Source organism: Lepidochelys olivacea (genome assembly GCF_965140295.1).
Source record: "Lepidochelys olivacea isolate rLepOli2 genome assembly, chromosome: 13".
Lineage (NCBI taxonomy): Eukaryota > Metazoa > Chordata > Testudines > Cheloniidae > Lepidochelys > Lepidochelys olivacea.
The window spans coordinates 3,820,645-3,933,499 of record NC_140423.1 but is presented as its reverse complement, the minus strand read 5'-3'; the positions used below and the strand labels follow the sequence as shown (position 1 = coordinate 3,933,499).

Sequence of the window (112,855 nt, the reverse complement as noted above, 5' to 3'; positions counted from 1 at the left end):
TTTATGACAAAATCATGCAAACCTGACCAACTATTTTGGATGGGAAGCAACAACCCTCTAAAGATCTTTCACTTTTGTTCTCTTTTCCCCAGCTTGGCTATGAAATGCTGCTGAGCTTGGTCTCCATAATGGTGGAATTAGGATGCTCCTATGAGAAAGCAGTTGTGACCTTATAGACAAGAGAGGTGCTTGGTGGAAATGGGGAAGAAATTAGAGAGGGTTGTTGGTGAGTGGGCTAGGAAGTGGGAGAGTGCAGCTTGTTATAAAGTTGCAAGATGAAAGACTTGAGCCCTATGCTGCCTTCCCCCTAGTTACTGAAAGGGCCCTACTCTGTCTGAGGAGTAGAGGGGGCACAGTAGGGACAAGCAACAGAAGTACCTAGCAGGTGACTGTGGTTCAGGAATCAGCCACAGGGACACGGTTCAGGAATCAATAGCTCTTGTTTTACTGAGGTCAGGCTCCATTGAAGCAACAGCTTGGAGTCCGCAGATCTGGTTGGCAGAAAATGTAAACAAATACTAGCAACCCCATTCTCTCAGGCCATGAAGGAGACAGCGCAGCTATTAACTGTGTTGGGGACCTTTCATGTATCTTGTGCTCTTTAGCAAACGGTGTCTTGTCAGCTTAAAGAATCATGGGAAGCACATATGTCCCTTGTGTGCCTCTCACGTGTGGTATTTAGCCTGCTGCTTATGAGCCTCGAGTTCTGATCAATACTGCCTGTATCTCCAACAGCAAGCAGCATGGTGACATCAGGAACGCTCTCCACTGCCCATTATGTGCAGGGAAGGGATGGCCTTCCAATGTGTGGGGAGCCAGTCCCCTATCCCCATTGAAGACTGGGGAACAAAGGCAGTTGCATGGTTGGATTCCCCCTGCTCCTAAGCATTTGGGTACAAGTAGAGGGGGGAAAACACACATACTTTCACCAGCAAGAGGAGGGAGAGATTACGCTGCAACATGAAGCCAGGATATCGCACCGGAATTATTTTGTGTGTCTGTAACCTCTGATTCAACAGCATACATCTAGAGCATAAAGAAATAAACAGAGTCTGTTTGAGCATTAAAACCAATTAAACCTAATTCGCTTCAGTATCTGATCCCCTCTCTTGCTTTGTTGGAAGCTCTGAACTGTTTAGTGGCCAATCAGGATCCTTCATTTGTTTTGCTGTGTGAGATACTGTCTCTGTTGCTGTAATGTTTTCCCAAGGATATGAGATACCCAAGGCTGTGAAGTGTTGTGTGAGAGGAATTTTTGTTAATGATTGTCAGGAGACTGCTGTTTGCCTCGTATCTATTTTAGCAATACAGTTGTAAACGCTGTAAAGCATATATGCATCTATAAAGCAATATGGAGACTAAAATTTAATGAAGCACTTCCATTTGAGGCCAGTAGGTGCGGCTAGAGAGAAGCATATTGTGACGCTTGCCAGAGCACAGCCGCCAAAAGATAAACAGGAATAAAAGAGAGGTTGGGAGAGGTCTGTTCTCCCCCAGTATGCATATGTATGACTGCCATTAATATTCATTTATTCTGTATGTGTGTATCTGGGTGACAACAGGCTGCATAGGCAGGATCTTGTCTGGATTTACACACCAAAGTGTAATTTTTTTTTTTTTTAGGAGCTACTGGCTAAAATCCAGTGGTCTTTAAACAGTATGTGCCGGTACGTAACAGAGTTCTCTTGGCTTGATGGATGCTAGGGCCTTAAGTCACCAGCTTTCTAATATTTCAGGGCACATCCTTTTTCAGTGTTTAGGGACAAATACACCTAAGTCCTGGTGTCTTGAGGGAATCGCTGCTCATCCATTTTCTCCACTGCAGTAGATTCTACTTATTAACAAACCTCAGTTTCCAGCAAAAAAGTTGTTATTATCTGGTAGTTGCTAATGAGCAGAAAGCAGGTTTGTGAGGCTGCACTGTGGGAAGGAAGCACTGGGACCTGCTGAGTGCTGGCTCCAGGCAGGTTAGCAAGGCAGCAGCCAGGGAAAGCAGGTCCTAGTGCTTCCTTCTCTAGTTGCATCCTTGCAAACTTGCCTGTCATGGAGCCTTTCTTCCAAAAACCTGTTGCTAATAAGCAGCATGCCATTACCAGTATCCAAATCCCATTAACGTTAAAAGTCAATGAGATGGGATTGGTTCCTAGCAAAATGGTGCTATTAACCAGAAGTTGTTAATGTCCAGATTACTATTCAGTGGAATCTACTATACTTCCTTGAACAGAAGAATGGCCACACTGGGTCAGACCAATGGTCCATCTAGCCCAGTAACCTGTCTTCCAACAGAGGCCAGTGCCAGATGCTTCAGAGGGAATGAACAGAACAGGGCAATTCATCCCCTGTCATCCAGTCCCAGCTTCTGGCAGTCAGAGGCTTAGGGACGCCCAGGGCATGGGATTACATCCCTGATCATCCTGGCTAATAGCCTTTGATGGACCTGTCCTCCATAAACTTATCTAATAAGTTTTTTGTTTCTAAGTTTCTAATAAGTTTTTTGAACCCAGTTATACTTTTGGCCTTCATATCATCCTCTGGCAATGAGTTCCACGGTTGTGTGAAGTACTTTTATTTGTTTTAAACCCGCTGCCTATTGATTTTGTTGGGTGGCCCCTGGTTCTTGTGTTCTATGATTTAGTTGGGGATTGGCCCTGCTTTGAGCAGGGGGTTGGACTAGATGACCTCCTGAGGTCCCTTCCAACCCTGATATTCTATGATTCTAAAGGGTAAATAGCACTTCCTTACTTTCTCCACACCAGTCATGATTTTATTGACTTCTCTCATATCCCACCTTAGTCATCTCTTTTCCAAGCTGAATAGTCTTTTTAATCTTGCCTCGTATGGAAGCTGTTCCACACCCCTAATAATTTTTGTTGCCCTTTTCTGTACCTTACGAGCACAAAGGCCAGAAGAGGTGTGTGCATCCCCTTGTTGGGGTGGTTGTTTTCCACCTGCTGGACTGGGGTGTGTATCTGTTACGAGCTCAGCGCAAATTCAGGCTGCTTTAAGTGTTCATACTCCACCTTCACCCACAGGCCTGTTGCTATTCTGTAACTCATGCCGAGGAGGAGGAGGGGCTGGCTCAAACCACCCAGCCCTGTGCGGTGAGTCAGAGCAGGCGTGCTGAGAATTAGGTGGGGCCAGCACAGGCTGTTTTCATTGTTCCTCCCACCCACGCTCCTGAAACACCCTCCATTCTCACAGGGCCCAGTCTCCCTCGCACTGATAGGAATGGAATGACTCTAAAGGTGTGTTTACGCTGCAGGTAGACATCTGCAGCTGTCCCATGCCAGCTGACTCAGGCTCAAAGGGCTCAGGCTAAGGAGCTGTTTAACTGCAGTGTAGATGTTCACGCTCTGGCTGCAGCCCCAGCCCTGGGACCCTCCCGCCTTGCAGGGTCCCCTAGAGCCCAGGCTTCAGCATGAGCCCAAATGTCTACACCACAATTAAACAGACCCTCAGCCCAAGCAGCTAGCATGAGCCAGCCGTGGGGGTTTAATTGCAGTGTAGGCATACCCTTATTGACTTCAGTGAGCATTGGATAGGTCCTAGGCCGTGTCCTGTGATTCCACTGCAAGTCAGACAGGCTCAGCAGACCTGGAGGTGTCAAGGGTGAGTACAGAGAGGTATATGGGGGTGTTCTAATGTGACTTATATCAAATGGACATGACCGGAAGAATTTCTGGCTGATGACAGTCACATCTCTGCTGGTACCCAGTGTAGCTATATAGGTCCGAACTGATTAGACAGCCATTCCAAGAGTATAACAGAACATGCCTTGTAAAAGCAATGATGCATCCTAAGTACAGTGGTAGTAAATGGGTTTGATTCACCCGCACTAGCAGCTGGGGTGCAAATTGCTTCTCTGCCCCAGCAGTGAACACAGTGACCCAAGGAGATTTGCTGCCAGGGGAGGGCAAGCAGCCTGAAGGGTGAGATGCTGCCAGTGAAAGCCTCACGGGGTTTCCAGTGAATTGCTGTATTTCCCACCTGTGACCACTTCTAGGTGGTACTAGCCTTCTTCAGGCTTCTTCTGGAAAGTGAAGGTTGCTGGTATATTATCTTTCTGTACTCCCCTTCAAGCCAAATTTTCTGCTGCTTGCAACCCTGTTAGATGGATTATGCTGCCAGAATCCAGCATAATCCAGGGGTGAATCTAGCCCAGTGACTGTTCTTGAGTGGGAGAAGGCACCTGACTTCAGGCTCATGCATTGCAGGGTACTCCAGGCAGGCAGGATTTGGTATAAGTGTACCCTGGGTTGAATGATACTGCTTAGTATGTCTGTCTTGCACAGGCAAGTCTTTATACACAGATGCTCTGCAGTCTTCCCTACATAACTTTGCCAGAGCTCCTCAGCTCTGACCAATAGTCCCTCTCCCATTCTGTTATGTTCGTAGCATACAAACAAAGAAAGGTAAAAATATAGAATACTCTTTCCGGAAGGTTGCAATGTATCACTACTTTATTTTTTAAAATCCAAAATCTTAACACACAAGAACCAAAAACAGAGATACAAAGCAGGCTGCTCCCTACGGCAAGGCATGGCTCACCCACTTTGCTCTAGGTAGGCTGGCTTTTTGCAGACTGACTCTGATAGATCCAGATTGCAAGCTTCCCTACAGAGCCCCCTACCCTGCAAGGAGGACCAGGAAAACCCTTGAAATTTCAAGTGATAGCTTACAATTTTAACAGTTTTCAATACACTACATACTCAAATCCTGGATCTCCTAAACAGTGACTGTTAACTGTGCCATGTTGCATGGAATCTGGTATTCCAGATATGCTTTCTCACCAAAAGTAGTGCCCTTTCTGTGTCTGAGTTTCATTAATTTGGTAGGATATTTTTGTCAAAGGATGTTTACAGTATCTCTTTATTCATTTGGATTGGGATTGAGTCCATTGTTTGTTCGTAAGGAATATTTGCACTGGAGGTACAGTTCTAATGTATCTGGTTTGCAGTATTCTAGCGGAGAGCAAATCTGCAACACAGAGCAGTTTGGAAAAGATGTCGTCTATCAGCTGTCTGAACTGTGATTTATTTATATTTTTTGGTAAAACTAGAACTGTCAGATTAATATCCATTGCTGTGTGGCCTTGGTAAATGCCACCAAACATCTGCTACAACTGTAAAATCAGCCTTAGTAACCTAAGTACCCACTAGGGCTGCCTTTGCCTAATACATGGGAGACCAGCTAGAAGGTGCTGAATTTGGCCCAGGTTGTGCTACAAAACCAGCCATGTTTAAACATAGCTGTGAAAACAGGACTGTGGCCAAGCGATGTTCTCATATGATTTATTCTTGACAGCAGCCTTTTCGTCTGCACTGACAAAGATGAGACACTCCCCTCTCCCCGCCAGTTCATGGATGCAGGTCCATTGGTGGCACTAACAGTGGAGGCTGCTCGTGTAGATGGGGCTTTTACCAGCGTGGTCTCGAAATGCCTGAACCCTGTCTACACTACAGCATTTGCTATTGCCATGGTGATGCTATATCTGTGGTGTGAATTTATGGGTGATAATCTACCTGTGTAAATGAGGCCTATCGGGGAGAAACGCAGTTCTTTAATGTGGTTCTAGGGCTTTTTTGTTTGCTTGTTTTTCTGCACACAGAGGCAAGAATAAGCCATGGTATAACAAGGTTTGACCTCTGTCACCGCGGAGTTATTCGTGTGGTGAAGTCAGCAGAACAGAAATGTTTTCTTTAAAAATACATAAATAAATAAAGGGACCCAAGAGCATCCTAAACCTTAGAAACCAAAAGGGGGAGGGGGGGCAAAATCTCTCTCCAGATAGATAGATAGATATGAGAGTTCAAAATATCCATATGTATATAATATTAATATATTATATAATTTATACAATATTTTTAAATCACATTATTGATTGGTTGGCTCAAATGCTGCAAATAGTTACTAGCAGTTAATACAGCTGAAGGTACCATTGATACAGTGAGAGCACAAAGCCCTGTTCTGTTTAAAGTCCATGATATTAAGTGTGCAGAAGAAAAACTAAGAGCACAAAACTCAGGTCCTGCCAGGTAAGTGAAAAAGCCAATGACTTTAACCTAAATATTTAAAATCGGCTTTTATTTGTAAAAACACATTGTTACTATTTTGGGAGTCTTTAAATGCTTTACTTTCTAAATTTAAAAAGAAAGAGTGCTTTTCTCCTTACCTGGCACTTGAATAAGAACAGAACAGGGCATTGTCTTTGCATAATTCTGCTCTGACATGTATACTGAGACATCTAGGGTTAAAATTCTCCAGTAGAGAGAGCCAGAGATGCATGCATGCAAGCAAATGTACAGCCACTGTGCTACGGTGACTGCATATGCAGATTGGCAAAAAGAAAAGGAGGACTTGTGGCACCTTAGAGACTAACCAATTTATTTGAGCATGAGCTTTTGTGAGCTACAGCTCACTTCATCGGATGCTTCATGCACTTCATCCGATGAAGTGAGCTGTAGCTCACGAAAGCTCATGCTCAAATAAATTGGTTAGTCTCTAAGGTGCCACAAGTACTCCTTTTCTTTTTGCGAATACAGACTAACACGGCTGTTACTCTGAAATATGCAGATTGGGTAAATGACTACTCACACAGATATGAGTGCTTACATGACAAGTTAGATGCCTACCTGGCAGTTTGCACATGCATTTACCCAAGCGTGTGTTGTAAATTTGCATGCTGCCCTGTGGGGCACCTCTAGGCTGGATTTCCAAAGGAGACTGCAGGAATTAAGCAGCTGCTGTGGAAATTGAATGGGATTTGAGTTCCTGTCTGCTATAGGATCTTTTGAAAATCCCAGCCCTGCACTTTGAAAATGTCGCCCTTATTTCCATGGAAACTGACAATGACCCTGTGACAGTGTTTTATTCTGTTATACCAAATGACAGAGGTAGATTTACTAGGTTTTTGGGTGGATGTCAGTGTAATCAATCTATCTGAGATATTTATCTGACACCCCCGTCCCCACCCATAGCATCTGAGAACTTCACAATCTTCAGTGGCTTTATCCTCACAGTACTCTGTGAGATAGGGCAGTGCTATTATCCCTGCTGGATAGATGGGGAACAGAGGCAGAGAGAGACTAAGGGCCAGTTTTTTAGAGGTATTTAAGTGTGTAAAGATGTGGATAGGTGCTTAGCAGTAGTTTCAAAAGCACCTAGTGGCCTAACTCCCATCTGCATTGTTAGGTGCCTAAGTACCTTTGAAAATGTGACCCTAAGTGACTCACCCAATGTCACACAAGCTAGTTTGTGATGGAGCTGGGAACTGAAGCTGGATCTCCCAAGTCTCAGGCCCTAACTAGTGGGCCATCCTTCCTCTCTCAATAATAATGATAGCAGTAAATATGGTGACAGTCACTACCTGTACCATTAGTTTGTTGCTACATTGAGTATCCTGCAAGCAAAGACCTGCCTACCTATGAAAATACAGATTTTTTTCATTTTAAAATAAAGAGAAGCCTGTTGCTTTTAGTTCCAAATTGACCTGAGTGCCTGACTCTGTCCAACTGTAGTGACTGAAAGGTGATACCTGCTTTAATCTGTTTGGCAAAGAGTGTGTTCTGCATAGCTGGCAGTAAGACACAAGAGGGTGTGGCATAAGGACCAGAATAACCCTGCCAGAGATACTCTAAAGCCTAACTCCGGCAGCTGATTGTCTGTCTGTGGCATTCCTAGGTGGAGTGATACCTGATGGTATCGATTCACCCTGCAGCCAACTAGGTTTTGTTGGGTTTATTTTTCCCCAGCATAATGGAATTTGTTTTGCTTCTTCAGACTTGGAGTTTTGGTCCGGTATCGCCCAGGCTCAGGGGACCAGATTCTCTGACAAAGCATCTGTGCCAATTTCCACCAACTGCAAGACAGACTCTGAATGCTCAGTGAACCTGCAGACCCGACCTCTTGTGAATGCCATGGTGGTAATTCACAGGGTGATGTCAAGGTACAAAAAACATAGTGTAATTTTTCTTAAAAATCTATACCTGTGATTATCAATAGCTGAGGTTAGTGCAATGTGAGGGACTGTAAAAAATAGATTTATATTTTATTGGTGAACCTCTCCTTCTGGCATTTCATTCAGCACCAACGATGGAACAGAACTGGTCCGTTCCACTCTCTGGTTCTAGTCCAGCCTTGCAAAATTCTGCTTGGGGTGAGCAGAATAAGGGTCTGCCGGGAGTAAAACTGGGTCCTTGTCACAATCCCCATGGTACAGTCAGGGGAGCAGACTGGGCAGGTCTCATACACTTCCATAACAATCTTGGGTGTTTGAGTCCCTTTCCCCTGCACTATCACAGCATTTGCAGAACACGGTGTTTTTGGTCTTATACTCTCTGCTCCATTCGCAGGACATAGCCACGCTGCTTGCTGTACGGTAAGTTACAGGGAGGATGGCGGCACCTGCTTAAGTATCCACTCCAAGGGCTTGTCTACAAGCCAAAGTTGCACCGCTTTAATTACACCTCTCTAGTTAAATCAGCACAATCCCCTGGTGAGGATGCAGTTATATTGGTATAAAAGAGCGTACAGTGGTATAGCTTACTCTCGTGACTCTGCCGGTAGAGCAGTCTCTTCCGAGAGTGAGGATGGCTCGGAGGTTAAGGTGCTGGCCTAGAGCTTGGGAGACCTTGGTTTAAGTACCAGCTATGCCATAGACTCTGTGACCTTGGTCAAGTACCTTCGTGTCTTTGGCCTTCAGTTTCCATCTGTACAAAGGGGACCATAGCCCTCTCCTACTGTACAGGGGCGTTGCGAGGCTAAATCTCCTGCAGAGCATGAAGTGCTCAGATACCCCAGTGAGGGGGGCTACATAAGTACCTAAGATAAAACAGGCTGTATTGGAATAAAAGGCATGGATAAAACTATTGCCATGTTAGGGGATGTACTGCTTTAACTATTGGAGTGTAAAAAAAGAAAAGTCACATCCCTAACCAAAAAAGGCCAGGCCAAAGACCTGACTCAGCAAAGCACCGGTAACTATGTACTAAAGTCCCAACGATTTCAATGAAATTTAATCAGGTGCTTAAGTGCTTTGCTAAATCAGGGGCCTAAAATATTCTGCTCTGAAATAAAATATGCTTGATTCTCAAACAGAGAAAGAGGCTAGATCTTTCAACAGTTCTCTCATTCCTCTCAACAGATCAGCTTCAACTCCCTAGAGGTGCTTAGGTGCATTTAATGCTGCCCCCAAACTTCTGGTGAATGGCAGATGTGGTCATGGCTGCATTGTTGAAGTTGTCATAGGAGCACTGGAGTTTGCTGGCTCGGAGACAGTTTAGACTTCTGGTGCTGGGAAGGAGGAATGCATCTCATCTGCTTCCCCCTCTTTTAGGCAGGAGTGGAGACTCTTTAAAGCTGGAGGAAAGATTTGACTTCCTCATTTCCCATCTCAGTAACTAGCTGCTCCAATGCACCCTATCCTGAGGTCTCTCGCTACTCATTGTTTCTGGTGAAATTATCAACAGTTAAATTGTTAACCAAGCTTACATTCAGCCTGGCAACATTAGGCTTCAGAGTTAATATTCAAGTTAGATAAATGGAAGCAGTTCACGCATTTCTCAGAACTATTGCTCTGAGATGGCTGTAGGCTTAGGCAAAGACTGCTGTGTTGGTTGCGTTCAGGTCACTCTCAGAAGTTTTCTTTGCAACCAGAAGCACTACAGATTGTATATATTCTATGTTAAAAAAACAAATGAGAACCTTACATTTTTAGACCACAACTAAGTGGTAGGGAAATAAAAACTGAAGTTCTGTGTCTGTTTACATGGCAGCATAATCATGTTATAGTCAGGAGGCTGGAGAATGGTGAACCCACTAGGAAAAGATGGCAGAAAGTCAGTGAGGAAGGGACAGTCATCTTGGATCCATACAAGGGGAATGGGATGTAACATACCTGATAGATTACATACATGTCATGGGTTTGATCACGTCTTGGCAGAGGTGTTTCTGCCTATAGTCAAATGCCCTGCCATGCTGGGCACCTGCCAGCAGCAATGTCTGCCCTGTTTTATTTTCGAACTGAGTCTGACGAAACAGCTACAGGTGCTTAGTTAGGGATTGTATATTTGAGATAGGTCCTGTTTCTGTGCAACACCTCTCAGGGAATTATGTTTCCTTTAATGGAAGTTAAAAGCAAAACCCACCTTGCACTGACCTCAGAAATCAAAAGGCGGGATGGTTTTGGCATTCAAGGAATATGAATCATGTTTGTTGTCTAACTTGAAAACCTAACTACCATGTCTATAAAACATGGCAAGCAGGCATCCCTTTAATTAGAGACCAAGCAAGGTTGCTGTCAACTCGGGACTAGAGCAACTTTCCCCCTGTGGAGGGACCAAATGTAGATGGATTTGCAAAAATCTTTGTTTACAGGTGCTGTGAAAAAGTCCACACCTGTACTACTGCCCCTCCTACCTTGCTCTTAGCGCTTTGCATCCATTGATATCGAAGCACTTCACAAAGCAGATAGGCGTCCCCCTTTTAAAAATGAGATCCAGGGCTTGTCTTCAGTGCAAAGTTAACTTAAGTTATAACTCGCCATGTCTTGTCCACGCACACAAACCTTATCTCACAGGTGGGGGTGGCTAGAACTCAGGTGGGCTGGGTTGGCCTGGCTGAGTGGACCGGCTAAAGCCTAAGTGAACACAGCTTGACAGCAGCTAACCTGGCTCTGCAGTGTGGACACAGACTAATGCCACTAGTCCTCCTTGTGCCTTCCTGTGCATGTCCAGAAAGGACAGATACAGTCTCACACAATTTAGTGGGAAAGAACTCACGGAGAGGGTCAGCTAACTGCAGCACAAAGAACCATGGGAAGTGCGCCCCAAAATCCCAGCCCTACATACAGTGCCAGCGTGGACACAGCAACTTGAACATAAGTTCCCCGTGTGGCTGCTCTCTCCCAAGCTAGGCTAACTGTGCAGTGGTAGGTTTCAGAGTAACAGCCGTGTTAGTCTGTATTCGCAAAAAGACAAGGAGGACTTGTGGCACCTTAGAGACTAACCCATTTATTTGAGCATGAGCTTTCGTGAGCTACAGCTCACTTCATCGGATGCATACCGTGGAAACTGCAGCAGACTTTATATATACACAGAGAATATGAAACAATACCTCCTCCCACCCCACTGTCCTGCTGGTAATAGCTTATCTAAAGTGATCATCAAGTTGGGCCATTTCCAGCACAAATCCAGGTTTTCTCACCCTCCCCCCCCCTCCCCCCACAAACTCACTCTCCTGCTGGTAATAGCCCATCCAAAGTGACAACTCTCTACACAATGTGCATGATAATCAAGTTGGGCCATTTCCTGCACAAATCCAGGTTCTCTCACCCCCCCACCCCCATACACACACAAACTCACTCTCCTGCTGGTAATAGCTCATCCAAAGTGACCACTCTCCCTACAATGTGCATGGTAATCAAGGTGGGCCATGTCCAGCACAAATTCAGGCTCTCTCACCCCCCCCCTTTTTTTTTTCTTCCCCCGGGGACACACACACAAACTCACTCTCCTGCTGCTCTGTGTGTGTGTGTGTGTGTGTGTCCCCAGGAAAAAAAAAAAGCGGGGGGGGGGGTGAGAGAGCCTGGATTTGTGCTGGACATGGCCCACCTTGATTATCATGCACATTGTAGGGAGAGTGGTCACTTTGGATGAGCTATTACCAGCAGGAGAGTGAGTTTGTGTGTGTGTTTTTTTGGAGGGGGGTGTGGGGGTGAGAGAACCTGGATTTGTGCAGGAAATGGCCCAACTTGATTATCATGCACATTGTGTAGAGAGTTGTCACTTTGGATGGGCTATTACCAGCAGGAGAGTGAGTTTGTGGGGGGGGGGGGGGTGAGAAAACCTGGATTTGTGCTGGAAATGGCCCACCTTGATGATCACTTTAGATAAGCTATTACCAGCAGGACAGTGGGGTGGGAGGAGGTATTGTTTCATGTTCTCTGTGTGTATATAAAGTCTGCTGCAGTTTCCACGGTATGCATCCGATGAAGTGAGCTGTAGTTCACGAAAGCTCATGCTCAAATAAATTGGTTAGTCTCTAAGGTGCCACAAGTCCTCCTTTTCTTTGTGCAGTGGTAATATACCCCCCCAAGGTGGAATGATTCGTCCAAGGCCACAAAGCAGGGCTGGGCTCAGAGCCCAGGTTTTCTGGGTGTCAATCCTTTACCCTGACTGCCAGAGAATGGCTCATTCCGCTGCCATGTTCCCTTATGCACCCCCAAATGCCCAGTTAGCTGTCGGACACTGCTGTTCTTCCCCCCTTCCAATGCATGCAGTAGGGTGGGATTCCTTTGGCCCATACAGAGATGGCTGGCTCCCACAAGTGACCTAGAAATGTTTCCACGGTATGCATCCGATGAAGTGAGCTGTAGCTCACGAAAGCTCATGCTCAAATAAATGGGTTAGTCTCTAAGGTGCCACAAGTCCTCCTTTTCTTTTTGCGAATACAGACTAACACGGCTGTTACTCTGAAACTAGAAATGAACAACAGCCTGTAAGTAACTAGTACCACTCTATTTGCATAAGAGACCTATGAGGCTGACAGCATGATGCTGACTCACTCAAACACTTGATTACGTTTCTTTGATAGCCAGGAAGCACACCAAGTTTCGTTTCTCCTGCTGAAGTCTTGCTGGTCCTTGATTACAAACCAGGAGCAACCCTCAGCTACTACACTAGTCTACAAATAATAGACCCCAGGGCCCATGGACTGCCAGCTAAGATGTATGTTCAGTCTCCTAGCAGCTTGCAGCATATGCTACCATCAGCAGGATGGTGTTGATGGCGAAGGGGGACTGCAAAGTCCCCCTTGCCCTCCCATCATCATCCTCCAGTTTCGGCAGGTGCAATCTTGACCGGCAAGGCTGTTCTCCTTTGCTAAGTATTCAGCACTAAGGAACTGTTGGGTTCTCTTTACTGTCTTGCAACGCTGTGTTCTCGTATCAAACACACAAACAGCCTGCGTAAGAGCTGAGGAGATGCTGAGTTCCTCGTCCCTAGGTCTCAGTAAACAAGTCCCTCCCTCTGGGAGGGGTGGCAGGGAAAGCTACATCACACAGCTTTGGAGGCTGCCTGTTTTCTTACTGCTCAGTGTGAGAAATGGAAACAGAAACTTGTAACTTCCTGGAGTGTTTCTTTTGCTTCATGTTTCAGAACAACCAAATTCTGACTCTGAGTGACTCAGGGTCTTTTCTCTCCCCACCCACTTCTTTATGAAATCTCCCATCAGGATCGTAGCTACTTCCTTGCTTTTTCTCTGTTTTCAAGAACTGAACCATTGAGCATCAAGTGCCTCTCTCCTATAGCTCAGATAATCCCCCTGCACGGGAACAGGCTGCAGATCATGGGACCTGTGCAGCCTTTCCGTATACCTTTGCAGCCCTGGCAGAGTGGTCCTTTAGTGTTTTCTCTCTTGGCTCCCATGGCCACGGTCCTGTTGAGCACACAGCTGGCCAAACAGCAGGACACCTCAGCCATTCTCTTGCTTTCCCTTTGTGCCTCTCTCTGAGTGGGTTTAGGGAGGTGTTTATAGCCAGCTTTTGAAGCAGAAACGAAGACCTCATCAGTGCGAAAGATTTGAAATAATGAGTCCAGCCTCCCCACCCCTGCCTTATGAGACTAGCTTTAAAAAATCTTGTGATTTCTTAATAAATGCTGGGGGTGGGGTGACCGGATGTCCCAATTTTATAGGGACAGTCCTGAATTCGGGGGCATTTTCTTATATAGGTGCCTATTACCCCCACTCCCATCCCGATTTTTTACACTTGCTGTCTGGTCACCCTAGCTGGGGGGGGGAGGGGAGAGGTAATTTTTCTTCTGTTTTCTTGGGTCTGTACAGGTCACTTTTCCAAGCTTTTCTCCCTCACAAGGAGGCCTAGAAATTTTTATTTTTTTTTTAAAGAAAGCTGAGATTCTTCCCTCATCCCATGACTCCAGGAGCTGGGGTTTTAAGAAAAAACACCCAAGAGTGTGAGATTCATGATGAAATCATGGGAGCTGGCAACACTGCCGAGACCTTGCATGGTTTGCAGCCCTAATCCCCCCGGGGAGAGTACCACTGGAAGCAACAGGAGTGGAAGCTATCGCATGTGCAGGACTTAGAGGATGCTGCTGCTGGTGGAACTGCCCCAGCTACAACTTACACAGTGCTGTCGGGGAGTCTCATTTTGACATGGCTGGCTCCTGGACGGGTTCCATGGGGTAGGGGGTGCTGCCGGCTGGCCTGTCCCCCCAGCCCAGGAAGGATGCATGCTGCACCCAGAGTCTGTTCTGGCCCTTTCTTCAGGGCACAGTTTGTTCTTCAAACACAAAGCAACACCACAAGCTATTCCACTGACACAAGCAAGCTGCAGGAGCCTGGAGGCCTTTCCCCTCGCATCTCTCCCCCCTCTAGGACCTGCCATAGGAAACCACCTCCTTCCTCTAGCCTTTAAGGGAGCATTTCCAGCCCTTTATAGGACTCACCTGACCCCTTCCCATCTGGGCTTAATAATCTTTTCTCCCAGCCCCAAACAGCTGTTCTTACATGGCCTCTGGCTGTGAACAACCAAGGGGCCGTCCACCCTGCTACTGGGGGCCTTAACACTGTTCCTGAATTAAGCACCATTCTGGATCATTGATAAGATCCTGTCTACAGAGCGCACAATGGAACAGTGTTGTAACAAGATCAGGGGCCACCCTTGGTGAAAATGGTTCCCATGACATAGCTCTGCTGGTTGGCTGGGCCTTATACATGAGAACGATGTCCCTCATTCTGGACTATTGTCTCTGAGTGGTAACATGGTTGGGCCTGAACATCCCTGCATGATGCATATCACGTCTGTGGCTGGCTGTTTACACAAACTCCTCAGCCATAGTTCAGCTGATAGTGGGATGTATATTTTGCACTTTGTTCATTCTGATTATTCCCCTCCTCCAGGAAGTTAGACAGAAAAGTTACTGCAAGGATGATACAGTGGGATTGTGGATTTATTCCGCTACTAGACCGGCTTTGCCTCACTTTATAAGTCCAGACAGGAATTTCCTGTGTGTCATTGCTTCTCATTCTCCAGGGACCAGAGAGCCCAGCCACCCTCGTTCTGCCTCTTGCATCATCTCTCTTAATGAAGTTGCACAATAGGAACTTCTCAGCTGTTTTTTGTTAATAATGTGCAGGGAAGAACAGAATCCAGCTCTCTCTGCCACAGCTGTCCTGGTGCTGCAGGGCTAACAGGAGAAAATAACCATTTCATGTAGTCAGTGACGCGAGCAGCCAGGACCTGAAGGTGCAAAGGGAGCAGCTATCATTGGGGTCACAGACGTTGGCATTTTCTTCAGTAACTTTTCTAATCATTATGATTTGTATTGAATTGGCACCTAAAGGCTGCTCTGACCAGGTCTCCTTTGCACTAAATGTTGTAAACAACACCCAGGTCCCAGCCCCAAAGAGCTTACAATCTAATTTAAAACAAGATGAAACAAAAGAGTGTCACAAACTGGGAGGGAGAAAAACATCAAACTCTAAAGAGACTCTGTGCCGAAACCTGCCAGGGGCTGGGCACCTCCTGAAGTGGGAATTGAGGGTATTTAGCATCTCTCAGGATCAGGCCCCCTGATGGTTAGGCCCAAAATTTGTGTTGTGTTGTGATTAAAAGTTTTACAGATCTTGCTATGGACAGGCATGTTGACACTGAGACTTTTGCTCAATTAAAAGAAATGACTTTGGCTTGGATTTGAACTTTCCTCTGCAATCTTATGCAATAGTGCTGGTGGCACTAAGAAATGGAAAACAAAACTGATTTATTCACAGAAGGGAAACTGATTGGACCTTGTTTACCTGCAAAAACTGTACCACTTTACCTGCACTGGCATAATTGAACTGCTACAACCCACCTAGTGTGGATGCAATTACACCAGTCAAAGTTGCTTTGAATTGGGTCCCTGAAATTATTTATTACTATTTATTATCTTAGAAGAAGAACAAATCTTCTCGAAGACAGTTTGTAGGACTAGACAGGAGGGTGTTAAACTAGTAACAAAAGGAGAGGGTGAAAAGAGGGAACAAAAAAGCATTCATTTAGAACAAAATCAAGATGTTACAAACAAAATTAATCAAGACACCAAAATAGGTGAAGAGAAGAAATTCTTAAGTTGCCTCTACACCAGTGCTAGGCAGGCCCACCGACAGAAATTCCAGGGGCCAGGGCCATCCCTAGGTGGGGGGGCGTGGACCGGGGCGGAAGTGACGAATCCATCACTTCTGGCACCGCCCACAGGGGCCCCCCAAAGCACAGTGCCCGGAGCAGTCTTGCAGTGCCCAGAGTGGTGCCTGGAGTAGTGCCCAGAGTGGCCCTTTTAAATCACCTGAGCCCCTGGGCAGTTGCCCCATTTGACCCCTACGTCAGCCGGCCTGATGCTAGGAGCTTGGGAAATAAACAAGAGGAATTGGAATTGCATATTTATGAGCATAAATTTGATCTAGTTGGTATTACTGAAACCTGCTAGGAAGATTCATATTCAAAGGGGAGGGGGAGTGCATTCTATGTCAAAATGACATTTCCTGTTTCTGAGACACTTATAACTTGGAAGCAAATGATCTTGAATGCTTATGGATCAATGTCCCAATAGATAAAGCATAAGCTGTGGTATTAGTTGGCATCCACTACAGACCACCAAATCACATTAAAGAACAGGATGACTGGCTCCTTATGAGCCTAGCTATAATGTGTAGTGGGGAAAAAGCTGCATTATTTTGGGGGGCTTCAATCTGAGTGACACATGCTACTTATCTCATGCTGTCAGTACAAAACATCCTCGGATTTTCTCAATATTATAGATTTTATATATTAGATGTCTCTTGACAGATAAAAAGGAACTGATCATACAACTACAAATTAATGTTAGCTTAGGTACACGTGAACATGACTTGATCACATGTGTTCTGTGCAAACAGGATAAAGTCCAAACCAGTCATATATATACTTGGTGCTTCAAAAGGGTCAATTTAACAAAGCTGAAAACAATTATGAGCCAAAACAGTTGAGAAAAAGAATGTAAATGAAAAATGTGATTGATAATTGGGAACTGTTTCAGAACATTTTACTAGATGCTCAAAAAGCCACAAATGAGAAAGAAGAAAGCCATACTAGTTTAAAAAAACCTAACCTGACTTAGAAGGGCAATGAAAGCAGATATATATAACCACTGGAAGAAAGGGGAAGGTGAAAGCAATTTAATTTAAATCAGAAGCTCTGAATTGTAGAAAATTGATAAGAGAAGCAAAAGAACAGAAGGCGAACTCAATCATCAACAGAGTTACATACAATAAAAAGTTTTTAAAGTATATTGGGAACAAAAGGAATCATAACAATGGTATTGGTCCACTATTAGATGGAAATGGTAGAACATTCAGTGCTAATGCAGAAAAAGCAGAAGTGATCAAAAAATATTTCTGTTCTGTGGTTGGGAAAAAGCTAGAAGATTTAGTCATAATTGACGAAAATGAACTACTTTCCATTCCAACAGGAACTCTGGTGAATGTTAAACAGCAACTACTAAACATTTTAAAATCAGCAGGTCTGGATCCAAGAAAGCTAAAAGAGCTGGCTGAGGAGCAGTCTGGACCATGAATGTTGATTTTCAAGACGTCTTGGAACGCTGGGGAAGTTTCACCAGACTGGAAGAAAGGTATGTTGTGCCAGTATTTAAAAAGGGTAAAAGGGACAGGCAATTATAGGCCTGTAAGTCTGACATTGATCCTGGACAAAGTAATGGAATGGTTGATATGGGACTCGATTGATAAAAATTAATGATAAGTAATATAACTAATGCCATTCAACATGGCTTATGGAAAATAGATCTAGTCAGCTCACATGATTTGTTACGAGAATACAAGGTAAGGTAATAATGTTGATGTAATATACTTAGACTGCTGTAAGGCATTTGACTTGGTGCCACACAACATTTTGATTAAAAAATTAAAATGATACAAACTCAAATGACACCCAATGGCATACTAGGCTACAATCCAGACCAATGAGTAGTTGTCACCCGTGCCCTGTACCTGAGGTGCCCTTTGTAATGCCTTTGATGCTGTAGCCTCCAGCCTGAACTGCCCATAAACCACCTCCAGCATGTAAATCATTCCCAGCTATATCTGTAAAAAGAAAAGGAGGACTTGTGGCACCTTAGAGACTAACCAATCTATTTGAGCATGAGCTTTCGTGAGCTACAGCTCACTTCATCGGATGCATTCAGTGGAAAATACAGTGAAGAGATTTATATACACACAGAACATGAAAAAATGGGTGTTTATCATGCACACTGTAAGGAGAGTGATCACTTAAGATGAGCTATTACCAGCAAGGGGGGGGGGGAGAAAATCTTTTGTAGTGATAATCAAGGTGGGCCATTTCCAGCAGTTAACAAGAACGTCTGAGGAAGGCGGGGGAGAGGGAATAAACAAGGGGAAATAGTTTTACTTTGTGTAATGACTCAACCACTCCCAGTCTCTATTCAAGCCTAAATTAATTGTATCCAATTTGCAAATTAATTCCAATATATCTGTGTGTACTGCAACCAGGCAGCCACACCCTGACTCCTACCAGCTTTAAAGCTTACCACAGGGTGACCCCTCCTCTCTCTCCCTGTCTGTCTCTCACCCAAGCAAAGGAAAATAGCCATTGGAATTGGGGAGGGGGAGAGCGTGGTCCTGACTTGAGAGTTTGGTCACTAAGCTGCTGGAGCATGTGGTGTGAAACTTGGCTTGAGTCTAATACAGTTTGTTAAGTTAGGCACTAGTAAATGTTTTGTGATGGGTAGGATCACAGAGCCCCCCTTGGGAACTGCCGACTGATGGGCCAAGACTACTTCGGCCCCTGCTTTCCCTGCCCTCCCAGCCTGGGACTTCAGTGCCCTGCCTGAAGCCAGACCCACTAGCCTGCTGCAAACCCAGACCCAGGTCTGAACCATGTCCCCTGACAGCTGTAGGCTTAAACTGAAAGCAGCTTAAGAAGCGTTCCTGTCTTTGACACTCAGATGCCCAACTCCCAATGCGGTCCAAACCTCAAATAAATAAGTTTTACCCTGTGTAAAGCTTATACAGGGTAAACTCATAAATTGTTCACCCTCTATAACATGATAGAGAGATATGCACAGCTGTCCCCCCCCAGGTAGTAGTACATACTGTGGGTTAATTAATAAGTAAAAAGTGATTTTATTAAATACAGAAAGTAGGATTTAAGTGGTTCCAAATAGTAACAGACAGAACAAAGTGAATTACCAAGAAAAATAGAATAGAACCCGCAAGTCTATGTCTAGTACCGTAATAAAACTGAATACAGATAAAATCTCACCCTCAGAGATGTTTCAATAAGTTTCTTTCACAGACTGGACGCCTTCCTAGTCTGGGCACAATCCTTTCCCCTGGTACAGCCCTTGTTCCAGCTCAGGTGGTAGCTAGGAGATTTCTCATGATGGCCGCCCCATTTGTTCTCTTCCACCCACTTATATATCTTTTGCATAGGCGAGAATCCTTTGTCCCTCTGAGTTCCTACCCCTCCTTCTCAATGGAAAAGCACCAGGTTAAAGATGGATTCCAGTTCAGGTGACATGATCACATGTTACTGTAAGACTTCATTATCCACTTGCCAGCAAACACACATACAGGAAGACTTACAAGTAAAACAGAGCCATCTACAGACAATTGTCCTGGTTAATGGGAGCCATCAAGATTCCCAACCACCATTAATGGCCCACACTTTGCATAATTACAATAGGCCCTCAGAGTTATATTTCATATTTCTAGTTTCAGATACAAGAATGATACATACATACAAATAGGATGACCATACTCAGTAGATAAGCTTTGTAAAGATACCTTACAAGAGACCTTTTGCATGAAGCATATTCCAGTTACATTATATTCACACTCATTAGCATATTTTTATAAAATCATATAGAGTGCAACGTCACATGTTTTGTGTTTATTTTTCTTGTAACTATTGCTGACTTTCAATGCCTCATTACTTTTACTTACTTAAAATCTCTCTTTGTTGTTAATAAACTTGTTTTATTGTTTTATCTAATTCCGCGTGTTCAGGTTGAAATGTCTGGGTGACTCCATGTGGGGTAACAAGTTGTGTGCATATTATTCCCTTAAAGGAACAACAGACATAATATATTCATACTGTCCAAGAGAGGGCTGGGCATACATTTTGGGGGGAAAAATCTGGGACTAGCAGTGTGCTGGGGTCACACACATTAAATTGATTATATCCCATCTAACTGATAGGTCTCAAATGTAACCATAAGTGAGAAATCAGCATCAAGCCAGGTGTGTTTTCAATGGGGCCCTGAAAGGATCAGTTCTTGGTCCTACGCTATTTAACATTTTTATTAATGACCAGGAAGAAAACACAAACCATCACTGATAAAGTTTGTGGATGAGAAATAGTTTGGGGGAGTTGTAAATAATGAAGAGGACAGGTCTCTAATACAGAGTGACCCGGATTAATTGGTAAACTGGGTGCAAGCAAACAAAATGTGTTTTAATGCAGCCAAATGTAAAGTCACACATCGAGGAACAAAGAATGTAAGCTGTAGAATCATAGAAGATTAGGGTTGAAAGGGACTGCAGGAGGTCATCTAGTCCAACCCTCTGCTCAAAGCAGGGCCAACCCCCAACTAAATCATCCCAGCCAGGACTTGTCAAGCTAGGCCTTAAAAACCTCTAAGGAAGGAGATTCCACCACCTCCCTAGAGAACCCATTCCAGTGCTTCACCTCCCTCTTAGTGAAATAGTTTTTCCTATTATCCAACCTAGTCCTCCCCCACTGCAACTTGAGACCATTGCTCCTTGTTCTGTCATCTGCCGCCATTGAGAACAGCCGAGCTCAGGGGTGGGCAAACTACAGCCCGCGGGCCGGATCCGACCCACCAGGGCTTTGGATTCGGCCCGCAGGATTGCCCCCCCATGGTGCCTCAGGCCCTGCGTCGCTCTCAGAAGCGGCCGGTGCCACGTCCCTGTGGCCCGGGGCAGAGGGTTCCATGCGTTGCCCTTGCCTCCAGGCACCGCCCCCCTGCCGCTCCCATTGGCCAGGAACGGGGAACCACGGCCAATGGGAGCTTTGGGGGAGGTACCTGGAGGCGTGGCAAGGGCAGTGAGTGGAGCCCTGTGTCTCGTCGCCGCCCCAGAGGCCGCGCAGGGAAGTGGTTCCGGCCGCTGCCCGGAGCAGTGCCACGTGGGGCCACAAGAGGCAGGCAGGGAGCCTGCCCCTGGCCCCGTTGTGCGCCACTGCCACCCCGGAGCTGCTTTAGGTAAGCCCGAACCCCGCCTGCACCCCGCCGCCCAACTCCCTGCCCTAAGCCCCCTGCCTGCACCCCACACCCCTCCTGTACCCCAACTTCCTGCCCTGAGCCCCCTGCCGCACCTCGCACCCCTCCTGCACCCCAACTCCCTGCCCTGAACTCCCTCTCGCAGTCCGCACCCCTCCTGCACCCCAACCCCCTTCCCTGAGCCCCCTCATATACCCCGCACTCCTCCTCTGCCCCAATCCCTTGCCCTGAGGCTGTTCCTGTACACCGCACCCCCTCTCACACCCCACACTCCCTCCTGCACCCCAACCCCCTGCCCCAGCCCTGCATACAATTTCCCCACCCAGATGTGGCCCTCAGCCCAAAAAGTTTGCCCACCCCTGGCCTAGCTACATCCTCTTGGAACCCCCCTTCAGGTAGTTGAAGGCTGCTATCAAATCCCCCTCACTCTTTTCTTCTGCAGATTAAGTAACTGCAGTTCCCTCAGCCTCTCCTCGTAAGTCATGTGCTCCAGCCCCCTAATCATTTTCGCAGGTTTCAGAGTAGCAGCTGTGTTAGTCTGTATTTGCAAAAAGAAAAGGAGGACTTGTGGCACCTTAGAGACTAACAAATTTATTTGAGCATAAGCTGTCCTGAGCTACAGCTCACTTCATCATTTTCGTTGCCCTCTGCTGGACTCACTCCAATTTGTTCACATCCTTTCTATAGTGGGGGCCCCAAAACTGGACACAATACTCCAAATGTGGCCTCAACCGTGCCAAATAGAGGGGAATAATCAATTCCCTCGATCTGCTGGCAATGCTCTTACTAATGCAGCCTAATATGCCATTAGTCTTCTTGGCAACAAGGGCACACTGTTGATTTATATCCAGCTTCTCGTTCACTATAATCCCCAGGTCCTTTTCTGCAGAACTGCTGCTTAGCCAGTCAGGCCCCAGCCTGTAGCAGTGCATGGGATTCTTCCATCCTAAGTGCAGGACTCTGCACTTTTCCTTGTTGAACCTCAACAGATTTCTTCTTTTGACCCAATTCTCCAATTTGTCTAGGTCACTCTAGACCCTATCCCTACCCTCCAGCGTATCTACCTCTCCCCCTCACTTAGAGTCATCTGTGAACTTGCTCAGAGTGCAGTCCATCCCATCATCCAGATCATTAATGAAGATGTTGAACAAAACCAGCCCTAGGACCGACCCCTGGGGCACTCCGCTTGATACCGGCTGCCAACTAGACATCCAGCCGTTGATCACTACCCGTTGAGCCCGACAATCTAGCTTTCTATCCTCTTTATAGTCCATTCATCCAATCCATACTTCTTTAACTTGCTGGCAAGAATACTGTGGGAGACCCTATCAAAAGCTTTGCTAAGTCAAGGTATGTCACATATGCCACATTTTAAGGAAAACTTGCCTTAAAGTGATTGGGCTCCTTCAGTCTATCTATTTAGTTTAACAAAGACCGTAGATTAAGGGCTGGCTTGATCACAGTCTGTAAGCACCTACATGGGGAACCAATATTTAACAGTGGGCTCCTTCACTCTAGTAGACAAAGGTCGAAGAAGACCCAGTGGCTGGAAGTGGAAGCAAGACACATTCACATCGGAAATAAGGTGCAACATTTGAACAGCGAGGGTAATTAACCACTGGACCAACTCACCACGGGTTGTGATGGATTCTCTATCACTGGCCCTTGTTAGATCAAGACTGGATGTTTTTCTAAAAGATCTGCTCTAGGGCAACAGGAATTAATTCATGGAGGGTCTATGGCCTGTGTTGTGCAGGTGGTCAGACTGATCCCCATGAGCCCTTCTGGCCCTTGGAATCTATGGATCTAACTTACCCCCCAGGCGTCCAAGTTCTGGATGCCAGAGACCATTTGGAACAAGCTGGCCGGGGCAGGGGTCCTGGATTCCGTTCCCCGTAAGCCAGCCCAGGCAATATACCTGCTCCGTGCTTCAGGGTGTGGGGAAGCTCTGGCTCGGTAGGACACTCAGCCGGAGTTGAGGGGGGGCGGGGGGGGCAGTGCCTATGCAGGAACTGTATGGGTGCAGCAACTTGGGTGTTTTCTGCCCCCTCAGGGCCAGGTTATTTTTGATGGAAAGGTAAGGAGGGCAGCGGTAAAGAGGAAGGGGAAGGGAAAAAGAGCGATGGGTTGGATGCAGGAGGGTAGGAGGAACAGGAGGGCTGTGCATGCACCAGACTGGATGGTGCTGGCTCTGAGTTGGTCTCAACCGAGGCTGGAAAGCAGATGGGGGTAGTCAGCGTGGAGCGGAGTGGGCTGGTTAGTGCTGGCTCTGTCCCCACCCCCCCAGACTGGAGGAAAGGGGTGGCTGTGTATGCAGGGGCAGCGCTGGCTTTGTCCCTTCCCCAAGGGTGGCTGTGGAAGCAGGGGGCGGTGCTGGAGGCTGGAGCGGTGTATGCAGGGGGCGGTGCTGGGGGGGCGGAGCTGTGAATGCAGGGGGCGGTGCTGGGGGGGCGGAGCTGTGCATGCAGGGGGCGGTGCATGCAGGGGGCGGAGCTGGCTTTGCCCTCAGGGCGGGGGGGGAGTGTGTGTCTGTGAATGCGGGGGGGCGGAGCTGTGCATGCAGGGGGCGGAGCTGGCTTTGCCCTCAGGGCGGGGGGGGGAGTGTGTGTCTGTGAATGCGGGGGGGCGGAGCTGTGCATGCAGGGGGCGGAGCTGGCTTTGCCCTCAGGGCGGGGGGGGGAGTGTGTGTCTGTGAATGCGGGGGGGCGGAGCTGTGCATGCAGGGGGCGGAGCTGGCTTTGCCCTCAGGGCGGGGGGGGGAGTGTGCGGCTGTGAATGCGGGGGGGCTGGGCTGGAGGGGGCCGGCCGGGCTCCCACGGGGCTGCGGTGATGTAATTTCCGCGAGGCGCTGCCATAGGTTTGAATGCAGCGAGGGCCCAGAAACGAAACCGATCGCGGCACAGCCCGGCTTAGAGGGAGCTGGACCGAGTCAGCCCCAGCTCAGCGGCCGCAGCCCGCGGGCCAGGACCCCCCAGCGCCGGGCGGCAGGAGCCGCCGCGCCGCCGCGCAGGGGACACAAAGTTTCCTTCCCTCCATGCGGCCGCCGGGGTAAGAAGCTGGCCGGCCCCCAGGAGGGGCGCTCCGGGCAGGGCTCGGGGACCCCGGGCAGGGCAGTTTGCAAAGTCTCAGCTTGGGGGGGGGGGAGACGAGCCGCTCTCGCTTTCCCCCAGGCTCCCCCTGCCAGCCTGGCTGGGTCCCCGCCGCCCCCTGCGGGATTCCCACCCGGGACCGGCTGACCCGCGTGGGCGGCCCCCGAGCGGGGCGGTGCTGGGGACTGGGGCGCCCTTGTTTCCGGGGACACCTCCTTCCCCAGGCGCTGCCCGAGAGCCAGCCCGTCGGGTCCCCGCTCCGCGGCGACGTGGGATGGGGAAGTGAGAAGTGACTTCGGGCGTTATCGGCCGTATGAAAGCCCGGGCGGGGCTGCCCCAGAGCAGGGCCAGTTGGGGGAAGTTCGGGGTCTGGTTTCCCGGCGGGCTGGTGTGTGAGGGGTCAGGAGTCGGATGCAGCCCTTCCACCTCCCCGCGTAGCGTTAGGGGAGAGCCCGGAGCGAGTGAAGTTGTTTGCTTCGGTCAGCAGAGCAGCCTGTCTGCGGTCCCGTCCCAGCCAAGTGCCGGGCACGCGAGCAGCCTGTTTCGGGGAAGCCACGGGCGGCTTTGTCCCGGCTGGGCTGGGTTTGGAGCCTGCTGTCGGCAGGCGGGTGCAAACCCCTCGGGCAGGCTGTCTGCACTGCTATGAGGAGGATCTCGCGCTGTGCTAGGAATTTGCACCAACAGGGCATGGGGCCATGAGACCCCGGTGTAGGCAGGCAGTTAGAGAGGTGTGGCACTTTGTGTCTCAGAATTGGTTACTCGTAGTTCTGGGGTCCTGTCAGATCCAACTGACTTATTACACTGAATATCTGGGTTTATTTTTTCAGCCACCTCTTAGAAACAAAAGAGGAGTAATATTTATTGTTTTGGTGGCTTCCCAAACCACAGGGGCGCTCTGCCAGGAAGTGAGAACCCTGGCTGCTTGTATGGGGACTTCATGGGGAGCAGGAGTCTAGGGGGGGCTGTGGAGGCCCATCCATGCACCTGTCACTGGGGTGTGTGGTAGAGGGGGGCTTTGCACCCAAAGATGGGGTGAGCTGCCATGGCTGGCACAAAGGGAAGGAGCAGTGTTCTGTGGGTATACCAGGTGTGCCAAGATGGGGAGGGCACATCTGGTATGATGACCCATGTCACTCACCCCTAATTAAGGGGGTTAATGGCTCTCTTTAGAGTAACTCATTAGGGGATCACTGGTAAATAATTAATCAAGGCAAAGCCTAACTATAAAGACACTAGGCCAAATTCTTTTTCTCAGCCTCTTTGGAATTATGGTTAAAGCTCTGTGCGGATTTGTATCCGCATCTGATCTGGCCCGCGGATACTCACATCCACGGATGCGGATATCTGCGGATTTGCAGGGCTGTTGTTATAGTTGCCAGGATGTGCTGAAGAGCAGAATCGAGCCCCTTAAGTACAACGAATACGTTTCTCTACACGTGTGTAGGAGGCGGCGCCTTAAATTCAGGGATCTCTGTTTCCAAGGAAGTTATTTATTATTCATACTAACTTAGCACCTAGAGGCTTGAACCAGAATGGAGACTCGTGCTAGGTGCGGTACAGGCAGAAAGTATACAGCCCTGATCCCAAGAGTATGCTGGTTTTGGAGTTTAAAGGAATTGTTGTTCTTTGGTGGTTGTTTTTTAAAGCAGCAGATGAGGTAGAGGTGGACAAGCTGAATATTGCACATTGGACTCCATGAGGTGCACGGGAAAAGGGCTGGAGCAGCGGCAAAGGGAGCAGTTTAGTGTAGCAGGGCTTCATGCGAGGAGAAAATATAACCTATGAGAAATAAGCCCAGCTATTAATCCTAATGAGGTAGGAAGGCACTACACATATGTGCTGGACTTTGGTAAGGGCTGTAATATACCAGCCTCCTCTATCAGGATCTGTGACTTGCATCTAAACTTGAGATCAACGGTGAACCTGCTTAGAATATAGGGTCACGCTTTCTAGTGTTCTCCCACAAAAGGGCGAGTGCACTTTTACAGGCATTTGAAAACTATCCACAATGTTGCTTGCAATGCTTGGGCCCCGATGGGTTAGTGAATGTTCTTGGTGGCTGGGTTCTGATAGCACCCCTCGCTGCTTGGAACAGTCCGGATTTATAACAACCTAAACAATGGTGTGGCAAAGGTATGTCCCAGTGATGATAGCCCTGGATCTCTTTGCAGCGGGGAGAGTTCCCTTTATAGCCCAAAGGGCCAGAAATGTCCTTTCAAAACAAAAGCTGATCTCATAGGCCCAGTAGTGCCTGTGGTTTTATATGTTTCAGAGTAACAGCCGTGTTAGTCTGTATTCGCAAAAAGAAAAGGAGGACTTGTGGCACCTTAGAGACTAACCAATTTATTTGAGCATGAGCTTTCGTGAGCTACAGCTCACTTCATCGGCAGTAGCAGATCTCCAAGTGCTTTGCAAGGGAGGCCAGTACCGTTATCTCCATAGGAAAACTGAGGCTCAGGAAAGTGAAGGTCATCCAGCAGGCCACTGGCATAGCTGGGACTAGAACCCAAGTCTCTCAAGTCCCAGCCCAGTGTTTTACCCATGAGACCAGACAGACTTTGAGGTAGTAGGTGCTGAAAACTTCACTCTCAGTGAGCTCCATGCGGTGGGAAGTTCAGCACCCCTAGAAGAAATCTGGTCATTGTTATTTAAGGGCCTGTCTTTAGGTATTCCATTTTAAAGGCCCCAAAGGAAATAGAGATGAAATCTTGGTAGCAGAGTGAACCTGAACCATGCATCCAGCCAGACATGCTGGAGAACATAGGGTCTGATTCAGCAAAGCACTCGAACATATCCTTAATTCACACTGACTTCAGTGGAACTTACACATGCTTCGGGTTTGCACGTGGACCTAAGTGCTTCACTGAACTGTGGTCACTGTGAGCACACAGTACCTGAGGTCCAGGGACCTGTATGTTCTCCCTGTAACTTTCTACTGGTTTTTGTTGTCAAAGAGACCAAGCTTTAGTTTTAAAATCAAAGAACGTGTCCAGCCCTTCTGACTAGGGCAGAGCTGTCAGGATGGAAGCTGACCTGGTGTGTCCCTGATGCTTCAGTCAAACAATAGCAAATTCAGAGGTGTAAACTATTATCCAAGCAGCCAGTTCAGCTCAACTCCAACCACCCTGATAGCCCCTTTTGGAAATGCTAAGTGTTGTGAAGTGGGGCAGTTAAACTCAATTGATACTGAAGCATTCTCAGAGGCACTATCTTTATGCCCAAATGCTCCCCTCCCATGCACTGTGTAGGAGTCCTTTGTTCTCCCAAGAAGGACTTCCACAGGTTCTCTCTGGAATGTTTTCTATTAGAAGCCTTCCCCCTGCAGCCAGGATCCTGTAAGTCTGCAGCAAGGGCAACAGAGATTGGAGCCAGCTTTAGAGATTCTGTGGCTTTTGGCAGTGTGTCGTCTGCATTAACAAGGAGCCCACTACTCGCTGCAGAATTCCAGAGGCATGGATTGCATGCTGCCCTTTCTGGCCTTGCGGAGGGTACAGAATTGCCATGGCTTGAAATGCTCTGAAGACTCGGGCTATGTCTACACTGGAAATGGTACAGTAGTGCAGCTGTATCACTATAGCACTGTAGTGTAGACACATGCTACGGTGACAGAAGGGGTTCTTCTAACCACCGCTCTGAGCGGTGGTAGCTAGGTTGACGGAAGAATTCGTCTGTCGACCCAGAAGTGTCTGTGCAGTGGTTTAATTACAGCACACAAGGCTTGCAGTTTTTCGCAGCCCTGAGCGATGTAGTTAGGCTGACCTAACTCTCTAGTGTGGCCCAGCCCTGGTGCCTTGAGCTGCCCTCTGGCAGCAGGGGTGTGTGGATGGGGCATTACAATCTTCAAAAAAAAACCCAGTGACTGAACCCATTTTTCACTGTAGGTTATAAAACAACAGCACTTAGCTTTTACCTGGTGTGTCTCATCCCTGGGTATGGAAACGCTGTACAAAGGTGTTATCTCTGACAGAGGGGACAAAGGCACCGAGACGGGACATGACTTACCCAAGGTCACTGAGTCAGTGGCAGAGCTGGGGATAGAACCCAGGTCTCCTGACTCCCAGGCCAGCTTCCTCTCCAGTTTTCCTTTCTCAGGATAAATTGTCAAAGGTGGGCAAGCACAGGGATTTTGACTGGTATGCCCAGAAACCCCCAGCCCTTTGTGGCTGGGTAGCGAGGCTGCTGGGGCTAGATCTGGTGAGGCGCTGATCATCTCCTGCATGGTAGTGAGCGCTCTCCTCTTCTGTCAGAGGCTATGTCTATGTAAGCAGAGTCAGGTTGAGCTCTACCCTGACATCTGGTGGTGAGTTGTGGAAAAGGTCTTCAAGGGCTGATCTCGTTTTCATGAGCACACCCACCCCGCTTAGCATGATGGGACTGCTTGCCAAAATGGTCACTTTGCCTGCTGTGGGATCCCCGGTCTCTTTGTTATTGGGGCAGGAGTAATAAAGTGTTGTTATCCCGGTTATGTAAATCAAGGACAGTAGAACTGTACCTGGCATTTTATAATTGAAGGACTTGCCCTCAACTAAGTAGCACTCGCTAGGCAAGGGATGTGGGTTTTAGAATCCAGTGAGATGAGAGAGGCTGGGAATAAGTATGTGTACCTGGGGGTGTGGGTGCCTTTCGAGGGCTTGAAACACCAATTTCACTCCATTCTCTCTACACTGTGTAATATCAGAGCTGAGTTTGGTTCTGTTAGGAGTCTGATTGCAGGCTGCTGAGCTGATTTCACTTGGGGCCAATGTTGCACCAGTACTGAGGCTCCCCTACTATGAGCTGAAATCGCTAAAAAGCTAAAATTACGAAGAGCTGAAATCACTGAGTGCTGTTAGCGAGTTTTGGGAAGCCCTGACATCGGAGCCAGCCAGCACAACACCACTACAAACGGCCAGTGTACTGATGGTGAGCACCAGAGAGGAACTTGCCCAACAAATGCAGGTCCTGACAGAACGGATAGCTGAGCTGCAAAGCACCATTGACCAAGCTAAGACTTCCAAGAATAAGGAGCCTCAAACTGGGACAATGGAGAGGTCAACATTTAGAGCCACCGGCCCACCCAGACGAAGGGGGAAAGGACAATTCTTCTGCTACTGATGTGGTCAGGATGGGCACGGAGCTGCCAAGTGCCGTAATGAAGAAAATCCCTCCTTAGTGTATGGAAAGCTGAGGATCAGTTGGGAGAGATCCTGTAACCGCCAGAGGGTCTGGGGACGGGGACCACCCAGGCCTGCAGGATTTGAAGAGTCCCTCAGAAAAGACTGTCCAGCTGGGATCCCCGCAGGACTGATAGGGCCTCGAGCAGAGGTCACGGTGAGGATTGAAGGGGTGGAGTGTAAAGCAGTGCTTGACACTGGATCTCAAGTGACTATTATATTTCAGTCATTCTACCAACAGATGCTTAGGCACCTGCCTATACAGTCACTGACCGGCCTTGGTCTGTGTGGCCTCAGCATGGATGAATACCCCTACCAAGGGTATGTCATAGTGCACCTGGAATTCCCAGAGGAGGTTGCTGGGGTAAGAGAAGAGGTAGACAGTAAGAGAAGAGGTAGACACAGCTGCCTTAAGATGCCCTGACCCTAAAGGGACCTCTGATGTGTCTGTGTTGATAGGGACCAACTCCAGTCTCTTCAAGGTACTCACGGATTACTGCAGATGAAGGGCTGGGGACCAGTACCTGAATACCCTGACGATCCATCCGCTTTGTGCTGAAGCCTATAAGAAAATCGAGAGCGCTAAAAAGGAGACATCTGAGCTACCGATTGGGGCACTGAAGTATGCGGGCACGACCCCCTTAGTAGTGCCTGCAAGGACGGAGCAAGAGGTGCTTCTCATGAGTACCTGGCTGAAAGGCAGTAAAGGGGCATTAGCAATGATAGAGCAGCCGGTGGAAGGAGAGCTCCTGGAAGGAGTGCTGGTCCCTAGTGGAGTCATAACCCTACCTGCTGAAGCCCAGGAAAGAGTGACTATACTAATTTGCTAAAGAAACGTGTCGCAATGTTGTTGTGAAGCAAGGACAAAAGATAGCAGACCTCTTTGAGCCTGAATCAATCGTAAAACCCCAGTGTGAAACTCAAGTTCCGACAATAGACCCAGCAAAGTTTGACTTTGGAGATTCACCAGTGCCCAAGGAGTGGAAAGATCGCCTGAGGAAGAAACTTTGGGAAAGATCCAAGGTGTTCTCACTGCATGAGTGGGATGTGCAAAAGCAGTAGAGCACAACATCAGACTGCATGATTCTCGACCTTTTAGGGAGAGATCTAGGAGGATTGCTCTCTCTGAGATGGAAGATGTGCGACATCATCTTCAGGAGCTGGCTGTGACTGGCATCATTACAGAGTCCCGCAGCCCCTACGCCTCACCCACTGTGGTGGTCCGTAAAAAGAATGGGAAAATCCGGATGTGTATTGTCTATCGCACTCTAAACAGGAGTGCTGTGGTTGACCAGTACACTATGCCTCGAGTCCAAGATGCCTTAGACTGTTTACTGGGAAGCCAGTGGTTCTCTGTGTTGGATCTTCGGAGCGGCTACTACCAGATCCCTCTGGGAGAAGAAGATAAGGAGAAGACAGCCTTCATCTGCCCATTAGGGTTTTATCAGTTTGAACGCATGCCCCAAGGGATTTCTGGAGCACCTGCCACATTTCAACAGCTTATGGAGAAAGTTGTGGGAGACATGAATTTACTGCAAGTGTTAGTTTATTTGGGTGACCTGATTGTGTTTGGTAGAATGTTGGAGGAGCATGAAGAAAGACTTTTTAAAGTGCTTGATAGGTTGGAGGATTATGGTTTGAAGCTTTCAATTGACAAATGCCAGTTCTGCAGAACTGGCATTTAAGTATGTGGGTCACATCATGTCCCATGAGGGTGTGAGTACTGATCCCGATAAAATAGAAGCACTTACTCCATGGCCATGTTCAAGTAACTACAGAGAACTCAAGACCTTTCTTGGATTTAGTGGCTACTACCGCATATTTGTGAAAAATTATGCTACGATTGTAAAACCTCAGAATGATCTTACCAGGGGACACCAATCCCGCAAAAACAAATTAAGACCAAGAATAAGGGGAAGTCCCCACAGCCTCCTGTACAGAGACACTATGGTCCCTTTGAACCATTTGGGCCACAGGGGGATGAGAGATGTGAAAAGGCATTTCAAGAAATCATTACTTGCCTAACTCGTGCTCCAGTCCTAGTCTTTGCTGACCCAGGCAAACCGTTTATCCTGCATACTGATGCCAGTTTGGAGGGTCAGGGAGCAGTCCTGTACCAGGAAGTGGAAGGCAAATGTAAACCTGTAGCCTTTGCCAGCCGAGGATTGTCTGATAGTGAAACTCGCTATCCCACCCACAAGCTGGAGTTCTTGGCCTTGAAATGGGCCACCACCGAGAAATTTTGAGACTACTTGTATGGTGCCCAGTTCCATGTGTGGACAGACACCAATCCACTGACTTATGTGTTAACGAGTGCTAAGCTGGATGCTACAGGGCAGAGATGGGTGGCTGCTTTGGCTAGCTAAGAGTTCAGCATTCAATAGTGATCAGGGAGAAGCAATGTAGATGCAGATACGTTGTCCACACCTCTGAAAGTTGCTGTGATACCCACTGATGGAGTGAGAGCTATTTGCAATGTGAATTGTCGAGAGCTAGAGGCCCATGAGAGCCCTCAGGGATGTTGCAGAAGCTCTGGGCCTGCCCCCTGAATGCATGCCTTCTGCTTCGGTGAACTATATTGCATTAGACCAATCTCCTTTGCCCATGCTCAATGCTGCTGACTGGCAAGAAGCCCAGCTGCAAGATATTGACATTTGTGATGCACTACTTGCCAAAAGGGAGGGGCGAAGCCCAGCTGCGGTTGTCCCACCTAACCAGGAGGGTAAACTACTATTGAGAGAATGGACCAAACTAAAACTGATTCAGGGAGTGCTACACCGAATGGCCATGGACCCTTTACAAAAGCAACGAGCACAACTAGTGCTGCCAAAAGAGTACAGAGCCCTGGCCATGAGGGCCCTGCATGATGACTTTGGGCATTTGGGGATGGAGAGGACCCTGGAACTGATTCATAGTAGGTTCCATTGGCCCTGGATGGCTGAAGATGTTTGCAGGAAATGTGAGACATGTGCTCGATATGTTCAAAGGAAAACTCTGCTCACAAGGGCTGCATATCTGAAGAACAGCACCAGCAACAAACCTTTGGAGCTGGTGTGCATTGATTTCTTGTCTCTAGGAGTAGACGAGGAATGTTGGGAACATTCTAGTAGTGACTGATCATTTTACACGGTATGCACAGGCATATCCCACACGTGATGAGAGGGCCACCACCGTCGCTCGAGTATTGTGGGACAAATATTTCTCAGTGAATGGATTCCCAGCCCGGATGCACTCGGATCAGGGGTGGGACTTTGAGAGTCACTTTCTGAAGGAGGCGCTGAGGATAGCGGGAATTAAAAAGTCTAGGACAACGCCTTATCACCTGCAAGGTGATCCTTAGCCAGAGAGGTTCAACCCTGTTAGATATGTTGGGGACTTTGCGACCAGAGCAGAAGGCAACCTGGAGCCAGCATGTCATATTCCTGGTGCATGCCTACAACACCACAAAGAACGATGCTACGGGAGTCACCCCATATCTCTTGATGTTTGGGCGAGAACCAAGATTGCCCATAGACTTGTGCTTTGGTATATTAGAGGATGGAGATAGCTATGAAACTCATCAGCAATATGTATCCTGACTAAGAGAAAAGCTGCGGGATGCTTATCACTTAGCTACATCTGCGGCTCGGAAGAGCTCAGACCGCAACAAACATCGATATGATGCTAGAGCGCATTCGCAGGAGCTCCAGCCGGGGGACAGAGTCCTGCTGCGAAATTTGAGTATTGCTGGCAAACACAAGATAGGTGGAAGGCACTTCCTTACCTGGTGATGGAAAAGCTGGGAGATTGGTCTTCAAGATCAAACCTGAAGTGGGTCCAGGGCAAATAAAGACAGTACATAGAAACCTTTTGCTCCCTGTGGGGGAGTTGGTAGGCACCCCTTATGAGATGGGCCACGACAGGGCAACCAGACAGAACAAAAGTGCTAAACCAAAGCCGCCATCCAACACGGACAGCGGGCCCCCTGCAGCTAACCTACCCCTATTCAGCACATCTGAGAGTGAGTCTGAGGAGGAAGACATGACTATAGTGTACTCTGGAATGGAGATCAGATTTCAGTCTTGATTAGCTGAGCCAAGAGAGCGCTCCCCCTCATCAGCCCTAAATCCCATGGCGGAAGTATTTAGGCCCGTTACTGGCACCCCTGTGCCGCCGATGGGACGCCCCCTGTGATGACACACACACAGGATATTGGACAGTGGAGACATACAGGTGGAAGGTGCCCTGGGCACCTTGGACTTTCCACTGGTAGAACCAGAGATGCAGGGGCCTACGCCAGTAGCCGAGGGACCCTCAAAGGAAACCTCTCCATCTGTCGCTCCCACCCCCCCCCTCCACAACAGAGATTCTCAATAGATGGGACAGGGTAATAAGATCAGTAAAACAGTTAACTTATGATGCACCAGGGGTGACTAGTGAGGAGCCAATACGTTTAGCACACAGGCTTGTGGAAGCCACAGTGGGCTTCCTGAGGCCCTTTGGAAGGAACCAATGAGTTAGTCTACTAGAGGCGCCCAGGGGGGTGGTATGTGATTGTCCCAGGTCACTGGGTGGGGGCTCGAGCTGGTTTTGCATTGTGTTATTGAAACAGAACCCCTAGATACTGAACTCGGCCCTTGTTGCTGCCAACTCTGATGGGCAGAAGGGTTACATCTACACTGCAAAGGCTATGCCAGCATAGCCGCTTGGTGCAGACTCAGCCTACCTAGCCATGGTCCTAGTCTGTCTATGCTGCAAATGGAAGCTCTGTTGAAGAGGAGTTTCCTGACTGTTGTAACTGTGGTGTACATGGGCCCTTGGTGACTTGACAGGGCATGCAAAGGGCTTTCTGTTCAGTGCGGTAAATCAGCTGTATGCCTTGAACCTAAATATGATTGGTTAAAAGAATATAGTCTCCATGCACCATACAGTAAAAGGGTCTCTGTTAAAACAATGGAGCTACATAACTGAGACCTTTTTCTCCACCAGTCATAGCTCTTTAAACGCTGGATGCCTTGAGATGAGCAGACCTGCCAGTGGGAATGTGTTGCCTTGTTTGACGTCTAGCAAACCCATGACTCCTGTCAGGAGGAACGTTACTGGCTCTGGGGTTACTAACCCAAACAAGAGAGTCCTGTCCCCTGATCCAAGGAGAGCTTTTCTTTCGTGCCAGATTACTGATACTTCCTCCCAGGGCGTGTGCCACATTGTCTGGAGTGGCTCACGAGCGTGAGTGTCGACTGCAGGGCAGACTGTCAGAAAACAGGGCAGACACCCCACTCTGGTGGTGCGTTCTATAATTAGATTTCACCAGTAACAAATGTGAACTCCTGGGTCACTGTAACTGTCTTTCCATGGAGTCCCAGACATCCCAGTAGGCTCTCCAGTCTATCTTGCTGTCCAGGCAAGCTGGACTTAGTGATAACTGGTCACTTACACCAAAAATTACAAAATATTGAGGTTGCTCCTAGCCCCAAGAGACCAGTCACTTTCCCCTGATCAATGAATACCCTAGATCAGTGCATATGGCTACCAGGGGCTTTTCTTGCAGTCACAGCCTCCTGGGTGGTAACTGGAGTGTGGGGGGAAGAGCAGCGGCCCCTCCCGCATGGCCGCCGGCAGGGCTTGGGCCCTGCCCCCCTCTGGAGCCAGCCAGTGTGCTTTCCCCACCTTCCTGGGAACGATGGGGCTCAGGCTTCTTGCTTTAGTCCTGGGGTGGCGGGCGGCAGGCTCTGGCCGCGTGCTGATAAGCTCCAAACGCAGGGCTTTGGGCTCTGGGCTTTGGCTGCGCAGTGGTGGGCTCCGTCCCTTAACTGCAGGGCTCCATCTCCTGGCTGCAAAGTTCACTATCCCACTCATAGCCTGGCCCCTGCTGCCTCCCCTGACCCCCACTGCCTCCCTACCCACCTCCCCATCCAAGGCTGAATTTGTCCCCCGACTTGCCAGGGTTGAGTAAATCTGTTGTGAAAAGTGATATTTGTATGTTTGTTAATATCACTTTTCACTGTCTCCCAGATAGCAAACACGTCTGCATCTGTGAAGAGTGATATTAATAAACATACAAATATCACTTTTCACAGGCGCAGACTGACTAGCTAGCAAATCTAAAAAGAAAACGCAACCAAAAAAGCAAAAGAAACAACAACAAAATACAAGGACATGCAAAGCACCTTATTTGTGTTTCTATTTTGTTTTAGGTCCAGTAAAGAAATAGAGACAACTGTACATTATTTTTATTATTCAGTCTGTGGAAAACCCCTTCATACATAAATTACTGTGATTTGGAAATGTCTGTGTGCCTATTTATTTTTTTCCTAAAGTTAATTAAGTATTTTAGGAAAAATTGTCAGAGCGGCCACCAGCAAGAGTTGGTGGCCGCACTCTGACTCCACCAAAAAATGTGTTGTGAGAACCCCAGCCCTAGATCTTACACCAAAGACAACACCTGTAGCCAATCCTGTAATAAACTGTCAAAAGGTTTATTAGCTAGGATAAATAAATTAGTTATTTAAAGGTGAAAGCAAGCAAACATCTACACCCAAATGAGTTGCAATCCAGCTCCTAAGAGTGACAGAATTGCAGTGATCTCTCAATTTGACATGTCTTTTAGGGCAGACCCAGGGATAACCCGAAGAGATCTCGTTTCAGTTTACAGCAGTGTTTTTTAACCTGTGGCCCAGAGACCGCTGGGGGTCCACAGACTATTTCTTAAGATTTCCAAAGGGGTCCCCACCTCCCTTTGAAATTTTGCAGGGGTCCGCACAGGAAAAAAGGTTGAAACCACTGAGCTAGAGTCTCTGGCCCTGTGAGAGTTCAAACAGCAAAGAGATGAAAAATCATGTCAGCTATTTTTATTTTCCTCTTCCAGCGTTCAAATGGCTGGGATGAGGCCTTCTGCACAGGTGGAGGGGGGAAATAAACAAAGCTTTTGTCTTATGAGGGCCCACTTAATTTTTCAGAGTCTTCCTGGACGGGTGGGGGAACGAGTCCCGTGCCTGGCTTCACAAGTTCAGAGCAAACATTTTCAAAGTTATAAATTGAAACTTACATATTTCCTTATTTGCAGAGTTGTTGTTGCCCTGTCAGTCCCAGGATATAGAGGAGAGGTGATCTCTTTTAATGTCCTCACCCGCCTTGTCTCTCTTATATTTCCTTATAGCGTGGAATACAGACATAACAAGTGAGATTAATGCATGCAGCAAATTAAAGCATTTCACAGAGTCTAATTACTCAATAAATTCTAACAATACAATCACACCTGTCACAGGTGAGCTGGTTTGTTTTCCAGCTGTGGGTTCGTCAGTTCTTAGCTCACACCTACGGTCTTGGCCAGAGCTGGCACTTGGCTCACCAGCATCACAGCGTGACTCTGCAATTTGTGCAGTTAAATCATAATAGCAATAATATTACTTGGCACTTAACGTCTTGATTGCCACCACAAACAATAAATAACTCTCCTAGCAATGTGCTAGGAAGGGAGGTGGTGCTAGTCTCACTTTGCCTGCAGGGAAATTGAAACATGAGGTCCGATGCATCCTTGGCATAAGTCAAGTAAAACGGTAGCATTCCACCTGGAAAGAATTTGTCCCATGGGAAGATTTGTGGCTTTACCTTTTCCAGCCCACTGTGGTAATTGAGTTGGGCCGGATTTCCATAGCACCCAGGAAGCCAGGCTGGGAGCAAGTTGCCGTTTGCCCCATTGCTGCATGCACACCGGATTTGCAGGAGACAATTAAGTGCGCCAACATGAAAATCAGGCCCAAAGGCCATATGTTGCGTGATCTAAGTACAAGGAACTTGCTGGGTCAATGGGCGCATTGCGTGTGGCCACAGGGCAGCGGATGATCTTTGGTTATGTCCTAAGGCTCACAGGGAACCCCGGTGGATGCTGTGTCAGAGATGGCAAGCTGAGGACTCCATGAGGCTGGGAAGGTGCCTCGCTTGTGTTTAGGATTATTCTGGACTGGGATCAAGCACTTTTCCCCCTTAGGAATGACCTTATTGCTGATGCAGATGAGATATATTGTTAAAGTGCAGTCGCACGATGACCCAGCAAACTGCTGGCTCAGTGAGTATGGCTGTTGGTGAAAAGCTGTGAATACCCAGGCCTTAGGACTTGTTTCTCTAACACTGGCTAATCAATAGGCAGGAGACCTTGAGCATCCTCCTATCACACTGAGCTGCCTTGGGTTCAGGGACTCCAGATCTGTGTCACTATTAGATTGTCTTTGCTTTGCTATTAGCATATCAGCAGGTTATCTGGGTATCCCCTGGCCCCAGAAGAGGCCAGACACAGCCTCGCAGCTGCTCCTCTCAGGCAGGATAGTCTCTGGAACTGCAGATACGTTTGTCCGACAGAGATTCGGATTTTCTTGTTTGTTTTTTTATTTTCCAGCATTTTTTAGATGGAAATGCTGGTCCCACATCAGTCAGGGATTGACCTAGGACTAAATGAACTTTTGCTGGGTCCCAAAGGCGCTTGACTAGCCGATACATTGCAGCGTTTAATTCTGAACTTCTAGCATGGAGTTTTATCTGATATTTAGACTTGAGTAAATTTTAGCTTTTTAACTACATGTCCCCCCTAGGTAAAAATCCCTTGAGCTTGGAGCCAAGTGAAACAACATGGAACTGCCTTGACCTTCTCTCCAAATGCACTTTGTCCTGATGGACTCCATTGTGGGGAGCTTTCTTGGTGAAATTTTAACAAAATTGGTAACAAAAATAAAAAGAGGCGATGCAGGGGGGGGGGGGGGGAACGTCCTCAATGGGATACTGACAGGGCTGGGGGGAAGGGACTGCAGGCTGTTGGAGAGTTACTGCAAGGACCCGTATGTGGTGTCTGGTTTTCAAGATGACTCTCCTTTCTGGTCAGGGGGGTTTCTCTCTCTGGTAACTGGAAAGATCGATATCGTGCTGCTGTCCTCGCTGTACCATCCTGGTCTCCCATCAGCTTGCTTCCTGGTCATGTGGCTCCATTTCCCCGTCAGACCATTCCTCCCATACCCCGACCACAGAGCTCTGCACTCTCTGTATTAATCCTCTCCTCCCACGTGCTCCAGCCCCACAGCCTCTGCACGTTCTCTCTCCACATGCTGCTGTGTTGTGATGGATGGTCCGTCACTGGCATGTTTAAATTCGGATTGCATGGGCTGCGGCGCCCAGGGGGCCACCTGGGCTATGGCCCAGCTACTTTTTGGTCCCAACTTGGAGGAGGTGATCCAGTGGTTCTGGGGCAGGATGGGGGTGGGGCGTCACAGAGGGACGGTGGCTGGAGCAGGGACAGGAGCTGCTGCGGGCCGAGTGCAGGGTGTACTCCAATTCCTGCCAGAAGCAGGATCTCTGTCACACACACACACACACTTCAAATGGTGCTCTGCGGCTCCTGCAAGATGGCAGGGTTTTCTCAGAGATCTGCTCTGCTTCAAACGGGAATTATTGCAGGGAAGTCCAGAGTCTGGTGGTGTACAAGAGGCTCACAATTGTCCCTTCTGGCTTTCTAATCGGACTCTCTGGAACCTCCAGTCCACATGCCACATCCCCCATCAGTCGGCCCCCGTAGTGTTGTTTAACACTTGTGTAGTGATCGCACCTGGCTAACCAGGTCAGCGCCCCCTAGGGGCCGGGTCCCGGACACACACAGTAAATGACAGCCCTGCCCCAAAGCATGCACATGCTCCTAATCCCTCCTTGGCCTTTCCCATGCTGAGCCGCCACTCTTCTGTGCCCCTGAGGAATTTCTGCTTCCTGCGTGTGGACGGGGAGCTTGGTTACACTCCCAGTGCCGTTACTTGTTCTGTCCTTGGGCAGCTCGGGAAATGGACTAGGCTAGTAGCCCGCTGTCACTGCTGGCAGACTAAGCAATCGGTCTAGCATGCTACAGTGAGTTTCTGAGAAACCCGTGGAGGTCAGCCCGTCTGCTGCTTTAATCCCATTATGATTATGTCTGCAGGGTAGGAAAGCAGCATCTGAAGGGGATTTCACCCAAGTGGGGAGCCAGGAATGTCTGGGTACTAATCTCAGCTCTAATCCCAAAACCTGTCAGCATTGGTGTGTCCCTGTAGCACAGGTGAGGAGGATCATATCTACTCACCTTACAGGGGTGGCAAAAGAGTTGATCAGTGACCGGACCACAGTGCTAAGGGTGCTGAGGATTAGAGCTATTCCAAATTATTATTTCTATCTCCATTGCATCCCCACCAAGCATGCTCTGTGCTAGGTGTTGCATATACACCTGGGAAGAGACAGTCCCTGCCGCAAAGAGCTTGCATTGTACAGTATACTCCTGATTTTCCAAAACCCTATTCTCTAAACCTCCACACTGTCCGTCCTGGGGGGGACAAGGGAGGGATTTGGGTGACGTGGAGATTTGTATAAGAGAGCAGAGCCCCCGGGCTGCAGGGTCTCCTGGCAGCTAAACGGCTCCTGTGACAGTGCAGGGAGCCTTCCGCACCCCTGCTGTCACAGGAGGGCTCCTGCCCTCTCTGTTACCTGAACTCCTGATTATTTGAATAAAATCCATATCCCTGCTGCTCTTCGGATCATCAGGAGCATTCTGCATCTAGATGGGCAAAGGGCGGGAAAAACAAAGTCTTGTTATCCCCATTGTACGGATGGATGGATAGATGCAGAGAAGTGAAATCACTCGCCCACGGTCACCCAGGGAATCTGTGGCAGAGCAGGGATTGAACCAGCTCTCCCAAATCTTGTTCTGCTGCCCGAACCCCAAGAGCATCCTTTTTCTGATCACTATGGTCCGAGAAATGGCCTTTTGAGTGTTCCCTTGTGCTCCTTGCAACCCACCATCCACCCCAGCTCGGAAAACGACATCTCTTCTTTTACATCTGTGTTGCTGCAGCGTCCGGCGGCTCCCCCAGGAAACAAAGCCAAGTTGTGCTTGGTGCTGAAAAGTCATACGATTATTTATTATGTAGCCTAATCGGTAAATGGGAGTTGATTCTACATAACATGCGGTGGCCTGAGAGGCTGGTGCCTCCAGATCAGGTACAGGAGTGAAATTGTTATTAAATTGAGGAGCACACGAGAAACAATCCAGTCCATGTTCTCTGACTAGCAATGGTAGAAATGTATAGCTGCGAAACTGACAAAATCGTGAACTCTGTAACATAGCAAAGGAGACAGAGCCAATATAGAATGTCCAGCACTTGCGTTACTCACATCATGCTTGTGGAGAACCCCGAAGTAGGCCAGGTGATCTGTGCATAGTCATCAGGTTAGCGCGTTCCCATGTATCCCACCTCCCATAGGGAGGGCTGCCCCCGTTCATGTTCAACATTGGTTACAGCCTCCTTTCCTTAGACATACTTCCACGTCTCAGTAATATTGGGGCTCCTAATTCTCGTAGGTTAATTAACCCATGGCATCCTAATCACTAGCGTTTATGTCAGTCAGTTGCTATGGTATTTCTGCAGTTAGTATATGTACGTTTTGGTTAAACTCATCAGCTGTTAAACTTTTCCTTAAAATTCCCTGTTTGCAGTGCATTCTATCAGTTAGTTCCCCCTTTTAACTTAAAGCTTTAGGCCTTGCTTTAGTCATGTTAAGCTAAACAGTCCTACAGGCCTGAGGCCTGTAGGTCCTTGCTTTACAGCCTTAATCCGTACATACACCTCTCTGCGGTATCTAGGTGTGTTTTTCAGGGATATGGCAGGCTACCGTGATTTGTATTGCCATAGCACCTAGGAGTCCTAGTTGTGGCCCAGGACCCCCATGCGCTAGGTGCTGTATAAATGCAGATGAGAAAGGTGGTCCCTGCTTCAAAGAATTTACAACTGATGTCTAGGGAGACGACAGATGGCTACAGGGATAAATATACAAAGCCTGTACAGTAAGAGACAGGGTGCCATCCCTTCTAAATAAAGACATGCAGTTTGTAGGTTCAGCCTTGCAGTGTGAGATTTGATAGTTTAATTCTGTGTGTTGTCTGCAAAGGTTTTGAAACAAACACCCAGAGATGAGTCAGGGGTGATTTATTTCTAGACGCAGCGTAGGTGACTGAATCTGAACGGAGAAATTCTAATGATGCACCGGCTTTCTGCTGGGTAGTTTAATGACTACTTTCTGCTTCAGTAAGTGATCTCCCATTGGGCTATGATTTTGCTGCGTCTTAGAAGCTAAAGATTGGGCCTGATGAGTGTGTGGTTGGAGTGCTACAAGGTATCTGGGGTTTCTGTAGGTCATAGCCTGCCTTCTGAGTCAATGCTGTACTGATGCCAGGGTGCTAGAGAGGTATTTGGATTGGAGTAAGATGAAGGTCCTGATCACGTATGGACATTTAAAACACTGGGCACTTTCAACATCTGTAAGGGGGGCAGGGGAGGGCTGGCCATGGTGTGCTGGGGAAATTCCAGCGCGAGTTGATTCTGTTACCTGAATCCCCCCGCAATTTCAATTGGACGTGGGCTATGTCTCATCCCAAACTTTTGCCTGGTTCTTCTGTGCGTTGTTAAACAGCTGCTGTGTTCCACCCCAGAGGTGGGTGAAAGGATCCTTGCTTGTGAAAATGCTTTGCAACGAGAAGCTTCTGTATAAAATGAATGCAAGATCTTGCGCTTGGCTTCGTTCTTTATAACAGGGCTGAAGCTACTACAAATACTGCGTTTCCTTTCTCTGGAGATTCCACTCCTTGAGGTGCTAACCAGAGGCCAGAGGTGTCATTTTGGGGCCACTGATGTGGGTTTTCGCCCTAGAACTCAGGTTTTGTCTGGCCTGTGGTGCCAGAAGGATTGATTTATTTAAGAGACAGGCATGTGCCTGGCCCTGCACCAGGTGTCTGCCCCAGGTGCTTTGTCTTGTGGTCAAGGTGGGCAGGGGATGGGCCTTCACCTTGTAAGCAGTGCCCCATAATGCTGTCAGCAGTGCAGCTCCACAACCCCCATCATTCTCCAGTTTCCTCCTGAGACCTGAAGGATTGCTTATGGGATGCTCCCAGCCACTGGTTACCCAGGAAACGGCCCACAGAAGGCTTCCAACCCATTACCCATGGGGCTGTGCACTGAGCCGTGAGTCACCTTTCCCACATCTGGACTCTGAGTGCTCGGCAGCCCGACAGGGTGTATTCGTTTCTGCTGGTGCGTCCATCACCTTATCTAGGTGCTGGCTGCAGCAGTTAAGGATCACTGCTGTGATAGTCAAGCTCGCCGTCAGTGGAAGCAATAGGGGGTGTGTGTGCGGGGGTTGATGGGACAAAGAGGCAGCAGGACCCCAAGGCAACTAGCACAGAAAGGAAACCTTCTGAGCACTTAGTGCCTGGATTGCGGGGGGCCTGAGGGCAGTGAGGCTGCAGCTAAGCACAGAGGTGCCAGTGGAATGAAGGCACAGCAGTGAAGGGTACAGTGGGATATACCTGTCCCACGTGGTGTTCCATTCGGGCAGTGTTTCTCAAACCAAGGAGGAGGGGGCAGGCTGATTTCAGGGGTTGCAGACAGAGGAGAGGGCCGCCGTGGGTGGGGAAAGTTGCAGGACCCCGGAGCTGCCCCATCCCCCTTCCATCCCCATCCCAAGCTTGGTGCTGTTGCCTCCCATGTGACCTCTAATGGTACAGTGCTGCAGGCTGCCAGCCCAGGTTTCTTCAGTCTGCCCTTGGGGCACCAATAATGGCTCTGCCGGGGCTTCCAGCGAGTGGGGGAGTGGGGAAGGCAGAGACAAAAGGCGAGGGAGGAAGTCAGCAAAACACATGGGAAAGAGGAAAATGGAGAGAAAAAGGAGGAAGTGCCCCAAGCAGGAAGGGACAGCGAGGCTGGAGAGATGGCAGCAGCTTTGTCACGGGAAGGGCCCCACACGGCCATCCAGCAAGGGAGGCTAGGAGCCCGGCCTTGAATGTCTGTAGCTTGCTCCGGGATCCGGCAGGGAAGGGGGTGTGCAGAGCAGGTTCACCGATGGGCTGGAGGCAGGAGTCCCCTGAGTGAAGGGTCCCTTCTGTCTGTTTTGTCAGACTACGGGACAACCCTCTTCCCCCCCCTTGCAGTGGGGCAGCAGTGTTCATGTCCTGAAAGCAAGACATCCGGTTTCCCAAGAACCTGACCAAGTGCTGAGCGGGAGTTTTCCTTTGGTTTTGCTGTGGCCGAGATGATGCATTTTTCCTTGCTCACTTCAGAAAATTCAGGCGCTGGGATGGGTTATTTTACCACCTCAAATACCTCACTTGTTGTTTGTTTCTCTCTAGGGTTTTAACCTTGCGTCGATGGCCAGGAAGGGCTCACCGAGCTAGGACCCTGCCTGCTCTTTGGAGCCTTCCTGAGCATCTGATCTGCTTTTAGAGATTTGTAGCTGTTTTCCCTTGGCCGCTGGGGAACATGCCTGCCGTTAGCGGCCTCGGCCCCCTGCTGCTGGACGGCCTGCAGAAGCGGCTGGAGCTGTGCCTGGTGTGCTCCAAGTGCAGCGTGAGGGAGAACGAGAGCACCTACGGGCGGAGAGAGGTGGAGCATCGCTGCATGCAGGAGATCCTCCTGGCCCGGTGCAGAAGCAAGAGGAGCCAGCTATGGAAGAAGGTGGGCAGGAGGCCGGGCTTCCCAAACCCGGCACGTTACGCGGTCTGCAGATACTACTCCCCAGGCCTAGGGTGCAACAAGCACAGGAACCAGTGCACCTTTGCCAGCAGCAAGGAGGAGGCGATGGTGTGGAACTTCGAGAGAGAGCACAAACTGGAGCGGCGTGTGCTGAAAGCCATGGTGCTCCAGGCACAGATAGCAGGCAGTAGCAATGGCCTCCCAAGCCAGGAAGTGCCCAGCACTGCAGGGGAAATCCAGAGCGAGTTTGGGGGGCAGTTCCAGGAGATCTGCAAACTCTGCTTTTACCAAAGTCCCCAGAAAATATCCTCCAGGGGGCTGGCGAGGCTCTGTGAGGAGCACGGTGCTTGGAAAGCTCTCCTGGTCCATGTGGTCACCGATGGAAGGAGGAAGAAGCAGTACACTGCGATCAGGCCGTGGCCGGAGTTCATGTCGCAGCTCAGTTACTGCATGTTCATCTCCAGAGGCAACCCGTGCAAGCACGGGGCACAGCGGTGCAACTATGCACACAGCGAGGTGGAGATGGCGGTGTGGGAGGCTGAGCAGAAGCATGGCCTGGCACGCTCGGACCTGCTGCCAGTCTTAGCGATGTTCAGCGAGAACGGCGACAAGCCAGCGCAGCCCCAAGTCCAGTTCTACTGCCGGGCCTGCTTGGTGACCTTCAGCTCCCAGGAGAGCTTCGAGAACCACTGCTCCCTGGTGGAGCACATGCAGATGGTTTTGGCTGACCCCATGATCCAGTGGGCTCACCGCACGCCTCCCTATGGGCTGACCACATTCACACTGTGCAATAGGTAAGCCTTGCGTGGCTGGCCTTGTCTAGCAGGCAATGAGCAAACTGCATGGGTCCCTACAAAGGGGGCACAGCGGGCTGATGACTTGATTCTAGATCATCTGTCTAGAGAGACAACCCAGCTGGCCTAATGTTTGGCGTCACTTTGGGGTGTGATCGTTCTCATGTGTACAGAACCTGCCCCGTATTTGGAGGAGAAAGGGTTAAAAATCTCTCCCTGAACCAAGCAGGGACTTTGGGTATATGGTCTCCTAGCAGAGTAAAATGAAGCAGGATCCGGCTTGGGGTGGTTCCTTATTAGGACAGGGAGGATACAAGGGGGTAAGTTTGGGGGAAGTTAATTTTCAAGTGCCTCCATGAAGGCCTGGGCTCTTCTTGACCTCACGAGAAGGGGGTGAAGAACCTGCCTGCGGCATCTCTGGGGAGTTGGGACCTATAACTCTGCACTGGTGCAGCACCAGCTGGGCTGGCAATGGGGGAAGCACGCAGGGTGCAGGGGGTGTTACTGCCATGTCACCTAACTCTGGCCAGAGCAAGTTGAGATGACGACAGAAGACAAAATGCTTCTGCCGTCATTCAGTGGGGCACTGCTGATCCCAGTTCTGCCAGTATTGTGGCCTGCTAGGAATCCCCAGATAATCCTTGTCCAGGTGCAGGAGGGTGCTTCATTCCCCATGCGGTCTCAGGCTGGTCAGAGTAACCTGTGTGCTTTGTTTTGCATGTGGAATTTGTTCCCTCACAGAGGGGATATCTGTGAATATGGCGAACGGTGCACCAAGGCCCATTCTGTAGAGGAGCTGCAGGAGTGGATCCAGAGAGCGAAGGCTGTCGAGAGGAACAAGAAATCTGCCAAGAGAGACGGGCTCCTCTCCTACCAGGACCGTCTGGTTGCTGAGTACAAGGAGTGCCGCAACGAGGTGTTCATTGTACGTCCCCATCTGCTGGGTGGACACTGGCTGTGGGGCACCTGGATGATCCGGCTGATTGGAAGGGTTTTGAGTTTGCTTAAAGCTGAATCCTGATAAAGGGTCAGATCTTCAAAAGGGTCTTGCGACAACTTGGTGGCAGCATTAACACTTGCGAAATCCCTGCATTTGCACTGGCTGGCTACGTGCCTGGCTGCCCCAGGAATGCCGGCTGTGTGTGCACTTGCATGTTTGAAGGGGGTGTTTTCAGAGGCTCTTGGAATAGTGCATCCCAATATCTCCCCACCTGCTTCAGCAATGTGGGCTGATCGCCCCCAGGGCCTGATCTTAAATAAGTCTTCCCTTGCAGGGTGTGCGCCCCTGGGGCTAATGCATGCGAGCCTGGAAGCAAAATGAAAGTGAAATTAACGAGTTCAGACCATTTTCATTGTAGACCATGAGAGAGGCAGAAAGCAAAGGAAGGGGTTAAATGGTGAAATGTAAATTAGATCTTAAACGTATATTTGAGACTTAATCTTGAATGTGTGTGCTGTCCCTGTCCTCCAGCCCCCAACACGCCCCGCACTGCCCATTCCCAGGCTTCTCTGAGGAAGGAGTAGGCCTGTTAAAGAACACACTCTGTGCATCAAGCTGTCCTGCTCTGCCGTGTGTCCTTCCATCTTTCCAAGCCCTCGCTGGCTACACTGATGAGAAGCATTGGGGCTCGAATCCCTCGCCATGCCCTTTTGGCTGTCCTGCTGCAGCTGACAGTGCTGGGGCTTACTGACAGTTGCTGTGTGTGTGCGATCGTAAGGTGAAACACCTGGCTCTTCTTGTCTCCTTTCCATTAGCTTTCTGAGCAGGTTGATGGTGTCATGGTTACCTGCGAGCAGCCCATGCGGGTGCATTCAGAGGACAGGAAGATGCGATACAGGTGGAAGTTCAAAGTTCACTCCCAGGTAAGTCGGATTCTCTGTAAAGAAAGTCCAGGGGTTTGAAACCAGCTCTTCCCAGCGGTAGAGAATCGCCTGCTCTTCCACCCCTGAGGGGCTGCTGGAGGGAGTCTCTGCATGGTTAAGGAGTAGGAGGAGGTTGGGGCATGTAGATGAGGATCTGTTCCAGGCGCCCTGGGGCCTGCTGAGGCAAGAGGGGGAGAGAGCTCCTGCCCAGAGGTGTTACAGTTCTGACCCGGGTTATGTTTGGGCCAGGGCTCTGAAAGCAGGGCTGGGCATGTGCTGAGCATTGGTAACCTTCCTTATTGTGCGGTGGGGGGGTCTGGCTGTGCTGACCGAGCCCCGTTCCTGCCTGCTGCGGTGCTTCAGGCAAAATAAAACATTCTTAAGCCTGCACAGGCTTTGTGGGGAGGGAATGTGGCCAGGGAGGGATCTCGTCTTGCTCATTCCACCCCTGCTGCCTTTGCTTGCTCTTTGCTAGGTCCCAGGACTGACCCTTTATGGAAAATTCCTGAAGAGGTTAATGGAGATGATACCCCACAGAGTTCCTTGGGAATCACTCTAAACCTCTCTAGAATTGAAGAGGGAATGGGACCATTTTGTAGGTTCCAGTAGGAATTCTCTCCCTGCTGTGGAATTCCATAGGGTGGTTGGGGGGAAAAAAGCCTCGTTCCCTATTTAGTTCTATTGGGCTTTTGCAGAGGGGGTGGCCAGATGGCGGGTCCCATGCAGGGAGATTCTCTTCACCGGGTATTCTCTTCCCTTCTAACTGGCAGATGCCTCTGAGGCACGTGGCATTACTGAAGAGAGATCCTGGAGCCACCTTCTTCCTAGCAGGGGACGGGTTCCCGCGGGGCCTCACCTACATCCGGGGGGAGCGGTTAAAGGCTCTGCCATCACCGCCGCTCTCGTGCCTGGTGGAGGTCTGCATGGAGTGCTGCACGTTCGGCGTCTATGAGCAGTGGGTCGTCTTTGACTTCGGCAGCCGCCCCGTCCTGGTGCGGAAAATCCAGGCCAAGATCGGCAGACGGGAGTTCCCCCGGCACGGTAAGGAGGGCAGCCGCTTTGTGAACTTTCAGCGCTGGCACAGTGGCAACCGGGTGATCGTTCCCAGCGTGGAGATGACCAGTGACGAGGTGGACCTGCTAGCCAAGTACAAAGCGCCAGAGCTCTCCCTGGAGTTCCGGCCCGGCAGCACCACGAACACGCCCATCACCCACCTCAACTACAGGGAGAGGATGCATGACTTCCTGTTCCGAGAGGAGGAAGCTGAGCAGACCCTGGTTGACAAGTAAGTGTCCTGGCAGTAGTGGCAGATCCAGAAGGGTGAAGGGCTCATTCTCCTCAGAGGCCTGCCTTCCTTCTATCTGCGGTGGTCCAGGACCAATGCTTATTCTGTCCCTTAATCCCTGGTGCTATTTCAAGTCTAGTCCCCATATTCCCCCCCACGCCCATTATGCAGGAATGGTCCCAAGGGACAGTTGCAGGTCAGACCTGTCGCAGAGAAGTGGGGCGCTGTCATGGAAGGTGACGTGTGGAACAGGAAAGAGAGTGATAATATAGGGCTAGATTCTGCTCTGTGGGGTGTAAACATGGCAAGGAGTGGAGGTAGGGAGCCTCCACTTTCCACAACTAGTATATATTTGTGTTCGGGGGGATTTGATTTCAATCAAATTGATTTAAATCATAATTTAAATCACTAGTCAGGAAGACTCGATTTAATCATGGATTTCTACATAAAAGTGCATTCTTGTTGGTTGTTATAACCTTCATACATAGTCTTCACAACTCCGAGACAGACGTAGGTTTCATTTTTAGAAGGTACACACTATACATTTTTAAAGTGATTTATTTTGAAAACTTTTCGGATTAGCTTTACAGCTGTATCAGAAAATGAATGATTGTTTGGTTATTTCATTTACCAAAGCGGATAGTTCACCTTCCAGTGACTTCATAAATATCTCCAATTCAATGGGTTAATCGTTAATATTTGGAGGATTTTCTTGCCAGGTTGTATTAGGAGGAGAACATCACCAGACAGGCATTTAAATTATTTTATTTAACTATTTCTCACCTTTCTTTCTTTCTTTCAAACATTTTTGCTGTTAACCAGCATGTTACCTCTGGAGACACAAATCCACAATTTGAGAACGGTAAAACTAAGCATCTCTGACGGCATCTTCTAAACTGAGCACTGAGTCTCACTGGGTAGCTAGAAAGATCAACCTAAATTATCTATACGGAAGCCCCTGGAACCCCATAAGATTGGGTCCCTAATCCAATAACTATTGGAACTCATTTACAAAACTTTTCTTAAACATTCCATGAATATATTGTCTCATACTACAGAATCCGAATTTATAATCCCTATTCCATGATGAGATCTCATTTGAGCTATAATGTATCTTAATTAAAACTATCTTTAGATAGGTTTTGTTCCTCAAAAAACTTTTTATCAAAAAAATCCGTGTTTTGGTTTTTTTTTTTTTTATTTTAATTCTTTTTTAAATCATTGATTTTTATCCACCCTGTTTGTATTACTGTAACATCTCGGACCCCAGGAATGGACTGGGACCCATTGTGCTAGGGGCTGTACAAACACAGAACAAAGACGGTCCCTGCCCCACCGAGCTTGCAATCGAAGCACAAGCCAGGAGACCACAGATGGTGGGAAGCACTAGGAAACAGTGAGACGCTTTTGGTCAGCATGACAGGCATTGGTCTCCGCGCACCGGCAGCCTAACCGCTGACAGGGGTTTTTTGGCAGGTGCACAGAAAGGAGAGTTTGAAGGGGGAATTTGAAGGTGGATAACGAGGTATCTTTGCCGCTGTTTATGGGGAGCACCTCCCGAGGGTGAGGGGCAGCAATGGAGAAAGCACAAAGGCACTTGCATGAACATTTAACAAGTGTGTGCTTGGAGGCTGGTGTCATGGGCTGATCGCAGGTGGGAGCCAGCATCAGGACAGCGAGTGAGAGATGATGGGGCGGGGGTAGGCTCTGAAAGGCCTAGAAAGGAAGGCAAAAGTGGCGTATATTCGTTGCGATAGAGAAACGGGGAGTCCGTGGAGGGACATAAAGAGAGGGGGGACATCAGCAAGGCAAGAAGAATGATCTTTGCAGCAGCTTTCTGAATGGATATGAGTGGGGCCAGGCTGCATTTGTCAAGGCCGGAGAAAAGGTTGTTGCAGTGTGGGAGGAGGAGAGTTTTAGCCATGTGGATGGATCACAAGGCCTGTATCTGAGAGCTTTTCTGTAGCGAGAGTCTGTAAGATTTAGACGTAACCTGGATGTGGACCTAGAGAGAGGTCTGAATGAAAGCTGATACCCAGGTTACGGGCCTGAGTGACAGGCAGGATGGTGGTGTTGCCCAAACAGATTGGAAAAGGAAGGAACAGGGAGGTTGGGGGGAAGATGAAGAGCTCTGCTTTAGCCCTGTTGAGCGTGAGCTGATGACTGGACATCCAGAAGGAGAAGTCAGAGAGACCAATGGTGACTTTAGTATGGACAGAATCAGACAGGTCCAGAGGACAGAGGTAGATCTGTGGGTTGGTAGAGATGGCAGTTGAATTTGGGTTTGCAGATGAGATTACCCTGAGATAAGGTGTACAGTCTTCTGAAAGACACAGTGGATGAATGATTGGAGAGACAGGAGGAGAACCAGGAGAGGAAAAGTCCCGGAAGCCAAGGAAGGACAGAATTTTAAGAAGAGCATGGCTGACTGTGTTGAAGGAGGCTGACAGGATAAGGGGGATGGAGAGCTGGCTCTGAGATTTGGCTAGGAAGAGGTCAGCAGAGACTTTGTCAAGAGCAGTTTCCATGGAGGGCATGGGACGGAAGCTGGCTTGCAGAGAGTCTAGGCTGGAACTGGGAGAGAGGAACACCAGCCAGCAGTTGTAGACAGTGTGTCCAATGAGCTCGAGATGAAAGGGAGATGGGGCAGTAGTTGGAGAGAGAAATGGGGTCGAGGGTGGGCTTTTTAAGAGGGGAGAGACTCAAGCATGTTTGCATTGTGAGGGGAAGGAGCCAGCGGAGAGTGAGAGGTTACGGAGAAGAATAAGAGAGGGGATGAGAGTAGGCACAAGGGAGGTCAGGAGATGGGGTCACTGGGGTAAGTGGAGGGGTTAGAGGAGGAGAAATGTCTGTCTGTGATGGGGAGAAGGCAAAGCTAGCTGTGGGAGGGGAGCGGGAAGGGAATGGCCTCTGCAGGGGCCTTCCTTTCTCTGGAGTGCAATGGTTGGTTACTCTCCCCCATCCCATCTCAAGCAGCAAGGCAAAATCTCCTGCTCTGAGCCTCCAGAGAGCACCAGCTGGTATGGCTGCCTAATGCTTTGCTGTGCATTCCACATCTTGGCTACTGCCTGGGCTCTGGTTTGTGCTGAGCACTAGCCAGCCGTGGGTGGAGGTTTTCAGTGCTGCTACTTGGGGAGAAACAAAGGGAGCTGTGCTGTGCACCCCACTAGACCCACCACGAGGAGCCGACCCTGAAGGAAGTGGGTGCACCTGGTGCGTCTGTGCTCCTTGGTGCACCGGCTTGATGTAGAGTAGATGGGCGCCTAGGGTGTAGCTCTCCTTCCCAGCAGCCTGCAGGAGTTACACAGGCAGGCAGCTCTCTAAGCCTGGTTTTGAAGGTGTCCCGTAGGAGTTTAGTGCTGTTGAGTTTCTCGAGGATTGGCAACCTGTTTGCCAAACTGCCATTCTTTACGTGTCACTTTTCAGTAAGTGCACGTGGCCGAATCTCCAAAGCAGCTCCTCCCCCAGGTGCCGCAAGTCTGCATGCTGTAATTTGAAACAAGTGGCATTCAATTTGAAAACGCTGCTCAGCGTGATCTCTGGTTGGTCTAGGGGAGCACAGAGAAGAGTCCTGTCACCAGAACACAAGGACCAGGGCACAGGCCCTCTTGTGGGGAGAGGGTGGGGTGAAGAGGTGGGCAATCGGGAGGGGATTCTCATGCTGCTGTGATGCAGGCAGTCCCTCCGCGTAGTGGGGAATATTGCTGATGAATTGTCGTGTGCAGTCATCACTGTTCGCTCTGGTGCCTTCTCTGTCTCAGGCTCAACCTCCAGGTCACCATCTCCCTGACCCCAATGCTGCAGACCCTGTCTGTGGGGATGAAGTGCGCCCTCCCTGGTGAGCTCTTTGCTGAAGTGCCGACCCCTTGTGCCCTAACGCCGGACACCAACGAGGGGTACCTACTGAGCCGGTCTGTGAGCACCGCTTTCCTGGCACCTGACCCGCCCATGGACAACCGGGTGTACGAGGTCAAGGTGGACAGCAAGGCCATCACGGAGAGGAGCCTCTGGCTTCTCGTCCCCAAGAGATGTTGCTCCGAGCTTGGCTTCCAGCAGGGCACCTCCCGCAAGGTGGAGATCCAGTTCCAGATCGACCGGCTGCAGTTCCGGCTGTGGCACTATGCGGTGGACCAGCTGCTGGACGAGCGGCTGATCCTGCCCGACGTTGCAGCCTGTTCCATCCCTCACTCCCCCACGCTCCTGCTGACCGGGAACAAAAAGCAGATGCAGGCCATCTCCTTCATCACTGGCCAGGCCACCAGCTCCAGGCAGGTCCCTCCTCTTCTGATCTATGGGCCTTTTGGCACAGGGAAGACCTTCACCTTGGCCATGGCCACCAGGGAAATCATCAAGCAGCCCAACACGCGAGTGCTGATCTGCACCCACACCAACAGGTAACTTGCTGGCTTTGCCATGGCCCTTCTCCAAGGGAAGATGCTGGGAGGCCATAAACTGAAGGCTGAGTGCTCAGCTGCGCCAGATTCACCCGTGATGGGAATGTGAGGGTTTCCCTAAGGAAACTAAATTGTGTTTCGATGCCAAGAGTTTTGCCAACAGTCCAAACATTTGGTCCATTATGGAAATACAACAACATTATTCTCTTAAAGAAAAGCATTCTGAGCCTAGATGGGGGCAGGAAGATGTGGGTGGAAGGAAATCAGGATACATTCTTGATGGGGACCTTGATTCTAAGCTAGAGAGATGGGGAGGAGAGAGATGTGTTTCATGGTGTGCTACAGTCATTCCCTTCTGGGTCCTCTTCCCCGGCAACACTGTGGGTAACCGTTACATGCCCGGTGAAATGAAAACTCCTTCGCTTCTGCCCCTTAATGTCCCCTCTTGGCCTTGCCCAGGTGACTTCATTCTTGTATTTGCCCTCAGATGCTGGCTCTTTCCAAAAGCTGCTAGGCTGCGTGTATGTGTCAATATTGATTCTGCAGGTCCCATAAAGAGGAGAGTTGGGGGAGGGAAAGTCGAGATGCATGCAAAGGTGGTAGGCTCTGAACTGGCCTTCATTGTTCCGAGATGTTAAAATGAAAGTGACAATGCGGGAGGGAATGCGCAGAGGAGGGTCCGTTTTCTTTCCTATGGGGACCATTATTTCTTTAATATTTTTTTGAAAGGTATAATAAAAAGAGATGACTTTCAATCTTAGCCTGTGTCCTGCCCTCTGGCTGCACTGGGGCTTGTTCTACTCTCTGAGATGTTTGCACATACTCCGCCAGGACAGGATTCTAGGAAGGTTGATTGTGGGATGAGGAATGCCTGGGGCCATGCTTTCATACCTGGGACCCTACACATCCTTGTGCCCATGTGATCCCTGGGCATGTGGCGTTGTGACTAAGGGCCCAAGTGTATGTATTCAGAAGTCCCTTAGTAAGTGAGGCTCTAGACACTGTGCAGTCACTGATTAGGCCTTAAATCGCACTCTTGAAAAACATGAGCACAGGCTTATTGTGTGCACAGTGCGGATAACTGAGCATGTACCCCATACGCTAGTTTCTGCACATACATGAGTATCTCCTGCAGGTTGTAAATCAGGGGCCAGAGCTCTGGAAACTGCGAATGAGTGTGTTCCTTGTCCGTTCCCAAATGAATAAACAATGGGACAGACTACCCCAGTGCATCTTCGATGAAGGGCTTGTCTGAGACTCCCACTCACATCCCCTTGCCATGCTGCCTGGAGTGGCTCAGGACCGTGAATGCCTATCTCAGGGCAGATACCCCAAACTGGTGGTGTGTTTTTTAATTAGACTTCACCAAGTCAGTAACAAGTGTGAACTCCTGGATCACTATAACAGTCTTGCCATGGAGTCCCAGACAGCCTCCCATCGATCTTTCCACCCAGACAAGCTGGACTTGGTGATAAATGGTCACTTACACCAAAAATCACAAAATATTCAGGTTACTCCCAGTCCCAAGAGACCAGTCACTTACCCCAGATCAATTGGTCCCCTAGATCTTACACCAAAGACAACATTTGTATCCAATCCTGGAATTATTCTAAAGGGTTATTAACTAGGAAAAACAAATGAGTTATTTACAGGTGAAAGCAAGCAAACATCTACACACAAATGAATTAGAATCCAGCTCCTAAGAGTGACAGAATTGTAGTGATCTGTCCATTCGAAATGTCTTTCAGGGCAGACCCAGGAATAACCCTGAGAGATCTCTTGCTTCAGTTTAGTGTCTCTGGCCCTCTGAGAGTTTGAACAGCAGAGATGAAAAATCGTCATGTCAGCTATGTTTATTTCCCCCTTCCCGCGTTCAGATGTCTGGGATGAGGCCTTCTGCACCTGCTTCTCCATGGGTGGATGGGGAAATTAACAAGTCTTATGATGGCCCACTTAATTTTTGACAGCCCTCCTGGATGGGTGGGGGGACAATTCCCATGCCTGGGTTCACAAGTTCAGAGCAAACATATTCAAAGTAATATTTCCTTTATAGCATAGAATACAGACATTACCAATGAGATTAATGCATGGAGCAACTTAGAAGCATTTCATAGGGTCTGAACACTAAATACATTCTTAGAGGACCATTACCTATTTTAAACAAAACTAACGTACGGCTGAGCTGGTTTGCTTTCCAGCTACAAGTCTGTCAGCTCTTAGCACACACCTATGGCCTTGGCCAGAGCTGGCACTTGGTTCACCAGCATCACACTCCTGTTTTCTCTCTCTTCCAGTGCGGCTGACATCTACATCCGTGAGTACTTCCACGAGTATGTCACAAACGGGCACCCTGGTGCAGTCCCTCTGAGGATCAAATACACAGACCGTTCCATCAGCATGACCGACCCTGTCACTCAGCTGTACTGCTGCCTTTCTCCAAACCAGAGGACCTTCAGGCAACCCACTCAAGCAGAGATCGACAGGCACCGCGTTATCATCACCACATCCATGCTGTCCAAGAACCTGAGGGTGCCCCCTGGATACTTCACCCACATCTTGATAGATGAGGCGGCTCAGATGCTGGAATGCGAAGCTCTGATCCCACTCTCATACGCTACTTACGAGACTCGAGTTGTCCTCGCTGGGGACCACATGCAAGTGACCCCTAAGTTGTTCTGCCTGGGAGGTGAGCAGTCTGCCGACCACACCCTGCTGAACCGCCTCTTCCAGTACTACCAGAAGGAGAAACATGAAGTAGCTCTGAAAAGCAGGATCATCTTCAACGAGAACTACCGCTCCACTGCGGGCATCATCGAGTTTGTCTCCAAGCATTTCTACGTCAGCAAAGGCAACACTATCCGTGCCAGCGGCAACATCCCGCCCCACCCTGAGCTCCATCCGCTCATGTTTTGCCACGTGCCGGGCTCCACCGAGCGGGATATGGCCATGACGTCCTGGTACAACGTCTCCGAGATCATGCAGGTGATCGAGAAAGTGCAAGAGATGCACCAGAAGTGGCCAGATGAATGGGGAGCCCGGGACCTGAAGAGAATCTGCGTGGTCTCCCATGGCATGCAGGTAGGCAGGACGGTGCCAGTGTGAGCCGATGCGTTGTCAATCCGTCATTCTGCACTGGAGCGGCATGGGACGCATTGTTGTTTGTAAATGCCAAACGCTGGACTCGGTTTACTTTCTGTAAACACCCCTCTCTCTTGTTGCTTGCTAACCCTGGATGCCAGAAGCGTGAATTTACTTTTGTCCAGGACATTTTGCTAAGGGGGTGTTTACAGCGCATGGGAGTGGAAGGGACGGGTGGAGCAGAGGTGACTTATAAGGGGATGGTTTTAGGTAGGGCAGAGAGTCTAGCACAGCAAATCTGCTGAAGTCCTTCTCAGCCCAACTGGCAATCCAGAATTTTCCTGCCCTTCTCCTTGGTGTCATTCTTCCCCTGAGCCTTGGGAGTCCATTTTGTTCTTTAAGTCTCTCAAATGTGATTCCCACTGCCCGCCCACAGCTGTAGGTCACCCCAGTGAGTCTGAGTGTGTCCTGGGCTCCGGCTTAGAGCTTGCAGAGCTGAGGGGCAGGGTCTTATCGGGATGCACCAAGCTTGGCTTGCCTGGCCTTCCCCGGTGGCTGGTGAGCCTTGGATTGTTAAACAAGATGCTCTTGCATTGCGTGTTGATAGGGAGCCCCTTTGGCAGTGATGGTGGAACTAAAACAAGCTTGAACCCCATCAAATCTTCTTCTCACCTAGTGGCCGTATGATACCTGCTCTCTGGAGATCGGGGGCTGGGTGCAGGTTGCGGGGAGCTGTTGAGCTGCTCCCTGGTTTGTGACTTTGTGACTCCCTTTCCCACCAGGTCAATGCAATAAGGCAGGAGCTGAGGAAGAAGTACCTGGGAGAGGTGGCCGTGGAAAACTTTGAAAACTTACCAGGTTTGTATCTTGCTGAGTGGCTGTTTTTGCTTTGGCAGGAATGGAATCCATTCTTAGTGGCAGGAAAAAGGAGCCATTCTACTCCGGGCTCTCCCTCTAGGTTAGTGAGAACTCGTGTGGTCACACCAGTGAGAAGCTGGGAGAATATTCCCATGCTGCTGGGCGCTGCGGACGGGTAAAGGGGCAACATGGACTGAATGCTGGATGACTAGCAGAGATGCCTCTGGCACCTTCAGAAGCCTGTAAAGAGCAGAGGGGAGAGCGGGTGCAGCTGATGTGCCCATATGGATGTGGGGCAGCCACACAGGCGTACGATGCCATTCTGTTCCATCTAGGTTCTTATCCTGTGCCCACCACAAAACTGCTGGCTGGGCCTTCTAGTTGTGGGGGGGGGGGGGGGTGGGTGATGTTGGGTGCCCCTCTTGCTGAGCACCACACTCTGAGAACTGGGCCCCTTTAAGGTACCTAAATTGGGTGCCCAGAATCACTCGTCACTTTAAAATTTTTATACAGAATACAATGAGCGCATGCACACTCCCTTGCCGCCGCCCCCCGCAAGGAATTGGTGAGTCGCTTTTAGCCCCTTTCCATGTTGCTGCTGGCCTAGAAAGCGCTGTCTGATCTGTCCAGTTTAAAATGGTTCCCGGTCATTTTTTACACATGAATAGGGTTTTAAACTGAAAAACGTGCTCCTGAAGTATGTCCGTATCCTAGTCTCAGCCCATGAAATTGGTTGGGTATCTCTTTATTTCCTGAGAAGCATGAAAACCCTGGACATAGGCGCTGATCCCTTTTATAATCCCGCCTGCAGCCATACAAGCAGAGATGCCCATACTTGCCAGAGCCCCAGAGACTGGGTATCTTGGTGTGATTCATGTCTGTACTCAAGATTCCCAGGATACCAAGGGAGAGTCTAATAATGATGTAAAAGAAGGTGATATGTTGTAACCAACAGGGCATCCATATGCAAAGGCCTCTGGGTACTGACACAGTATAACTGACACATGACTTCCCAGTGAGGCTGCTTGCTGAAATGTGACTCTGCCATGGGAGCTGAAGAAAGAGGGTTTTGGTTTGTTTTTTTCCTCTCAAGCCAAAGAAGATTGATCTAGTTCTTCACTGGTTTTATGGCGCAGCAGAGACATCTTGTGGTGGAAATAATGAATGCCTGGTGTGCGTTTCCCATCTTCACATCCCTCCTTCTTGACAAACCATTTTCAGCCTTTGGCTGGTTTATGAACTCATTGATTGGCTGTTTGTTATCCCTAGTGTTCATGGTTACCGGAGCCAGACGGCATTGTTTCTACTCTCGGACTGGATGATCAAAACTTTTTTTTTAAACAGGTGAATGGTGAATACTTCTCTTCCTGCACAAAACCTCTGGTTCCCACTGGGATTTTTGGAAAGAAAAGCCCATTCCCAAATGTCCCGGTGTACAAACCCCATTCCCATGTGTGTTCACGGGGAGCGGATAACAAGGGGCAGAACACTGTCAAATCGAAGAGTGGTTTGGAATCCACAAACACTGCTCTTGTATTAGTCACCTCGCTCTTGCTCTTGCTTCATCTCTGGCTCCTCACGTGGTGCCTGGGTGTTGGTCTGTATCATGGCTCGCGGGTGGGAAGCCCCTGCAATTCCAAGGAATCTGTTTCATTGAGTTAAATCTCAGGTCACTCTTATCACTTAGGGAAATGATCACATGCGGGTGTTTTTAGCCAGTCACTCCTGGGGGTCCACATGCAGCGCTGTGTAGGCACGGACACCTCCAAAGGCACATGCTCCACCCAGAGAGAGTCCTCCTCATTCAGTTCCCATCAGTAACCTTTTTCTTCTCTCTCCTCTTGTTCCATGCAGGGAGGGAGTTCCGGGTCATCATCATCAGCACAGTTCACACCAAGGAAAGCCTGCTTAGCTCTGCCTCCCCCAACATGGAGTTCTTCAACGAAGCGAGAGTGCTGAACACCATCATGACAAGGGCCCAGTCACAGGTCATTGTGGTGGGAGATGCTGTGGCCTTGTGCTCCCATGGCCAGTGCAGCAAGGTCTGGAAGCGCTTCCTCCAGGAGTGCATCGAGAAGGGCAGCGTGACTCCGGAAACGCTGACGCTGGAGCAGATTAAGCAGGCAGTGTCCGACAAGCAGAGCTGGATCCAGGGAAGCACTGAGCAGCAGCAGCTGTGTGAGGAGGAGGACGACAGCGACACGGATTCCTGGACCTCCGAGTTGGATAACGGAAATCCCGACGATCCCATTCTCCAGGAGCTCCTGGATGAGAGCAAGAACGTCCAGGTGACTGTTTCCGAAGAAGGGTTGCTGAACGTGAACTCCGAGGCCTCGGCCCAGCAGAACGGCCGGCTGGAATATGTCAACTTCTCCTCTCACACAATGCAGGAGTATCTTCGCATGCACCCCAAAATGTACAAGAGGTGTGAGCTGGTCAAAGAGGGGTTTGACAAAGCATCTGCCTTCGCCTTCGATGAGTCACCTCCCCTCAACATTCAGATCAAAGGCAGAGTTCGCTGTGGCATGGCTTTCACTGGCGACCAAGTGCTCGTGGAGCTGCTGCAGACCAGTGCCCCTGAGGGTGGCGCCCTCCGTCCCCAAGGGAGAGTGGTGGGCGTGCTGATGTGGGCCGAGCGAGAGCGGTCCTTCGTCTGCACGATGGACGAGTTCGACCCCCGCGTGATGATCCCCATCGACCGCACCATCACCAAAATATTTGTCCCAGGGCTGAAAGAAAAACCCAATGTTGTCCCCATCCGCAAACTGATAAAGGGGAAGTACCAGGTGGTCAGCTGTGAGAAGATAAGACAGGAGATGAAAAGAAGTCAGCTTTTCTGTGTCCAAATTATCTCCTGGCGGGAAGGTTTTTACTACCCTCTAGGCATAGTAACAGACATCCTGCCCATGGCTTTGACTCTGGAAGAAGGCTTGAAGATCCTTGATTTGGAGTACGGTCTGGCAAAAAAGTACCCAAGCGAGGTGACCAAGGAGCTGGCCAAAATTACGTCCAGCAAATCGAACCCTCCCAAGGAGAATCTGAGGGACTGCCGGGGCTACCTGACCTTCACTGTCGACCCCCCAGGCTCTAAAGATTTGGATGATGCGATAAGTGTCCGAGATGAGGGCAGTTGTTACGAGATTGGGATCCACATCGCAGACGTGGCTGGCTTTGTTCCCAAAGACAGTGCTTTGGATATGGAGGCGAAGAAACGAGGCACTACTTACTATGCCCCTGGTAAGGAGCCGCTCTGCATGTTCCCACCTCGGATCAGCCAAGACCTCTGCAGCCTCCTGCCACAAAAGAATCGCCACGTGATCTCCCTGTTTGTCACTGTAGAAAAGACGACAGACAGGATGATGAAACGGAACTTCGCTGTGTCCACAATCCGCTCGGACCGGCAGCTGTCCTACGAGGAGGCAGAAAGCATCATTAAGAACCACTACAGTGGGGAAACGAAGGCCCTTCGCTTTGACACCCTTGAGGACTGTATAGCTGTGGCTTATCACTTCTCCAGAGTCCACCGACAGTTCAGGCTGCAGGAAGACTGTTACTATGACCGGCTGGATGAGGAAAGTACCCCAGGCAACAGGGGATCCCACCAGATGATAGAGGAGTTCATGATCATGTTCAACAGCTTTGTGGCCGAGTTTCTAACCAACAAAGACCACACCAAGAACGTCACTCCTCTTCGGTGTCAAATGGAGCCCAACCCTCAGCAAGTGGCTCAGATGAAGAACAAATACAGCCACATCATTCCTTTGTCCATCCACCTCTCGCACCACCTGGGAGCTCTGCCTGCTGGCCCAGCCCCTGCTGGATGGGGTGAGTTCAGCCTCCTGACCCCACTGTGGGAGCACCTCGAGTCAGCTGTGGACGCTCGTGATGTCCACAAGATGCTTGACCTCATTGCTACCGATGACATTCACCCGAAGCTCGCCCCCATCGTCCTGGAGTTCAGGAGGCTGCTGAGCCGTTCCTATTTCAGTCGCTCCAACTCGACCGCTCAGTCTAAGGCGGGACATTACTCCTTGCACGTCGACTCTTACACCTGGGCCTCCTCCCCCATCCGCCGATACTTGGACATCGTGGTCCAGCGGCACCTTCATTCCGTGCTCTGCAAGAAGCCAGTACTGTACTCCTCGGAGGACATTGAATTTCTCTGCCATGACTTCAACAGAAAGAACTTGCGGGCAGTAACCTACGAAAAGAGGGCCCATTCCCTGCAGATGGCCACCCGGCTGAGGTGCCAAGTCCTGCAGAAGATCGCGTTCGTTGTGAGCGTTGAGGGAGTTGATAGGTTCTTTAAAGCCTTGTTCCCACTGAACAAGGAGAGCCTTCCAGATCCCCAACTAATCAACTACCGGGCTCTGCAGTTAGTGGAACAGCCCTCGTTTAACCAAGAGCGGAACAGCATGAGGCTGACGTGGAGGCGGCGAATGTACTCCGTGGTGAGCTCAAAGGAGCACACCCCGCGGTCCTCACCGCTTCGGGACCGCCACATCACCCTCTTCAGCGCTCAGGTGTGGCAAGACGTGCTGGCGGCCATCAGAAAGGAAGAGTTTGAGAGCGTGATTGCTCTGCTTTGGAGCGGCCGGGCTATGGGCCAGAGGCAGGTGGGGAGAATAGAGAGAAGCGACTGCTCGCACTATGTGCGGCTGTTTCTAGAGCTGAGTGCCGGAGATGCTGTGCAACTGCAGCTCACCACGGCGGTTCAGCGGGGATTTCTGGTGCCTTCTGTGCAGCTGTGGAGCGTGACTCCGGGTTTCGAGGTCTGTTTAGAGCACACAGAAAAGCCCATCAACTGCTTCTCGAATTACGCCACGCAAGCGTCAAAGGACAAGTACAAGAATCCACTGGACTATAGCAGGGTGTGGAAGCCGCTCAATGCCATGGAATCTGCTTCGTGCGCTGTGGCAGAAAACGACTCCATTGTCCTGCAGGATGTCAAAATAACCTGGGACAAGCAAAGGAACAGCGAAGGGCAGCTGCAGGGGACTTTCTCCTTAACCAAAAGCTTCCTAGAGGAGTGTGCCATTGATGTAGACTTCAACCACTGTTACATGTGCATCCGGCTAGAAGGTCTGACGCTCAGTGGATGCCGTAATGACGAGGCATGTCTTAGCCACGGCCTCCAGAAACTCAGCTTGTCCAACGAGACCACGGCAGGTGGCAGCTTCGTGGTTGATCCAGCTACATACACTTGGGTAGCCCATGGGCTGACCGAAGAATGTAGTGACAATGAGAAGCTGGACAGAAATGGTCTGAAGACTCTGAATTTTTACATCCATTTTATGTCCATGGAGACAGTTCCTGCAGAGATCTCCCGGGACTCAGCCAGGTTTACAGTGGAAATCATTCCAAAGATGCTTCCGGATATGTAAGTGTGGGTGCGATATTCAACGTGTAGCTGGTGATTTCAGTCCTTTGCAAAAGAAAGCAGATATGGGGCTAGCTTTCCCCACGCCGCCTTCCCAAATAGAATGGAGCCCTTCCCCTGAGTGTACCTGGTCCACTGAAAATCCCCATGTCCCTACACAAATCAGCCAGGCCCTTGGGCTTCTGGCAGGGTGCTCTGTGTTTTTGGTTGTCGCTTTTTCAAACATTCCCGAAACACCCCGCTTCCTGCAGTCCTAGCTGTCTTAAAGAGCAAAGGATTGAGGGGGCTAGGAAAAGAGGCAGCCCTGGGGGGACTGCTCAACTTCTGTTACTGTAGCAATTCACCTCACTCTTGCTACAGCATCTTTCACAAACAACTCGGCTTGAAAGGCTGTTCATAGTTTCTTTAGCAGCCCCATGCCCCTGATTTCTCGTTCTTATTCTCCTTTATGCCGGTTCCTTTGCAACCGTGCCTTATTGAGACAGCCGCACTTCAAGTAGATCCATGGCCTGCCTTTAGAATCAAGCCTCATTAACAGGCAAGGCGGCCAATCTCGCTCGAGTTAACTGTAGCAGAAGAAGAGATCTGTGTGGCTCAAAAGCTTGTCTCTCTCTCCAACAATCTGTCCAATAAAAGATACCACCTCACCTCCCTCATCTTGCTAATCTCCTGGGATTGACCCAGCTACAACTGCATGTAGCTTTAGCTTTTCTTATTCTGGAGTGACCTCTCCCTTGGTGCCTTGAGATAAAAACAGCTGGGGTGTGATCTGTGCTCCCTGCTGCTCTGTGAAATGTAATCCTCTGCCCCCAAATCCTGCCTGGCTCCGTTCTTCATGCAGGCAGGGAATGGGTCACCTGTACAGAGTAACACTATTGCAATACAACTTCTTCCCAAATTGCTTTTAGCTCTCTGCTTAGAGCCTTCATTGAATGAACAAAGCAAAGTGGTAGGATACCGAAAGGCAGTTCAAGAAAGCTGTGTCGTGTTTTTCACCATGTGGGGCTATGTTTCAGTAACTCTCTGTTTTCCCTTCTATCAGCCGGAAGGAGAATGCAATCTGGAAACTGAAACATGCCTCTTCGCTCGCCAAGAGCATAGCACTGGGCCAGGAGCCTCCTCAGACAGGTAGGTGCAAACATTCACAGGCTTCTTTTGCTCAGTTGCCAAAGCAAGTGGGCCACGTTTAAGACCATACCTGGTGATAATAATAAAACGATCTGGCTCTTACGATCTTAGCGCTTTTCATGCATAGCTCTCAGAGTATGAGAAGTGCAAAAGAAGTCAAGTATTATTCTTCCCATGGGGAAACTGAGGCACAGGGAAGTGACTTTCCTAAGATCACCCAACGGGCCAATGGCACAGCCAGGAACTGAACCTATGTCTTCTGAGTTCCAGTTCAGCATCCTATCCACTAGGCCACACTGCCACTTCTATTGTGCTTATACCACTCTCGTTGGAGCCCTTGGGAGCCATTAACTAATGCCTCTGTGAGGCAGCTGAATAAGCGTGATCTGTACTTTGTGAATGGGCAAACCGAGGCAGAAAAAGTATAAAAAAATCTCCCTCAGTTCCTGCATGGGGTCTCTTAGCTGATGTGAGGTTTGAGATCTTACAGGCCCCAGATATATGCACAGTCCTGGTTCTGGGTTTGACACAGGTGACCTTTGTTAATGGGTAGCCAATAAGCAGGTCGTCTGTGACAGGGCTGGGCCAGCTCCCTTGTGTGGTGGCTACCTGCTTCCACCTAGGTATGTCCCCAGGAGTCCCAGCTGTCTGCCCAGGTCCTTATGATAGAGAAGCGAGTGTGCTCCCAGATAGAGCTCTGCTGTTCTCAGCATCTGCCTCTTCTCTGTTCCCTGGCTAGGGATTCCTCTTTCCAAAGGGGAATGGAGTCACAGGACCTAGCCGCCATATTAGAGCAGTTAACATTTAACCCTCTGGATCTTTACAGGTGATTCAGTGGCAGAGGGAGTTGGTGTCAAAGTAGGATTAAATTTGGGAGCTCTTGGCTCTGAGTCCTATGCTTGGACCATGCCGTGCTCAATGACACTGCAAAGTGTGCTTCTTGTTTGGTGCCCTCTGTAATCTCAGTTTAAAGTTGTTGGGTGTTCTTGTTTTTATTTTTTTAAATGTAGCAGAGAAAAAATCCAAACTCCTGGCCCAAAAAACCTTTGATATCCCTGGGAGCCTGAGGAAGCTCAACCAAAGTCAAAACAAGGCAATCCTAGATGCTCTGAGAAAACCCTTCACTCTCATCCAGGGACCACCAGGTGAGACAAGAGGGGGTACATGCATGCGTGTGAATGGGTGATAGCACTTTTTATGGAAGCCGCTTGAGGCCTGGCCCGGGGTTCCCCCAGACTCCTCTGCTGCCAGGTCCTTGAAGTGACGTGTTCTTTGTGGGACCACACGCAAGTGATACAGAAATGGGGTGGGGCAGTGACACTCAGGGCTGTGCAAATCCATTCAGTTCTAAATTCTCAAACACACCAGCCTGGAAGTCTCTCTGCTCCACTTGCCAACAACGGTATGTCGGAACATTCTCAGCAGACCTTGTTTCACCCAGGCACGGGGAAGACAGTGGTTGGGGTCCATATTGTCTACTGGTTCAACAAGCTGAATGAGGAGAGGCTGGAGAAGGAACCATCTCTGGACGATGCGGAAAAAGCAGGAAAATGCATCTTGTACTGTGGCCCATCCAACAAGTCTGTTGACGTTGTTGCAGGTAACTTGGCATGCTGACTGCTGGGGGTCACGTGATACAAGATTTCTATTTACCCGTTTTTTCAGAGAGCTGGGAGGGAAGGTGGAAGAGATCCTAGCGTACTACTTAGGCTGAAATTCTTAAATGGAAACAAGGCAGTGGCAGGTGAGAAGTTGCAGAGGGGGTAGGAATAGTACATCTGACAAAGCGAGATAATGCATGTTCTTAAACAGCAGATGGTTCCTACCCTCAGGGTGCCTGGTGCAGCTTGCATTGAAGTCTGGGATTGCTCCAGCATCCCTTTGCTCTATAAAAGATCCCTCACTGACCTGCTCTCAAAGGAGCTTGGAGATCTGTGCCTTTTTGAGTGCAAGGCTGTATATTGGGACCCTGAGACTAAAAGGGCTTGTTGCCTGGGGGGCATCTTAGGAGAGCATGAGTCCTGGTGTCACTCAGTGGAGTCTATTCTGCTCCCTCCCCAGAGATGCTGTTGAAGATGAAGGGGAAACTGAAGCCTCTGAGGGTTTATGGCGAGGCAATGGAGTCGATGGAATTCCCCTACCCCGGGAGCAGCCGGCACTTCTCCCGGAAAGCCCTGCGGGATGCAAAACCTAAGCCGGAGCTCAGGTAGGACAATGCAACCCCAAGCAGGTTAAAGAGAGAGTGTGTCCTGAGTTCACCCCACCGTGGAGCCAAGGAAGCCATCCTCTAGTTTGCTCAGGAGAGTCCAAATACATCATATTGCAGTATATGGGGGAATTGCAGGTTGGGAGCGGGAACTATTGGCAGGAGGGTCTCTGGAGTAGAATCTGAATCCTTCCAGCACCATCAGATCATGAACAAGGCTCCACCATCTCTGCCTATTCCAGGCCACTCTCTGCGTTTACTCTCTGTTAAGTCCCCTACATTTTCCCTCTCTGAGTATGTTCAGTGGAGGGTTTTCTGTCGATTGGCCCCTTTTGTGTGTCCCTCCAGCTGTCCACCAGCCCTGGCAGATGCTTGGACATGTCTGGGACATGTATTTAGAATGAAGCCATCTTCTTTTCTGGATAACTTCAGAAATAAGAGGTTACTAAGCTCTCTTGACAAATGTTGACATTTCTTATAAATTCATTCAGTTTACTAACTGGAATAGAAAGAAGAAAATCTTTTGGCCCATCTAGGGAGAAATAAGCATAGGGCCTGAGAAAATGTAAAAGCTGGGACGTATTTTCTTAGAGATGCTGCTGGTGTATAACCAAGCTGGTATACTCCGTTGTTGCGGGACATCTCCCAGTGTGCATGGATGTGGGTATGTATAACGTTTATATTGAAAAATCCCGTTTTTTGTTGTTTGTTTAATTTCAGTGAAATAATTTTGCATCACCGAATCCGGCAGCCACCCAATCCTCTTTGGCGAAAAATCCGTGACTTTGATACAAAAGTGAAAAGAGAAGAGCAGATATCAGAAGAGGAGGTTAAGAAGTGAGTGAAAAGAGACCCACATGAGAGGTCTGGCAGTCGTTGGCTGTACTGGAGCGTGTATTAGTATGAAATAGCCAGTACCTGTATGCAACACAGTGCAGTTACTCACATCCCCATCAGGGAGAGGTTTAAGATGCAGTTGCTGGGCCAGAACCTCAGCTGGTATAAATCAGCATAGCTGCATGGAAGTCAATGGAGTTATGCTGATTTACAGCAGCTAAGAATCTGGCCCTCTTAGCCTTTGCTGAGATTGGAAATTGAAACTAAAGAACAAACCACATCATGTTCCTGAGGTTGCTTTTTTTGAAAAAAACAAATACAACCAGCTCCTGTTGACCCTGTAGCACAGAATATGCTGTGGAGACAGTAACTCTCTGAATCTGTTGTGAACTGAACATCCAGGGATACTTCCTTAGGGTAACACTGCAGCCTGTGAGTGCTTCTAGAGTGATTTCTGCTTCGAGGGCTCTGCTTGTGTGGTTCATGAGACTCTGGGCTGTTGGACTGAAAAATGAAGCTACCAGGCCTGGGGATGTAGGTTCCATAGCTTTCAGACCCCAGGGTGTCTCCAACTGGGCCTGTGGGAAACCCTTTATGGAGAGGGCCGTGCTGGGGGGAGGGGAGGGTGTAACCCTTTGGGAAGGTGTATCCCGTTTCCAGAGTAGGAACTGAGCAGAGGTGAAAGTTTCACAAATGCTGCCACTAGTACAGAATCTGACCTCCTTCACCTTCGCCTACAGGTACAAAAGCCTGTTGCTAGAAGCCCGTGTGCAAGAGCTGCAATGCCACAATGTCATCCTGTGCACGTGCTCTGCAGCCTCTGCCGCCTGCCTTGTGGACAACCTGAACGTCAAGCAGATCCTCATTGATGAGTGCGCCATGTCCACCGAGCCAGAGACCCTCATACCCCTGGTCAGCTACATGAAGGCGGAAAAGGTGAGTCCCTCCCAGTGGTCAGTCATTAGGGCGCTGTCAGTTGCCCCTGGAATTGCTCCCTAACCAGAGGATCTCTCCATTGGCTCTGCACTCACTCTAGACTGCGCCTCGCTACCCACTAAAGTTTGCAGTTGTATTTCAAGGCTGTCCCTGATGGCTCCTGTGGTGATGCATGCACTCTTGTGGTGTCTCCTCCGTGTGTTCGTCAGGGTGGAGCTCCAAGCAAAGCACTGGGATGCTGGGCGTTATGCCCCGTTATGTGTCGCCCTTTTACCTTGCAAGGGAAACGCAACTCCTGTCAAACTGTGTGATGCATCCCAGGCTCGGAGGTGCACATTGTACATCTGCATTCACACCGCTCTGCATAAACACGCATCCCCAAACACACCATGCACGCAGAGGTCAACACAGTATATAAACACACACACTTAGTGGGTCTATTATGATGGTGACAACTGCAGCATAAAACCGGTCCGTATGCTCACTAGCTAATTACTTGACCTAAGTATCTCATCTCAGCCCCACAAGTGCAATCTTTCAAACATGCTCAATCCACATTTTGGCTTGACTCTCCTCAAAGCACATACGGAGCTGGAGAGAAAAGTAGATGGAAGATGTGGATGCTATTTTGGCATGCTCTGGAAGAGGCATTTGGCACTACAGCCAGGAAACGTGCTGGCCTGTATAGACAATCTCGATGAGATGTGCTGTGGTTGTCCTAATGACCCACCTGGCCCTGGTCCTGAAGTTGGAGAATATAGTAGAGAGTCTGGCAAGCTCTTGCTCAGCAAAGTGTCTTGAATACCAAATGACACCTCGACTGTGAGCTGCGGACTGTGTTCTTTGGTGGGACCCTGATCCTGGATTGGGGTTTGTAGGTGCTGCCTGAATAGAAATAAATAGTAATAATGTATGTGCCTTCACACACATTCCTCCAACAAGTTAACTGGAAGGAGTGGAGTAGAAGAGGCAGAGAACTGGAGCCTGTGTTTTCACTCCATATATTCCAGGTTGTTTTGCTTGGGGACCATAAGCAGTTGCGGCCTGTAGTCCACAACGATTTCTGCAAGAGCCTTGGCATGGAGACATCCCTCTTTGAACGTTACCGGGACCAAGCCCAGATGCTGGACACGCAGTACCGCATGGTAGGAGTCCCCTGGTGGTCTTTCTCCCACCCCCCGCCATAGGAAATGCTGTTAGCTTGCTCCAGCCTGTTGGGATGCAAATATTCTGCTGTAACATCTCCTCTGATAATCCAGTCTGCCCTGAGTATTTACTTTAGGGGAGCCTTCTGGATACTGTTTTAGTCAGGATAGGGCACTCTTCACTGCAGAAGAGCTTTCTGAACATGGTTTTCTGAGCTTCCCTAGTACATTGGCCAACTCTTCACTCGTTCTTCTCATCTCATAGATTGCCAGCTGACAATGGGCAGGTGCAGGGTCACGGGGGGTTGCTGATCTGTTGAGTTTCACCCTTTAGTCAATCTGACTGGCATATTGTTAGCCAGTAAATACATATTCCTATCACTGATACCCTCCTCTATACTCCTGTTTATTAGCTACACCCACAGGTTGGCTTGTCATAAACTAGACTGTAATTTCTTATGGAAAGGCAGTCCCTGTCTCCATGTGCCTAGGACAATGGGGCCCTGATCCTGACTCAGGCCTTCGGGTGCTGTCACAATACAAATAATTCATAGACCCTAATGCCGGAAGGGACCATTGTGATAATTGAAAGCGACCTCCTGTATAATGCAGGCTCTGGGACGGCTCTGAATTAATTAATTAGCAATAGCCACCCTCAGTGGGTTCAGTACTGGAGGAATTGCTGCCTTATAGAATGCACAAGTGTTGATCTAGGTGACCCAGGCCAAAATGGCAGTCACCGTGCCGCTTGAGCGGGCACTGCCTTCTGGTTTAACTGTCAGAAGAGCTTTTCTGTAAAGCATTGGACATATAAATAGCAGACCGGTAAAATTTTGCCCGGCCTCTGATTTTGCCCATGCAATTGCTTGATTTGGGAAGACACAACTCAAGGGGCTGGGTACCCAGTTGTCACAACTGGCTGTTGGCACATGCAAAATGCGTGTCTACACACCTGCTCTCTTGTCCATATCTATCGGTATACAGGTGACACTGAATTTCTTGCCCTTTCCATAGGGGCAGCATTTTGGAGGCTATTAAGAATGGCTATGTGGCGGGTTGTATGAAGAGCTACGGCTTGAGAAATTGGCGGTAGACAGCCTGGTTAAAGAGGTACTGTGGGACCTGGGGCCCTCACTTTTGTTACTCACCTGAGGGTCTCTCCTTTTGATCTGTCAGCAAAAGGACATCTGCAGGTTCCCATCCCAGGAATTTTACATGAGCAATCTGACGACCTGCCCTGAGCTTAAACGCCCTACCAGCGCATTCGAACACAGATACAAAAGCGGCTGTCCAATCATCTTCGGGCACATAGAGGGGAAGGAGCAGAGTCTGATGGTCTCCACTGAGGAGGGAAACGAGAATTCCAGGGCTAACCGGGAAGAAGTGGAACAGGTGGTAAGTAGCCAGCAGGGCATTTTTTTGCTGGCAGATGGTGAGGGTGGAGTAAGGCAGCACTTGGGTTTATGGACATATTGTTTGGCATCTGGTATTGTTTGCTTGCCAGGTGGGTCCCATTTAATAGTTATCCAGCCTGAAATGCTCTTCAGCCAATCAGCTGCAAACATTGACGGTGGTGTTTGGTCTTTTCAACGCAGCTGCCATTTTGTCATTGAAAGGAGTTGCTAAGAGACGCATAAGATCTAAACATTAATAAGGTCAATGCATCCATTGAAACAGCACGACCCTCTCTGTGCCCACTGCACAAGCTGTGACGACACTGTTCTCACACCATCTCTCAGGCAGGTGCTGATGGGGATTTACTTTTTGTCTTAGACCCACGATCAGTCTGCATTTATAAAATTCGGCCAGGGAGTCTCACGCTCCTTGCCAGCCACCCCTGTTTTTCGCAAAGCAAACAAGCTCTGTCCCTACCTTCCTGTGTGCGAGAGAGAGTCTTTGTATCGATCAGCCATTCGTGAAATACCACAATGCGTCCCGGTGAGATGCAGGAGCAGGTTTCTGTGCACGGAGCGTATCCTGCTAGGGAAGGACGGATTAGAGTGGTAACAGGAGAGTGAGTGTTGAGTCCCACCAAGGGACTCAGCTTGGGGGAAGGATAGGGCTACTCCTGTCTCACCGTCTCTCAGGCTGCTCCCCTGTTCCCTGCATCTATCAAGTCCCTGATGCAGCCAGACTACCACCACCTCTTAGCCATGCTGTCTTCCCTGGCTGGCAGCAGTAGAGGGAGCTTTGAGAGTGGAGGAGTCTTCCCTGCCCTCAGTGCCAGGAACAGAATGGCCCCAGTGACCGGCTGGTGTCTATGGCGCCCTGGTGGAAGTACTGAAGCTGACAGAAGCTCGTGGGGAATCTCGTAGACTGCCCCAGGCAGCCCCTGCCATTCACTCATTTTCACACGTCCAGTGAGAGGCCGAGGCCCAGGCTTGGTCTAACCGGTGGGGCTGGGCCAGGTTGTTCGGGAAAGCCCGGCTTACAGCACCATTTGGTGAGCACAAGCCAGTGCCCATGCTGGTCATGGGGAAAGCATTAGAGTGATGTTAGGAACTGCTGCCTTTAAACGCTGCTGTAGCCAGCGCAGCTCTGGTCTGCCATGGGCATTGTTGGTCAGGGCTTGCTGAAATAACCAGCACTAGTTCAAAGATGTATGGTCCTGTTGATGTTGCAGCTAGCAAAGGCTCTCCACAGTGTATGAGTGTGAAGCCCTTGCTCACCCTTCGATAATGTGGCTACCAGCACAAAACCAAGATGTGATCATCCTGCATCTATTTTTTTTTTCCTTTTTTTTTTTAATTGTCTTGTTCCCGGGTTGACACAGTGATTTCAGCAAAGAGTTGTGCTATGCCTCATTGAGCCCTAGGAGCGCCATGGGTAGGGCTAGGAGAGCCAGGTTGAGTTTCCTTGCTTTAACATTAAAATCTCTGGCTTTGCTGCCCAAGACTAACTCGACACCAGTCTCTTCCTCCACCACCTTGGTCTCTGTGCCTTGTGGATGGAGAGGATGGGATGAACGGTGCAACCACAGACCAAAACAGCGTTGGTGAAAGGGGCCATGTGGACAAGAAGCCAGAGTGCATCACTGAGTGGGGTATCAATGGGATGGCATAAAACTGGAGAGAACCTCGTGTCTTCTCTTCCTCCTTCCTTCCCAATCTGAAGCTGGGGGGACCTGTTCTCTTCTGTCCCTCCACAGCAATTCCACCTATGTGTGGAATGAAGGAAAAGGCTGTTTCCTTTCCTCCCCCCCAGCCCCAACAACAAGCAGGAGCTCACATTGTGTCCCCCCTCAGGTGAGGATAGCAAAGCAGCTGACCCTGGATGGCACCATCAAGCCAGTGAATGTTGCCATCCTGAGCCCGTACAACGCCCAGGTGTCGGAGGTCAACAAACGTCTCGCCCAGGAGGGTGTCCGTGGGATGACAGTTTGCACCATCATGAAAAGCCAAGGTAAGGTCCGTAGGGAATAGCAGAGTTCTCTATTTCAGCTTCCAGCTGGTGTGAAGTAAGGTCATTACCTTTCTCCACCCTCCTGTGGGGTACAGCACCTTGTCACTCAGAATCACCAAATCTCATGGGTCAGGGCTTGCTTCAGCCATCGGGAGAGACCCCACAGAGCTGGCTTTCTGGGTGATTCTTGGTCACAATCAGCAGCGAGGGGAGCCCTTGAAATACCTATTTAAAGAAATCCCCCAAATCTTTGTGTCTCAGAAAACCAGCCACATGGATGGAGCGCAATTGTTGAACATAAGTGAAGAAGTTAAATGTGAATGACACTTGGAGGGGAGGTTGGGGTTGTTAAAGTGAGCATTCTTCATAGAGCCAGGGTCTGTAGTAAGGCAGATGCTCTCGTAAAAATGACGATGGGATACAGTAATGGCTCCAAATGCCATAGGAACACAGCTGTAAGCTGCGATATTCTAGACTTTTGCTGTAGAGGAATGGATGTTATTCCAGTAGGGAAGCATAGCTGGACACTTTCTGGCTAAATGCCTTTAACTTCACCATCAATAAAATTGGTGCAATTCCTTCTCTCTAGGGAGTGAATGGAAGTATGTGATCCTGTCCACTGTACGCTCCTGCTCTCGATCAGATATTGATAGGAATCCCACCAAAAGCTGGCAGAAGAAGTATCTTGGATTTGTTATTGACCCAAACCAGGTCAATGTAGCCATCACTCGGGCTCAAGAGGGGCTCTGCATTATAGGTGAGTCTTCTGGGAAGGTGCATGAAGCTAGGGTGGGAGAAGAAATGCTGTAGAAGGAAGTGGGGATCCGAACTTAGAGGCAGAAGAAGATGGTCTGTCTTCGTTTTTCTAACATTACAACGTCAATGATTTTGAAGTTCGAGTGGCTGGGAACCACCCCATGTATTTGAACTACCCCTCAGAGTGGAGAGCAGTAATCATAGGCATCTCTCCCATGTTTTTAACATACATTCAGTGTGTATTGTCTTGTTTCTGTTTTTAATCATATTCTTTCTTTGCTTGCATGCTGGATCTCTAGTCCAGCAGAATTTGACCTGCTGGTATTTCCCTGTTGGTCACATGGACAGGATACATTTACAGTGATGTGGCAATGGTAGGGCCATGGCTGGGGACTTTGGGGCTGAAGGAAATGTCCCTCCAGTTTATCCAGCACAGTTTGGCTTTTTTCTCTAGGCCCAGAGGTTACAGACAGGTCCGCCAAGTGTTCTATGGAAACAGATTAGCCATTTCTGCTCACTGTTGGTTTTTCCCTTCTACCAACAGGAAACCGCTATCTCCTGGAATCCAACCCTTTGTGGAGGAGACTGCTGGAGCATTACAAACAGATGGGATGCAGCACTTCGGCTCACGACATTCGGGTCAGGAAGAAGTCAGCCCTTCGCTGATGTGAATAGATCACAGCTGGATAAACCAGTCCCTGCCTGAAATGTTTGATGGGCCCATTGGGGAACAATGCTGCATTCAAGCCTCTTTTCTACCCGTCAGGCACTAACCAGTGAAGAAAATGCACCAGGAATTGGCAAGCTGCACTTGACCACTCACCTTAAACTTCTTGTAATGAAAAGGCAACCTTATGTCAAGACTTCCAGCATTTGCAAACCAAAAAGCTGTGGAAGTTGATGGGTGCAGGGGCAGATTTTGTGGAAGCCAAGAGAGCCTACGTGGAATCCCCAACCTGCATTTTTGTGACAGCAGCTATTCTTTGGGGACCAAATAGATATTTTCACTTCATCAGGAGCTGAAGGATGGCATGTGACAGAGCTGCAGGCTTGAGCTGTGATGTGCCATACTAGGATCAAGGCTGCCAAATGCTACCATGAATTCTGAAACCAAGCCCAGGAAACTACTAAGGCAATCTCATTTCTCAAAGCAGAAGAAACAATCTGTGTTTTATTTTAAATGAAGGAAAAAACCAAAAAACCAAAACAAAACCCAGATAATGAAATATTCTTGGCCTTTATGAATAGGTAAATATCACTTAGCCAAGGCCAAGTACTTTTATAAATAGACATATTGACTCTTAGTGCAAAGGAGATTGTGATGACCAGTATAAAGAGAATGAAGACCATGGGGGACAACCTCTACCAGCAGATTTTGACACTGTAAAGATATTTTTAAGCTGCCCACCTAGTTTTACTTGAAAATGTTTCCTCTTGTGTAAAGAATGTTCCCTCCTCTGTTCTTCTTCTTGTTTTAAGCTGCTTCTAACTTATTGACTTTTAACTCAATGAACTTTGCTTTGCAATCAAAGGCCCATGCTTTTGGCCACGTGAGATGTATGTGTATATATTTTTAAAATAGCCAAATTGCTATGAACTGAGAGGTGTGGATCACTAGAGAACAGGAGGCTGACAGGAACAGGAGTTATTTTTCCCAATAATTCAGTTCCGATCATACCTGTGTAGTAGTGAAATGGTGCTCAGCACTGAAGCCTTGTTAAGCTGGAGCGGCTTATGTGGGCATGGTATTTATGGGGGACAGCACGGCAATCTCATTATTCCAGTTCTGACTACGTGTGCCTGCCTTAGTGCTCCCGAAGACCAAATACATGGGGACCAGTAGATGTCCGTGTAAGACTGAGCCAAGCTGCCGTTGCAACATTTTTTGTATCAAATGAAAACAAGGTGGGCCAAGTGTCACCCCGGGTGTAACTACCAACCTTTGTGACTTCAACAAGAGTTATACTAGGGATGAATGAGTGTTGCGTTTGCAGGGCTTCTTTCCCAAAGTGAAGGAATGTGCAATAAGAAAACCTGAAGAGCCAGTGTGTAATGTCATATTCCATTTCCGTGATCCTTCCTGTTAGGTTTGAGTCGTGTATAGCCAGGGAAAGTGCAGAACCTGTGGAGAAGGTTCTCCTTCTTCTGCTTCTTGTTTTGAAACTGCTTGCTTGCTCTCCTGCCATGTAATAGACCTGGTTTCTGGTAAAAGAGAACACGCACATCTGCTCTTCTAGTAGTGCAGCATATGGGTCCAAGTCCCATGTCTGAGGAAAGAATGTAGAAGGCTTCCTCAGTATTTCTAAAGGGCACTGGATAAAGGCTGGTCATGGCATTTGAGGCCAGAAGGGATCACCAGCTCATCCAGACCTACCTCTTCTGTATCACAGGCCACTAACGTTACCCAGCACCTGCACACTAAGCCCAACAACCAAAGTTTTACAGCCCTCAAGAGACTAAACTATTATGTGCCACAGGCAGAGAACAGGTGAGTTCTTAGGCCTGATAGTTGTCCCACATTGAAGCCTCGTATCTCAAGGATTCCAAACAGGCCTTGTTTTTGCAAACTAATTGTTTTTACGATTCCAGAGTAAACTCTGGAACAGAGATCACTTTGTGGACTAGTGAAACGAATGGTGAAAGACAGTTTTGGAATCCTTAAGTTAAACACTTCAGTATAGCACACACATCCCAGCAGAGAGAACATTGTATAGCTAACACACTCACCATGGTCCCTTTAAGTCCAGTGGGCCTTATTCTCCTCCCTCTAGTGTAAATCATGGAGTTTCTCCATGGAAAGAATGCAGGTTACACCAGCGTACAACTGGTATAAATGAGAGGCGAATCAGACGCACTGTAGGGGCTTAGTTTGATACCGCTGAGCATCATTTAGCCAAGTCACCTCTGCGTGTACCATTTTCCACTTGTTCGTATTTAAAAAAGCAAAAACAAAACACCACCCATCCCCCGGCCCACCAAACTACTTCACCTTGTGCGGTAAAGTCTAGAGTGAAGTACTGTGTTCAGTCACTGTTATCTTACAAGGCAACAGATCACATCCTCTCCGGAAACTTATTCTGAAAGAGACTGGTCTCATAACTTGTGTTCGAAAATGCTGCCCTATGGCCTACAAACTACAGTGAGATCGCAGCTTAAACTGCTGAGTTGCATTGATGTTGTAAATAGGTAGTCGCATAATTGATCATGTAGCCTCAGTAGCCAGGGGTTAGCAGGAAGTGCAATTAATGTAATGTTTTGTAGAGACTATTACTGATAACTGAATACTGTGTTATGGATATAGTGCTTTTGGATATACAGAATCAGAGAAGTTAATATGGAAAAGACTCATTAAATTTAGTCCAGCTTCATATGCGTAGAGAGATTTGAATCAGTTATTTATGATGGAAGGATTCTTACATAAAACTATTGACATAAAGACAAAGAAGACATTTTTTTATTATGGGGGGGGGAGAGGAGAAAGCCCCCACTATAATTCCAATGGCATGTGTCTGGCATGATGGTGTGCAGTTTGTTGGCCACATCACAGAGTTTGATAAAACAAGGCTTGTGAATGGTAAAATAGGAGATCAGAATGGTTTCCTAGGGAGATGCCATGACTGGGAAATATCCTTTCATCATAAACATCAGGGGTTGAACTCCAGCTGGTGCTGACCATAGGTGCATGCCCAAAGAACAGCACAATGGCTGCAGTTTGGGCAGAAAGGTGTCCATCCTCATGCACAGCCCACTATTCTGAGCTTCTGACCGGAGTCATGGTGGGGTGGGTCTGGACTGTAGCTAAGAGGTCGGAGTACAGCACCCTCACCACCCCCACTCCATACAGCTTGCTCTTTCTTCAGGATTGGGGAGAGGGACTGTCTTTGGGTTCTCAGCCAGAAGACAAGCACGTGTTAAAATTGCTTTTGTGGTATATGTCCGTCCATGCTGGAGGGTAGCATAGCTTTCCCCAGCACTACCGAGACTTCAACCCTATGTGAGTTCAAGAAAGGTGATCTACATCTAGAGTAAACAGTGTCTCAGGCTTCAATCTGACTGATCTTTGTGATTTTAGCACTCTCCCTTGGGTCTGCTCCTGCTCCCAGTAAAACCAGTAGAAAAATCTTTTGTGGCTTCAGTAGGAACAGACGTGGGCCTGCAGTGCTGTTCCTGAGGAGCCATACAGCTGTGTAGAGAACGATCCACTGCAATAAATCAGTTTTTAAATGGAAATAAAATGTTACGTGTTGTGAAATTCAAATTAAGGAACCTTAAATGTGACAGGTTTTTTATCTTGTGTCTGTAACGTGAGACTTGTAACAGCTTTGGAACAACATTTTGGATACAAATATTTTTATCTGCTTCTAATGTTTTTAAATAAGAACCTCAACATTCCTGTTTCATATTTAAGCCATAATTGTAAAGATGATTAAATTTATTAAATGAAAAATGTTTATTTATGACTATGGGATTGAGTTCTCTATGTGCGTGTATATGTGTCCATGCGTGAATAGAATCTGTCCTGTACTTAATTGAAAGGATTCTACGGAACTGAATCTGGACAGAAACAGATGGGAAAAGAGGAATTAACCCCAATATTCAACAGAGGAAACTGTTTTATAGAGGATGATCCCTGGAGATTTTGCCCTCTCCTGTTTTAAGTCAAAAAAGGATCTTTTCCTGCACTGTAGAGCATTACTATGGGATGGGAAATGAGAGGGCAACTACATGTCAGAGGCTGTGGAAGGAACCTTGGCAAGGAGACTGGGCAGTGGTGAGGGACCATGAGGATTGGGATTCAGGTGAGTGTGTGCGTGTGTGTGTAAACAGAGCACTGTTGGTGTGGCAAGGGGCAATGAGGAAAGGAAGGGCAATGAAAAGTGAGGACATTGCGTGGGAAGAAGGCACTGAGTTAGCTGTTGATTTATAGGAAGGCACCAGACAGTGGATAAATTTTCCCTAAATTGTTTTGTGTCAGACACCATGTGGTGATCTTTTACCCACTGCTATAGTCTGCTCAGCCTCACTACGAGGGGTAGCTGGCCTTCATTGGCAACGGACGTTGCAAAGGATGGGTGGAGGCACGAGGGGCAGTGGTGACTGTTTAAACTGTGTTGTTTTCAGCCCATAAAGATGTATATGAGGCACTTTGTAAAATTACAATTGAAGACACAACAGCTCAATTTTTATGCAAAAACCTTTAAAAATACATTTTAAATTTTACTTCTTCAACTTCTTTGAATTGACAAAATTAGAAAATTCTCTGCTGCTGCTTCATCCGTCAGGGTTCGCACATGGTGCTCTCCATGCCTTCATCAGGGTAAGGTTTTGTCTCCAATGTGATGGTATCGCGCCACTGTTCATAGACGAGTGTGTAAGTCTCCGCCCTTTTAACTGTGAATCTGTATGATCTGTCAGACAGCAGGTTCCGGATTTCACACATGTTGGACGTGACCGGCATTATTCCACACTGGATCCTCTCTTGCTGGGTTTGGGGCTCCAGTAGCTTAAACCTGAGTTCATACTGTTCAGGCTGTGACTGTTGACTTGTGATAAACCACTTGAGGCTCACCCAGTCCTCATGGGCCACTGATTCCTTTCGATCAAACATCACTGGCATCTTGGTACTCAGAACAAGCCTAATGTGTGGGATTTTGGTAGCCCCAACATCTGACACCAGACGATGCTTAACATACAGCCTTCCTGGCACTAGCATGGCAAGGAAATTATCCATCAGCTCAGACAGATTTGACAGCTTTTGCTTGACCAAGTCCCACCTGGCGAGGAATGTTACCATGTCATAGGTCTCCAGGAAGTGGACCAGCTCCTCCCGCCCCTGTTCCAGTTGTTCTAACAGGTCAGTTAAGAGCAACAGCTGGATTTTGGTTTGGACTGTTCCCAACTTCTTCATCCTCTGGAATCTCCAGGGGTCAACCAGCTGGAACATAGTGGTGGGCAGCATGAGGTGGTTCTGGTCTCCCAGTGCCAAATGCTTGGGCAGAATTTCAATGTAATAAGAGCACTTTTTCAGAAGTTCAATTCGCTTATGGTGGCGTTTCAGCAGGTGGAGACTCAAGTCAGAGTGCAGAAACTCCAGCACAATGTTCTTTCTCTCCATGTACATCTTCCAGGTTTCATTCTCCTGGTCCTCCTCTTTGTTGTACAAAATACTCTGCAGATTGTTTTCTATCTCATTCAAATACACATCCATGGTTCCAAAACTCATAGTTGCTGTGCAGGAAAGCAACAATAACAACCTTTAAGAACCAAAGGAAAAGCAGTCAATATGGAGCATACCATGATAGTGACTGCTGTTTCCTTATACTATAACATTAATTATAAATCATTTTAGTTCTTATCCCATCTCTAATTTCTGTTAGACTCTATCAGGCTCCCTGCCAATCCTAGAACATTCCTTTCTAACATTACCATTTTGAGTGCTTTGCCTAGTCTAGTCCTAAATATCCCAGTCAACTGGGCTCCTGCTATTTCCCTTGAGAGACTATATCTTCATTTAATAAATAAGAACATAAGAAAGGCCATAATGGGTCAGACCAATGGTCCATTTAGCCCAGTATCCTGTCTTCTGACAGTGGCCAATGCCAGATGCTTCAGAGAGAATGAACTGGACAATTAGTGAGTGATCCATCCCATGTTGTTCATGCCTAGCTTCTAGCAATCAGGGTCTAGGGACTCTCAGAGCATGGGGTTGCATCCCTGACCATCTTGGCTAATAGCCATTGATGGACGTATCCTCCATGAACTTACCTAATTGTTTTTTTTAACCCCAACGTAGCTTTGGCCTTCACGACACCTTCTGGCAAAGAGTTATATAGGTTGACAGTACGTTGTGTGAAGAAATACTTCCTTTTGTTTGTTTTAAACCTGCTGCCTATTAATTTCATTAGATGACTCCTGGTTCTTGCGTGAAGGGGTAAATAATGGATCCTGATACTCTCACATTTTTTCCTTATCTCATTAGTTCTAATGAGACCCCTTTATACCACCCTAAGTTATCTCTTTCTCCATTCTTGCTGGTCATTCACATCTCTCATATCAGCAAGTGTCTACGTCTCTCCCTTAGTTTGCTTAGCCAAGCTATACACCCATTCAGGTCTTAGGCTTTCCTTTAGGCAACTGCAGGATACTGGCTTCAAATCAGCTTGGCTGCTGATCTTTAAAACCTCTCCAATCTATCAATGTCTTTTTGGGAGTGCAGTGGCCCAAACTGAATGTGATGGTCCCAGTGTGACCTCACCAGAGTTGTAAAGAGAGGAACTATCACGTGTCCTTTCTGTTTGACTGTGCAACCCATTCCTGAAAGTCAACATTTTGAATGACAAATCCTTCTCCCCACCTTTTGTTTAGTTTGCATTATAATGGTTCCGAATGAATTATATTCAATTGCATGTGGATGAAATGTGTAATTCCATAAGCGTTTCACTGTAACAACATGACACACAACAAGTGAAAAACAAACATGAACGAAGTAATGGTTAATCAGTGAGAAAAGGGACAATGGAAATGGCCCTTTTAAACTCCATATCTGCTCTGTTTCCTTCGTTGTATCTGTTTCCTACAATGACCAAGGCAAGAGTACTGTTTAATACCACTGCTGAGCCAATATAGCCATGGAAGACCTACCTGTATTATCTTTTAGTTGAGGTATCTATGACTTAGGTATCAAAAACAGAATTGTCAGCTAAATTCCGGTTCTTGAATCTTCACTGACAGTGATAATGACTGAACCAGAATGCAGCTTGTTTTGGATGCCAGTTTGAAGCTCATATTTAGACTTGAAAACTGAACATAGTTGATATGGAAGACAAAGAAAATGTGCAATGTCCAGATGCTGCTTTGCTAGCCCTAGCTACACTTCAATACCACGACGAGGGGGCTAGTGACACAAACGGAGAATAGCTCTCAAGTAGCTAGCTGACATCCATGGCATCGGCTTGTTTTAGAGTTGTTTTTTATAAAGTGTTTACAGTGCATAATTCTGATATTTTATTCTTTCTCCTCACATGTTTTCTGACAAGACCATGTTACTTAGTGGGTAGAACAGCAGCAGTCTGTGCCCCATTATCCCCATTTATATAATGTGGCTGGTAATACTTGACTTCATGGGGTATTATATTATGAGGTACAATTAAATTTGTGACGTGCTTTCAGTCTTTGGATTAGAGAAGTGCAAAAGTGTCACTTATTTCTCACGGTAAGTGAGGGAATATCTTTTATTGGACCAGCTTCCAGGGGTGAGACAAGCTTTTGAGCTTTCAGCATGTACTTTTCCCAGACCTGACGAAGAGCTCTGTGTAGACGGAAAGCATCTCTCTCTCACCTTCAGAAGTTGGTCCAATAAAAGATATTCCCTCACCCACCTTGTCTCTCTGTTATCCTGGGACCAACATGGCTACAACACTGCATGCACTTATTTTTCATGATAATCCCTTCATTTGCCGGGATGCTTTTTCAAGGATATTGTCAATTCAAATGTGTCCTGAATTTTTTAAACTTTATTCTTTCCATCAGAAAAATGCAGGAAAACAAGGTAAAGCCAAAAAATTGACACAGATCAGCCCCAGGACACCACAATATGAAACGTAATATAGAGCTAGCAGCTTATTTGGTTATGTAGCTCAAAACTCTAGATGATGTAAAAACGAGCTCTTACAAAGCTAAATCAAACAGAAATGTTTCTATAATTATTTCTGCATTCCACTGGCCAGAGATGCTTTTAAAACACCTGCATGGCTTTATGGAGGAGTGAGGATCTAGCTGCATGCAACAACAGCAGGAATTGGGGCCTAAAAAAAAATGAAAGCAGGGAAGATGCCGAAAGTGAAACTGACCATACATGACAGTGAAAGGGGCTTATGCCTTGCAGTTTGTTCAGAGAAAGACAAAAGAGGCAGCGGGATGAAGGAGAAGTGAATTTAGATTTTAACAAGGTGTTCAGCTTTAGTAACTGAGGCTGATGTAAATTGTTGGGAGAGAGGTGCTAATTCACTAGGGAACCTTGGATGATCCCGGCCAGCAGGCCTAAGTGACAGTCTAGGGAGAGCCTGATGCTGCCAGTATGATACACAGAGTCTGGTAGTGCTGAACTGTGGCTGCTTTTGTGTTTTCTGTTGTACTCTAGAAAGAGATAATTGTTCCTCCTCCTCGTTAGGGGCATGACAGCGCAGGGCCCAGTCTGACCCTGCTGCAACACCCTGACTTGCAGAGGGCACTAGGGGTAGCTGACGCTCCAGCTGAGGGGAAGGTGAGGGGATGCACTGCTAATGGCAGTGAGGGGATCCGGGGCTCGCCCTCCACTGGCTGGGGAGTGCCAGGCCTCCTCGGCTTTCCCCCTCTGTGCCCACAGCAGGGAGGCACAGAGAAGGGTCTTCCATGCCCCCCACATGCTTTGCCTTGTGGGGGCTCTCCTGAGCCTCTGTGCCCGCTCTGTCCACCCACTGCTCTCTGCCCACCATCCACCCCTGGGAGTCCTTCCCCCTCCATGGCCCTCCCCCTGGGAATTCCACCTTCCCTGCCCCCTTCCTGCACCATCCCCTCAGGGGTCACCCCTCCATGGCCCTCCCCTGGGCTCCCCCTTCCTGCCCCTCCCCCTCTCCATGCCCCTCCCCCCAGGCTCCCCTCTTCCTGCACCATCCTCTCAGGGGTCCCCCCCTTCATGCCCCTCCCCTGGGCTCCCCCTTCCTGCCCCTTCCCCTCTCCATGCCACTCCCCCCAGGCTCCCCTCTTCCTGCACCTCCTCCTCCCTATGCCCCTCCTCCCAGGCTCCCCTCTTCCTGCACCATCCCCTGAGGGGTCCCCCTTCCTGCCCCTCCCCTCTCCATGCCCCTCCCCCCAGGCTCCCCTCTTCCTGCACCATCCCCTCAGAAGTCCCCCCTCCATGCCCCTCCCCTGGGCTCCCCCCTTTCTGCCCCTCCCCCTCTCCATGCCCCTCCCCCCAGGCTCCCCTCTTCCTGCACCATCCCCTCAGGGGTCCCCCCCTCCATGCCCCTCCCCTGGGCTCCCCCTTCCTGCAGCCGCCCCCCTTTTCCTGCACCATCCTCTCAGGAGTCCCTCCTCCATGACGCTCCCCGGCCCCCCTTTCTGCCCCCGGGGTCCCCTCTGGCTGGTTGCCCGCGGGGGGTGGGCGTCCTGACCTGTGGCCGAGCCGGGCGGCGTGTCCCGGGGCCGCTCCCCGCCGCCCCCTCTCCTGGGCCGGGCTGCCCTGGCTCCGGCCAGCCCCAGGCAGCTGCCATGGGAACCCATTGTTCGTAACCCCCCCCCGCCCGCGGGTTCGGGGCCCGCCCCGTCTGCCCCCCGCGGGTAGGGCAGGGCACTGGGTGAGGGGCGGGGAGAGGCAAGGGGAGGTCTGTGGGGGGGCTGGGAGAGGCAGAGCAGGGGGGCTGGGCAGGTGGGGAGGCACAGGGAGGTCAGGGTGTGGGGGTCTGGGGGAGGCACAGGGAGGTCAGGGCTGGGGGTGGGGGCTGGGAGAGGCAGAGCAGGGGGGCTGGGCAGGGCTGTGGGGGTGGCGGGTGGGGAGGGCAGGGTGTGGGGGGGCTGGGGGAGGCACAGGCAGGGCTGCGGGAGGGGGCTGGGAGAGGCAGGGGACGGGGCTGGGAGAGGCAGGAGAGGCACAGGTGTGGGGCTGGATGAGTGGGGAACTGGGGATGGGTGACAGAGGGGCAGCTGGGTTGGTTCTGCAGCGCTGGGCAGGATGGGGGGTCTGAGCTGGGTCAGTGGCAGAGGACTGCTTGGGGGGAAGGGGGTGGGTCTGTGCCTGGTTCTGGGGAGGACACCTGGAAACAGCAGCATAGAAACTCTCTTAAGGGTTAAGACCAGCCCTGATTTTTTGTTTCTTTTGTGCTCCTGTCCGCCTGGTTTTGGATCCTATGATTTAACTGTTCCAGTCGGCAGGGAGAATACAGCTGGCCCACACTGCATCCTGGGCTTGCATGTGCCTAGGTACCTACCATTATAGATTTCATTCCTATCTGCCTCCGGGTGGGGTTTGGGGCACTGAGAACTATGCTTAGGACCTAATAAATACATTTTGCTTCACAAAACTAACCGGTGCAGATACGTGGCCCTGAGCCCATTTTCAATTTATTTTCTTTAAGGGGTTTACACAACTTCCTGCCTTAGGGCCAGATCCCAGATACTTGCATAGTACCTGATTCCTGGAGATGGCTGATTGGTGTATTCATGGCGGAAGGGGATCACAATGTGGCCCTTAATATTTAGGTTCTATGTATGAAGACTGGAAGAATATAGAGAACTGGACAGAGAACTACCCCAGAGGGGGAATCACAGGACCTGCTAGGCAGCCAGAAGGGACAAGCTGCAAAGGCCTTGTGCTGAGACTGCTCTGCATCCACTCCTGGGAATGTCTCTGGTTGGAACAGACAGGAGAGTCCCGGTCAATCTCAGGTGCACTCATGGGCTAGAAGGTGAGTGCTGGTCTCTTAATGTCCATGGGGTTTGATTTACAGGAATGAATTTTGTGGGAAAAATAAGCTTTTAGTGAGTCCTTAGGAGAGGGATTCTGCTCTACGCCCCCTCGGACGCCATTGCTAGGTCAGAACTAAAGGATGAAAGATAATTTTCTATATCCTTTCTCCACAAGAGGGCAGCAAAATCGTCTGTCCCACTCCCCTCCTTGCCCCATCAGTGGAAACCACTGAAAGATTTATGCTGTTTTAAACTTTGCCTCATTGCAGTGGGAGCATGCTATTGAATAGGGACTAGGCAGGGTTTTTCTGCACAGGGGAAAGAAATACGGGTGAGATGTTTTTGGCTGCCCAATACGAAGCATCCAAGACACCTATCCAAAACTATCCCCCCTGCCTCCACACTCCTTCCCAGAGTAGAAGAGGGAAAACTAGACAGGTCTGGGAGGGTCCAGTGCCGAGAGAGAACTGAGCTGCTCATTTCCTTCTTTAGGAGCATCTCCTTCATATGCCATCCACTGCAGAGCCATCACTCTGTAGCCTCTAGACCCACCTCCCTCACCTTTCACCCACTGCACACATGCCGCTCACTCCCCCCCCACCTGCATTTTTCTCCGCTGCCACCCACCCTGCACTTTTCACGCACAGCACTCAGTTTAAACCTTCTGTATCCATGACCTGCCACACACTACATCTCCTCTTCTTGCACACTATTTATTATAGCTGATTATACCTTGATCCATGCTCATTCCTCCTCTCAACGCACAGTGACTCCCTTTGTGAACGTGATACTTAGCACTACTCTGGCGCTGTACATCTTCAGAATGCTGTCAAACATCAAGCCTTCCAGCACCCAGTGAGGCAGGCAGCTCTATTTTACAGAGGAGGAACCCAAGGCACAACAGTTAATGGCCTGCTTGTCAGAGGTGCCAAGCACCTGCAGCTCTCAGTGACATCAATGGGAACCTCACTGATCAGTCCCTGGGAATGCTGGCCCATAATTGCTTGCCCTATGTATGACAAAGCAGGAATTTTCTGTATGTTTTTATGAACCCTGTTTGCCTCAGTTTCCCTCTGTACTTTGCATTGCTACACAGTGGGTGCAAAAGGGTTAACATGGCTCCTGGAACAGCTCAGGACATGAGGTGTGGGTGTCAGTTTGCTGACTGGGTTGCAATGAATAGGAATCTTTAAGGAACTGATTGAAACCGACCCAGATCACCAAGGGGTTCAGAGGGAGAATGCAATCTCCAGTGACTGAACAATCAACACTCAACAGTGGGGAAACTTGGGTGGGTGGGGTTGTGAACTCAGTGTGGCCCTGCCTGGAGACAAAGGACTGAGAGGTGACCAGCTGGGGAGAGTGAGTGGGCTTCTGGAAGAAGCTGGCTGCTTGCATCAGGATCTGCCCAAGGAATCCGGGAGAGACAGAACCTGAAATGGAATCCATTACAGCTTGGCTGGTTGGTTGCTGTGGCTTGGCCAGACAGACTGTTTTTTCCATGCTAACCTGAGTGCTTCCAGTGCCGTGTTCAGGTTGTCTAATGCTGCTCTGTTCTGAAAACACTGCTTGGTGTCACTGAAAATCCTTGCTGAGGGGCATTGCTCCCTGGAGAGGGCACAAGTCTCTGCCCAGGAGTCTGTCTCAGTGTGGACTTGCAGGGCAGAGCTCATGGTGTGAAGCATGGTGGTCCTTGTCACTGCTGCATGGAGTTGTCCTTTGCCCCCAGCCTGTATAGTCTGGGAGTTTTTTGCACATCAACATAATTTTTAAAAGGACTTCATTTGAAAAGGGTCAAGTGATGGAGCAGAGGTTTCACCACTGGAGGCCAGTGACCAAATCTGGATTAGATCATGAGGGAAATAAGCGACAGGGGCTCACTTGGGCTCCTTAGTACATATGTCTCCACAAGAGAAGGTCTGCCATGCTCTAATGCATTGGATTTGAGTCTTGGGGCCGGAGAGGCCAAGGAGTGGGAAAGCTGACATGTCGCTGTAGGTCAGGATTGAGCTGAGGAAGGTGGGGGCATAAGACTAGAACCGTAGAAATGTTGCAAGTCTGAACTGGGTGGCACAGCACTTTAGGGACCTAGGGTGAAATCCTGGCTCCACTGAGGTCAATGGGAGTTTTCCCACTGACTTGGCTAGGCCTAGGATTTCACCTCAGTACTTTTTAACAGTAAGGGTGTTGCACGTCTGAACTGGGGCATTGCTAGAGCTCTGTGGAGAAACTTGTACAGATCCTGCTGCAGGGAGCGCTATCAGTTCCTCACTGCCATAAATACCAATATCCACCCCAAATGGATTCGGAAAAAGACAGGGGCCCCTTAAAAATTTCCCACCCCACCCAGACTCCCAAATAGCCTGTGGGCCTCCATCTTGAATTTAGAAATGTAAAAATATAGACTGGCTGATTATCTTAGTTTCTTGTCATCTGTACTATAACACCACGGAGTTTGGTGGCATTACGCCAGGGATCAGTTTGCCCATAAGGCTTTACAAGACTCTATGAATCTCTATAAATTAATATGAATATAAATTAGCATGAAGCAATCAAACTCCGTGTACTCCGTTTCCCCCCTTCTCATCAACCAAGAAAGCCCTGTAGAAGTGCTGACAGATGCAGTATGTGGCATTAGTCAGTTATTCTGTCCCATCCCCATTCCCACACCATTAAAATTAAGAACTTGTTGGTTCTGTCTTCAAGATCAAAATATAAGGAGCCAATTGATTTTCCTCCTCTCCTCATTAGTGCGGTCTGACAGTAAATAAAACAAATATTTCCAATCTTGAGGAGTGAGCAAAATGCTCAGATACTGCCTGTCACTGTGGGCTGGGGAGCCGGGATTCATCTTCATGGAAAATCAATAGCTGGAACAGAGGAATCAGAAGTACCCAAATTAAAAGTCACTGGCAATTTCTGTCCTCGTATTTCATGTCTATTGCTTTTATGAAATAGCAATTTACTGATAAATAAACCATCAGAGGATAAAGGAAAATACTTGGCTGTATTATTTTTAAGCACGTTGTTCTGCCCTTGCCCCCTTTAAAATGTTGGGGCAAATGGAGTTGCTTCAGAACCGGTAGCGGGTTTGGGGAGACTGGACTGTGAGCTCTCTGGGCAGAGACTGTTTTGTGCTCTCTGTTTACACAAAGCCGTACAATGGGCCGAATCCCTGGGGGATTTGAGCTTTCAGGATGTTAGGACGCCTTGTTAATAACTTTCCACTTCCCTGCCACCAACGATTCTGTGGTCACATCCATTCCTAGCAGTTGTGCAGTGGACTCCCCTACATTACCATGATCCTCCAACTGGACACTGCTAGCAACCTGACTTATCACACATGCTGCTGACTCACTTTAGGGCCTGGGGATGGGGCGGGGATTGATCTCTATGCCATATTGGCTGGGACCTTGGGAGAATATCCTCTGGGGCACCAAGAAGGGAAGGACCATCATGATCAACTAGCTACATCCAATACAAACAGTTCCCTGTCATCACAAGGGGCTGGGCAATGGGGGCCTTGATCCTCACAGTTTGACTTTGATCCCGTGTTTCAAGGTTGCCTTGCACGTAGTCTCAAAGGTAAATAGTCAACTAGGGTCTGGGGGAAAAGGGTGGCCCTGGAAAGAAGCAGGGGCTGGGGGTATTGTTTCCTTCCCCAGCCACTTGTTTAGAAATAATCTTCATTTGGTGAAGGAGCTGCTCATTTGGGAACTGTAATGGGATGTACAAATCCCACACACTGGGCCAGGGCAGGAGGGGTCTGTCCCAAAGACAGCATCTTAAATCTACCCCACCCCACAACAGCTGTTACAAACCCAAGCCTGGTGGGAGAGCCCTGCAGCATTAGTTAGTAATGAGGAGGGCACAGAACAGAGAAGGAAGCAGCTGGGCTTCTGCCAAGGGGATCTGAGTTTGGTAGGACAAGGGGCTTGCAGTGTTTCTCAAATGTGGCCACCAGGAGCTTTTCTTGCGGCCACAGACTCCTGGGTGGTGATTGGGGGGAGGAGGGGCAAAGCAGCGGCCCCTCCCCCAGCACCGCCAGCAGTGGTTGGGCCCTGCCCGCCTCCCTGAGACACAAAAGCAGGAGGAGCAGGCAGCCAGTGAGTTCCCCACCTTCCCGGGGTGGTGAGGTCGGTCTTCAGCCCTGTGGTGGCGGGTGGCAGGCTCAAGCCACAGGGCTTCGGGCTCCATTCCCCAGCCACGCCGTGGCGGGCTCTGGCCCTGAGCTCAACACCCCCCTAATCAATCCTGGCCCCCACTGCCTCCCCCAGTGCTCCATCACCCCTGGTCCCCACTGCTTCCGTACCCACCTCCTCATTCAGGACTTAATTTGTCCCCAGGCTTGCAAGGGCTGAGTAAGTCTGCTGTGAAGAGTGATACTTGTTTGTATGTTAATATCACTTTTCCCAGGAGACTTAGTAGCCAGCAAGTCCTTAACAAAAAACAAACAAACAAACAAACAAAAAACAACCAAAAAAGCAAAAGAAACAAGAAAAAAGACAACATGCAAAGCACCTGATTTGTGCTATTCTGTTGATTTGGACATGGATATGTGCATATTTGTTTTTCCCAAAGCTAATTAAGTATTTTAGGAAAAATTGTGAGAGCGGCCACCAGCAAGAGTTGGTGGCCGCACTCTGAGGCCACCAAAATTTTTGTTGTTAGAATCCTTAGGGGAGGAGGCGTGATTATCCAGGACTCCTTCAGCGAAGGGGACGCACTGTCCATAGGCTTCTGCTTCCACTGAGAACAGGCTACTGACCAGTTGGTGATGGGAGAACCCGAGCAGCTTGCCTGAGAAAGAAAGGGCAGGCCCAGTGAGGGCTTTTCCCCGGTGCTGCCCCCGTCCATTCCAACTCAGGCCAAGGTGCTGTGATTGGGTTAAGTCAAAAGGCTCTTTTCCCTCCAGTGCCTGGTGGTGTGGGATGTTTCTGGCCCCATTGCGGCCAGTCACTGTTGGGATGACTCCCACCGGAGAGCTGAATGCAGCCCTGTGGGGCAGTGTGTTCTCTCTCTGCCCAGCCCTCCAGAAACTCACCCCCTTGCTTCAGCACCAGATTTCCCTGCTGTACACGGAAGGACACTGCTGGACTTTGTTTCTGTGACCCTGGTGTGGCAGGAGGTAGAAAGTCCCCACTCCCTGCAGGGGCAGGAGGCAGAGGAGATGGCAACGCTCTGAGGTTGGAGCTGTCAGGATCGTGTGTCTGGCTGGGAACCTGCAGACTAATATCTTCAGACTAAGTGCACCTTCTGGGATTGGAGCCTGTTTGCCTGTAATTTATAGCATGCTCCACAGGCTGCTGCTTACTCTGATCCCTCACTTTAATTTACGGCACCAATGTACTGTATAAATCCACCCAAAGTGTTACAGTCCCAGAGAGGAGAAAGGATGGGAGCAGACGCTGCATAGCACCTATCCCGGAGAAAGCATCAATGCAACAATCACACAACAGTGCAGGGTGTGGGCTGCTGCTGTCTCGGGTCCCCACTCCTGTCCTGGCTTGTTTACTCTCTTTGAGGCTCAGGTTGTTTTGGGATCTAAATTACTTATCTGAGCACCTCACCATCACTACTGTGTTCATCTGCCCAGCTCCCCTGTGTGGCAGGGCGGGGCTATTATCAGCACAGATGGAAAACTGAGGCACAGAGAGACTAAGTGACTGGCCCAAGGTCACACAGGGAGTCTGTGGTGGAGCCGGGACTTGAGCCCAGGTCTCCCAAGTACCAGTCTAGTGCCTGAACCATTGGAGCATCCTTCCTCAATGAACCCCAGTAGATTGAGAGGATGAGTGCCTGGAATCTCTGAATGGGGAAATCGTTCCAGCCCTTGTTACAACAGAAGTTACGGTCAGTCGTCCCAGTGAGTTCGGGTCAGATCTGACCGAGTGTGCATGTGGGGTCATTCCTGTTCAAGGTCTGTTCTTAGTGCCCACACAGCTTGGGCCCGGGGCTGAAATACAGGGAAGGAGGAGCACGGTGCGGGTGGATGTTCTGGCTGGTCTGGGAAGGCTCAGATTTAATCAGAGATGGACTCAAGCCCCAAACCCGGCTCCTGCTCCAGGCTGGATTTCAGGCAGCCCAAAGCTCTGAGGTGTTTGAAACCAGGGTTGGCTGGGCCAGGCCTATGGTTGGAGTTCAGCTAACTGCTGTCAGCAGGGACCATCCTGTACACTGCACCCTCCAAGGGTTGTTCTGCCTTGCACTGCACCCTGCATTACTAACCCGTCCCCGCCTGTTGTGACCCATCTGCCCCATCAGCTTGCCTTGGGCCAGAGGGAAGATGAACGGTTGGCTCATCCCTTGCAGTGAAGGGTTCTTGTCTCTCAAAGACCTTGCACTAACCAATCCCCCTGGGACTGGATGCCCATGTGGGAAGAGAGGGCACATGCCTGGGAGCCAGGGCTCTACCAAGGCTGCCTAGCTGGGTGGGTGTTTGTTGGAGATGGGATTTTGATGGATCTAGGTCTGGAACATCACAGGAGCTTCTTGGATCCCAGCCTGGGAGAAGGAGGTCAATAGCTTCACTGGCTTGGGTGGATACTGAGTCAAGGGGCTTAGAAGCCGTTCTAAATGGCAGGAGGAACAATGACCTCTCCCTGCACTCCAGCATGCAGGATAGCCAAGAGACATCGGCCGTGCTGTCCCTGCCATGGACACGCTCAGCAGGCCCACCTGAGCCAGGCCCCACTGGAGCTATTGCCTGGCGGCTCAGTACCTGCCTGCTGCGTGCTGCTGGCAGTGATGTATTGCTGTGTGCTAGGGGAAGGGGGGCGGGGTGTCTGTCCTGTCACTCCCCCACCCCCACCACTTTACATACACACTGTGGGGCAGGTAGGTGAAGTCATGCCTGTGTCAGCTCATCCATCTCTGCTGCTCTCAGGCTTGTCCCGGGGGAGGCATAGGCCTCGACAGCGCTAAGTGGGTTGGAGGCGGATGCAATTCTGGAGAACAAGATTCCCTTGTAATTTGTTACATATTAAAGTTCTGGGCTGAAAACTTGTTTCTAGCTCTCATCTCTGGCAAGGGAATGAGGTTTTAATTCCCTCATTTCATCTGCCATTTGCCTCCTGCTGTCTCTCTTCGCTGGTGCTTAGTCCACAGAGGAGAAAGCCAGGCTATCAATCCTGAAAGGAAACAGCCACGAGAAATGTCTTTGCTCTCTGGATTCGGGATCAACCTGAAATGTGATTGTGCGGCGCTGGGGTCTATGAAATTGACGGCGTAATAGTGTTGGCCAGTGCCCCGCAGAATGTGCAGGGGCTGTGTGCATTTCCACCCCAACAGCCCAGCTCCCCAATCCTGGCTCCCCTGTGCTAGCACTGGGTCCCCCTGCAGCTCTGCTAGTGCATCTCCATTGAACTACGCAGAAACTCCTGCTATTCCAGGTCATAGCCCCTTCCCAGCTCCATGCATGTGTCTGAATCCTGACTGCTCCTCCAGCCTGCTCCCGTCCCTGAGCAGAACACTGCAAGCTGAGCCATAGGGTGCAATGCTAAAAAATACACTCGAGAGTGGACATTGTCTGCTGTCTCCATGCCAATCTGAAGCCAGGTTTCTGAAGATAGTTACTCTTCCTCCTCGCTCCATCCCACTTGGTGCCAGTTGCTGCTGGGAAAGGCTGAAGCTGGAGGGGCTGGGAGCTCTCTGAATCCAATACCTCTTAGGCCTTCCCTGCAGTGATTTCTGCTGAAAACAGGTGGGCTGGGTGTGGCTGTGAGCGCCCTCCACTGCTGATAGGCATCCACCAGTTCCGACAGAGATGCCAGTGGTGGGAAGCTGGCTCTGGAAAAACGACAAGCTTCTTACAATAGTGTGACGTGATTTATACACAACTGAATAACTGGTAGCTGCTCCATCCTCCATCTGTATCCAGCACTGAGATCAGAGTAGGTTTTTCTACTCCATGGAGTTGAGGCAGGTGGTGGATACCTCTGACGGTGGTCCATCTTTATAGAGGCATCCCAGAAGTGATGGGGCAGTGGGAGGAGATAGGTGGGAAAAAGAAGCCCTTGTTCAGGTTCCATCTGGCCTCTGCGCTACTCCTGTCTTGGTGAGTCTGTGGCCTCCGCTCCAGAGTCTCCAGCCAGTGTTCCTGATAGTCCAATGCAAAGGGCAGAAAATGGAGGGCCCCCACACCCCACACTTGTCAACATGAAAGGTTTAGCAGAGTCCAAATCTCATTTCCAGCTCCTCCTGCAGCCTAGGCTGAGTCATCTCCCTGCTAACGGGGAGTGCGTGGGTTGGCCTCGGCGTTAGCCTGTTTATCTCTGCCTTCTCCAAGCCTGACGCTGGCTCAACCATGGCTATTTATCAGCCTGGGAATGAGCTGAGATGAGCTCTCTGTGCCATAAAACAAGCCTTGCTGTCATCCGGCTCACTAGCTCAGCCAGCCCTTTGGGTGTGGACCCTGCTGTGGGGACTGGAGGGCTCCTGAAAACAGTATGGACTCAAGCCCCCAGCCATGGTGTGAGTGGAATGACAGTGCTCCAGCCTTACAATGCAATGCCAGAGCCTCGCGTTCTGGGGAACACTTGCTCGTTGTGTGGCTGAGCTGCGGACTCTGCTCTGGGCGATGAGGTCAGTGTGGGAGCCCACAGCCATAATCTATTTCTCCTTTTGCATCCTCAAGCTGAACCAGTGGGGACAATAGGTTAGAACATGGGCTGGAAGCCCAGATGCTGTCTATACCTCCCCGACCTCTTGCACCACACTCCTTAGCAGTGCCCTGGGTGTCCTCTTGCTGTCCCTTGTAACTGAGTAGCTGATTCCTCAGCCTCACCCTGCAGTGCTTTGCCTGTCCCTCAGCTACCACCACCTCCCTGCTCCCAACTGCCTCATGCAGCCTGCAAGCTAGACACAGATCTGATAGTTGCCCTGGTCCCCAGGAGAAAGGAGGTGGTTTTTTGGCAGCAGTAGAAGAGTTGAAGTCTTCATGGAGTTTAGCAGCCCTCTTTGCATATGAAATGGAATGTCTCAGGAGAGCAACTCCAGCATGAGCCATCTCTCCAGGTGACTGACTGACACCAAGCTCTCTGTGCTAATGATTTTAAAAGCTTTTCAGCTCTGTGCGGTCACCAGCTCTTACCCACTCACTTCTGCACTTTGGAGTTGGCTCATTTGCGATGTTACATAAAAGCCGACCTGGAGATCTCGTCCCAAACAGCTGCCGGGTTTCATCCCAGCCGCTCTTTCTGGGGCTGTCCAAGCACAATGGTCTGAGTGGCCCCTCACAGCACCATGCTGGCTCAATCCTGCCAGAGGCCAGGCATCTGAAAACAGGTGGAGTCAAGGGTGTGCAGAACCTAATGGGATCAGGCCCTTGCACCTTCAAAAAGCGTTCTTTCCCCGAGGGAACTTAGTGACCAGCAGGAGAGTGAATTTGTGTGGGGGGGTGGAGGGTGAAAAAACCTGGATTTGTGCTGGAAATGGCCCACCTGATGATCACTTTAGATAAGCTATTACCAGCAGGACAGTGGGGTGGGAGGAGGTATTGTTTCATATTCTCTGTGTGTATATAAAGTCTGCTGCAGTTTCCACGGTATGCATCCGATGAAGTGAGCTGTAGCTCACGAAAGCTCATGCTCAAATAAATGGGTTAGTCTCTAAGGTGCCACAAGTACTCCTGTTCTTTTTGCGAATACAGACTAACACGGCTGTTACTCTGAAACCTTTCTAGGGCTGGTGTGGCAGCATCTGCAACACTGACTTGGGTGAGTTAACGCAAGCCCTGAACACAAAGAACTCTGTACTGGATGTCCCGGGGCCTGACATGACCTGAGGAGCAACAGAGAGATTGCCCTGCCACGCACTCCCCATAGGAACTCAGTGTCCAAGGCCCAATTCATTCCGCTAGCGCCCTCAAGATAAGGAGGGGAATAATGGCTGGGTACTTGGGAATTGAGGCTCAGGAATGGCCTAGGGAAAGAGGGTGGCAGTAACTGGCTGCTTGTGAGATTTCGGTTTGAGGGGCCCAGGGGAGGAGAGTGACAGTAGCTGGTTCTTCAGGGACGTGGGAGCACCTGTGGCAGCTTTCAATCCAGTAGGGGGCCCTGGTTCAAAGCCGGGGCTGTGAGAACACGAGGGAGGATACTGGGGGGCTGGTCTCATCCAGCCCGAGGGGCCACAGAAGGACCGATGGCTCCAGTTATTTTTTGAGAGAGGGTGTGGGCCCCACACTGGCTCTGAAAGGGTTAATGTGGCCCTCAGGGGCCCAATGAACAAACTGGGCTGCACCTAGAGGGTGGGTCAGACTTACTGATGAGCCCCAGCTGGGGCAGGACCCGTGTGGTTAGTGCAAAGCAAGGCAGCCCTGGATCCTTCCCTGAATACAGACAACTGGCCGGGGAGAGATGAAGCAGCCCCTGGGCGTGGAGCAGAGTGATAAAGCCCTGATGAAAGGGGCAGGCTCCAGACTCTCAGGTAGAGAGCCCTGGGAGGGGAACAGTGAGGGAAACGGAAGGGGCATGAAAGGCCAAGCCTGAGGTGGGTGAAAGCTGGTTTGGATTTGTCAGGGGATCCCAGGGGAGGTTATGGGGGGAAGGCCTGGGCAAAGGCCATGATAGGAGGAAGCCCAGGGAGGTAACAGGGGCAGGTCTGAATAGATGGACCTGGCCTGCTCATTGCAGTGTTCCTAGGCTGGACCCCTGGGTAGTGGGAAGGCTCAGGCTCCTCTGCTAGCCACTGGAGGATGTGGTCTTTGGCCCCTTACATCGGGGGCTTCAGACATCGGAAAGCCCTGTGCCAAGGGGTGCAAGGACACAGGACCCATTGTTGGGCAGGAGACCTAATGTAAGGACCTTGGACTTTATTTGTTAGACTCGTTACCCTGGAAAGGGTGGACTTGATCATAGGAAGAGAGACCATTGCAGCACTGGAGCACCCATCAGCGGGAGGCGCTGGAGAGGAGAGAGCCTGCTTCACCACACTCAGCTGTGAGGCGCCCACCATGGGTGAGTGTGCCCTTTCCCAGCCTCTACGCCTGTGGTTTTCAACCATTTTAGGCTGCATAGCCCTTTCCAGATAAGGCAGTGTACCATGTACCCCCATCCAAGATAGGGTCATCATATACCTTGGATTAGATTGCCAAGTCTTACTAAATCAAATGCATTGTTCACTGTTACAGGATTTTTCATGGGTACCCCCTGATGAGAGCACATGCACCCCTAGGGATGTCCCTAAGGGAATAAATTCTCCCTGGCCAGTTTTGCGCACTGCAGGATTTTCAACCCATCCAACAAGAGACTGTCTAAGACATTCCACATGGGACTCTGCTCTTATCTTGTCTGCTTCTTAATGCTGCAGCTTTCCCTATAACCACGAGGGAGCAGCATTGGCCCTGCTTACTGATCTGCAGATGTAGCTGAGATTGTGTGGAGGTTTCCTGACAGAGCTGCTGTTCCTTCCCCACAGCCCTTCCTCAAACAGGGGAGATCTTCTTTTCTGGGGCGGATGGAAGTGGGGGGGCTGGCCGATACAGACCCAGAATAGCCACCAAGCATGACAAGGCAGCATGAGACAAGAGGCTAGACGTTGACCCTCAGGACAGGTAGACTAGCCAAATCATACTATAAACAAACTGCTTGGAACTTGGGGGCTGGGATGCAAGATTCTGAGTGCTCTTTCTCTGATTTTGTATCTTTGGGCAAATCATTTGATCTCGCTGTGCCTTGGCTTGTCTGTGTGTAAAATGGGGATAATGCTGACCTACCTGACAGGGTATTTGTGTTGGGATCGTCACATGACATATACTACAGATGGGCAAAGTATGTTTTTATTTGAACGAAGTGGGCGTGAATCCTGGAGACAATATGACAAAGTCTAGAACGCTGAGGATCACATGTTCAAACATGGCCTCTGAAATGGCACCTGTGGAAATTATGCACACAAACGTACATTTGTGCATACGTACACTTGTGTACACAAATTAGCCCGTTGTAAGCATGGCTGCCTCATTTGTGTGTTCTAACATGTTTGCAGGTGCGAACGGGGTGTGTGTGCAAAATATGCAAACCCAGGATGAGAACTTACCTTTGAAATCAATTTCAGTTGCCAAATTGCAAAGAAATAACTCAGTAACCTTCTGGGGACAACAGGAGAGAGACAAATTACCAGTAGAGCACCGCATCTGATTTTTATAATGCGACCATCATCATGGTGTCTAAGAACATAAGAACGGCCATACAGGGTCAGACCAAAGGTCCATCTAGCCCAGTATCCTGTCTTCTGACAGTGGCCAATGCCAAGTGCCCCAGAGGGAATGAACTGCACGGGGAATCATCAAGTGATCCATCCCCTGTCGCCCATTCCCAGCTTCTGGCAAACAGAGGCTAGGGACACCATCCTTGCCCAGCCTGGCTAATAGCCATTGATGGACCTATCCTCCATGAATTTATCTAGTTCTTTTTTGAACCCTGTAATAGTCTTGGCCTTCACAACATCCTCTGGCAAGGAGTTCCACAGGTTGACTGTGCAGTGTGTGAAAAAATACTTCCTTTTGTTTTAAACCTACTGCCTATTAATTTCATTTGGTGCCCCTTGTTCTTGTGTTAAAGAAGGAGTAAATAACACTTCCTTATTTACTTTCTCCACATGTCATGATTTTATAGACCTCTATCATATCACCCCACTTAGTCGTCTCTTTTCCAAGCTGAAAAGTCCCAGTCTTATTAATCTCTCCCATACAGAAGCCGTTCCATACTCCTAATAATTTTTGTTGCCCTTTTCTGAACGAATAATCTTTTTTGAGATGGGGCGACCGCATCTGCACGCAGTATTCAAGATGGATTTATATAGAGGTAATATATTTTCTGTCATATCTATCCTTTTCTTAATGATTCCCAGCATTCTGTTTGCTTTTTTGACTGCCGCTGCACATTGAGTGGATGTTTTCAGAGAACTATCCGCAATGACTCCACGATCTCTTTCTTGAGGGGTAACAGCTAATTTAGGCCCCATCATTTTATATGTATAGTTGGGTTTATGTTTTCCAATGTGCATTACTTTGCATTTATCAACATTGAATTTCATCTGCCATTTTGTTGCCTGGTCACCCAGTTTTGAGAAATTCTTTTGTAGCTCTTTACAATCTGCCTGGGACTTAACTATCTTGAGTAGTTTTGTATCATCTGCAGATTTTGCCACCTCACTGTTTACCCCCTTTCCCAGATCATTTATGAATATGTTGAATAGGACTGGTTCCAGTACAGACCCCTGGGGGACACCACTATTTACCTCTCTCCATTCTGAAAACTGACCATTTATTCTTACCCTTTGTTTCCTATCTTTTAACCAGTTACCAATCCATGAAAGGCCCTTCCCTCGTATCCCATGACAGCTTACTTTTCTTAAGAGCCTTTGGTGAGGGACCTTGTCAAAGGCTTTTTGAAAATCTAAGTAGGCTATATCCACTGGATCCCCCTTGTCCACATGCTTGTTGACCCTTCAAAGAATTCTAGTAGATTGAGGCATGATTTCCCTTTACAAAAACCATGTTGACTATTCCCCGACAAATTATGTTCCTCTATGTGTCTGACAATTGTTTTTCACTATAGTTTCAACCAGTTTGCCCAGTACTGAAGTCAGGCGTACCGGCCTGTAATTGCTGGGGTCACCTCTGGAGCCCTTTTCAAAAATTGGCATCACATTAGCTATCCTCCAGTCATTGGGTACAAAAGCTGATTTAAATGGTAGGTTACAGACTGCAGTTAGTAGTTCTGCAATTTCACATTTGAGTTCCTTCGGTACTCTTGGGTGAATGGCATCTAGTGTCCAGTCATCAGTAGAAATGCACTGTTTGCCCCTCACCATCTCGCTGTCGGTGAGTCAATCCCTGTGCACATCTCTGGAAAGTACTTAAAGTGTGGGTGTAAGCAGGTGCGTGTTGAAAATGCTAGCAGTTGAGTGTCTCCTCTTCCTGGGCTGATCCCACTATGAGACTGGCCGGTAGCTTTGTTCTTCAGTGGATCTTTTAATTAAATGCTTTGCTTGTTACTTCACTTGTACCTGCTGTGCCGACAATTGTATTATGGGTAATGACGGGTGTCCCTTGGAGGATTATGGGAAAATTGTGGGTGGGGGAAGACAGGCCAATATCTTTACTGACCTCAAACTGGCAGCTACAATGTAGGGACTGAATCACATATCCAGAAATCCCACTCCAAGGGTGAGTGAGGGTTGGAGAAATGCAGGATTTGACCTGATGGGATGATGCAGATTGAGACCTGAGGAATCTTTACATTAAAATGTGCTAAGAAGGCAGTGCTGTGATCTGGATTCAAATCCAGCTTAGGCTGGGGACTGGGTTTGAGACTGAGCAGGGGGTGGGGGGTTGCGCTTGACAGCACTGACTCAGCAAGCAGTTCTCTTGAGATTTTTGGTCTAGGATGACAGACCTCTGTCAAGAACAGCTAACTTGGGGAGAGCGCCACCATTCTGGAGCAGGGTCACATGGGAACAACCACCATTCTTGCCTGGATTTGGCTGTGTCCAAATTGGCACCGGAATATAATCTCCTTCCAGTTCTAGATCCCTATAGTTAGGGTTCAGGATGGATCAGCTTGTACCCGGGGGTTAGTCTCAGCTAGTAAAATTCCAAGGCATGTGGATTAAAGGCTCCATTTTTGGTTCCCCTCTAATTAAAATACCCCCAACCAGGAGCAAGGGCTGTAAGTGAGAGTGGAACAAAGGTGAGAACTCAAACAGCATTTTCTATTCATGTATCAAGGTAAAGACAAGGACTTGCAAATGTGGAGCTAGCTGAGCAAATGTGTGCAATTGCACACTTAATTTGCATGTGCAAATAGGCTAATGGCATGCAAAGTGCCAGTTAGATGCCTGTATAGCTAACTCTACAAAGTACGTGTGCAGTGTTGCTAAGTGTGTGTATCAGAGCGGTGCTCTTTTAATGGAGAAAACACGAACTTGTGTGCAAAGCATGTGCAGACGCTGGGGGCTACTGGCCACTTGCCAACACAGCCCTCTGTGTTACACAAGCTGGGCTCCATACTCTATTTTTCGGGGAGAGGGTGGACAGGGAGGGTGTTTTGTGTCTTGGGGTTTCTGGAGGCAACTGAAGCTTCACGAGTGGAAACCTACCAAACGCCAGCCCTTCCCACTTTATCATACAGCTGGGCCTGTTATGCAGGATCATGCAGCCTCCCCATTGGCATGAACGGCAGGACTGATGTTGGGAGGACTCTCCTTCCATGCGTCTAGTGGGTTGGTACTTGTGCTGTAATTAATGCCAGCCGTTTGGTTTGCTGCTTTGTGGACAGCTTTACATTTCAAAGGGTCAGTGATCCCAGTGGCTGGCAGGCAAGCCAAGCTCCATCTGGTTCCCATTAGCCAGCCCAGGGCAGAGGGACATGTTCCCTGACCTCCTGGGTTATTAATAACAACTCGGGGATTGTATACGTGTCTGTCTGAGCTTTGCAATGACACATTTTTCCCTGGGCTAGTAGCAGCCAGGGGTCCCTTCTTGCCCACTCTGAATAGGCTACCAGCAGAGCTCTGGGAACATGGACCAGAGCCTGGGCAGAGGAGCAGTGACCGCCTCAATCCCATCTTCCTTTCATCTCTTGTTATATAGTGCCATATGGTCTGTACCACGGCAGGGCCCTAAACAGACAGAGACAGTGCTAACCAGGGAGATGACAGCAAGCTCCTCCCCAGAACTAGGTGAGCCACAGCTAGAATCTCTCATTCAGGGTTGGGCATTTAAGTAGCTGCAAGATGCTTACAAATGGAAGGAAACTCAAAGAAGTGCCAGCAAATGTGAAGGGACGCGGGGGTGGGGGTGCATCAGGAGACAGAACTGAACACACACAGCTGTGTCTTGGTTAAATGCTAGCTGAGAGAGGATATGATTACTGTCTGGGAGAATCTGAAGGGTGGGAACACCAAGGACAGGAACCGTTTGGGCAGCTCCAAGGGGAGGTGCCATGAGGCCTAATGGGAAAAGCGAGGAACGGAAAGCTTTGGCTTGGTATCCGTGTGTATGTGTGGAGGAGGGGGGAGGAAGCGTCCTGACATGGAGATCTTAGACAGTGGAACAGGAAGCGGTGAGAGTCCTATTGACTGAATCACTTCACCCTAGCCTGGGTGAAACCCTGGAGCATGCATCCTGGGGAGCAATCTTGCCTTTTTGGGGGTGGAGAAGATGAGCTTATAGATGTCTGGCATCTCTAGCTTCGTTGATCCAGTTACAATGAACTGGAGAGCACATGGGGCTGTCTAAGCCCTGGGGCTAAGCAGCACTAATTGCTGTTGGCTTGTTGGCAGCAAAGGAGTCTCGCTTTGCGGCACTCGGGGGAAGAACATGGACCCACGGTATTGGAAGGAGAGAGAATCTCCTGCAGAGGAGGGGAGTCTTGTCCTGGAGGTAGAGCTCATGCGCCAGAGAACTTGCTCCCAAGAAGCCATGTGCTTTTAGGTGCTGAGGGCTGGCCTCAGCTGAGTTGGCGGCTCTCCAGGAGCTGAGGTGAGGAGCCTCTTCTCTTAGCTGGCGAAGGTGGGAAGGGATTTGGGGGAGATGGATAAGGGGGCAACAAAGCATTTCTCTTCTGTCTTTGGCATGGGGAGAGAATGGAGCCTCCCGTGCTGCACCGTATACCTGGCTGGTCTCCTCCGAAGGGCTGGCACTTCAGACAACAGGTGGGCTGCAGAAGAACTGCAGCTGGGAAAGGGTTGACGAGAGCAAACGCTTGTTGTTGGGAATGAAAGGACCTTTATGTCCTGACATCAGGTTTAGTCATGAATCCCTGATTAGGGAGCAGGCCTGGGCTTGCAGTCAACTCCTGCCCTTGTTTACTCCAGTGTAAATCTGGAGCAACTCCACAGAAGGCAATGGGGTTTCATTGGATTTACACCTGTGTAAACCAAAGCAGAATTTGGCCTGTGGTTTCTAAGGAGAGTTTTGAGAGACTTGCCTGGAGTGAATGGCAGCTTGCTGCTCTTGCTGTGGTAACAGGCTGGTCAGGATGAAGGTAAAGAGTTTGGATTTTTTGACCTTCTATTCCACTCATCTAGAAATCATGGCGTGAGCTGGAGAGGGGCAGAGGAGGGTTCCAAGCAGGCACTGCAGTCCAGGAGGAAGTGGGCTCTGAAGATGGCCTGGCTCTGTTCTTGCTAAGAATGGAGGCTGAGAGTTGGTCAGAAGACAAAGTTCTTCTGTCGGTTTCCACATGGAACCATTTGCACTTAAAAAAATCACAATCTTATTTCCAATTTTTCCTCCTCTCCCCTTTGTTTCCTTTTCCATTTTGCCAATGAACGTGGCAGGTGAACAATAGCAGAGGATTTTCTTTTCTCCCTTTCCTGCTCTCTTCTCTGAAGGGTCCTGTTCCACTTCACACTGTAGTGCTGAGCACCTTTCACTAGCGCAGGGAGTGACGTGATTCCCATCCATCGCGTGGTTTGGTCGTTCTCTCATCCTCTTCCTGGGTGTGTGGGGGGTTGTGACTGACTCTTGAAAAGCTGAGAATTGAGGAATTCTCCACAAGTTAGAGCAGCAAAAGGAAACATGAGAATCGTCCTGGTCCCCGGTCACTCGATCGTCTTCAGCAGCAAACTGGAAACAGGGAGGGGATGGAATTTTTAAAACAGCTACATTTTTTCATTTGATTTCATTGATAAGCTTGATGATTTTCCCCAAAAATACTCATTGTAGAAAAAAGGACCTTGATTGAAGGGGGAAAAAGTCACTTGGAGGGGGGAAAAACGCCAGCAGAACTGGAGCTTCCTTATCTTATCTCGAGGCGTGGTCTGTCGATGGAGCAATTTTGAGCAAAGCTCAGGCCTGAAGGAAGAGGAAGACTATTTTCCCTCTTCCACAAGGCTTGGCTTGAAAGGAAACCTGCTCCCCCTTGAGTCTAACAGAGCATTCTCTATTGAAAGAGAGAAATGAAGGAGATTTCACCCAGCAGAACATTCACCATGGGAGCCCTGCTCTCGCCGGTCGATATCACGGTAGGGGTTGCACAGGGCTAAATGACCACCTGTGCTGAATGAATCCCCCTCTTGCCCTTGGAAAGCATGGTCCATCCATGTCAGGGCTGGGGTCCCTTGGAGAGGCTCTGTGGGAAGCTCAGTAATGAAGAAGCATGGGGACGGTGTAGTCTCAACTGGCCGAAAGTGGAGCAGAGAGAAGTTAAGAGCCAGACAAAGGTGGAGATTGTTGAGCCCTTTCACCCCTGGGGATGAGAATTCCTCTTGGGGAGGCTTAGGTCGAGCAGTTTGAGACCAGCTGAGGAGAAGCTAACAGAGAGGGTGAATTCCATGTGCCTCCCTGGAGGTGGTGATTCCTCCAGATAAGGGTCAGGGGTCCATGTGTGCAGGAGCTGGTGAGGCTTATAGCTGAAGTGATGTAGAAACAGCATCTGCTTCTTATGGGGGTAGAGGTGAGTCCTATAGGCTGGCCAGTTGGAGAAGGCCAGGACCTAAGTAAACTGAAATGGCACGAGATCCCATGGTACCCTTGGGTAGGGGGGTTCCTTTAGGCTGGGGAAGCTTTCCAGTGCAGCCTAGAAGGAGTGATATTCCCTGGTCAGGGATGAGATGTACTGGTGCATAAATTTCCTCCTCCCTCTACATGCCCTTCCCAAAGCTGGGATTACAATAGGTCCCATCTCGCGCAGAGAGAGCAGATACCTTCCCACCAAGGGAATGCAAAACTAGCCAGCAAATAAAGCTCTTGGGAAGCTTTTTCTCAGCTCTCTTCTTCTCTTAAGAAATAACTGAACAGAAGGAACCCAACTCGGAGCCCAAGGACTTGCAGGGAAGGCACATTGGAGGGTTGTGATCTCTGTGCTTAGGAGGAACCAGCAGTTTGCCCCAGCCATTGGAGCAGTGGTGGGGTTGGGGATTTTCATGTTATGGTCTGGAGACAGAAGCTTGGCAGCATCTCCCCCGAGCTGCAGCTGAGTAGAGATAGGAGCATCCAGGCAGAGTTGAGCACCATCCATTTACTAACGGAGGGAATGCTGCCTCGCAGCCTGCTTCCCCAGGGGGACAGGGAGGAACAATACATGAGAGAACAAGAGAGAAATAAGACTGGGAGAGGGCACTCAGCCAAGCCTCAGGGAGAAGATGAGCGCATTATCTCTGTCTGGTCCCCTAGTCCCGCCAGTGTGGTGGAGAAGCCACGGCACTGTCAGGGCTGTGAATTCGCTGCATTAAATCAAATGCAAACAAATACAGCTACAAAAACCAGCCCAAATAGCCCGGCCCTCAGCTGTGGCATGAAGAGACCTTACTTGTGGGATATTCCCCCTCCTTGGAGGGTGTGACAATTCAATGGGTTGGCAGACTTCCCAGCCAGTAGCTAGTTGGTGCTGGGGTGGGCTTTCCATTTGACAATGGGAAGAAAACTGTTTCCACTCCTCCAAAAAATACCTGCCTCTACTACTCCAGCTCCAGGATAATCTGTAGGGCTATGTTCTCTCTACACATCCAGCCAGCCCCGGTCATGCATGTGGAGCAGATAGCCCACCAGCTGCAGCATGTACGAGCTGTTACACTAACGGGAAGCGTTTAATGAGCAGTTCCTACGAGTGGCAAAGCTGTGGGCTCTTGTTCTTAGGTGCTGGACCTGCAAGAGTGTCAGCAGGGGATCACGTGCTATTGCATGGTTGTCTCCTGGGATCGCTCCCACTCCTCACCATGCAGACCCCTTCTGCACACTGGAAATTGAATATCAGCCCTGGGGAAAAGTGTGGTGGATGCATTTAATGTATTTCTAGCTCTTCTAATGCCATTTCATAGCTGTAAATGAGGAGCCAGCACCATGTGACCGGCCAGCTCTCTGGTTCACCAACTGGTGCTCCAGGGACCACGGTTGACCACAGCTTGCAAACTGCTGTGCTAGAGCATTGAAATGCTGAGGCATCACCCCCTGCGAGGGTGGAATTGATGTATTCAGAGAGCTCAGCTTGGATGGAACCTCTGGCTCTCAGACAGACCCGGCTCCGTGGCCAGTTTTACTGGCTCTGTTCCACCTCGAGTCACCAGTCCACATGAGCTCCTCAGTGATCCACGTGGTTGTCCCGCTCAGGGTATGAAGCTACTGCTTCCTCCCTGCACACAATGGAAAATGATAGCTAGGAGCCCTCTCAGAAGAGCGGGTGTCACAACGTGGTGTGGCATACCCAGGCGTTGATGTCTTCAGCCCACATGGAGGGAGAGGTGGGAGGAAGTGAAATGCTCATCTGAGGGTTTATTACCTCTGCAAATGCTGGGTCAGTTTATTGCATTGCTAGGTCCTTGCAGCCGAACGTCCTTTGGGGAAATGGAGCTCCTAGCAAGTCCGACTTGGCCTTTGACACTGAGGCAGAAGCCACTGCCCACTTTTGGCAGTGGTGATGCCAGGCTGTAGTAAATCTGTGGACACTATGGCTTGCAGCTCAATGTGCATTTCCCTCTCCATCCTGTTCCTTGATCCTTGCTGGCCGTATCTGGATTCTCTTCTCTCTAGTCCTCTGTGCTACATGGACCAAGGAAGGCTACTTCAGATGCCACTGGCCAGCATCTGATCACAGAGCAGTTCTAGGTTTTAATTCCTTATTCTGATTTCCCCCTTTCCCAACTATTTGGCTGCACCTGGATGCTGGTGTGTGTGTGTGCATCACAGAGGCATGGACTCCCATCTCCTCTGCAGAAAGCAAAGAATGTTTGTTTGTTTTCCCTTTGGGACCATTTGCTTTAACTTTTTCTGACATTTCTCCAGCCGTGTGATGCAGGAAAAGCATCAGATGCAATTAGCTCAGCTGGCACCATCCTATCCCAGGGGATAATGCACAGAGGTTTCGGGAGAGTCTCTCCTTGATAATTCTGCTTAGTCAGACAGCTGGGGGGAATAGGGTAACAGAGGAGGATCTGGGAAAGTTTCTGCTGGCAAGTTGGAGTTAGGGACTGATCCCAGCTCTAGATGGAGAGTCTTGTGTGGTGTGGCTACAGCACATGGGAATGGTTCTGAACTCACAACAGCAGCGCCTGAGTGGATGCATGGCTGGGAATGGAAGAGCTCCCATAATCATAGAATCATAGAATATCAGGGTTGGAAGGGACCTCAGGAGGTCATCTAGTCCAACCCCCTGCTCAAAAGCAGGACTCATCCCCAATTAAATCATCCCAGCCAGGGCTTTGTCAAGCCTGACCTTAAAAACTTCTAAGGAAGGAGATTCCACCACCTCCCTAGGCAACGCATTCCAGTGTTTCACCACCCTCCTAGTGGAAAAAGTTTTTCCTAATATCCAACCTAAACCTCCCCCACTGCAACTTGAGACCATTACTCCTTGTCCTGTCCTCTTCCACCACTGAGAATAGTCTAGAACCATCCTCTCTGGAACCACCTCTCAGGTAGTTGAAAGCAGCTATCAAATCCCCCCTCATTCTTCTCTTCCGCAGACTAAACAATCCCAGTTCCCTCAGCCTCTCCTCATAAGTCATGTGTTCCAGACCCCTAATCATTTTTGTTGCCCTTCGCTGGACTCTCTCCAATTTCTCCACATCCTTCTTGTAGTGTGGGGCCCAAAACTGGACACAGTAATCCAGATGAGACCTCACCAATGTCGAATAGAGGGGGACGATCACGTCCCTCGATCTGCTCGCTATGCCCCTACTTATATATCCCAAAATGCCATTGGCCTTCTTGGCAACAAGGGCACACTGCTGACTCATATCCAGCTTCTCGTCCACTGTCACCCCTAGGTCCTTTTCCGCAGAAATGTAGGTGCTGGATTGACAGCAATGCTGCTTGACACCTTCCATCCACAGAAGAGGTACAATATGGACAGTGGATGAGCAACTCTCAGACCTGCACCCTTATCCAGATCAGGAGGCTCAGTTGCGGATCCATGCCCTGTTTGGCTCTTGAGGTGTTGGCTGTCTCAGGTATTTCATTGTGATGTGGACACTTGTCCATTAGGAACTGGAGTGGGTGAGAACTAAGCTGGAGGGGTGTGTGTGATTAGAGAGCAGCCCTTCCCAATGCTCAGCAGTGCTAAGTTCTGGTTTGGTGGGTGGGGCTTGGATGCACAGCCCAGACGTGAATAGCTGTCCCTTCACTGGACACCCTTTGGCACTTGAGCGCCAGGGGCTGCCAAGAACTTCCTTGAAGCAAGACAACATGCCAGGGGTGGGTGCACTTGGAAAGAGTTTATTCTTGGAGAAAAGGCCCTAGGCACCCTCACTAGTAGCCTTTCTGCCTGCCTGATGTCTTCGAGACACACGGGAATTTGGGGTGTAACTGTGACAATGAGTTGAGTAAGAGTCCCTCCTCTTCACTTGCCCTCTCAGTCTATGTATCATGATGCCCTGGTGATGGAAGAGATGCAGAAGAGACCTCAAAGATGCTGCAGCACTGCAGGAGCCAGGGGTGACGCTTGTCCCTAGGGTTGCCGAGACTCTGCAGCTAAGCTGGATTCCAGAGCAGCCCTAGGAAACGAGTCGGAGCGCAAACCCTGGCTGTTGGCCACATTCGGTGTGATGCAGCAGCTGGCCTGTGACTTCCTTGCTGTGTGCTCCCACTCAAAGGTCTCTCGGCACACAAGATCCATTGTTAAGCACCAAATGGAAAATTCCACTAATGAGGCGTGACAGATCTTCCTTCCCTTCCTCAGGTGACGCCTTAGACAGGAGAACGCAGAGCAGCACTTCAGAATGTGCCAACACTCCGCTCTCCAGGGTGGGTTAATGAGATGACATGAAGCTGAATGTCACCGCCAACCTCCTCACGTCGGACCATTGACAGGAATCGCCCACGCTGCTGGACTGATCACATGACCTCTCCGCTGAACAACTGCTCCTGTTCGGCAATTGGCAAGGACTCGTCTTATGTACTGAGGGTCGTTCCATCAGTAACTTCTAAGGAGAACCTGCCTCTGACACTGCAGTGACTGCTGAAGGGGAGGAGAGGTGGGAGGGAAGAAGAAGAAAGATGTACCTTGAAGGACCAAAAGACAGAACCCTATATGGAGCAAGCCCGAGAGCCATAAAATTCTAGGGCTCCACATCTCCTTTGTCAGCATATCTGAGAGTGGGGCCAATCGCACTAGCTAAGCCACAATTCAGGCAGGCATTGTGCAAACATCCTCCCTAAGCTCTGCCATGCACCACAATCCAGACACGCAGCATCCCTTGCTGCTTCTCCTCTGGACCCCATCCAGCTCTGCTAACGCAACTCCCCGGTGGCCTGCAGCACACTGGCCGTTCCAGTCCTGGATCTCGAATGCATGACTGGACACATGGAGCTGCAGGGTGGTTGAGATAGGGGCAAGGGAGGCCTATGCAGGGGCCATCTCACAAGCTTCCAGGTCTGCTCTAAGCCCAGGTCTCACTGCCCTGCTTTGTGTCAGGCTCCTTGGGCTTCTCTTTAAAAAAATCTTTTCAGGGACCCATTGGCAGGCATGGGGAGAGCTGGATCTCCAGAGCTGCTGACACACAGACAAGTCAACTATCAATCAAACCAAGCTGCTAAGGGGCCCTGAAAATGCTTGGATGATGGGCAGCAGTTGTGGAACGAGCTCACTCCTGTTCCTAGTGGTCAGGTGTCCATATTGCCCAGGCTGCCAGTAACATACAGAGAGGCCAAGGACTGGACGGGCCATGGAGCCTGAAATCCCCCTCATCCCTAGAAGCAATCCCTCCATGGGAAGCCTGTGGAGGTGGCAGCAAGACAGAAGCTTGCACTGCTGATGTCCCTGCTCCGTGGATTTCACACTCTCTCCTGGGCTCTCGGTCGGGGCTGTCCACATTTCCCAAACACCACATTCATATGGCCAACAGTGCCGCGAGCTGGCGGTGTGTGCGTGCCGATGCCCTGTCATGGGTAATTGCAAAACTCTTCAGCTGTGTCATGGCCCCTGTGCTGATAAGAACTACTGAAGATTTTCCTTTTTGTTCTAGTGTTGGGGGGGCAGGAGAAGGGCTTGTGGATCTGATTGTATTTATTTTTCCTCTGCTTTTAGCCTGAGGTTCCAGAGAGCCATGGACCGCAGCCAGGTGATGGCTGAAGCTCTGTGTGGCCAGCAGGTGGGTATAATGCCCTTTTCTATGGACTATAGCAGTGCAAGTAGATCAGGGAGGGCTCCATGATCCAGCCCTGCTGAGCGACGATGCAGGGTGTGCAGGCTGCTAACGTGGTGGCATTCAGCACTGGGATGGCCCAGGCTGTCACAGGTCTGCAAGGTGGAATGGACTGGTAGGTGGCATCTTACAGCCCAAAGGGGTCCATGGAGATTCCATTGGGCAGGTTTAACTCCCACCCCATTCCCCAGGTGAGCAGTGCAGCTCCCCTCGGAGTCACGCACCTGAGGCATGCGAATGCATGTGCAGCCCTGGCGTGAGTGATGCTCTATTAAGCTTGCTCAGCTCAGTGCCTGAACCTTGTCAGCCCCAGTGAGGCACAGAAAGAGACAAGGCTCATTCAGGCTTAGTCGGGCTGAATGAATCCGTTTTAGATCAGTGTCGGAAGCGATTACAGAGCACAATGGTGACAGGGTCTATTAAGGGGAGCCGGTGACTGGCGGTTTGCGTTCTCTGGGCCATTTCAGTTCCCCGGGGCAGGGGAGTGGGAAGGAAGCACGTTCAAAACAAAACCGCGGAGGTCTCTGGGATCAGGCTGGTGACCGATTACATAAGGCGGTAATATTGCTAGCTGCTGTCAGCTGTTATGCAAGTGCTTGAGCTGCGTCATGTGGCTCTTCCCTCTCTGGGGCTCTGAGCCATTCCGTCTGCTAAGCTGGATAGCCCAGGATGCTGCCTGGTACCTGCGGAGGAACCTGGGTTTGGCTGTAGCTGACGTTAGGCTCTCTTGGGGCTGGGGGGACGCAGAGCATTGTCCTCACTAACTACAATGTTCTGAGCCTACTGGCCCCTGAAAAGCCACCAACTGAGCGTCCCTGTAATATCTGAGAGCTCTTCTGTTGTGGGGGTTATTTGACACTTGCCCAAAACATGACACTCTCTGCTGTCTTCGTTACATGGAGGGTTTCACCCCTTTCACTTCACTTAGGGTCTGTCTACACTTCAGTCCCGGTGTGTGACTGCAGCAGGTAGGCAGACCCTTGAGCAGTCTAATCTAGTTATCACTACAAAAGGTCGTCCCCCCCCCCGCTCTCCTGCTGGTAATAGCTCATCTTAAGTGATCACTCTCCTTACAGTGTGTACGGTAACACCCATTTTTTTTCATGTTCTGTGTGTATATAAATCTCCCCACTGTATTTTTCACTGAATGTATCCGATGAAGTGAGCTGTAGCTCACGAAAGCTCATGCTCAAATAAATTGGTTAGTCTCTAAGGTGCCACAAGTCCTCGTGTTAGTCTGCATTCGCAAAAAGAACAGGGCTGCTACTCTGAAACCTAATCTAGCTAGTGTGGCTACCAATAGCTGTGAAGCCATGGCAATGCAGGCTGTATAACTTGCCCAGGACGCTGGGCACTTGGGAAGCTGGCTGGGGTGAAGTCTGTGCTTGCCATAGTTCCCCTGCTCTTGGTACCTTAGCTAGCTGGATTCACTGAGCTGGGATGCATCTCCGCATGCTGCAATTGCATGTCTGATTGCAGAACAGATACCCCCTGGGTGAAATTCTCTGCCCTGTGTTATACAGGAGGTCAGACTAGAGGATCATAACGGTCCCTTCTGGCCCTAAAATCCTATGAACTTGGTTGTTACTTTCAGTCCTGAATGTTACTGTGCTGCCAGTTGAAAACTGCATTCACTGGCTGGGATGCTTCTCTCCTCTTGGCCCGGCTACTGGGGAGTTGTCCTGTGCCAGTCTCTGGCAGCAATTCCAGAACGGTTCATACAACCGCAAACCTCAGAATAGCCACTGACTAGAAGGGAGGGGTGACTGCATCTCCATGCATGGGAATGGGGCGTTTGGCGGTCTTTCGCTTGCTTCTATTCCAGGCTTAAATTCTCCTGGCCCATGTGTCTGACTGCAGGAGAGGGAGCAGAGGGATTCTGCAGAGTAAAGAGTCTGTCTGTAGCTTTTGAAGCCATAACTGGGTGGGTGCATTGTTGTGGCTTTGAGCCTAGTGCTTTCCTGGGGCCGCACAGAGAAGCGCTCATCCCCTTCTTCTTAATGAACAGTAGATTATTGAGGGAGAAGGGAAAGCAGAGGCACCTCTCAGGGAGCATCACACCACTGCATGATCGCCCCCCTATCACCTGCACAGGCCCCCAGCTCCAAGGAAATGCTACCCTGAGCTCTCTGTTGAATGGCTGGGATGCTCTGTGCCTTGGCCTGTATTGTACCTGATGTGGAGAGAACAAAGCTCATCATATCCTCAGCAGTTTTATCCTGATGTCATAGGTGATGGAGCGTGCCAGGAAAAAGCATTACAGGGACTCACTGGCCTGAGTGTGTTGGCTTTGTATGTAAGCCTCAGTCCACCTGGACTTTCTGGAACTGGAGTCGGTTCCCAGCCGAGCTGACACAGCCTTTCATCCTTCCCTGGCAACTGCACTGAATATTGCGGGGGGAGGGGGGGAGGAGTGATCAGCAAGGTGGTAGATTTCTGAGGGGGTCTGAAGATAGAGAAGCTGACCTGGTCATGGTATTCAAATCACAGTATTGAAATCTCAGGGTCTGATTCCCCTAACCCATACTCTCATGAATCTTGGCTGGGATGGCTCATGTGAGCAGTGGTTACCAGATTTATCCTCTTTAATTAGAACCCCTCCCCTCCCCCAATATTTACTTGATTCAGTCTATTATCCTTCTGTCCTTAAAGAGCCACATGGCCAAAGCAAGAGCTGTTATCTAAAACTTTAATTAAAAAATGAAACCATGATGCTGGCTCTGGCTTGGGGGTAAAAGCAATTTATGTGGGCCAGAAAACAGAAGACTACAACAGGTGAAATGTGAAGCATAAAAACAAGCTGAGCTAAGGCCAGAATGTCCTGGGGCTGTAGGGAGCATCCAGCAGATGTTAACTAATTGGTTACTATGCTGCATGCAGATTGCTGTCTTCCACCCCAGAGCTGGCCTCGTATCTGTGGTGCTGTATGTACTACGTGTAGTTTATGCTTTTGTGAGCTTTCAGGATGCCAAGTGCTGAAAAAAATTGAGTTGTTAAACAGCTCTCTAAACGTACACTAAATGGTAGACTACCACGTTTGACACATTATATAAGGTTCTGGCTGTGGGTGTGAGCACGCATGTGCACTCAGTCTAGCATATTTCAATTGATGATTTAACCTCCTCTCCCAAAAAGGGCAGGATCTTGCCAAACTCTGGTAACAGACTGGGAGTAACAGCTGTAAAACTCCATTCAGGTTACACAACACAGGGAAAGAAATGGACTTGTTGCTAGGGCTGTGATTTATCTGCTGTCAGGATGGGAGACCAGATTCCTCCAAGACAGGGCGGGGTGCTGGAATCCCAAAAGTTGGAGGAAGGACGGTCTGTACTGCCCCAAGCCTCAACTTCTGAGTAAGCAGGGGTGGGGGAAAAAGCATCAACTAGACAACTGTGCCTTTATATGGGAGTCTAATAGCATTTCAGACTTGGCTTATTGCTTGGCTTTCCTCTTGGGTAGCACGGACCTTCTATAAAAAGTTTGGCCAACCTGCCATGTTTCCCAAATCTGAGACCAAGTTAAATCACAGCAATATTTGAAGGATCTGAGACTAGGCATGTCAAGCTGTGCCTTATCCAACTATCTGCTCACCTAATACTTCTCCTTCCCTGCACTCCAGTTTCGAGTGGCTGCAGTAATCCTCTCTCCCTGTCCTGAACTGTTGCTGTGTGTTAAAATGCAGTCACCTCCGGGATGGATGGTGGTTTTGTTTTTTTCCCTCCCCGTGCAGTTGCTATATGGTTTGCGAAGTGCTTGGGGCTCATTCACATTTAAAGGTGATAAGTACACGTGAGATTATTAATAGAACACAGTTGAGACTGCTTTCATAATTTAAATTTGAACACCCCCCCCCACGTCACTTTGGTGCTACTCACATCTATTGCTGTGCTTTTATTTTAGAATAAGTGTCAAAGTGTCTGGTTTTGTGCTGACCTTGAAACCAAACTCTGTGAATCATTACACTGTCTTTCTCCACTCACTATCAGAAAACTCACAGCTGGGTCTAACCAGCCTTGGTAGCATCCATTTTAAAAGGCTAGCAGCGGAGCTGCTGGGCCCCTGCATATGAGTTCATTGCTCCAGGAATTAAAGAAATGAGCTCTCTTCTCAGCGGCAGGCAGAAGCAGGCTCAGTGGGAGTTAGGGCATTCAGCATCTCCTAGGATACCATCCTTTTAAGTTCCCTCTGTCAAAGGCGGAGTTCAGTGACATAGGCCAACTTGCGCCCTCTGCCTTTGGCAGGTAGCTGTCTGCACTTCTGTTACGGAAATGGACCCCACAGGCCTCTCTGCCTAGGGTCACGCTACAGAGTTTGCGGAAGGCTCTCTCGCTCAGGAGCCCATGGTACTTACTCCCTCATTTCCCTGAACCTTGTGTACGTGCTTACACCAGCACAGAGCTGGGAACCGCTCCTTGGTCGTCATGCAGGGTGTTGACGCAAGGTGCAGGCTGATGACTTGGGCCCAAGGAGTTCAGTTCCAGGATGTCCTATTTACATTTTAGCTAGTTCCATTCACCCAGGGACAGGGGTGGGCAGGATGAGAAGAAGCCCCTTATGTGGACTTCCCTGCAGCTGAAGCAGAACTTCAGTTCCTCCCAGACACAGCGTGGGGGGAGGTGGCTTCAGAGCAGGTAGAGAACATTGACGCATCTTTTTGCGGCCTAACTCCTCCCTGCTGTGAATCCTCTGGGTTAGACTACAAATGATGATGGTCTAATCGTGGTGGCACTAAGTCATTCCACCATAGGGGCAGGCCACTTCCCCTCCAACCTCCTCAGACTGATACTAAGCTATAAAGAGAATTTTCTTCAGCTTCTGTTTTCGGCGTGACCTTTGAGAGAATCCTCAGACCATGACCTCTCCATTGCGGTAGGGATACCATGCTGCTGGCCCAGAATGTCCAGCCACACCAGGAGCGGGAAAGGGCTTATCTGTAAACTGGCTTCCCAAAGTAGCTCTGAGGAGAGGAACACACCCTCTCCTGTGTTCGTGCGCTCCTTTTGCTGCCCGTCTGTGTAAGAGACGGGACCTCTCTGAAGCAGCAGAGCCTATTTCAGAATGTCATTAAGCAGGTGTGAGTCCAGGGACATCCCTGACATAAAACCGGCTTAGGTCAGGGCTCCCAGAGCTGCTCTTGGGGGGTCAAGAGTATGCACAGCAGAAGCAATGTTACTTTTATGCCCCCAACCTGATGAGTCCTTTCC

General features: G+C 49.4%; 2 protein-coding genes across 4 annotated transcripts; one reads left to right on the top strand and one right to left on the bottom strand.

Moving 5' to 3' along the window:
* The first annotated feature begins 24,228 nt into the window (after window positions 1-24,228).
* HELZ2 (helicase with zinc finger 2) lies at window positions 24,229-75,183 on the top strand. The gene is made up of 20 exons (XM_084645668.1): window positions 24,229-24,362; window positions 43,721-44,857; window positions 45,599-45,782; window positions 46,613-46,720; window positions 47,491-48,005; window positions 51,767-52,399; window positions 54,694-55,477; window positions 56,260-56,335; window positions 58,190-61,715; window positions 62,758-62,843; window positions 63,854-63,988; window positions 64,285-64,443; window positions 64,905-65,049; window positions 65,770-65,886; window positions 66,627-66,822; window positions 67,833-67,967; window positions 69,144-69,362; window positions 71,213-71,369; window positions 71,959-72,126; window positions 72,670-75,183. The coding sequence occupies exons 2-20, from the start codon at window positions 43,851-43,853 to the stop codon at window positions 72,789-72,791; spliced, it is 8,472 nt and encodes a 2,823-aa protein (XP_084501794.1). The 5' UTR covers window positions 24,229-24,362; window positions 43,721-43,850; the 3' UTR covers window positions 72,792-75,183.
* A 2,206-nt stretch (window positions 75,184-77,389) lies between these two features.
* Window positions 77,390-82,380, bottom strand: FNDC11 (fibronectin type III domain containing 11). 3 transcript variants are annotated; one of them, XM_084646400.1, is made up of 2 exons: window positions 82,277-82,380; window positions 77,390-78,379 (listed from the first exon to the last, which is right to left on the bottom strand). In XM_084646400.1, exon 2 carries the CDS (start codon window positions 78,346-78,348, stop codon window positions 77,404-77,406), a length of 945 nt encoding a protein of 314 aa, XP_084502526.1. In that variant the 5' UTR covers window positions 78,349-78,379; window positions 82,277-82,380; the 3' UTR covers window positions 77,390-77,403. The 3 variants fall into 3 exon arrangements, with proteins under 3 accessions (XP_084502526.1, XP_084502527.1, XP_084502528.1); XM_084646401.1 differs by having other exon boundaries at window positions 77,390-78,353; window positions 82,277-82,377; XM_084646402.1 differs by lacking the exon at window positions 82,277-82,380 and adding an exon at window positions 78,891-78,948 and having other exon boundaries at window positions 77,390-78,353.
* Between the last annotated feature and the right edge of the window lie 30,475 nt (window positions 82,381-112,855).

What these genes read in the sequence shown, in the direction of transcription:
- FNDC11 (XM_084646400.1), bottom strand. Translation starts at nt 78,348, where the DNA reads ATGAGTTTTGGAACCATGGATGTGTATTTGAATGAGATAGAAAACAAT.
- HELZ2 (XM_084645668.1), top strand. Translation starts at nt 43,851, where the DNA reads ATGCCTGCCGTTAGCGGCCTCGGCCCCCTGCTGCTGGACGGCCTGCAG. An exon ending in GCCGCAACGAGGTGTTCATT is followed by an intron (nt 45,783 to 46,612) that starts GTACGTCCCCAT and finishes CCTTTCCATTAG; the next exon opens with CTTTCTGAGCAGGTTGATGG. An exon ending in ATCTGCACCCACACCAACAG is followed by an intron (nt 52,400 to 54,693) that starts GTAACTTGCTGG and finishes TCTCTCTTCCAG; the next exon opens with TGCGGCTGACATCTACATCC.